Source organism: Oryzias latipes, chromosome 15 (genome assembly GCF_053564925.1).
Source record: "Oryzias latipes strain Hd-rR chromosome 15, Olatipes_Hd-rR_3.1".
NCBI classification, from domain to species: Eukaryota; Metazoa; Chordata; class Actinopteri; order Beloniformes; family Adrianichthyidae; genus Oryzias; species Oryzias latipes.
The window spans coordinates 5,128,807-5,260,000 of record NC_136251.1 but is presented as its reverse complement, the minus strand read 5'-3'; the positions used below and the strand labels follow the sequence as shown (position 1 = coordinate 5,260,000).

General features: G+C 40.9%; 1 protein-coding gene and 1 long non-coding RNA gene across 3 annotated transcripts; one reads left to right on the top strand and one right to left on the bottom strand.

The window, feature by feature from the left end:
• Positions 1–9,616: 9,616 nt before the first annotated feature.
• On the bottom strand, positions 9,617–113,935 carry rmdn2 (regulator of microtubule dynamics 2). Of its 2 annotated transcripts, none has more exons than XM_078932212.1 (11): positions 113,801–113,935; positions 107,851–108,311; positions 34,610–34,787; positions 34,433–34,535; positions 29,523–29,583; positions 19,314–19,389; positions 18,218–18,295; positions 12,095–12,193; positions 10,802–10,855; positions 10,646–10,726; positions 9,617–10,546 (listed from the first exon to the last, which is right to left on the bottom strand). In XM_078932212.1, the coding sequence occupies exons 2-11, from the start codon at positions 108,300–108,302 to the stop codon at positions 10,493–10,495; spliced, it is 1,236 nt and encodes a 411-aa protein (XP_078788338.1). In that variant the 5' UTR covers positions 108,303–108,311; positions 113,801–113,935; the 3' UTR covers positions 9,617–10,492. The 2 variants fall into 2 exon arrangements, with proteins under 2 accessions (XP_078788338.1, XP_078788337.1); XM_078932211.1 differs by lacking the exon at positions 113,801–113,935 and adding an exon at positions 109,726–109,826.
• A 2,894-nt stretch (positions 113,936–116,829) lies between these two features.
• LOC144984180 (uncharacterized) lies at positions 116,830–128,107 on the top strand. Its single transcript, XR_013647879.1, has 2 exons — positions 116,830–117,278; positions 125,834–128,107. It is a non-coding gene; the product is annotated as an uncharacterized LOC144984180 (long non-coding RNA).
• The last annotated feature ends 3,087 nt before the right edge of the window (positions 128,108–131,194 follow it).

Below are 131,194 nucleotides of genomic sequence, written 5' to 3'. Positions count from 1 at the left end.
CATCCATCCATCCATGCATCCATCCATCCATGCATCCATCCATCCATCCATCCATGCATGCATCCATCCATCTATGCATCCTTGCATCCATCCACCCATTATCCATCCATCCATCCATCCATCCATCCATGCATCCATCCACCCATTATCCATCCATCCATCCATCCATGCATCCATCCATGCATTCATCCATCCATCCATCCATGCATCCATCCATCCATGCATGCATCCATCCATCCATCCATCCATCCATGCATGCATCCATCCATCCATGCATCCATCCACCCATTATCCATCCATCCATCCATGCATCAATCCATCCATCCATGCATCCATGCATCCATCCATCCATCTATCCATGCATCCATCCATCCATGCATCTATGCGTCCATCCATCCATCCATCCATCCATCCATCCATCCAGACATACAGTCTGTCCATCCGTCCATCCATCCATCCATCCATCCATCCATCCATCCATCCATCCATCCATCCATCCATCCATCCATCCAGACATACAGTCTGTCCATCCGTCCATCCATCCATCCATGCATCCATCCATCCATCCATCCATGCATCCATCCATCCATCCATGCATCCATGCGTCCATCCATCCAGACATACAGTCTGTCCATCCGTCCATCCATCCATCCATCCATCCATCCAGTCATCCATCCATCCATCCATCCATCCATCCATCCATCCATGCATCCATCCATCCATCCATCCATCCTTCCATCCATCCATCCATCCATCCATCCATCCATCCACCCATTATCCATCCATCCATCCATCCATCCATCCATCCATCCATGCATCCATGCATGCATCCATCCATCCATCCATGCATCCATCCATCCATCATCCATGCATCCATCTATCCATCCATCCATCCATCCATCCATCCATGCGTCCATCCATCCATGCATCCATCCATGCATCCATCCATCCATCCATCCATCCATCCATCCATCCATCCATCCATCCATCCATGCATCCATCCATCCATCCATGCATCCATCCATCCATTCATGCATCCATTCATCCATCCATCCATCCATCCATCCATCCATCCATGCATCCATCCATCCATCCATCCATGCATGCATGCATGCATCCATCCATCCATCCATCCATCCATCCATCCATGCATCCATGCGTCCATCCATCCATGCATCCATCCATCCATCCATCCATCCATCCATCCATCCATCCATCCATGCATCCATCCATGCATCCATCCATCCATCCATCCATGCATCCATCCATCCAACCATGCATCCATCCATCCCTCCATACATCCATCCATGCTTCCATCCATGCATCCATGCATCCATCCATCCATCCATCCATGCATGCATCCATGCATCCATCCACCCATTATCCATCCATCCATCCATGCATCCATCCATCCATCCATCCATTCATCCATCCATGCATCCATCCATCCATCCATCCATCCATCCATGCATCCATCCATGCATCCATCCATCCATGCATCCATCCATCCATCCATGCATCCATCCATCCCTCCATACATCCATCCATGCTTCCATCCATCCATGCATCCATCCATCCATCCATGCATGCATCCATGCATCCATCCACCCATTATCCATCCATCCATCCATCCATCCATGCATCCATCCATCCATGCATCCATCCATCCATCCATCCATCCATCCATCCATGCATGCATGCATCCATCCATCCATGCATCCATGCATCCATCCACCCATTATCCATCCATCCATCCATCCATCCATCCATCCATCCATCCATGCATCCATGCATCCATCCATCCATGCATCTATGCGTCCATCCATCCATCCATCCAGACATACAGTCTGTCCATCCGTCCATCCATCCATCCATCCATCTATCCATCCATCCATCCAGTCATCCATCCATTCATCCATCCATCCATCCATCCATCCATCCATCCATCCATCCATCCAGACATGTAGTCTGTCCATCCGTCCATCCATCCATCCATGCATCCATCCATCCATCCATCCATCCATGCATCCATGCGTCCATCCATCCATCCATCCATCCATCCATCCATCCATCCATCCATCCATCCATCCATCCAGACATACAGTCTGTCCATCCGTCCATCCATCCATCCATCCATCCATCCATCTATCCATCCATCCAGTCATCCATCCATCCATCCATCCATCCATCCAGACATACAGTCTGTCCATCCGTCCATCCATCCATCCATCCATGCATCCATCCATCCATCCATGCATGCATGAATGCATCCATCCATCCATCCGTCCATCCATCCATCCATCCATCCATGCATCCATGCGTCCATCCATCCATGCATCAATCCATCCATCCATCCATCCATCCATCCATGCATCCATCCATGCATCCATCCATCCATCCATCCATCCATCCATGCATCCATCCATCCAACCATGCATCCATCCATCCCTCCATACATCCATCCATGCTTCCATCCATGCATCCATGCATCCATCCATCCATCCATCCATGCATGCATCCATGCATCCATCCACCCATTATCCATCCATCCATCCATCCATGCATCCATCCATCCATCCATCCATTCATCCATCCATGCATCCATCCATCCATCCATCCATGCATCCATCCATGCATCCATCCATTCATGCATCCATCCATCCATCCATGCATCCATCCATCCCTCCATACATCCATCCATGCTTCCATCCATCCATGCATCCATCCATCCATCCATCCATCCATGCATGCATCCATGCATCCATCCACCCATTATCCATCCATGCATCCATCCATCCATCCATCCATCCATCCATGCATCCATCCATCCATGCATCCATCCATCCATCCATCCATGCATGCATGCATCCATCCATCCATGCATCCATCCACCCATTATCCATCCATCCATCCATCCATCCATCCATCCATCCATGCATCCATGCATCCATCCATCCATGCATCTATGCGTCCATCCATCCATCCAGACATACAGTCTGTCCATCCGTCCATCCATCCATCCATCCATCTATCCATCCATCCATCCAGTCATCCATCCATTCATCCATCCATCCATCCATCCATCCATCCAGGCATGTAGTCTGTCCATCCGTCCATCCATCCATCCATGCATCCATCCATCCATCCATCCATCCATGCATCCATGCGTCCATCCATCCATCCATCCATCCATCCATCCATCCATCCATCCATCCATCCATCCAGACATACAGTCTGTCCATTCGTCCATCCATCCATCCATCCATCCATCCATCCATCCATCCATCCATCCATCCATCCATCCATCCATCCATCTATCCATCCATCCAGTCATCCATCCATCCATCCATCCATCCAGACATACAGTCTGTCCATCCGTCCATCCATCCATCCATCCATCCATCCATCCATCCATCCATCCATCCATCGATCATCCATCCCTTTTTAGCCCCGCTTAAACTTTCTTAATGGTCACGGGTTTGCTGGCCCCGTGACCGTTAGCTGTTGTTGGGTGAAGGCGGGGTTCACCCAGGACAGGTCACCAGTCTGTGACAGGGCTGCCTGACAGTCAGCCTCTTACATTTTATTGAGCTGTAAAAGAGAGCAGCAGAGCCTGAGAGTGTTATTAGTATGTGAGGCTTTCCACTGCAGAGCAGGAGCAATGTGAGAACAAAAACCACAGCCTAGGTCAAGATTGCATTGACATGTTTAACATCTCTGTGTTCAAGATCAGATCAAACACACACAGACTATGAGTTATGTAACTTTGACATACCTGAGCGGACAGTGAAAACAGGGATATGCAGAGATACGAGTGACTGTGAGACTGTGGCATTCAGATTCCGTCAGACATGTTGGCTATCTAAGACAGCACCAGAGAGAACTGAGGGATACTGATCAATGCAGGTTTTTAGATCTGCAGAAGTCTAAAGAACAGCTACACACTTGAACCAATGCAGTGTTGTGGTTTCAAAGCGTTCCATTTATTCGTGTGGATTGTCAAAAGCAGCTTATTGACTCCAAGGAAACAGGCCTTTAGGGTCTCACCGGTACTCTAAACTATATAATCTCAAGGTACATGACAAGACTACATGATTACAGCTCATTTTAAAGACTCATATTTTGATTTATGCCACCTTTAAAAGGCATGTGCGGTCACAGAAATGGACAGCAGCTGCAAGAATATGGAATGATTTTATATAATCAATGGATGTTTGCAGGCGTTGGTCTCATGCAGCTGCTGTGTTTGCAATAAAAATTGTTGATTGATGATTATTGGTTGTGTGTAAAATAATCTGAAGTCATCAGTGGAGTCTTCCCATCTACTGTTAGTGATTTTTTTAAGATCAGGGACTCGGTTTAAAGACCCACTCTGATGAAAATTGTGTTTTTCACATGTTCTTGTCGCATTTGTCTGATGATGATGGACAAATAAAGAAAAATGTGAAGAAAATTAAGATTAAAATTACATTTGAGTTTTTCTTTAATGAAATTGTTGTGAATCAGGAGCAGACGACAAAATGTAGTTTGAAAAGTCTTGTAGCAGTGATGTAGAATCTACAATCTCTGGACCACGAGCTCCCTGATCTGCTCCATTCTGCTCATCCACCTGCAGACAAATAGATCCATGAACATCTTTTTTTTCCTGGTCTGAGTTGGAATCGGGATCTAAACTGTCCTGCTGGATAGATCTGATGTTACCGGACATTTGATGCACCACTAATGTTAGTTTGGGGGTGTGAAGGGCTGTCAAGCTAGCTGGAAAGTGTAAACAAATGGATTATAGGAAAGTCAGGACAGGCTTACTACAGCCCAACAGTCCCGCCCACAACTCGCAGGTGAATTTCTAACGAACTCCTGCCGCTCTGCAGAAACCACGTTGTAGACCCATGACACATGTTTTTTGATTTTGGCTAAAAATAGCATAATAACAAAAAAACACTGAAAATAGATCAGAAGATGATCGGAGTGAGACTCTAAGTAGACATTTGTCAAGTTATTTTGACAAATTGATTTTGTTTTGTTTTAATGTAAAGCACTTTCTGTTATGCTTTTATATGAAAAGTGCTTTATTAAGTTTGATTTGATTTTTTGTCAAATCTGATTACTTTTGAAAAAAAGAAGCAGTGTGAAAAGGATGACAAAATCCTCTTTTTTAAAATGGTAGACACTTTTAACGTCCCACTCTGATCATCTTTGGATCTATTTCTAAAGTGTTCCCAGACGTCTTCTAATCATAATGATGATGCCGTTTTTAGCCAAAATCAAAAACCTGTCATTTTCCAGGACTTAGCTTCTGCAGAGTAATTGAAAAATGTGCAATAAAGTTTATTGGGGAAATAAAAGGTTTCTGCAGAGTGGCAAGAGTTTATTAGAAATTCACCTCCAAATTGTGGGCGGGACTGTTGGTGTGATAACAGCCTTCCCTGACTTCCCATCATCCCTCTGTTTACACGCTAGCTTACATTAGCCCACAACCCCAACCTAACATTAGCGATACAACCAAATGGCAGCAACATTGAAGCTATGCAGGCGTACAGTTTGGATCCAGATTCCAGATCAGGTAACAGTTAAAGTATAAAGAATTTAGTGCAACATTTGTTAGACCTGGAGGTTTGGACTCTGACAGCGATATGTGTTATTCAAATCTAGATGCTTGACTAAAAGAACTGAAAGGACAATAATGGTGAAAGCTGGCCTTCACCTGGTCCAGCCACAGGTTCTGCTCTGAACGTCTGCCAGAAAATGGATGGACTCTTCTAAACTCTTGGGCTGCAGGAACTGACTCGTTTCTCTAAACTGGATTTGGATTAAAGACAATTCATTTCATTAAAACTAACAACGCTAACAGCCAAAATGAGCCAAAGAAACAAAAAGTCAAATTAGTCGTATTTATTAGACATTAATCAACACATACGCTGTACAGCAGACATGTTTTACAATTGCACTGAAAAGTCATCAAGTTAAAAATGATTATATAATTAGAAGTAGTAGAACAGTTTAGATGATTTTTAGACACAAAGGAAAATGCAGATAAAAGTCTAAAATTGGAATACAAAGAAAAAAAAAACCAAATACATTGATGTCAGCTTCAAAAAATGTACCAAACTAATTTCACAAATTGCAAAATGAAGACATTAATGTTGCTTTTTCTGATGTTCTTCTGCGCTCCAACTGTTCTTTAAAAAGCACAACTTCAATGAACTCCTCATCCATCCATCCATCCATCCATCCATCCATGCATCCATCCATCCATCCATCCATCCATGCATCCATCCATCCATCCATCCATCCATCCATCCATCCATCCATGCATCCATCCATCCATCCATGCATCCATCCATCCATGCATCCATCCATCCATCCATGCATCCATCCATCCATCCATCCATCCATGCATCCATCCATCCATCCATCCATCCATCCATCCATCCATCCATCCATGCATCCATGCATCCATCCATCCATCCATGCATCCATCCATCCATCCATCCATCCATCCATGCATCCATCCATGCATCCATCCATCCATCCATGCATCCATCCATCCATCCATCCATCCATCCATGCATCCATCCATCCATCCATCCATCCATCCATGCATCCATCCATCCATCCATCCATCCATGCATCCATCCATCCATCCATCCATCCATCCATCCATCCATGCATCCATCCATCCATCCATCCATCCATGCATCCATCCATCCATCCATCCATCCATGCATCCATCCATCCATCCATCCATCCATCCATCCATCCATCCATCCATCCATCCATCCATCCATCCATCCATGCATCCATCCATCCATCCATCCATCCATCCATGCATCCATCCATCCATCCATGCATCCATCCATCCATCCATCCATCCATGCATCCATCCATCCATCCATCCATCCATCCATCCATCCATCCATCCATGCATCCATGCATCCATCCATCCATCCATGCATCCATCCATCCATCCATCCATCCATCCATGCATCCATCCATGCATCCATCCATCCATCCATGCATCCATCCATCCATCCATCCATCCATCCATCCATGCATCCATCCATCCATCCATCCATCCATGCATCCATCCATCCATCCATCCATCCATGCATCCATCCATCCATCCATCCATCCATCCATCCATCCATGCATCCATCCATCCATCCATCCATCCATCCATCCATCCATCCATCCATCCATCCATCCATCCATCCACAGATTAAAGCTCACTGAATATTATGTCTCACAAAAACAAAACTGATTGTTAGAAAGACGCTTCAACAAAAGTGTGATAAATCAAAAGTGATTTTAGTTTTAGGGAAAACATTTCAAATGATTTGAACAGAAAAGATCAATCAAACAGAATTCTGGGTAAAAACAGTTTGTTAATCTGAATCATTAAAGGAAACATTCAATATTTCATGCCAGAACAGTAAAAAGCACATGCTTCTGCATTCTTTTGTTCTTTTGCCAGGTTTTAAAGTGAGCTGAAAACACACAAAGTTCATGATGACGGCTAAATGTGTTCAGAATTCACAAGCTGCCTGAGGTGCCTTATCACCACCTTCAAGAAGGTCTGCATCAGCAGAAAGGCTGGGGGGCAGGAGGGCCCAGCTGGCTTCAGCTCCAGTCAGGGAGGCAGAGGAGCGTCTCACCCGTCCAAAAGCATGAGTCCATAAAGAAGTGGATACCCCTTTTTGGAGACACGACAAAATCTATTCAACTCCTAATGGACTTTAACCAGCTGTTCTGGTCAAGCACATATCTACAAATTGAAAAAAGAGTTTTTATTTTATCCTGATGATTGACGGTATACTCTTAAATGTCTGTTTCAAATGTCGTATTTTGATAGTCCTGCTGAACATTAAGACCTAAAGCCAGGCGGATTCTGCCTCTTAAGTCTTCTCTAAAATAATCTAGTCCGGGGGGGGTCAAACTCAGATTCACAGGGGGCCAAAGTTAAGCAGTGAAGTAAAGTCACAGGCCAAACTCAACATTTATAGACAAATTAACTGCAACTGATATGTCATATGACTGGAGCATTGGCTGTCAGTCACTGTCAACAGTTAAAGGGCCGCTTGCCGGTTTCAACTGCTAGCCAAAAAACTAGCAAAGCATTGTGGGAATTGTAATATTAGCGGTACAGCATATACCGCGGGCCAGCTCTAGTGCACATATGATATGATCTCACGGGCCGATTAAAATTACACTGAGTTTGACACATGTGATCTAGTTTGTGCAGCAACATGTTACCATGTCTGAGTGTGGGAACATCCAGATATGACCAACACAAACACAACAGTTTCATGGTACATCATTTGAACAGACTACAAACATTAGAAATAATTTTTCATGGAGGAGTGATGGAGACCTCCAAAGCCTGATCAAACAGGTCTATTGTCAGTCCAAACCGGAGACGAAGGGACAAAAAGGCCTGACCGACCCGTTACCTGCCTGAACCTCTGCAAACCTCTAGGTAATCCTGCTAAACAGACCCGACCACTGCTGTAACGGTTTGACAGCCAAACTAAAAGTCCAGAACAAAGATATTTATCCTGTAATGACTTTCATCCTATTCCTGTCTACTTATCTCTAAGTTAGCCAGCTTTGTGCGCCATGCACACGCACAGACACAACTCGACTGCTTTCCAGCAGCAAGTGCCATTATTTGGCAAAAGACAAAAAACATTTGGACACAATCAAAAAGCCCTACACTGGATGAGAAATAGTGTTTTATATCTGCTGGAGTGTGGTCAACTTACATCTTTAGGATTCACCTTAAATCTGTTCATCTGATTTTAGAGCTCACTGACAGAAGAAAAGAAAACCCACTGCTGTTCCAGGCTCTGATGGAGACAAGTGGGACTTTGAAAATGAACCAGAAGAGATGGGTTAAAGATTAAAAACATGTTCGGAAAAGTGACTGACATTTATTGAGCAAATTTAGCATTTGTGGACTTTATGAAAGACTGTAGGATCACACTGAATGTGGATGAAGTTTTCTGCCAGTCTTAACAGTCTTCAAACAAGAAAGTGGGGGTGGATCAGAATCTCTTTGTAAAGGTGTAACTCTGTATGTGGAGCCTTAGGTTTTTAAAAGCTGTAAATGCTGCAGCAACAAAACCATAGTTCTGTTATTATTGAACCGAAGTATGACAGACGTTTGGGCCAACTATAGGGCCAACGATATCCACATTGTAAATAATTTAAATCATATAAAAACAGTTAAAATGACGGTAAATGGCGTTTCACACGATAGTCTAGGGCAGGGGTCGGGAACCTATGGCTCGCGAGCCATATATGGCTCTTTTGATGGTCACATGTGGCTTGCAGACAAATCTTTAATTATACTTTTTTTTTTTTCATTGGACCAGTCCTTGTCTGGCGCGATGCGATGCCAGAGGCGCGCAGTATTAGCGGTGCTTGGAGAACAAAATCTCTGCCAGCACTATCAGTTTACAATTATCTATTATTTCACAGAGTTTGTACCAGCCGGAAACCTGTGAATTGCCGTGCCTAAAACTGCGCGCACCCGTCTCTGAGAAAGAGCGCGCAGTTGCGGGGACGGGATGTGTGAGGGAGAAAGCAGGGGGTGGGGGGTGGGGGTGTGGGGGCACGGCCAGTAAGGTGAATCGCGCAGGGATTGTAAAAACGTAAAACCCGCTGCCCGTCACTCACTGCAGCGTGTGAGTGTGTGTTTGGCTCCATGTCTGCATGTGAGCAGTCTGTCTCACATCTATAGAACATTCAGACCTACGATCACGTTTAAAGTCTCAACGCCTGCATGAAGCAGAAACTCACCACGTATAAACCAGACTAGACCATCAGCAGAACTACCACGAGAAATACTCATCATTTATCAGCAACAGCATAACGATGTTATTAAAAAGAATCCACAGACTTATTGTACTTTAAAAATGTTGAAATTACATCAAATGCACACATTCACTTGTATATTTAGTTTTAAACTTATTGTTGCGGACTGAGTTGGACTGGGTGGCTGTTGGGCCGCGTTAAAAGTTCTGGAGTTCATTAAAACGCATCAAGCAGAGTTCTGATTGGCTCTCAGTTCTGTCGCTCAGGCTGTTGTTAGGTAATCTGGACCAATGGGGTTCAGCTATGGGCCGATTAAGGGAAATGGGAGGGCTGACGCGGCAGTGAGCGAATGTAAATTTGGGAGAAGCGCTCTTATGAGGCCAGAACAGTACACTCTCGGCGGGAGAGATTCAGGAGTTGCTGAATTAATTGTACGGCATTCGTTGCAGTCTACAGTAACCAGAATCAAGAACCTTAAAAGAGGTTAAGTCTCAGTGCCTCAGTGTGGGAAAGGGAAACTACTTTAATGTATGGCTCTTTCGAAATTACATTTAAAAATATGTGGCGTTTATGGCTCTCTTGGCCAAAAAGGTTCCCGACCCCTGGTCTAGGGACAGTTGTATCCAAAAACACTTGTTACAGAGTTGTAGTTCATGGAGGAGTGACTTCCTGTCTTTTAGACTCCAAGGGCATAGCAAAGTGAATCCAGCTCCTTTTGTGCTTCTTCATCCTTGAGAAAAAAAAGTGGTTCATCATTTAATGTGCTTTTCCAAAGTATGCAAAGGCCAAGCAGAGTGGCTGGTATGAACATAGCTGGTATGGCTCCTACCTCCTTAGAAATGGTGTCCATTGAATAAGCTGCCTCACACATGGTCCTGGCTTTATTGATCTTCCCCAAGTCTTTATAACACTTCCATAAGAGAGTAAAACAGTATAAATGTTTTATAACTTCTAATTAAAAGAACTGGCTGTGTTTTCAACTTACCTTAGCCAAAAAGACATAATTAAATTTGGAATAAGCTGGATGGATCTCTTCAACCTGGATATAAAATAATTTATATTCAGGAAAAACTGGCTTTAGAAACGTGTTTGGGAAAATTCCACTATCCATAACTATCTAACATACAAGCTGACTTGATCGCACGATACAACCGACTTGACTTGATTTCATGTCACCAACAGTTTTGTTGTCAGTCAGACAGGTCAACCACTGGAGAATAGGGCTGTAACGATTAATCAACTTAATCGATTTCTATTCCCATGATCCAACCAGATGCATCTGTCTGAGGCAATTTGTTCATCAAATCCCCCAATTCCATTAGAAAATCAATTCAAAATGAAAAAAATGATTATAATCAATATTGGAAAAAAACAGCTGGATTGAGGTACAGTAGGTTTATATTACTATGACTTAAAAACGACCAAGTGCATCAGCGGACAACACATGTAATGTCATTAACACAGATCAATCCAATGTGTGGGCAGACTTTGAATAAAGTCATGTGACCATCCAGTGTCTAGAATGTTCTAAGAATGTTCCCTTTGGATTCTTTGGATGTGGAAAAACAACAGTGGTGAACTTTAGGAAACTAACATGTGAATGGATTTACCATTCATTCTAGTTTACTTGTTTGGTTAGACACAGATTTCATTTACATTTGATGATCTGGAAGAAATCCAAGAATCTGGAAAACTTCACTGTTCAGTAGCAGGAATTTCTGTCTGAGTCTCACTGCTGGAAGTTTGGATGAAGATGATCTGGATCCACTTTAGGTCAGAGAATCGGATCATTAAAATGAATCGTTACAGCCCTAGTGGAGAATGTGCTTGTTGTAATTAAATCAAAGATTATAAGCAGCAGGGTGTAGGAGAGACTCAGTATCAAAGTGATGGAAAATGGTATAAGAGGTGAGAAAAAGGCGATTTAAACCAAGCACAAACAATTGAAACATGAGAAGAAGTCTGATGAACAAACAAGACTCTACAATAAAAGTTTCAAAAGGAAAGGCTGCCCAAACAAAATCATCAGTGTATCTATCAAAACAACAGATTTAACCTTTGGGTTTGGGAATTATTTGTTCTTTGTTATATGAGATCTTGTTACTAAAGGCATTTTACAACAGTTTGTTCTAACTGATCACCTTTGTCACCCTTTAAAAACACAGTTACTCCACTGAACAAATCTTATGCAATAGCATATTGTAAGGACAAGCTACTTTCTAAGGACTTTAGTGAATCAAGTTGTCAAGCAAGCAGGGAAAAACGGCTGCAGACGAACCTTAAGAAAGTTCTTCAGCGCGTCTTCCACTGTGGCACTTGGAGGTTCTCCAAACAAAGCAGCAGCGGCTTTCCTCTCAATCCACGACAACTGAGCCACCTGCAAAGCAACTACACGTTAGCTGAAAACGTCACTGTCCCAGGAAACGACAGATGGGGGACGTGGTCATATGACCTGTTCAAAAATGTCAAAGTTTCGTAGAAATGAGGAAAGAGTTTTGGAAACCAGACTGTATGAATGAGAAAAGCATTTTGTCTAGTTACTAACTCCTTTTGTTATAACTGCCTAACAGTGTAACCTTTAGCAGAACGTGACATTTCTTTTAAGCAAAGCTATTTGCTGAATTGCTGAAGATGTTTACTGAAAATATTATGTTCCACAAGAGCTTAACAAACCTCATATGAACGTATTGTAGCTGAACTTTAGAGCCTCAAAGGAGCCGTCCCTGTAGTATTCTGGTCTCCACTGACAAATAGGAACACAGAATCCTGTAACCCTACTCAACAGGGGAGTACTTTTAATTAGCTAATGCCTCAATCACATGGACGCGTACTGCAGGTACCATAAAGGGTCACAGAGAGGATTGCGGGAGTCTAGGTGTGTCTTAAGGCTCATGCTCAAGGGACGTCATGAAAATGGAATGCACGATTGGTGTGCCTGTGGTATGTGTATCGTATGTGTATCGTAAAGTAACAGCTCCTGTTGTTCAATTCCCCATGCATTTCAATGGACATGTTAGAAGCGATTTTGTTGAATAGCGGAAAACCTATAGGTTGTAGAAGAAATTTCACAAGGAGAAAAATGTCCATTTATAGTAGAACATTTTGATATTTGAACCAGCTGAAGAATGCAGTAGATACAGTGCCTTGCAAAAGTGTTCACCCCCTTGGATGTTTGTCCCTTTTCTTGCTTTCATAAATCCCTCATGGTCAATAAAATGTGTCTTTCCCCACACAAAACTTCACTAGAAAAAAAACCTCCAAAGTAAATGTGAAATCAGACTTCTACAAAGTAATGTAAATGAAACAAAAATATAAACTAAAATGTCATTGTTTGCATAATTATTCACCCTCTTTAAAATGTAATGGACTAATTCCATCGAAGTCCATCCAATTAGTGCCAACACTGGAATGAAGATCACCTGAGTGGAGTGGGTGTGTCCCAAGTGACTGAGTTATAAAACATCTGTCTATGAAGGGAGCGGTATTCCTGGCTACCATTTCACCATGAAGACAGAGGAACACCCCAAGCAACTTTTGCAAGGCACTATATGAACGAACAAAAAGTGTCCAAAACAATAAATAACAGTTTGCTTTTGACTGCTTAGAAAATCAAACTATTTGAAAAGTGAAGCTGTATAAAATCCACCCAGAAAGTCTTTAGTCTTCAAGATGTAAAAATGTATATATATATATATATATATATATATATATATATATATATATATATATATATATATATATATATATATATATATATATATATATATATATATATATATATATATATATATATATATATATATATATTTTACATCTTGTAGTGTTTAAAAATGTACAAGGTGTAAAGACCCTAATATTGACCATTTAAATTACTCTCACTTATCTCCTTTGAATGAATTTCCTCACAAGAGTGGTTGCTCAGGTGGCTTTTCTAAGCCTGCAGTATGCCAGAACAGTTTTAAGGTGAAGTAAAAGCTCACTCCAGATCTCTAATCAGGGTCCCTCCACCTTTCTTTAAGACCTTGCATATAAAAAACTTAAGACCAATTTCCTCTGCCTAATACCCAGCCCTATGGAGGAAGGAAAAAACAAAATCCTTGAACTTCAGATGAATTACTTTTCAGTAATGGAGTAACATTATAAATTACAATAACTAGACCACAGAAACCCATAATATTTCATTACTCACATCTTGGTGCAGTGAAACCATAGGTGACTAATCAAACAAATGTGTGTAAACAGTTGGCTCTTACATTGTTTCTTGGTTAAATGAAACAAAACAGATACTAATAAAAAAAACAAAAAACAAAGTCACTAGCTGCGTCTACATGGTCAAAAGTAATCAGAGTAAACCCCTGATCAGACTAAAATACGTCATGTAAACATGCCATTCAGAATACTCTGCTCCAATCAGACTCCTTGGGATCAATATTTCTTTCCGATGGAGATATTTGGGTTATGCTGATTGTTGATATGATCGTGGTGCATGTAAACAGTTCATTCTGATCGTGGGTCACTACTGCTCTGGTTTAGGTCATGCATAGACGGTGTGGTGCTCCACAGGAGGCTTTGGAGCTTAAAGAGGACGCTTTGGGCCGGATGCTCTGCGCGAGTGAACCATGTCTCTGAGGAGAGCAGCTTCGTGTATGCGGGCAGGGGAGGGTGCGAGCTGCTGGACTCAGGAAAACCAGGTCTCCCGGTAGAACTGTGTCTGAGCTGGCGGAGGTGCTTTTTGAATGCAGAATGCCGCTCCGTACAGTCCAGAGAAACCGTGTAAACAATCATGTGAATCTGTGTTTCCAGACAAACTGAAGGCTGATGCTATTCCCAGATATTTACCTATAGCCAAGATGCAGATTGCGGTATTGACTGCATGGACTTTAAGTTTATCCAAAGTTCAATGTTGTTGTTGGAACGTATTAACCTAATCCTAGAAGGTCATCTCGCTCTTTGCTGCAGCTTGTGTGTTTCCAACAGAACTCAATATTTCTTCTTCTACGGCTGTTTCTGGTATTTTACAGAGTTCTGCTCATGTCAGAATGATTTATTCTGACTGAAAGTGTGGCGTATGGAAACGTTTGTTATAACCACTCAACTCAACTCAACTCAACTTTATTTATAAAGCACTTTAAACAGAACAAGGTTCACCAAAGTGCTGAACAACACAAAAATTAATAAATGCACATGACAATATAAAGCGTAAAACACATAAAATAGGTCAGGATTCCAGCTCAGTTAAAAGCCAAAGTGAAAAAATATGTTTTAAGAGCAGATTTAAAAATACCAAGTGAGTCTATCTGTCTGAGGTACAGGGGCCATTCGTTCCAGATTTTTGGTCCGAAGATTGAGAAGGCTCGGTCACCTCTCCGTTTTCTCCTGGTCTTCGAGACGGCCAGCTGTGTCTGATTTGCTGACCTAAGGGAGCGGGGGGGAGTGTACACCTGAATCAGGTCAGACAAATATTTTGGAGCAAGTTCATGGAGACATTTAAAAACGAATAGGAGAATTTTAAAATCAAGGGATGAAGATGTGGTTGTTGTGTAGCACGATGTAGCAGAGATTGGAAAGGATGAGGTTAGGAAGGCTCTGAAAAGGATGAAGAGCGGAAAGGCCGTTGGTCCTGATGACGTACCTGTGGAGGTATGGAAGTGCTTAGGAGAGACAGCAGTGGAATTTCTAACGAGGTTGTTCAATAGGATTCTAGAGAGTGAGAAGATGCCTGAGGAATGGAGGAGAAGCGTTCTGGTTCCGATCTTTAAGAACAAGGGTGACACGCAGAACTGCAGCAACTATAGAGGAATAAAGTTGATGAGCCACACAACGAAGCTGTGGGAAAGAGTAATGGAAGCCAGGCTTAGGAAGAAGGTGGAATTTTGTGAGCAGCAGTATGGTTTCATGGCCCGTAAGAGCACCACTGATGCCATTTTTGCTTTGAGAATGTTGATGGAAAAGTACAGAGAAGGTCAGAAGGAGCTGCATTGTGTGTTCGTAGATTTAGAGAAGGCGTTTGACAGGGTGCCGAGGGAGGAGCTGTGGTACTGTATGAGGTCGTCTGGAGTGGCAGAGAAGTATGTCAGAGTAGTTCAGGACATGTATGAGAGAAGTATGACGGTGGTGAGATGTGCTGTAGGTCAGACAGAGGAGTTCAAGGTGGAGGTGGGACTACACCAAGGATCAGCTTTGAGTCCTTTTTTGTTTGCTATGCTGATGGACAGGCTGACAGACGAGGTAAGACAGGAATCTCCCTGGACAATGATGTTTGCGGATAACATTGTAATTTGCAGTGAGAGTAGAGAGCAGGTGGAGGAACAGCTAGAGAGGTGGAGGTTTGCTCTGGAAAGAAGAGGCATGAAGGTCAGTCGTAGTAAGACAGAATACATGTGTCTGAACGAGAGGGATCAAGGTAGAAGCGTTAGGTTACAGGGGGCTGAGGTGGAGAAGGTGCAGGAGTTTAAGTACTTGGGGTCAACAGTTCAGTGTGATGGGGAGTGTGGAAAAGAGGTGAAGAGGCGAGTGCAGGCAGGTTGGAGCGGTTGGAGGAAAGTGTCAGGAGTGTTGTGTGACAGAAGAGTGTCAGCAAGACTCAAAGGAAAGGTTTACAAGACGGTGGTGAGACCAGCTCTGCTCTATGGGTTAGAGACGGTAGCAGTGAGACAGAGACAAGAGGCTGAGATGGAGGTAGCGGAGATGAAGATGTTGAGGTTCTCCTTAGGAGTGACCAGGTTAGACAGGATAAGGAACGAGTACATCAGAGGGACGGCTCATGTTGCCTGTGTTAGCGACAAAGTCAGAGAAGCCAGACTGAGATGGTTTGGACATGTTCAGAGGAGGGATAGTGGATATATTGGTAGAAGGATGTTGGAAATGGAGCTGCCTGGCAGGAGGGCAAGAGGACGGCCAAAGAGGAGATATATGGATGTCTTAACAGAGGACATGAAGTTGGCTAATGTTAGGGTAGAAGATGTTCATGATAGAGTGAGGTGGAAAAGGATGATTCGCTGTGGCGACCCCTGATGGGAGAAGCCGAAAGAGAAAGAAGAAGAAGGAGAATTTTAAAATCAATGTGTAAGTGAAATGGGAGCTAATGAAGAGATGCTAATATGGGAGTAATATGTTGTTGTTTCCGTGTATCAGTTAGAAGACGGGCAGTAGCATTTTGGACTAACTGCAATCGAGCAAGTAATTTCTGGGAAAGCCCAACATAAAGAGCATTACACTAGTCCAAACGTGTTGAAATAAAAGCATAGATTAAAATCTCAAAGTCATGACGAGAGAGGAGAGGTTTAACCTTGGCCATTTGACCACTGAGTTGATATGAGCATTAAAAGTTAAATTACTATCCAGTTTCACACCTAGACTTGTTGCTGTCTGTTTCAGGTGATCATTTAAAATGCCTAAGTCGACATGTGCCTTAGAGATGTCACTTGGACCAAATACCAGAAACTCAGTTTTTTCCTGGTTTAAGTGTAAGAAGTTACATGACATCCATGTCTTAATGTCATCAAGACACTCTAATAACTGTTGAGCAGAAAATGCTTCTTCCTGCTTTAACGGTATGTAAATCTGTCTGTCGTCAGCATAGAGGTGGAATGAAATTCCGTGTTTGCGGAGAACAGACCCAAGTGGAAGCAGGTTCAATGAAAAAAGAAGAGGCCCCAGAACAGAGCCCTGAGGTACACCACATGTAAGATTTGCTCTACGGGATTCTGCACGTCTAAGACGGACACAGAAGCTCCTCTCAGTTAAGTACGATCTGAGCCATTCTAAAACACTACCTCGAAGGCCCACCCAGCTTTCCAGGCGAGACAAAAGGATTTGGTGATTAACTGTGTCGAATGCAGCTGCCAGATCGAGCAGAACCAAAACAACATGGTGACCGGCATCCAGATCATGTTTTTCTGGGTTCATGTACACAGTTCAACTGATGTATGGGCGCTATTGCAGAGTTGGAGAAACTTAACCAGAGGGAAAGAATGAGGCTAAACTGTGGGTGGGTTAGCCAGTTAAGACACAAGTTCTAGCAGACACCAGACCACAAAAATGGCAGAAGGTTTCTGTGAGGACAAGTGAGAAAAGTGTGATAACAATAAAAATGGATTGGATTTATCTGTGCTTTTTCAGACGCTCAAAGCTTACAGTGTGTCCATTATTCATTCACTCCTCATGTATACTTGGTGATGGTAGAGGCGTGGCTGCCAGTTCGCGCTTATGGTCCCTCTGACCATCACCGGGACATTCACACACATTCACACACCAGTGGAGCCACACTGGAGGCAGGGAGGGTGAAGTGTCTTGCCCAAGGACACAACGACAGTTGGCTGGGGGGAGCAGGGATCGAACCGCTGACCCTTCGATCATTGGACGACCTGCTCAACCTGAGCCAATGTGATGGGATACATACACTGTAGCACCAGCGGCCCAGCAGATAGTAAGACAATGGGTCTTGTGGCTTCAGCTCGATGGCTTTATCCAGATGATCCTGGAACGAATGGACAGACAGACAGACGGTAAGAAGATTTTCACTGTTGATTCAAAATACAGCTGCTATACTGCCTTCTGTTCTGACCCGATCTGTCCTGGTTCACCAACCCACATGTATCTGTCACATGTTCGGCCCATTTTCTTCCCAATGAGATCATATTTCATTGCTCCCCTCTGCAATACGTTATCTCTGTCAAGTGTTTAAACAGAACAGAAACAAAAGAACGACAGAAAACTAACTTTAGCTATGGGGGGCTCTAGCTAGCAGCTCTAGCTGTGACCATCTGTTAAGGTGTGACGCATAAATACAATGACAACCATCAGAAAACTGGTATTTTCTAAATACAATAAGAAATCCATCGTGTCTGCATCTTTAATCAGTTGCCGCCTATCAGGCAGAGCAGAGCGGCTTCTGGTACACGGAAAAAACTGTTTCAATAAATCCGTCTTTGGAGGAAAACATCCAGCAGCTTGTAAACAGCAGCTTCATGTTTCTTTTAGGTGGGGTTCCTCTCTGACACACTGAAACTTTCCAAATATCTTTTATTGTTTCTTTTTTATTAGAATGAATCCAGTAGTTTTTCAAAATAAAACTTCTTTCAGTATCAAAACATAAACAAAATGGATACATTAATAGTTAACATATGCATTTTCTCTCTCGCTGCAGCCCAGTACCAAGTGGCCCACAGACCGATACCGGTTCAGGGCCCAGAGATTGGGACCATATTGCAGACATTTGAAAAAATGTGACAGTGCGCCTTGCAATCCCGGTGCACCCTATAGTGTGAAAAATACGATATTTCAGAGATCAACAAAGCATACTTGAAGATAAAGAATAGAAAAATATAACTTTTGTAACCCACTAAATAATGAGATATTATTGACAACATAATGTCATATTACCTGTCATATTTAAAGACCTTGAAGAAATATAACAAATGACGTGGAGTTTCAAGTGACTGAGATGTTTATGCATACATGTGCATGATATCTATAACTACATTTGTGTGCCCTACCTTAAAGATGTAGCCATTCTTTATTTTGTTTTGCACTGTGTCATACTCTGTCATGATTCCACACATGATAGCAAACCTGTGAAGACAATAGAAAACATAGATTATAACAGTTGCTCTGCAGCTTCTGCTTAAGCGAAAACAATATGCGCATTAGGCATTATGAAGTAAACTACAAAACTGGAACAGTAACTAATCACATTGATATAATATAAAAAAGGGAAGAATATGAAGGGCAAAACAAGGAATTGGCAGCTGCCTATTCTGCAACTTTTCACACTTAGAAGGATGAGACAGGTCTAATGTTTGTCATAGATACACTTCAACTGTGAGACCAAAATGCAATAAAAAGGAATCCATAAAAATCCTAATTATTTATACAAACTTGGTAGATATGTTATTGTCACTGGAAAACTGTTTAACAAACTGGTTGTATTTGTGAAGCACATGCTTCCAACTCAGATGACAGACTGTTTCAAACGACTGTTCTCACTATCGCCTGACCTAAACATATTCGCTCCTGTTATTGGAGGTAATTTGAACTGCTGGTTGGACCTAGTCCTGGACCGCTCCTCTAAAAAAAAAGCACAATAAGTAAACCAGCTGCTCCCATTAAAGCCTTTCTATCAGACTACGGAGTGTGTGATGTGTGGCGTACTCTCTATCCAAAAGATCACCACTACTCATTCTTCTTGAAGTCCACCGTAGGATTGACTATTTTTTCATTGATCACCAGCTAATACCACTGGTGCAATCCTGCTCTTGCCAGAGCATAATCATCTCAGACCACGCCCCCATTGTTCTGAGTTTGTCCCTCCTTGGCATTCCACAAAGCAGCTGATGCTGGTGATTCAACTCAACCCTACTGTCAGATGAGAAATTTGTGCAGCTCACGAAGAAGGAAATCAAGTATTTTCTCGCCACCAATACCTCCCCTGAGACATCCAACCTCATAGTTTGGGATGCCCTTAAGGCCTACCTTCGGTGCCAGATCATCTCCTGCACTGCTAATCTGAAACAAGAATTTTCTAAAGAACACATGGATCTGAGCTGTAGAATCAAAGAGACAGATGAACAGTATGCCCATACCAAAGTTCCCAATCTGTTTAGAGAATGAATGGAACTTCAAACTAAACTGGACTTACTCCTAACTCACTTAGTTAAACGCTTGCTTCAAAAAGACAAGGCTCAGTTCTATAAGCTCGGTGACAAACCAAACAAGCTGCTATCCAACCAACTTCGCGGAGCCAGAGCATAACAGAGCATCCCTGGGATTTGCATGCCATGGGGTCGCACAACATTAGACCATCTACAAATAAACATCACATTTAGAGACTTTTACTCACAGCTCTACATCTCTGAGACCCAGGTTGATCAAGACACATCTACTAACTTTCTAAACACACGACCTTCCAACACCGCCACCAGATCTTAGAAAGGCACTAGACGAGCCCATATCTAATTCTGAAATCACACCAGATCTATGATCTTTGTAGTCTGGCAAATCTCCTGATGGGTTTCCGACAGAAATTTTTTGCAAAGTTCTCATCCTTACTTTCCCCACAGTTGTGTCTTGTGCTGCCTGACTCTTTCAGGTTGGGGTCTCTCCCAAATCTTTTACTGAGGCCTGTATTACCCTCATGGCTAAGAAACGTAAAGACCCAGCTGACTGCCTCATACAGAACAATCTCCCTCTTGAATACAGACACCAAAATCATGGCTAAGGTGCTGGCTCATGGGTTGGAAAATATCCTCCCTATTATCAGACCATCCAGGCTGTAAGAAAAGAACTGGTATTCGCAGGAACTCAACGGAACATAAAGTCTCACTGTATGCTGATGATCTTCTGCTCTTTATTTTCAAACCCAGGGACCTCACGGACTCTGTCGTTGCTCAGTCAGTTTGGGAAACTAGCTGGTTACAAACTGAACCTCAGCAAAAGTGAGCTCTTTCCCATCAATAATCAAGCATTCGCTCTGGATTATTCAAACCTACCTTTCAGAGTGGAAAAGCACAAATTCTTATATTTGGGAATATCAATCACAGAAAACATAAAGATCTATTCGGAGAAAACCTCATTACCTTACTGAACCAAACTAAACAAAAACTGACACAGAGGTCATCTTTATTTATGTCACCGGTGGACCAGATCAATTTTATAAAGATGAAAATCCTGGCCGAATTCTTATACTTCAGTCCTTCCCAGTTTTTATTCCCACTTTCTTTTTTAACCACCTCGACTCGATTCTCTCCTCCTTTATCTGGCAGGAAAAAAACGTCCCTGTCTTAGCAAAGTCCATCTCTAGAAAACCAAGTCCACCGGCAGGTTTGCCCCTCCAAACTTCTGACTCCATTACTGGGCTGCAAATTTGCGCTGTATGGCATTCTGGTCATTTTATGCTGACCGATCTGACCTCCCAGAGTTGGTGGCGATGGTACTACACTTGAGCAGAAACACCTCTCTTTTTGCATTGCTGGGTTCCTCTCTCCCTCTCCCCCCCACTACAGAAATCTGCAACCCTGTGGTTAAACACTCTCTAAGGAAATGGTTTCAGTTTAGGGAGTACTATGGTCTGTGTGATTTCACCCTCTTGAGCCCTATTTCTTCAAATGATCTTTTCGTACCCTCCCTTCACAACATGGGTTTTCGGGAGTGGCTCAAGAAGGGCATTAAAAGATTTAAAGATCTGTTTTTGGATAACACTCTAACTTCATTTGAGCAGTTAAGCAGAACATTCGGTCTGGTAAAATCTGATTTTTTCAGATACCTATGAATTAGACAGCGTCTCCACTCCCTCAGGCCTGGCCTCGTTGCTCTCCCAGACTCAACAATTGTTGAAACTACAGACTGTAGCTTCTAAACCACTGCAGAAGCTACAGTCTTAACAATAGTGAAACAGTTTTCGATGGTAAATTTAATTTTGGAAGGTAATGAACCTGCTTAGTGACTTCTAATACTTTTGGCCAAAAATATTTCAATTTTCCCTGCTCAGGTACTTTCTTCAGTTAATCATATGGAACGTGACTTTTTTCTTTAGGATAATAGTCATTGCTCCAACTTGATAGAAAACAGAAGTGATAAAAAACATGAACTTCTTGCTTCAAAGCCAAAAGAAGAAATAAGCTTTGTGTTTGTTTTCCTAAGGAGACATAGGGTGTGTCCAAAAAAACGCTGCCTGGTGCTCCAAGCTTCACAACAAAGATGTTATCCATCTGCAGTTGTGCTGCCTGGCTTCAAATAAAAATACACTGCAGGACAAATGCATCATCAGTTTGTAAATACAGTGTTCCCTCATTTATTGCAGGGGATCCGTTCCACAAATAACCCACAATAGGGCAAAACTGAAAAATGGGATTACAGATGTTTTAAGGTTGTAAAACATCTCACTACACACTTTCTACACTTTTCTCAGAAAGACATTTTTCCACTTTTAAACTCTCAAAGTTTAAACCTTCATAGAAAAATCAGCCCAGGATTGTAGAATGAAAACAAAAATCTGAATGAGATAAAAAATGTATGTAACTCTGTCAAGGTGCAAGTATCTGGACTAGAGACATGGCATGAGGGAGATTGATTGAGACGGTATCTAGCCAATTAGGAAGCAGAACACAGTATGCTGTTTAAAAAAATAAAACATGCAAAATTGCACTGAAAAACCTGCAAAACAGTGAGAAAGCAAAAGTAGAACCGCGATATAGCGAGGGAACACCGTATCTGCTGGTAGAGAACAAAGAAGATGTGATTTGTCAAATTTATTTAATTCTGCTTTTCAGATAAGGTCAAAAACTGTAAAATATCCACTGCAGTAGTTTTATTTGAGATGCTTCATAAAAACAAAAACAAAAATGTAGGAGTTGATTTGCTTATAAAACCACAAGTGATCAGGCTATTTTGACCAAATGTCAGATTTGATCTTTTAATAAAAAAAAGGAAACTTTAGTATTTCTAAAGTTTACAATCAATAGTTTAAAAACTCAATAGTCTAAAGAAAGCTTTCTTCGGCTATTGAATCAAAAGTAAAGGTCCTACAAAAGTAACAGGATTCTGAAATAACACTTTTCTGAAGAGCATTTCAAAAGAAAATTTCTAAAATGCTTAAAACTTTGTAAACTTAAATTATCCTTGTATCACTTACTGTTCTTACAATTTAAACTAAGTCCAAAATTAGAAATCACAAAAAAGTGCTTCTTTAAAGTAGCTACTACTTCTGTAGGTGTTCAAAATGTGCCACACCATTCACAACTGTTGAACTAAATTAGGATTACATTAGGTTGACTATTGAAGTCTGACCTTTTGGGGTTTTGGACATCACTTAACACATGATTGGAAACACCAGAAAAATGTAAAATGCCATTTGTAAAAATTATTCAAATAAAGATTTTTTAATAGTATGTATGTTTTTCCAAAGGGGGCCGGTTTAGCTCGTGCTGGTTTGCGGCGCCTTCCATCCGTGAAACCAGGGTTCAGATCTGGGCTGCTCCCTGTTCCCTTCTCTGCTGCTGTGGCAGTCCCAAACCCAGTTGGATTGAGAGGGTTGCGTCAGGAAGGGCATCCGGCGTAAAAACATTGCCACGTTAACCATGCGACTCATCCTCAAGGGAGGGTTGTTTCGCTGTGGCGACCCCTGATGGGAGAAGCCGAAAGTGAAAGAAGAAGTATGTTTTCCCAAAAGTTTCCAATTAGCCACAACAGCTTTAGTCAGTTCACATTCTTAAATGTATTCTTCTTTGTCTTTAGGTTGAAAAAGGAAATCATTTGCCTGCATCTAAACCTATCTTCTGCATTCTTCTTGCTCACGTCAACCTCCCTCATGTCCTCTTTCTCTACATCCATGAACCTCGCCTTTGGTCTTCCTCTAGACTTTTTCCTGGTAGCTCCAACCTCAGCATCCTTTCACCAGCATTCTCCCTGTTCCTCCTCTCAACGTGTCCAAACATCTCCATCTGCTTCCCGGCTTTTATCTCCTGAACGTCTCCAGAACCATGATCTGTTCCTCTGACAGATTCATTCCTGATCCATCCTGGTCACTCCCAAAGAGAACCTCAACATCTTCATCTCTACTACCTCCAGCTCTGCCTCCTGTCTCTGCATCAGAGTCTCTAAACCAGGTGTGCCCAAATCCAAGCCGGTGTCCCACATGTTTTCCAACCATCCTGCCATTGAAGATCCTTTTTGGCTAAATACACCCAATCCAGGCAATCAGTTGCTCTGTTTCTCCATCTTCTTCACCTCTGCTCCCTGTAACCTTACTGTTCCACTTGATTTCTTGTCATTTACAGACTGACAATATGTCTTAGGCATAACAACTGAAACAGTCACCATCACAAGGTGGAAAATTCAAAACTGACAATATTTACGGAGACTAAATGCGACACACAGGAAAATCAATTGAGAAGTTTATGACAGTGGATAACAAATGCACAGTAATAATGTATATGGGTTTTTGCCAGAATAACCATTCTTGATCTAATCCCGTTTTTTAACATGTTCTTGATAATCCTCTTTCCAAAATATTTTTAGTGCAAATAATTGAAGTTACAAACTGACTGATCAAATGCAGCAATAAAAGTACGTGTTCTCACATTGGACGCTTGAAACATTTGACAGATTTTCCAGAGCCCGCTTTCAAGTGGTAGGAGTTTGGATTTCCAAAAAGCTCACTCCTGATTGGTGAGATTCACTGCTTACTGACGTCACCTGGTTCCAACGTAGCAGCATCCATATTATAAAAACAACAACAACTGAATTGGCTTTATTTTGTTGAAACCAGAAATAAACCGTTTTCACTCATTTGGTCCAGTTCTCTGATACAGTCAATGTTTCAAGTACAGTACAGTTTCTCAATGACAAACGTTTTTAATATTCTTATAGACTCATCTTTTTAGATTTTTGTTAGAACTAGTAAATATACAAAAGTTCCGTTTTAACAAACCAGAGTCTTAAGTATCTAGACCACGGGTGGGCAAACTGCAGCTCACCAACTAAAATAAATTATATTGATAATCCTTGAGTTATTATTTTCCCTCTAATACTCATAGACCGCGCACTTTAAATACGTTGCCCTTTGATTGTTTGTTTAGTTATTTTGCATTCATGTGGTGTTGGAAGATTTGTTGTTTTTCTCACGTTAATGTGTGTTTTCCAAGTCAGAGAATCGTTTTTTCAATCATTCCAACATCACATGAACACAGCTTCAATGTGAAAAACTAAAGCATTTTTAAACACAATCCCTTCATTTCATGGGCTCGTTAGTAATTGGACAAATGAAATAACTGAAAACCAAATGGTCATTACTAATATTTGGTTGAAGACCCTTTGTTGGCAATGACAGCCTGAAGTCTTGAACTCATGGAGATTACCAGATGCTGGGTTTTCTCCTTCTGAATGCTCTGCCAGGCCTTTGCTGCAGCGGCTTCTTTGCTTTAATAAACTCCTGAGTTGCTTTGGCTGTATGTTTTGGGTCGTTGTCCATCTGTATTATGAAACGCCGTCCAATCAGTTTGGCTGCATTCACCTGGATCTGTGCAGACAGTTTGTCTCTGAACACCTCAGAATTCATTGGGCTGCTTCTGTCCTGTGTCAAATCATAAATAAACACTAGTGTCCCAGTGCCACTAGCAGCCATGCACGCCCAGGCCATCACACTGCCTCCACCGTGTTTTACTGATGATGTAGTGTGCTTTGGATCATGAGCTTCTCCACACCTTCTCCATACTTTTCTCTTGCCATTATTCTGGTAGGTTGATTTTGGTTTCATCTGTCCAAAGAATGTTTTTCCAGAACTGTGCTGGCTTTTTTTAGATGCTTTTTAGCAAAGTCCAATCTATTCTTCCTATTCTTGAGGCTTATGAGTGGCTTGCATCTTGCAGTGTACCCTCTGGATCTACTTTCATGCAGTCTTCTTTTGATGGTAGACTTGGATATTGATCCGCCTACCTCCTGGAGAGTGTTGTTCACTTGGTTGGCTGTTGTGAACGGGTTCCTCTTCACCATGGAAATGATTCTACCATCATCCACCACTGTTGTCTTCCGTGGACGTCCAGGTCTTTTTGCGTTGCTGAGTTCACCAGAGCTTTCTTTCTTTCTCAGGATGTACCACACTGTTGATGTTGCCACTCCTAATACTGGAGCAGTTTCTGGCATGTTTTTTTCTGTTTTCTCAGCTTAATGATGGCTCCTTTCACCTGCATGGAGAGCTCCTTTGACCGCATGTTGTCTGTTCAGAGCAAAATCTTCAAAATGATGCACGAGTCCTCTAATCAACTCCAGGCCTTTTATCTGCTTCACTCATAATGACATAACAAGGGAATTGCCCACACCTGCCCATGCAATAGCATGGAAGTCAATTGTCCAATTACTTACGAGCCCATGAAATGAAGGGATTGTGTTTAAAAAATGCTTTAGTTTTTCACATTTGTATGCAATCTTTTTGTTCAACCCATGGAATAAAAGCTGAAAGTCTGCACTTCAATGGCATCTGAGTTGTTTTATTTAAAATGCACTGTGGTAATGTACAGAAACTAAATTAGAAAAAAATCTGTCTCTGTCCTAATATTAATGGTTCTGACCGTATATATATTAAGATTCAATCAAAATGAAAACATGCTTTTGTCCAGATTCCATCTCATTTCTTTCTCTTATGAGGTGGATTACCAAAACACTCCACAGATCTGCTCCTAGAGCAGTCGTTCTATCAAACTTTAGAACCCTTTGTGGCTCATGAGTCAAAATCTTTGCCCACCCCTAAACTAGACTCCACTTATGATGTGGGGGGACTTTACTGGGCATTTTGAATGTATAAAAGTTTGTTTTTATAGTGACCATGCACCCCAAGACAGAACAGTTTTCTTTACTAAAAAAAGAAAAATAGGAGTATATACCTCCTTTATTGTTATGCAACACTTCTTGGTCATAAGGTAAACTTGAACCAGTCATTCAGGTAGTTATTTGAGAGGCTTGGCCGGGGTCACAGAGAAGAGAGGGCTTTCAAGAGATGGGAGGTGAAGGTGAGGAGAGATGTGTCTCGCCTTGGAGGCTTACTGCCTGTTTGTTCTTTCTTCTACTGTAATTTGAAACACCTTTGCTCCTTTACTGTCTTCAGTGAGATTATGGAAATATTAGAACAAAATGGGAAAGTTGGTGTCTGCAAAATATGACTAAAGGATAAGAATAAAACAGAATGTTCATATTAAAAAAGCAAGTGCAACCATATTTAAGCCACAGTGAGATCAACCTGTTTGTTGTAACACTTGTCAGACCAAGTCTTTTTTTTTCTACCACTAAAGGTCACCTTTAAACGACTACAAAGACAACTGTTGACCTTCTGCCTATGTTGTCCTGGTGTCATGTGCACTGATGGTCACCCTTGTGTTTGAACATGGTTATCTGTGAATGCACACGTGGGCATTGAAGTCCCCCAGAAGGACAATGGAGCTACTGCTGAGTGAAGGCTTAGTCAAATATTTCTGCTATTTTTGTGCTGTATTTGCTTCTGACCTTTATGCTGTTTAAAGACCTTCTTTCTACCAATCATTGGCTGCCCACAGTTGAGACTTCAGTTCCTCTCAACAATGATCATAGTTAGTGGTGGAAATGTCAGGAGGGCTTTTTTCTTAAATGCCATATACTGAAATATAGTCTGAAATGTGGCACCATTCACAAACACGTTGCATTCACTGTCATGCAGAACCTACAAAAACAAAGCAAGTTTGTTCAGATATCTCCTCGTAAGCCAAGAGTTTAAGCCGACACTCTGCGGTGACTCTTTAAACATACCTTAGGTCTGTGTTATAAACCTAAAAAACGGCCACAATGCTTTAAAAAAATGTTTGTACTGGAAAACCGTTTTGAAATTTCCGACATCCAGGAAGCATTTCAGTTTATAAAGTTCACTTGTCAGGAAAGCTTTCACAATTTACACTTTTAGAGTTTAACACATACTGGTGGAGAATTTCTTTAAAGATTTGATGATGTAAAGATGAATTGTTTGTTAAATATATGCAGAGCTTGAATGAAGGGGAGGAAAACCTTCATCCAGTATCCAGTCAGTCTCTACATTAAGACCACAACAGGAAGTTCATTTGAACATCTAAACTGTGGAAAGCTGTATGGAATCCACAGAAGATTACTTACAGTACCTGTACTCTAAGTAAACAGTTCCCTCCAACATAAACTTTGCTACAACACTGCCTGGCGATGGCCCAATCCTTCCCTCCTTCTAGAAAATGAGCTTAATTCAAACAGTGTTTCTGTTTTGTTTAAGTATTTTGTGAATTTTACTAGTAGACACAGGATTAAGCTCTCACACTCTGTAAAACTGCTGCTACTAACTGATTAAACAAGCAAACACAGCGTTCTACTTCAATTAACATTTCCAGTGGTGCAGCATGTGAACAACTGAAAGAGTGCCGATATAAATACTTCACTGATGAGCAAACAGGGAGGACGGTCATTGTTTTGTTTTTTTGTCAAGGAAGGCTGGATTATCTAGAGAGAAACCATCAGTTCTTTAAAATATACTAAACAAATAAATATTTTTTTAAATTTAAAAACAAAAGTGATATTAAGGTTAATCAGTACACTATGGGAGATGTTTCCAAGTTGTAGTAGTAGTAGTTTCAGAGCCCTCACATTTAGAGAAATATAACAATAATAATAATAATAAACAATAATGGATTCATCTGCGTTTTTCCACACGAAGTTCTTCCAATGTGTCCATTATTCATTCATACTTGGTGATGGTATCTACTGTTGTAGCCACAGCTGCCCTGGGGCAGACTGACAGAGGCGTGGCTGCCAGTTGGCGCCTATGGCCCGTCTGACCATCACCGGGACATTCATGCACATTCACACACAAGTGGAGCCACACTGGAGGCAGGGAGGCCCAAAGACATAACGACAGACGACTCGGGGGAGCGGGGATCGAACCGCCGACACTACAATCATTGGACAAACTGCTCAACCGCCCGAGCCCCTGCATACTTACTACTCATTGCATTTACTTAGGTGTTCAAACATGCTTTTTTTATAGGGAAAATAAGATTTTTACAAAGTAACATTTTTCTCAGATGTATTCAATTCCATGTTCAATCACTGCTGGGTTTTGGGTATTTATCAGATCAACGAGGTAAACTGTCAAAGAAAATCCACAAATAAGGAAAGAAATTCAAAGAAACAGTGAGACTGTATTGCAGAACTAAAAGAAGACGTACCATTGGTGACTTTCAGCGCATAAGGGATTCAAGGTTACCGCCTCCTCTCCAACCCTTTTCCCTGAACAGAAACAATAACCAAACCAAACACTAAATACATTTCATATAAAACCCAACGCACACTTCACTCAGGACATTCACATTAGAACAGAGCAGATTAGTTAATATAGTGGCAGTCTTCATAAACACATCTCTATTTATATGAAACAAAGACAAGTCAAAACATTCCAAAGTAAAACACATGAAAGCAAAAGGAAACTAAAGTTCAGATATAATCCAGGAAGACCTCAGAGTTTAATCACTCATTGGAAAGTGTTTCATTCAACTTTCCCTGTGACATCTGAATGAAACACGATCCAGGGCTCTACATGTTTCCATGTGTCCAAAACTCTCACATTTTTGACATGGATGTCGAAGAAAACACCAGGCTAACTTTGATCTCAGGCTCAGTGATGACAAAGAATTACAGACCAGAGAAACAAGTGAATCCAGTTTGAAGCTCACAAGAATCACATAACAGCCTCTGCTCATTAACAAAAGCATCGTGGTAGATATCTTTCAGACTAACACAAGAGGTCCCAAGAAGCTGGGTTATGTAATCAAGGATTTGAGATATTTTAAGCTATGTATGTAACATTCTTGTGACATTAGAACAGTGTTTTTCAACCAGTGTGCCGCGGCGGTCAGGTGTGCTGTGGGAAATTGCCCATTCACTGATCTAAAGACATTTCCCATCTCCAGGATTTCAGCTCTGTGTTCATCCAAACTGGTCCTGATAAAACACTGAGTAGTTAGGAATATGAAAGATCATAAAAGACTTCTTTGTGTTTATTTGATTCTATTAAAGACATTTTGATAAGAATGACGGTGCTGCGATTTAGCCATAGCGTCAGCTGTTTTCGGAAAAGTCCCGCACCTTTAACTGTCTCCACCAATCATTCTTGGAGGCATAATGACACGTCATCAGTCTGACCAATCAGAAGTGGTTAAAGTCTTAACTTCCTTGTTCAGATTCTGCTCATAAAGTCTCTCAGTTCCAAATCAAAAAGATCAAAATAAATAAATGACTATTTAGAAAGAACATATTTGGTTTTTTTTTAGGTTACATAAAATTGCATGTTAATAAACTAAAGAGAAAAACAACTACCAGGGTAAAATTTCAAATAATTTAGTTGAAAATTATTACAGAAAACTAACTTAACTTTTATTACATCTTTTAGAAAAAACAGCCGCAACTTCCAACTTTTTCTGCCACAATTATCACAAAAATGTACGTGAGATTGCAGAGGGACTGTACATCAATACAGACTATAGAGTTTTTACTTTTTTAATTTTTGGATGTTGGTGTGCCGCTGGATTTTTGTCAAGGAGAAAGTGTACCTTGGCTCAAAAAAGGATGAAAAACACTGCATTAGACTGTAGAGGTTAACCTAGAAGGCCCTGGGGCCTCATTTATAAAACTTTGCGTAGGATTTGCGTCAGAAGTGGCATACGGATGAAACATAAGATGTGCGTACGCACAGAAATATTCGGATTTGTAAAACCGTGCGCACGCACATCCTACGGAGTTTTCCCTTAACCCTTGTGCTGTCTTAGATGACCCCACCCTTGCATTAACATGTTCTCCCTACCATGACAAAGGTGGATAAAGGTGGAAAGATTTCATGTAATCCATGGACACCAGTGAAGATCACAAATCATTGAAGAAAAAAGGTTCAGAGCACTGTCTGGTGGGTCTAGATGACCCAACTCCCAATGTTAAAGTTCCTAGGATAGCACAAGGTTTAATAAATCACAACCAATTCAAATTCAGCGCAGCTTTTGCGGCTTCATGACACGCCCATAGTTGCCCATAAATAGTCCGTGAAACGCCCACAAATGAATATTCATTGATTGGGAAATCATGGCAAACACAGAGAGGAAATCAAAAAAACGTAACTTCACTCAATGTGAAGTAGAAGTTATCATTGGCGAGGTGGAAAAGAGGAGAAAAGTGTTGTTTGGAGGGCACAGTGTGGGCATTACTAATGCCAAAAAGGCACTTGAGTGGCAAACGGTGGCAGACGCCGTAAATGCTGTAGCCTCACAACCTCGGACCGTGGCCGAAATAAAAAGCCCGCAGAGGTCCAACAGGACGGCTCGAGTCAGTTGGAACCGGCTCCTAAACCACTCGTCCTCGTTTGCCAGCAAGTCTTCTTGATGTCTAAAGATGCGTTCACTCCGAATTCTTCCATTTGCCACATCTTCTAAGAGCGCAAAATCAGCCATTGTGCGTCATTACGCATTGTGATGGGGCATTTTATTTCCCTCCATTTAATTACATCTGACAAGCTACAGATGTCGGTAATAATCGTCGTGGAAATGGGAAATTGATCAGTGCAAATGTAATTTCTTGTTGCTTTCTGAATATTGAGACATACGCCATACATTGTTTTATCAAAAATAAAAAAAACTAAAGGCATATGCATGAATACCATAATTCCGTAGCTTATGAAGAAATGTTTTACTATGAAAACAACTTTCCCCAGTGGACAATCTATCAATCTATCTATCTATCTATCTATCTATCTATCTATCTATCTATCTATCTATCTATCTATCTATCTATCTATCTATCTATCTATCTATCTATCTATCTATCTATCTATCTATCTATCTATCTATCTATCTATCTATCTATCTATCTATCTATCTATCTATCTAATTGCACCTATATCTGCTCCGCCAGACGGACACATTGACGAGAATATCAGTTTTGTACATTATTTCGTTCTGTTAACTATATTATTTATGAGGATGAATTGCACAACATGCCAATATTGCAGAACATATTTCATTTTTCTTTTTGCAAATAAGTGTTCATTTGAATTTCTGTTGTAATTTTCGTTTGATTTTTTTTGTTTGTTTCACTGCTGATAGATCAAACGGGTGTTCGTGTAGGCTGTTAATTGTAAGACTTGCTTTGTGAAGTCTTCATGTTATTTCTGAGAGGCAGTATTGTCATTTTCACTTTCACGTGTTTCTTCCATCTGCCGACGGCGTCGCCATTTCTCATTTCACCCGTTTTTGTGCGTACGCCTGGGTCAGAGCTTGCGTGAAGGACCGCACATTTTCCCGTCAAGTTTGCTTTTTATAAATCTCAACTATTGCGTAGAGAATGGCATACACCTTCTTTTGTGCGTACGCAACGTTTATAAATGAGGCCCCAGGATTCAATCCTGTCTGTGACCTTCCTGTGTGGAGTTAGCATCTTCTCCCCGTAAATGTGTGGGCTTTCTCCAGGTATTTTGGCTTCCTCCCACAGTCCAAAAAGACAGGGCAAAACAGTTCAAAAGAAAAATCAGCCACCAATTGTGCACGTTCTCCCACTTAAAGATGAAAGGGAAGCCTGTAATTTCTTTCATAGGTAGCATGTGTAAACTCTGTCATAGTTGAATTGTATCTATGATGAAAATTGCAGGTCTCTCTCATCTTTTTAAGTGGGAGAACCTGCAGAATTGGTGGCTGACTAAATACTTGTTTGCCCTACTGTTGGTTAACTGATGATCCTAAATTATCCCCAAGTGTGAATGAATTTGTTTGTGACCGTCATTCTCCATCTTGGACTTAGGCAAACCGTCCATGAAGCCTTTCTTCACCCAATAGCTTCATCTTTGATGTGTCCTTGTCAGGTTGATGGTGTTACAGCTGGGGCTGTATTTGATTTTGTTTTGTTTGTTTGTTCTGTGTTTTGTGTGTTATTTTTGTATCAGAGTGGGACTTCTGTGTTTTTTGTGGATCTTTGTTTGTATGTCTGTGATTATTTTCAGGTGTGCTGGCAAGGGTGTGGCCTCCAATTGGACAAGCTGGTGGAGGCAGCCTTTAAAAGCCACCACTTGGACCTCCAGTCGGTGAGAAGGGTGCCTTGCAGCAAAAGCCTCCACTGCAGCTTGGCCCTCTTCTCCATTTTGTTTTGTTCTCCATTTTGTTTATGTCTTCTCCACTTGTTTTAGTTTGTGTTGCACTTTGTAGTTCTTTGTAGTTTGTAGTTTTGTCTGTGCCCACTCTGTTTAGTCCTTTGGTTTATGATTTTGTTTAAGTGAAGCTGTAGGGGTGAACCGCCATTTTGTTTAGTACATGTTTTCTCCTGGTTTTGTTAGGTTAGGGAGGTTAGCGTTCTGTCTTTGATTTCCCTTTTCTTTTGTTGCAGGTAAGATTACATGTTGCAGTTAGTTGGGGTTTTGTTTGTTGTTTTGGCCTGGGTTCACCCTGAAGCCTTTTAGCTTCACTTTTAGTTCTTGTTGGTTGTTTATTTGTCATATTTTATGGAGACATTCGTTTGGTGTTTTGTGTTGCAGTTAATTTAATAGCCAAAACTTTATTTTTTTTATGTTATGCCCCCCCTAGCACCCCTAGACATAAAAGGGGGCGTAACAATGGTCATGCTTTAGACCTGTGACTGTGCAGGATTTCTCCGTCCCAGTGCAGAGAATGAAGTCCTCTTCATCTCCCTATCACGTTTTCCGTCATTTCCCCCACAAACATCTTAAAACTTTGACTTGTGTTGACGAACACTTTGTAATTCTTCTGGAAAAGTACAATTTAAGAAGCCTAACTTACTTAAAACCAGACATTTGTTTGATTTAATGTTGGACAATTGAAGCTCCCTGACTGCAAATGGTGCAGTGGCTCAGGCGGTTGAGCAGGTCAGCCTATGGTCGAAGGGTCGGCGGTTTGATACCCGCTCCCCCCAGTCAACTGTCATTTACTGGCTTTAGTCCGTTAAAAGCGCAGATTAATGCAATCCGTCATCATTAATATTATCATCAAATGTAATGCTGAGATCCTGAAGGAAATTAACTGGGATAACCATTCCCAATTCTAATGAAACACTAGTCAAATGATACTTTAAGCACAGAATCATTAACTACCTGTTTCTGCATGAGTCTTCTTCTCCTCCAGCGTGGAGCTGATGTCATGAACATCGCAGTAAGCTCGAGTTAACCGCCACAGAAACCTGGAGTCCTGTCCAAACTGGTAAAGTGCACAAAACCATCAGGTTCTCCTCTGTACTCAGCTGAAGATAAAGAAAATGCTAGGATACAAACTTCTGCTTCTTGCTTCAAAAGGATGTTGAGACTTTCCCTTTTGTCGAATTCTGTTCCCTCGTGTAAACGGTCAACCTCTTTAAGGAGGACATTTAATTCATCTTCTGCTTGTTTTTTATCCCCCTGTTCTCCTTCATTCGGCTCCTCTTCCTCAGAGTCTGTCAGTGCAGTCATGTACCTGTGAGAAGACATAAAAGGTGTATGAAAACACACAGTTGGCTCTCAGCATGTACAATTACTACTTGAGTATTAAACAGTCAATACCAGTATTTGCTTCCAAATACATTCAGAAAAAATAAAGTTTTAAAGTTTATACCAAGCCGGGTTATAATTTTCCATTTGTGTATTAAAATGACTTTCTTTTCAGGTGAAGAAAGACCTCAACTAAAGTTTTTTTTTTTTAATAACAATTAACTTCAGATGCAATTTTGTCTAAGCAAGTATTTTTATGAGCAAGACGCTGCCAAAATACTGATTATCGTTGTAACCTTTACACACCAGGTAAGTTTACATAAGCTGGCTAGCTAACTGTTTACAATTTTGTACTTGATAACAGATACCTGAACGGTTTCAAGGGAACACAGGAGACTTGTGTAACAAGGTGAGGCCTTGCAACAACCTCCTGAGATGTTTTATGGTTAACTTTGAGGCACTGACACCTCAAACTAACTTTCAGTAACTTCATCAGTTTCTGTAGTCTTTGAATGAGGTAGCTTAAGAAAAAACCTGCCCTAAATGCCCTCATCCCACGCTGACTGAAACCACCACTAACTTTCACAATATCAACAGAACAAAAAAATGTGGGTGAAAACTAACCGGCAGCTCTTCACACATATTTATAAGATGACATGACATGTCAAGAATGAAAGACGTCATTTACAATAATGAAGGCTGATGATGCCTTTATAGATTTATCTCCTTTGCAGACTATAAATAGAAGCTCATGTAGTTTCTGCCAAATCCCTGTTTCTAAAATAAAAGTGAAACATGCTCACAAAGTGCAGCTTGAACCTACAAGAGGATGAAAATCAACATGTTAAGTGAGAGAACGAAACACTCCAGGAAAGAAAATGTAGGTAGATTCTGTCCGATCTAAACTTTTGCATATACTCAATAATAAGGATACCAAAGTAAATAGACGTACAGAAAAGGTGTGAAGCAGATGAACAATTCTGTGAGAGCAGAATTAGCTGCAGTGGTACTAAAATGGAAGGAAAACATGTTCTTTTTCACGGTTGTTTGAATAAAAGCTGTTTTCATAAAGAATAATCTACAGGATATGCATAAAATGTTTGGGTGCTGACAGTTCCTAAACACAATGAGCTTCCTTCTCCGTGTTTTGATCAGGCTTGCCCTTCACTAAACAAAACTGCCTAAATCAACAACGATCCGATGTCAGAAATCTTTTTTTTTTTTAAAAAAAGAAAAAAAGAGGCCATTTCCTTGAAGTAGGGAAGCAGTGTTTGGATGAATTCAGTTGGAACAGCTAAAGGAAATACATGTTCCTACAAGACATGATAAGGTCTGTGGCAGCTTGGCACGCATCGTGACTGATGGCTCTCTATGCATAGAGGACTGTAGCTTTGAGGACGTGACTGTGACACAGATTAAATGCAGTTAACAGCTGGAACATCCACAAATGTTTTTTTTTAACTTGTCCTGTACAACAGCTGAGCAAACAGATGATAGGCTGAAAGCCTCTTGAGTTAGACAGATTTTACTGTTACAACAGGGGTTATGGATCTTCTGACACACCAGAGGTATATTTGAATAAACCCTGTTTGTAATGTATGCTAAACTTTATTCATATTAATCATATTCGTAACATTTTTTGTTGGACCGGAAGGAAAACAAAAGGAGGGAAGAAGAGAGAGGGGGAGATAGGAGGGTGATTATAGAAGGGGGGGGGGGGGGGGGGGTAAAACCATAAATGCCCATAATTGCTGGATGTATATAATCATTACACTCAGGTTTATAAGTAAATACAAATCTAGAAGGGGCGGGGCCTGTCCACGCACACACAAATGTTATAAACATACCTGTTGGCTCCAAAAATGTTCACATACACACAAGTAAACATGGACATAAAACAACTGTTGTTCACACACGCATACCTATGCATTCAAGCTAACTAGTGTGAAGCATTTCATTCAGTCACACTATTTATTCATACAAAGGTGAGCTAACACCTGTGCTCGAGTGAGTATTTCTGTTCTTCTGATGAGGACGATGGCATGTAAAAAGAAAGAGGGAGAGTGTCCAGTCATCCCCACACCAAGACCCCTGCCACAGCGGCAGCCAGGACCCCCCCCAACACCCGCATGATAGCAGATAGAGAACAACCGCCCCCCGGGCAATCACATCCGCCACCCAGGCCAGGGCCAGCAGGACCGCCACAAGCACAAGCCAGGGCCCCCCTAGGGAGACCTGGCCCAAGCTCCAGGTAACAACCGACCCAGCCCACGGTTGGTCCGGGGGGGAGCAAAGCAGGGGCAGCTGCCCCTGCCCAAGAGGAAGATCCCCTAGAGTGGTGGGGGTCCACAAGGAGTGTTGTAAACATGGCCCGACTAGGCTCACCCATAGGAGAAGGCCGGCACTCGAGGGCAAGGACCAGAACCCTCACCATAGGGACACGGACACCCCCAGGCTCAGATGTGATGTGATCCCCGGCTCTTGGTCTTGCCAGAGAACTCAGGGATCTCTCTCCCTGCGTGGAGAGAGGGCCGCCGGCCCCAGGAAGCCAGCACCCACGGGGCACGGCCGCCGTTACCGTTACCGCCGTTAATTCATTGGGCTGCTTCTGTCCTGTGTCACGTCATCAATAAACACTAGTGTCCCAGTGCCACTAGCAGCCATGCAGGCCCAGACCATCACACTGCCTCCACCGTGTTTTACTGATGATGTAGTGTGCTTTGGATCATGAGCTTCTCCACGCCTTCTCCATACTTTTCTCTTGCCATCATTCTGGTAGAGGTTGATTTTGGTTTCATCTGTCCAAAGAATGTTTTTCCAGAACTGTGCTGGCTTTTTTAGATGCTTTTTAGCAAAGTCCAAAGTCCATGCAATAGCATGGAATTCAATTGACCAATAACTTACAAGGCCAGGAAATGAAGGGATTGTGTTTAAAAAATTCTTTTGTTTTTCACATTTTTATGCAATCTTTCTGTTTAACCCATGTAAACAGAAAGAATGTTTCTCTGTCCAAATATTTATTGTCCTGACTCTATATGCTATATATTTATATTTTTGTAAAAATATATAGATATATGAATATATATAAATTAAATAAAAGCTACTTAGATGCCACTAAAGGCTATAGAAATCAATGTCATGTGGGCGCCGATGACCTCACCAAGATGGCGTCAAGCTCCGCCACCGTTGCCCAGGCTTCCCAAGCGGGCGTGTCTCCTCTAGTGATATAACTCATTGTATAAGACGATCTTTTACCTTGTAGAGCTGCATCCAGTGGTACCTCTTTGTCTCTGTAACACTGTTTGATGACTTGCTGTCCAGCATTAGTTAGAGTAAGAACAAAAATAAAACAATCTTCGCGTTTTGGTTAATTGATTTGGACAGCACTTCTTCTGGTTGCTGTCAGTACCAATTACTGATACACACCCCTACAGTGCCCTCTGGTGGTTGTTAGCAGGGAAAAAAATGCTAAATGGCAAGAGTTGTGGGAAAATAACAATTATATTAGCGTATTTTTGTTTTAAAAAATCAGATATAAATCTCTTCTGTGTATAAGTAGCACCCCTGACCAAACTATGTAAAGAAAACGCAACATGTTCTCCGAGTGGGCATCAGATTTTTTCTGAGTTGCATAGAAAGAATTATGAAAACAGTCTGGTCCTTGTGGTGCAGGACTACCGTGGGCCACAATGATACGGGATCAGCATTTATGGTGATGACCTGCAGCAGAAATATTAAGTATAACTCCCGGATGCTCCTGTAGGTACTCTCCTGCAACACCAACAGATTTTTTCCATAAAAGTTTAGCTGATAATTGTTTTTTATTTGAAATGCTTTATATCAAGCAATCAAAGCAATAATGCACAAAACAATACAATCAGCAGTTATCCATTCATCCAAAGACGTATCAAACTTAGGATAATTAGACATTAAATCAAAGATTGCTTGAAAGGGAGTGGAAGGAAGCGAATTTATGTAATCTCACCCCTGTTCTACCGTAACCATTTTTCCATCCATCCATCTTCCTCCACTTATCCGGGACTGGGTCACGGGGGCAGCAGTCAAAGCAAAGATGCCCAGACTTCCCTCGCCCCGGCCACTTCCTCCATCTCCTCTGGGGGGCCCCTAGGCGTTCCCAGGCCAGCAGAGAGACGTAGTGGAGAGCTTTTTAAATGCACCACAGTTATGGAAGTAAAGTTCTCCTCTGGAATCACCCCCCCCCCCCCCCAGGTACTGACATTTTTGTAATGCACCGTTTCTACAAAAGCCCACATCCATTGCTCTTACAAATACTGGAGGAGCAGGAGATGTGTGAGACACAATTTCTCCAACAATCCCCACTGCAATTAAGATCATTTGATCCTGCCAAAGTCCGTTATTCAAAACCTATGAACCACATTTGCTAGAAGGCAGTCTTGCAATGTTTTATCCAGCAATCTGCAGCCAATGGGAAGAGTGATGGAAATATTAGTAGATCTAGGAGGAACTAAAAGACTTGATCTCATTAAACGTGATACCATCTATGAACAAATTCTTACTTTCACTGCCAAGAAGCATGTATGACCATAAAGAGCTTTGCTCTGTGCTCCAGCTCAGATTACCACTTTAAGAACACTGAAAACGTTTAGGAAATAACAACAAAATAAAACCCAGAGTTCACATGTAGATGTTAAGTTTATATATGGACTATTGTAAAACTTTATAAATTTAATAAACTGTGCAGACACTGTTATCCTTAGAAGATGGACTCATCTGAACTTTGCTGTTCTATTATTATTGGAAGCGGCTAAAAGAAACCTGGTCAGGATGTCGACACAGTTGCAGCTAGTCTCAGGCTTACTTCACTCCACAAATGACATGCTCTGTTTTCTTGTGGATGGAAGCAAAGGTCAGTCCACAGATGAAGCGCTTCAGTGCAAGAAAGTCTGTTTACACTGGGATTTCCTCATGCTCACATGTTTAGTATGAAGGATATGGCCTGTGACTTGTTGACTAAAGTTTGACTTTGTTTTTGATGACAAATGTAGCTTCATTTGAGACAAATGTAAAAAGAAAGAAAAGTAAAGCTATGGAATTCAATTAACTGCTGATGTCCTGTATTTGTAGTTTTTTTTTATTAAGTATAGGTTTAAAAAAATGTTAATTCAACAAAAATGCGTCTTTTTTTAGTTCTTAGTCAAGGTTGGGATGAGTTCATGGTACAAATGAGTGGGCTGACCATGTGGGGTGATTGAATTGCTGTCCTCCATAGTACTTCATGTAAAAGTAGTACTGCAAAACTCTTAAAATTACACTTTTCAATCATTCTAACCAGTGGTAGTGATAACATTGGTAGAAAAGGGCCTTTCCTGGCTCCTCTCTCTTTGTGTGTGTGTGTGGGGGGGGGTAGGGTTGTGCCATCGTCCATCGTGATGGCTGACTGACATCATGATAGAGAGACACCATCGTGATGCCACGCCCCCGCCACGCTGCGAGTCGATCAATGGATTAGAATCCAACCGTGTAGATGGGCCCAGAAACCCTTTTTCCGATTATAACAAATGTTCAAATGGGTCTCACTTTCGGTCAGAATAAATCATTTGCACATGTGCAGTAGTGTTTGAAATACCGGAAGAGGAGATGGGTTCCGCTGAGAGGCTACATACATAGATAACTGGCAGCTCCGTTATATCCTAGATCAGGGGTCGGGAACCTATGGCTCGCGAGCCATATATGGCTCTTTTGATGGTCACATGTGGCTCGCAGACAAATCTTTAATTATACTTTTTTTTCATTAGACCAGTCCTTCTCGGGCGCGATGCGATGCCAGAGGCGCGGAGTAGTATCGGTGCTTAGAGAGAAAAATCAGCGCCAGCATTGTCACTTTACTATTATCTATAATTTCACAGAGTTTGTACCAGCCGGAAACCTGTGAATTGCCGTGCCTAAAACTGCGCGCTCCCGTCTCTGAGAAAGAGCGCGCAGTTGCGGGGACGGGATGTGTGAGGGAGAAAGCAGAGGGTGGGGGTGAGGGGGACCAGCAGCAGGTGAATCGCGCAGGGATTGTAATAACGTAAAACCTGCTGCCCGTCACTCACTGCAGCGTGAGTGTGTGTTTGGCTCCACGTCTGCATGTGAGCAGTCTGTCTCACATCTACAGAACATTCAGACCTACGATCACGTTTAAAGTCTCAACGCCTGCATGAAGCAGAAACTCATATCAACCAGACTAGACAATCAGCAGAACCACCACGAGAAATACTCATCATTTATTAGCAACAGCATAACAATGTTATTAAAAAAGAATCCACAGACTTATTGTACTTTAAAAGTGTTGAATTTACATCAAATGCACACATTCATTTGTATATTTAGTTTTAAACATATTGTCGCGGACTGAGTTGGATGGCTGTTGGGCCGCGTTAAAAGTTCTGGAGTTCATGAACGCATCAAGCAGAGATCTGATTGGCTCTCAGTTCTGTCGCTCAGGCTGTTGTTAGGGTGCTTGGACCAATGGGGTTCAGCTGTGGGCCGAATAAGGGAAATGGGAGGGCTGACGCGGCAGGAGCGAATATAAAGTTGGGAGAAGCTCTCTCGTCTCTGCGGGAGAGATTGAGGAGTTGCTGAATTAATTGTACGGCGTTTGTTGCAGTCTACAGTAACCAGAATAAAGAACCTTAAGAGAGGTTAAGTCTCCGTGCCTCAGTGTGGGAAAGAGACACTACATTATTGTATGGCTCTTTTGAAATTACATTTAAAAATATGTGGCGTTTATGGCTCTCTTGGCCAAAAAGGTTCCCGACCCCTGTCCTAGATGATCTTCTAAACGAACTTTTATTAATGTTATGAATATCATGAAGCGCCTGTTCACTCATCATTTTAATTTTAATCCGTGTGGTCAGTGCTTTTTCTGCTGAAGAACAAGGCTGGAAGAAGCCAGGGTTAGGAGAGGCTAACACGCGCTAAAACATAATTTAGCCTTTGATGAACATAAAATCCATGTGGGAAATGCTGCAATCTGCATCCTGGCTGCATGTAAATATGTGGGAATTACATCAGCCTTTATTTTGTCGGGACACGACTGGAAACACAAATCCAGGTGATTGTTTGAACGGTTTCTAAGGACTGAGCGACATTTCTGCTTTGAAAAGTTTGCACACCGCCCAAAAGCCGCTGTCTGAGCTGACGGTCCGAGGTCTGCCCGGACACACAATTTTACCGGGAGACCCGGTTCTCCTGAGTTCGGTAGCTCGTTCACCTAGAGCTGCTGGACGGATCGCAGTCCTAAGTCTCCCACACATAGCACACACGTGACAAAGCATCCCTCTTTCCCCTCAAACACAAAGTCCGACTGCTCTGCTCAGAGACACGGTCCACCGGTCCACCTGACTGATCAAGTGCAGGAGCGGACTACTTCTTTTCTATTTTGTTTAATTAATTTTTATTATGGCCCGCAGCAGTCATAGACTGCAAGGACCATATTGTAACTGGTACGAGGGTCGAACACTCAAAAAGTCCAAAACGTCAAAAAAACGCGTCAAAACGCCAAAAAATGGGGTCAAAAGTCGCCCAAAGCACACAACGAGACGACAATTGTGTAACGCAACAAAAATACACACACACACGCACAACACCCCCACACAAACGACAAATTTGTAGTCGCAAAAATGACGACAAAAACACAAAAAAGCCCCAAAAAGCCCTCAAAGAACGGGTTTAAAGCCAAAAAGACATGCCCAGCCTATAGTAAAAGACAGGCCGCATTGAAATACATAGGCCACCTGACTGCAAAAACTTCTATATTGTTTCTGCTTCGTTTCATTATTATTATTATGGCCCGCAGCAGTCATAGACTGCAAGGACCATATTGTAACTGGTACGAGGGTCGAACACTCAAAAAGTCCAAAACGTCAAAAAAACGCGTCAAAACGCCAAAAAATGGGGTCAAAAGTCGCCCAAAGCACACAACGACACGACAATTGTGTAACGCAACAAAAATACACACACACGCACAACACCAACGCACAAACGTCAAAATTGTAGTCGCAAAAATGACGACAAAAACCCAAAAAAGCCCCAAAAAGCCCTCAAAAGACGGGTTTAAAGCCAAAAAGACATGCCCAGCCTATAGTAAAAGACAGGCCGCATTGAAATACATAGGCCACCTGACTGCAAAAACTTCTATATTGTTTCTGCTTCGTTTCATTATTATTATGGCCCGCAGCAGTCATAGACTGCAAGGACCATATTGTAACTGGTATGAGGGTCGAACACTCAAAAAGTCCAAAACGTCAAAAAAACGCGTCAAAACGCCAAAAAATGGGGTCAAAAGTCGCCCAAAGCACAAAACGACACGACAATTGTGTAATGCAACAAAAATAAACACACACACGCACAACACTCCCGCACAAGCGACAAAATTGTAGTCGCAAAAATGACGACAAAAACACAAAAAAGCCCCAAAAAGCCCTCAAAAGACGGGTTTAAAGCCAAAAAGACATGCCCAGCCTATAGTAAAAGACAGGCCGCATTGAAATACATAGGCCACCTGACTGCAAAAACTTCTATATTGTTTCTGCTTTGTTTCATTTTTATTATTATTATGGCCCGCAGCAGTCATAGACTGCAAGGACCATATTGTAACTGCTACGAGGGTCGAACACTCAAAAAGGTCCAAAACGTCAAAAAAACGCGTCAAAACGCCAAAAAATGGGGTCAAAAGTCGCCCAAAGCACAAAACGACACGACAATTGTGTAACGCAACAAAAATACACACACACACGCACAACACCAACGCACAAACGTCAAAATTGTAGTCGCAAAAATGACGACAAAAACCCAAAAAAGCCCCAAAAAGCCCTCAAAAGACGGGTTTAAAGCCAAAAAGACATGCCCAGCCTATAGTAAAAGACAGGCCGCATTGAAATACATAGGCCACCTGACTGCAAAAACTTCTATATTGTTTCTGCTTTGTTTCATTATTATGGCCCGCAGCACTCACAGAGTGCAAGGACCATATTGTAACTGCTACGAGGGTCGACCCCCAAAAAGGTCCAAAACGTCAAAAAAACGCGTTAAAACGCCAAAAAATGGGGTCAAAAGTCGCCCAAAGCACACAACGACACGACAATTGTGTAACGCAACAAAAATAGACACACACACGCACAACACCAACGCAAAAACGACAAAATTGTAGTCGCAAAAATGACGACAAAAACACGAAAAAGCCAAAAAAAGCCCCAAAAAGCCCTCAAAGAACGGGTTTAAAGCCAAAAAGACATGCCCACCCTATAGTAAAAGACAGGCCGCATTGAAATACATAGGCCACCTGACTGCAAAAACTTCTATATTGTTTTTCGAATGTTTATTATTATGGCCCGCAGCAGCAGTCACTGACTGCAAGGACCATATTGTTTTCGCAGTTGGAACGACGACTTCGCCGCCTTTCAGCGAGAATTTGACCCCCGCCGCATGCTCGAAAAGTCACCAAAATGTCCACACACCTGGGATAAATTGCAAATGAATTTTCCACATAGTCAATGTCACCCCCCCGAAGACGATGACATCGCGGCCAGCGATCCCGTCAAAAAAATGAATGGGCCGAAAATCGCGTATGGGGCCGAACAAAATGTACTTCAAAATACAGTCGCCAAACCAATACACACGTGTCGGGGATATCCCAAAGATGTTTTGAAATCATTATGGGACGGCCACACGACCTACGGCTTGGCGGCCATTTTGTGGCGAACTCTGAGAATTGGCGATTTTCGTGTTTTCCCACAATATGGGGAAAAGACACTTTTGTTTGAAGGATTTTCACGCAATTGCACACACTTGCTGCCAGCTCCAGTCTACAAACACCCCAGAAGTGTCGTTGACCTTTGACCTTGGGAAAAGGCCGCCATCTGGAATTTTCTCAAAAAAGCACCTTTAGCACCAGATACAAACGAAAACTCGTCGTTGGAATTTTCATCAATCGTCTCGTAACTTTTCGGGCACCAACGGCCAGCTACTCTGGAAAAAATGTTGGAATTAGAAGTTGTAGATTTTGAATGACGTGCGCGTGGCGAGCTAGCAACCGTTGCCATCTTGGCTAGCTCGCACATTTTTCATTGGAACGTCGTGAAGAGGAAATATGCGATTCCTTGGTCCGCGCTGAACAAAACGATGCTACGCACGACAAGATCGATAAAGGAATGTGGGCGTGGTAAGCAAAAAACCGTCGCAAAAAAATGTGCCGACTCGGCAAAAACGAAAACATTCGGAACTTTTTTTTTGAGAATCGACTAACGAAACCAATATACCCTTGTCCGCGATATCCAAAGGACATTTTGAAATCATTACGGGATGGTGACACGACCTACGGTTTGGCGGCCATTTTGTGCCAAAATCTGTCGTTTTGCGTTTTTCGCGTTTTTACACAATATGGAAAAATAAACATTTTTTCGAGCGATTTTCACGAAATTTGACTCACATGTTGCTAGAGCAAGTCCACAACTACCTCTGGAGTTTCGTCCACCTTTGACCTCGGGAAAAGGCCGCCATCTTGAATTTTCTATAAAAAACGCCTTTACCCCTGGATTCAATCGTAAACTTGTCGTTGGAATTTTCCGCGATCGTCTCGAAACTTTTTGGGCATCAACGTCAAGCTACTGTGAAAAAAATGTTGCAATTAGAAGTTGTAGATTTTGAACGGCGTCCGCGTGGCGAGCTCGCAAAGTCGCGCACTGCTATTCCTCATACCTTATTATGGCCCGCAGCAGCAGTCACTGACTGCAAGGACCATATTGTTTTCGCAGTTGGAACGACGACTTCGCCGCCTTTCAGCGAGAATTTGACCCCCGCCGCATGCTCGAAAAGTCACCAAAATGTCCACACACCTGGGATAAATTGCAAATGAATTTTCCACATAGTCAATGTCACCCCCCCGAAGACGATGACATCGCGGCCAGCGATCCCGTCAAAAAAATGAATGGGCCGAAAATCGCGTATGGGGCCGAACAAAATGTACTTCAAAATACAGTCGCCAAACCAATACACACGTGTCGGGGATATCCCAAAGATGTTTTGAAATCATTATGGGACGGCCACACGACCTACGGCTTGGCGGCCATTTTGTGGCGAACTCTGAGAATTGGCGATTTTCGTGTTTTCCCACAATATGGGGAAAAGACACTTTTGTTTGAAGGATTTTCACGCAATTGCACACACTTGCTGCCAGCTCCAGTCTACAAACACCCCAGAAGTGTCGTTGACCTTTGACCTTGGGAAAAGGCCGCCATCTGGAATTTTCTCAAAAAAGCACCTTTAGCACCAGATACAAACGAAAACTCGTCGTTGGAATTTTCATCAATCGTCTCGTAACTTTTCGGGCACCAACGGCCAGCTACTCTGGAAAAAATGTTGGAATTAGAAGTTGTAGATTTTGAATGACGTGCGCGTGGCGAGCTAGCAACCGTTGCCATCTTGGCTAGCTCGCACATTTTTCATTGGAACGTCGTGAAGAGGAAATATGCGATTCCTTGGTCCGCGCTGAACAAAACGATGCTACGCACGACAAGATCGATAAAGGAATGTGGGCGTGGTAAGCAAAAAACCGTCGCAAAAAAATGTGCCGACTCGGCAAAAACGAAAACATTCGGAACTTTTTTTTTGAGAATCGACTAACGAAACCAATATACCCTTGTCCGCGATATCCAAAGGACATTTTGAAATCATTACGGGATGGTGACACGACCTACGGTTTGGCGGCCATTTTGTGCCAAAATCTGTCGTTTTGCGTTTTTCGCGTTTTTACACAATATGGAAAAATAAACATTTTTTCGAGCGATTTTCACGAAATTTGACTCACATGTTGCTAGAGCAAGTCCACAACTACCTCTGGAGTTTCGTCCACCTTTGACCTCGGGAAAAGGCCGCCATCTTGAATTTTCTATAAAAAACGCCTTTACCCCTGGATTCAATCGTAAACTTGTCGTTGGAATTTTCCGCGATCGTCTCGAAACTTTTTGGGCATCAACGTCAAGCTACTGTGAAAAAAATGTTGCAATTAGAAGTTGTAGATTTTGAACGGCGTCCGCGTGGCGAGCTCGCAAAGTCGCGCACTGCTATTCCTCATACCTTATTATGGCCCGCAGCAGCAGTCACTGACTGCAAGGACCATATTGTTTTCGCAGTTGGAACGACGACTTCGCCGCCTTTCAGCGAGAATTTGACCCCCGCCGCATGCTCGAAAAGTCACCAAAATGTCCACACACCTGGGATAAATTGCAAATGAATTTTCCACATAGTCAATGTCACCCCCCCGAAGACGATGACATCGCGGCCAGCGATCCCGTCAAAAAAATGAATGGGCCGAAAATCGCGTATGGGGCCGAACAAAATGTACTTCAAAATACAGTCGCCAAACCAATACACACGTGTCGGGGATATCCCAAAGATGTTTTGAAATCATTATGGGACGGCCACACGACCTACGGCTTGGCGGCCATTTTGTGGCGAACTCTGAGAATTGGCGATTTTCGTGTTTTCCCACAATATGGGGAAAAGACACTTTTGTTTGAAGGATTTTCACGCAATTGCACACACTTGCTGCCAGCTCCAGTCTACAAACACCCCAGAAGTGTCGTTGACCTTTGACCTTGGGAAAAGGCCGCCATCTGGAATTTTCTCAAAAAAGCACCTTTAGCACCAGATACAAACGAAAACTCGTCGTTGGAATTTTCATCAATCGTCTCGTAACTTTTCGGGCACCAACGGCCAGCTACTCTGGAAAAAATGTTGGAATTAGAAGTTGTAGATTTTGAATGACGTGCGCGTGGCGAGCTAGCAACCGTTGCCATCTTGGCTAGCTCGCACATTTTTCATTGGAACGTCGTGAAGAGGAAATATGCGATTCCTTGGTCCGCGCTGAACAAAACGATGCTACGCACGACAAGATCGATAAAGGAATGTGGGCGTGGTAAGCAAAAAACCGTCGCAAAAAAATGTGCCGACTCGGCAAAAACGAAAACATTCGGAACTTTTTTTTTGAGAATCGACTAACGAAACCAATATACCCTTGTCCGCGATATCCAAAGGACATTTTGAAATCATTACGGGATGGTGACACGACCTACGGTTTGGCGGCCATTTTGTGCCAAAATCTGTCGTTTTGCGTTTTTCGCGTTTTTACACAATATGGAAAAATAAACATTTTTTCGAGCGATTTTCACGAAATTTGACTCACATGTTGCTAGAGCAAGTCCACAACTACCTCTGGAGTTTCGTCCACCTTTGACCTCGGGAAAAGGCCGCCATCTTGAATTTTCTATAAAAAACGCCTTTACCCCTGGATTCAATCGTAAACTTGTCGTTGGAATTTTCCGCGATCGTCTCGAAACTTTTTGGGCATCAACGTCAAGCTACTGTGAAAAAAATGTTGCAATTAGAAGTTGTAGATTTTGAACGGCGTCCGCGTGGCGAGCTCGCAAAGTCGCGCACTGCTATTCCTCATACCTTATTATGGCCCGCAGCAGCAGTCACTGACTGCAAGGACCATATTGTTTTCGCAGTTGGAACGACGACTTCGCCGCCTTTCAGCGAGAATTTGACCCCCGCCGCATGCTCGAAAAGTCACCAAAATGTCCACACACCTGGGATAAATTGCAAATGAATTTTCCACATAGTCAATGTCACCCCCCCGAAGACGATGACATCGCGGCCAGCGATCCCGTCAAAAAAATGAATGGGCCGAAAATCGCGTATGGGGCCGAACAAAATGTACTTCAAAATACAGTCGCCAAACCAATACACACGTGTCGGGGATATCCCAAAGATGTTTTGAAATCATTATGGGACGGCCACACGACCTACGGCTTGGCGGCCATTTTGTGGCGAACTCTGAGAATTGGCGATTTTCGTGTTTTCCCACAATATGGGGAAAAGACACTTTTGTTTGAAGGATTTTCACGCAATTGCACACACTTGCTGCCAGCTCCAGTCTACAAACACCCCAGAAGTGTCGTTGACCTTTGACCTTGGGAAAAGGCCGCCATCTGGAATTTTCTCAAAAAAGCACCTTTAGCACCAGATACAAACGAAAACTCGTCGTTGGAATTTTCATCAATCGTCTCGTAACTTTTCGGGCACCAACGGCCAGCTACTCTGGAAAAAATTGACTAACGAAACCAATAACCAACGTTGGGCATCAATGGCAAGCTACTGTGGAAAAAACGTTGGAATTAGAAGTTGTAGATTTTGAACGGCGTGCGCGTGGCGAACTAGCAAAGTGGCGCACTGTTATGACTCCTATGTTTTTCAAAGGACTACTGTGAAATTTGAATGCATGCATTAATGCCTGAAACAGAATACATTGAAAAACACTGGATATGGACATATAAGGAATGTGGGCGTGGCTAGCATAAAACCACTGTTGCTAAGGACAACAAAAAGTTTACTTTTACCGATTTGTCCGAAACTGACGTCAACCTGTTCGTCCTCCCAAGGGGACCAAAACATAAAATGGTTGCTATGGAGATAAAATCAACAGAAAAGCTGCCATTTTGGAAAAAGTGGGTTTTTTAATCAACTTATGACATATAGCTCTCACCAATGGAGGAATGTGTTTTTTCTAGTCAGTTGATGATGCTGATCGCTATGCTAGCACTTTTAGCCACAATAGCATAGCTAGCGTAGTTAGCATGATTAGCATTTTAGGTAATGTGTTTTTCTGAGTCAGTTGATGATGCTGATCGTTATGCTAGCACTTTTAGCTGTGTTAGCATAACTAGCATAGTAAGCATAATTAGCATTTTTAAAAATGTGTTTTCCTGAGTCAGTTGATGATGCTGATCGCTATGCTTGCACTTTTAGCCACATTAGGATAGTTAGCATAGTTAGCATAATTAGCAAATGCCGTTTTGATTAGCCTTTATCAAAAGTGGGCGGTGAGGGAGGCGGTGGTGCGTAAATTTGGGCATGGAGGCGGTGGTGCGTAGAGTTGGGCGTGGAAGGGTGGGTTGCGTCTGCGGGCCATACAACGCCGCTTGCGGCTTTAATTATTATTCTTGTTTCTAACGGATCCGTTGAGCTCAAATTTGACCCCCGCCACATACCCGAAAACTCACCAAAATTGGCACACACCTGGGATAAATTGAAAATGAATTTTCGGCAAAGAGAACGTCACCCCCCCGAAGTCGATGACATCACAGCGAGCGTTCCCGTAAAAAAAATGAATGGGCCGAAAATCGCTTATGGGGCCAAAAAATTTTTTTTTGAAATACAGTTACGAAACCCAAACACTTGTGTTGGAGATATCCCAAAGAAGTTCTGAAATTATTATGGGATGGCCACACGACTTACGGCTTGGCGGCCATTTTGTGGCAAACTCAGAGAAATGGCGATTTTCGTGTTTTTTCACAATATGGGAAAACGACACTTTTGTTCAAGCGATTTTCACGAAATTGCACACACATGCCACAAACACGATTCTACAACTACCAAAGAAGTTTTGTTGACCTTTGACCTTGGCAAGGGGCGGCCATCTTGGATTTTCAAAAAAAAGCACCTTTAGTAATGGATACCATCGAAAACTCGTCCTAGGGATTTTTATCGATCTTTTTGAAACTTCTCGGGCATCAATGGCTAGCTACTGTGGACAAAATGTTGGAATTAGAAGTTGTAGATTTTGAACGGCGTGCGCGTGGCGAATTCGCAACCGTCGCTATTTTAGCTAGCTCGCACATATTTTATCGGAATAGCCTGAAACTGAAATATGCGATACCCTGGCCCACACTGAACAAAACAATGTCACATACGACAAAATCGGTAAAGGAATGTGGCCGTGGTAAACAAAAAACGGTCGCAAAAAAAAGTGCTGACTCGGCAAAAAAATTTTTTTTTTGGATTTTATTTTTAAGAATCGGCTAACGAAACCCAGATAACTTTGTCGGGTATATCCACAGAAAGTTTTGAAATCATTACGTGATGGCGACACGACCTACGGTTTGGCGGCCATTTTGTGCCAAAATCTGCCATTTTGAGTTTTTCGCGTTTTTACACAATATGGAAAAATGAACTTTTTTTCGAGCGATTTTTACGAAATTTGACGCGCATGTCCCTAGCGTAAGTCTACAATCACCTCTGGAGTTTCATCAACCTTTGACCTCGGGAAAAGGCGGCCATCTTGAATTTTCTATAAAAAACACCTTTACCACCAGATTCAAACGTAAACTTGTCGTTGGAATTTTCATCGATCATCTCGAAACTTTTTGGGCATCAATGGCAAGCTACTGTGGAAAAAATGTTGGAATTAGAAGTTGTAGATTTTGAACGGTGTGCGCGTGGCAAGCTAGCAAAGTGGCGCACTGTTATAACTACCATGCATTTCAATACAATACAGTGAAAATTGAATGCATGCAATAATGCCTGAAACAGAATACATTGAAAAACACTGGATATGGACATATAAGGAATGTGGGCGTGGTTAGCATAAAACCACTGTTGCTAAGGACAACAAAAAGTTTACTTTTACCGATTCGTCCGAAACTGACGTCAATCTGTTCGTCCTTCCGAGGGGACCAAAACATAAAATGGTTGCTATAGAGATAAAATCAACAGAAAAGCCGCCATTTTGGAAAAAGTGGGTTTTTTATCAACTTATGACATATAGCTCTCACCAATGGAGGAATGTGTTTTTCTGAGTCAGTTGATGATGCTGATCGCTATGCTAGCACTTTTAGCTATGTTAGCATAGCTAACATAGTGAGCATAATTAGCATTTTAGGTAATGTGTTTTTCTGAGTCAATTGATGATGCTGATCGCAATGCTAGCACTTTTAGCCACATTAGCATAGTTAGCATAGTTAGCATAATTAGCATTTTGAGCAATTTTGACTACCCTTTATCAACGTGGGCGGTGAGGACGGTGGTGCGTAGAGTTGGGCGTGGAAGGCGGGTTGCGTCTGCGGGCCATACAACGCCGCTTGCGGCTTTAATTACGTTTCTTCTTTCTTACGGATCCGTTGATCGCAAATTTGACCCCCGCCACATACCCGAAAACTCACCAAAATTGCCACACAGCTGGGATAAATTGAAAATGAATTTTCGGCAAAGAGAACGTCACCCACCCCATGACGATGACATCACGGCGAGCGTTCCCGTAAAAAAAATGAATGGGCCGAAAATCGCTTATGGGGCCAAAAAAAAAAATTTCAAATTAGAGCAACGAAACTAAAACACGCGTGTTGGAGATATCCCAAAGAACTTATGAAATCATTATGGGATGGCCACACGACCTACGGCTTGGCGGCCATTTTGTGGCGAACTCAGAGAAATGGCGATTTTCGTGTTTTTTGACAATATGGGAAAACGACACTTTTGTTTATGCGATTGTCACGAAATTGCACACACATGCCAAGACCCTGATTCTACAATAACCAAAGAAGTTTCGTTGACCTTTGACCTTGGGAAGGGGCGGCCATCTTGAATTTTCATAAAAAAGCACCTTTAGTAACGTATACAAACGAAAACTCGTCCTAGGGATTTTTATCGATCTTTTTGAAACTTCTCAGGCATCAATGGCAAGCTACTGTGGACAAAATGTTGGAATTAGAAGTTGTAGAATTTGAAACGCGTGCGCGTGGCGAATTCGCAACCGTCGCCATTTTAGCTAGCTCGCACATATTTTATCGGAATAGCCTGAAACTGAAATATGCGATACCCTGGCCCACACTGAACAAAACGATGTCACATACGACAAAATCGATAAAGGAATGTGGCCGTGGTAAACAAAAAACCGTCGCAAAAAAAAGTGCTGACTCGGCAAAAAAAAATTTTTTCGGATTTTATTTTTAAGAATCGGCTAACGAAACCCAGATAACTTTGTCGGGTATATCCAAAGAAAGTTTTGGAATCATTACGTGATGGCGACACGACCTACGGTTTGGCGGCCATTTTGTGCCAAAATATGCCATTTTGCGTTTTTCGCGTTTTTACACGATATGGAAAAATGAACTTTTTTTCGAGCGATTTTCACGAAATTTGACGCACATGTCCTTAGCGTAAGTCTACAATCACCTCTGGAGTTTCGTCGACCTTTGACCTCGGGAAAAGGCGGCCATCTTGAATTTTCTATAAAAAACACCTTAACCACCAGATTCAAACGTAAACTTGTCGTTGGAATTTTCTTCGATCGTCTCAAAACGTTTTGGGCATCAATGGCAAGCTACTGTGTAAAAAATGTTGGAATTAGAAGTTGTAGATTTTGAACGGCGTGCGCGTGGCAAGCTAGCAAAGTGGCGCACTGTTATAACTCCCATGCATTTCAATACAATACAGTGAAAATTGAATGCATGCATTAATGCCTGAAACTGAATACATTGAAAAACACTGGATATGGACATATAAGGAATGTGGGCGTGGTTAGCATAAAACCACTGTTGCTAAGGACAGCAAAAAGTTTACTTTTACCGATTTGTCCGAAACTGACGTCAATCTGTTCATCATCCCGAGGGGACCAAAACATAAAATGGTTGCTATGGAGATAAAATCAACAGAAAAGCCGCCATTTTGGAAAAAGTGGGTTTTTTATCAACTTATGACATATAGCTCTCACCAATGGAGGAATGTGTTTTTCTGAGTCAGTTGATGATGCAGATCGCTATGCTAGCACTTTTAGCTATGTTAGCATAACTAGCATAGTTAGCATAATTAGCATTTTAGCTAATGTGTTTTTCTGAGTCAATTGATGATAATGATTGCTATACTAGCACTTTTAGCCACATTAGCATAGCTAGCATAGTTAGCATAATTAGCATTTTAGGTAATGTATTTTCTGAGTCAATTGATGATGCTGATCACAATGCTAGCACTTTCAGCCACATTAGCATAGCTAGCATAGTTAGCATAATTAGCATTTTAGATAATGTGTTTTTCTGAGTCAGTTAATGATGCTGATCGCTATGCTAGCACTTTTAGCCACATTAGCATAGCTAGCATAGATAGCATAATTAGCATTTTAGGTAATGTGTTTTTTTGAGTCAGTTAATGATGCTGATCGCTATGCTAGCACTTTTAGCCACATTAGCATAGCTAGCATAGTTAGCATAATTAGCATTTTAGGTAATGTGTTTTTCTGAGTCAGTTGATGATGCTGATCGCTATGCTAGCACTTTTAGCCACATTAGCATAGCTAGCATAGCTAGCATAGTTAGCATAATTAGCATATGCAGTTTTGACTAGCCTTCATCAAAAGTGTGCGGTGAGGGCGGTGAGGGCGGTGGTGCGTAGAGTTGGGCGTGGAAGGCGGGTTGCGTCTGCGGGCCATACAACGCCGCTTGCGGCTTTAATTATGGCCCGCAGCACTCACAGAGTGCAAGGACCATATTGTAACTGGTACGAGGGTCGAACACTCAAAAAGTCCAAAACGTCAAAAAAACGCGTCAAAACGCCAAAAAATGGGGTCAAAAGTCGCCCAAAGCACACAACGACACGACAATTGTGTAACGCAACAAAAATACACACACACGCACCACACCAACGCAAAAACGTCAAATTTGTAATCGCAAAAATGACGACAAAAACACGAAAAAGCCCCAAAAAGCCCTCAAAAGAAGGGTTTAAAGCCAAACAGACATGCCCAGCCTATAGTAAAAGACAGGCCGCATTAAAATACATAGGAAATCCTAACCGCAAAAACTTCTATATTGTTTCTGCTTTGTTTCATTTTTATTATTACGTTTCTTCTTTCTTACTGCGTCTTTGAGCTCAAATTTGACCCCCGCCACATACTCGAAAACTCACCAAAATTGGCACACACCTAGGATAAATTCAAAATGAATTTTCGGCGAAGTGAACGCCCCCCCCCCAAACCCGATGACCTCACAGTCGGCAAAACCGTAAAAAAAATGAATGGGGCCGAAATCTCAAATGGAGCCGATTTTTTTTTCTTCAAGATACAGTTACGAAACCAAAACACGGGTGTTGGAGATATCCTAAAGAAGTTTTGAAATCATTATGGGATGGCCACACGACCTACGGCTTGGCGGCCATTTTGTGGCGAACTCAGAGAAATGGCGAATTTCGTGTTTTTTGACAATATGGGAAAACGAGACTTTTGTTTAAGCGATTTTCACGAAATTGCACACACATGCCAAGACCATGATTCTGCAATAACCAAAGAAGTTTCGTTGATCTTTGACCTTGGCAAGGGGCGGCCATCTTGAATTTTCAAAAAAAAGCACCTTTAGTAACGGATACAAACGAAAACTCGTCCTAGGGATTTTTATCGATCTTTTTGAAATTTCTCGGGCATCAATGGCAAGCTACTGTGGACAAAATGTTGGAATAAGAAGTTGTAGAATTTGAAACGCGTGCGCGTGGCGAATTCGCAACCGTCGCCATTTTAGCTAGCTCGCACATATTTTATCGGAATAGCCTGAAACTGAAATATGCGGTTCCCTGACCTACACTGAACAAAACGATGTCACATACGACAAAATCCATAAAGGAATGTGGCCGTGGTAAACAAAAAACGATCGCAAAAAAAAGTGCTGACTCGGCAAAAAAAAAAAAAATCGGATTTTATTTTTAAGAATCGGCTAACTAAACCCAGATAACTTTGTCGGGTATATCCAAATAAAGTTTTGAAATCATTACGTGATGGCGACACGACCTACGGTTTGGCGGCCATTTTGTGCCAAAATCTGCCATTTTGAGTTTTTCGCGTTTTTACACAATATAGAAAAATGAACTTTTTTTCGAGCGATTTTCACAAAATTTGACTCGCATGTCCCTAGCGTAAGTTTACCATTACCTCTGGAGTTTCGTCGACCTTTGACCTCGGGAAAAGGCGGCCATCTTGAATTTTCTATAAAAAACACCTTTACCACCAGATTCAAACGTAAACTTCTCGTTGGAATTTTCATCGATTGTCACGAAACTTTTTGGGCATCAATGGCAAGCTACTGTGGAAAAAATGTTGGAATTAGAAGTTGTAGATTTTGAATGGCGTGCGCGTGGCAAGCTAGCAAAGTGGCGCACTGTTGTAACTCCCATGCATATCATTGGAATACAGTGAAAATTGAATGCATGCATTAATGCCTGAAAGTGAATACATTGAAAAACACTGGATATTGACATATAAGGAATGTGGGCGTGGTTAGCATAAAACCACTGTTGCTAAGGACAACAAAAAGTTTACTTTTACCGATTTGTCCGAAACTGAGGTCAATCTGTTTGTCCTCCCGAGGGGACCAAAACATAAAATGGTTGCTATGGAGATAAAATCAACAGAAAAGCCGCAATTTTGGAAAAAGTGGTTTTTTTATCAACTTATGACATATAGCTCTCACCAATGGAGGAATGTGTTTTTCTGAGTCAGTTGATGATGCTGATCGCTATGCTAGCACTTTTAGCCAAATTAGCATAAATAGCATAGTTAGCATAATTAGCATTTTAGGTAATGTGTTTTTCTGAGTCAGCTGATGATGCTGATCGCTATGCTAGCACTTTTAGCCACATTAGCATAGCTAGCATAGTTAGCATAATTAGCATTTTAAGTAATGTGTTTTTCTGAGTCAGCTGATGATGCTGATCGCTATGCTAGCACTTTTAGCCACATTAGCATAGCTAGCATAGTTAGCATAATTAGCATTTTAGGTAATGTGTTTTTCTGAGTCAGTTGATGATGCTGATCGCTTTGCTAGCACTTTTAGCCACATTAGCATAGTTAGCATAATTAGCAAAATCAGCCTTGACTAGCTTTTAATTTGTGGGCGGTGTGGGCGTTTGTGGTGCGTAGAGTTGGGCGTAGAAGGCGGGTTGCGTCTGCGGGCCATACAACGCCGCTTGCGGCTTTAATTATGGCCCGCAGCAGTCATAGACTGCAAGGACCATATTGTAACTGGTACGAGGGTCGAACACTCAAAAAGTCCAAAACGTCAAAAAAATGCGTCAAAACGCCAAAAAATGGAGTCAAAAGTCGCCCAAAGCACACAACGACACGACAATTGTGTAACGGAACAAAAATACACACACACACGCACAACACCCCCGCACAAACGACAAAATTGTAGTCGCAAAAATGACGACAAAAAGCCAAAAAAGCCCCAAAAAGCCCTCAAAAGACGGGTTTAAAGCCAAACAGACATGCCCAGCCTATAGTAAAAGACAGGCCGCATTGAAATACATAGGCCACCTGACTGCAAAAACTTCTATATTGTTTCTGCTTCGTTTCATTATTATTATGGCCCGCAGCAGTCATAGACTGCAAGGACCATATTGTAACTGGTACGAGGGTCGAACACTCAAAAAGTCCAAAACGTCAAAGAAACGCGTCAAAACGCCAAAAAATGGGGTCAAAAGTCGCCCAAAGCACACAACGAGACGACAATTGTGTAACGCAACAAAAATAAACACACACACGCACAACACCACCGCACAAACGTCAAAATTGTAGTCGCAAAAATGACGACAAAAACCCCAAAAAGCCCCAAAAAGCCCTCAAAAGACGGGTTTAAAGCCAAAAAGACATGCCCAGCCTATAGTAAAAGACAGGCCGCATTGAAATACATAGGCCACCTGACTGCAAAAACTTCTATATTGTTTTTCGAATGTTTTTTTATTATTATTATTATTATTGTTTCTAACGGCGTCTTTGAGCTCAAATTTGACCCCCGCCACATACCCGAAAACTCACCAAAATTGGCACACACCTGGGATAAATTGAAAATGAATTTTCGGCAAAGAGAACGTCACCCCCCCGAAGTCGATGACATCACAGCGAGCGTTCCCGTAAAAAAAATGAATGGGCCGAAAATCGCTTATGGGGCCAAAAAAAAATATTTTGAAATACAGGTATGAAACCAAAACACGCGTGTTGGAGATATCCCAAAGAAGTTATAAAATCATTATGGGATGGCCACACGACTAACGGCTTGGCGGCCATTTTGTGGCGAACACAGAGAAATGGCGATTTTCGTGTTTTTTGACAATATGGGAAAACAACACTTTTATTTGAGCGATTTTCACGAAATCGGACACACATGCCACAACCTTGATTATACAATAACCAAATAAGTTTTGTTGACCTTTGACCTTGGGAAGGGGCGGCCATCTTGAATTTTCATAAAAAAGCACCTTTAGCAACGGATACAAACTAAAACTCGTCCTAGGAATTTTTATCGATCTTTTTGAAACTTCTCGGGCATCAATGGCAAGCTACTATGGACAAAATGTTGGAATTAGAAGTTGTAGATTTTGAAACGCGTGCGCGTGGCGAATTCGCAACCGTCGCCATTTTAGCTAGCTCGCACATATTTTATCGGAATGTCGTGAAAATGTAATATACGATTCCCTGGCCCACACTGAACAAAACGATGTCACATACGACAAAATCGATAAAGGAATGTGGCCGTGGTAAACAAAAAACGATCGCAAAAAAAAGTGCTGACTCGGCTAAAAAAAAAAAATTCGGATTTTTTTTTTATGAATCGGCTAGCGAAACCCAGATAACTTTGTCGGGTATATCCAAACAAAGTTTTGAAATCATTACGTGATGGCGACACGACCTACGGTTTGGCGGCCATTTTGTGCCAAAATCGGCCATTTTGAGTTTTTCGCGTTTTTACACAATATGGAATAAGGAACTTTTTTTTGAGCGATTTTCACGAAATTTGACTCGCATGTCCGTAGCATAAGTCTACAATTACCTCTGGAGTTTCGTCGACCTTTGACCTCGGGAAAAGGCGGCCATCTTGAATTTTCTATAAAAAACACCTTTGCCACTGGATTCAAACGTAAACTTGTCGTTGGAATTTTTATCGATCGTCTCAACACTTTTTGGGCATCAATGGCAAGCTACTGTGGAAAAAATGTTGGAATTAGAAGTTGTAGATTTTGAACGGCGTGCGCGTGGCAAGCTAGCAAAGTGGCGCAGTGTTATAACTCCCATGCATTTCAATACAATACAGTGAAAATTGAATGCATGCATTCATGGCTGAAACTGAATACATTGAAAAACACTGGTTCTGGACATATAAGGAATGTGGGCGTGGTTAGCATAAAACCACTGTTGCTAAGGACGACAAAAAGTTTACTTTTACCGATTTGTCCGAAACTGACGTCAATCTGTTCGTCTTCTCAAGGGGAACAAAACATAAAATGGTTGCTATGGAGATAAAATAAACAAAAAAGCCGCCATTTTGGAAAAAGTGGGTTTTTTATCAACTTATGGCATATAGCTCTCACCAATGGAGGAATGTGTTTTTCTGAGTCAGTTGATGATGCCGATCGCTATGCTAGCACTTTTAGCCACTTTAGCATAGCTAGCATAGTTAGCATAATTAGCATTTTAGGCAATGTGTTTTTCTGAGTCAGTTGATGATGCTGATCGCAATGCTAGCACTTTTAGCCACATTAGCATAGCTAGCATAGTTAGCATAATTAACATTTTTAGTAATGTGTTTTTCTGAGTAAGTTGATGATGCTGATCGCTATGCTAGCACTTTTAGCCACATTAGCATAGCTAGCATAGTTAGCATAATTAGCATTTTAGGTAATGTGTTTTTCTGAGTCAGTTGATGATGCTGATCGCTATGCTAGCACTTTTAGCCACATTAGCATAACTAGCATAGTTAGCATAATTAGCATTTTAGGTAATGTGTTTTTCTGAGTCAGTTGATGATGCTGATCGCTATGCTAACACTTTTAGCCATATTAGCATAGTTAGCATAGTTAGCATAATTAGCATTTTAGGTAATGTGTTTTTCTGAGTCAGTTGATGATGGTGATCGCTATGCTAGCACTTTTAGCTATGTCAGCATAACTAGCATACTTAGCATAATTAGCATTTTAGGTAATGTGTTTTTCTGAGTCAGTTGAAGATGCTGATCACTATGCTAGCACTTTTAGCCACATTAGCATAGCTAGCATAGTTAGCATAGTTAGCATAATTAGCATTTTAGGTAATGTGTTTTTCTGAGTCAGTTGATGATGCTGATCGCTATGCTAGCACTTTTAGCCACATTAGCATAACTAGCATAGTTAGCATAATTAGCATTTTAGGTAATGTGTTTTTCTGAGTCAGTTGATGATGCTGATCGCTATGCTAACACTTTTAGCCATATTAGCATAGTTAGCATAGTTAGCATAATTAGCATTTTAGGTAATGTGTTTTTCTGAGTCAGTTGATGATGGTGATCGCTATGCTAGCACTTTTAGCTATGTCAGCATAACTAGCATAGTTAGCATAATTAGCATTTTAGGTAATGTGTTTTTCTGAGTCAGTTGAAGATGCTGATCACTATGCTAGCACTTTTAGCCACATTAGCATAGCTAGCATAGTTAGCATTGTTAGCATAATTAGCAAATCCAGCCTTGACTAGCTTTTAATTTGCGGGCTGTGATGGCGGTGAGGTCAGCGGTGGTGCGTAGAGTTGGGCGTGGAGGCGGGTTGCGTCTGCGGGCCATACAACGCCGCTTGCGGCTTTAATTATTCTTCCCGTTTCTAACGGATCCGTAGATCGCAAATTTGACCCCCGCCACATACCCGAAAACTCACCAAAATTGGCACACACCTAGGATAAATTGAAAATGAATTTTCGGCAAAGAGAACATCACCCCCCCCACGATGATGACATCACGGCGAGCGTTCCCGTAAAAAAAATGAATGGGCCTAAAATCGCTTATGGGGCCAAAAAAAAATATTTCGAAATACAGTTACAAAACCAAAACACGCGTGTTGGAGATATCCCAAAGAAGTTCTGAAATCATTATGGGATGGCCACACGACCTACGGCTTGGCGGCCATTTTGTGGTGAACTCAGAGAAATGGCGATTTTCGTGTTTTTTCACAATATGGGAAAACGACACTTTTCTTCAAGCGATTTTCACGAAATTGCATACACATGCCACAAACACGATTCTACAACTGCCAAAGAAGTTTCGTTGACCTTTGACCTTGGTAAGGGGCGGCCATCTTCGATTTTCAAAAAAAAGCACCTTTAGTAACAGATACAAACGAAAACTCGTCCTAGGGATTTTTATCGATCTTTTTGAAACTTCTCAGGCATCAATGGCAAGCTACTGTGGACAAAATGTTGGAATTAGAAGTTGTAGAATTTGAAACGCGTGCGCGTGGCGAATTCGCAACCGTCGCCATTTTAGCTAGGTCGCACATATTTTATCGGAATAGCCTGAAACTGAAATATGCGATACCCTGGCCCACACTGAACAAAACGATGTCACATACGACAAAATCGATAAAGGAATGTGGCCGTGGTAAACAAAAAACCGTCGCAAAAAAAAGTGCTGATTCGGCAAAAAAAAATTTTTCGGATTTTATTTTTAAGAATCGGCTAACGAAACCCAGATAACTTTGTCGGGTATATCCAAAGAAAGTTTTGAAATCATTACGTGATGGCGACACGACCTACGATTTGGCTGCCATTTTGTGCCAAAATCTGCCATTTTGAGTTTTTCGCGTTTTTACACGATATGGAAAAATGAACTTTTTTTCGAGCGATTTTCACGAAATTTGACGCGCATGTCCCTAGCGTAAGTCTACAATCACCTCTGGAGTTTCGTCGACCTTTGACCTCGGGAAAAGGCGGCCATCTTGAATTTTCTATAAAAAACACCTTAACCACCAGATTCAAACGTAAACTTGTCGTTGGAATTTTCTTCGATCGTCTCAAAACTTTTTGGGCATCAATGGCAAGCTACTGTGTAAAAAATGTTGAAATTAGAAGTTGTAGATTTTGAACGGCGTGCGCGTGGCAAGCTAGCAAAGTGGCGCACTGTTATAACTCCCATGCATTTCAATACAATACAGTGAAAATTGAATGCATGCATTAATGCCTGAAACTGAATACATTGAAAAACACTGGATATGGACATATAAGGAATGTGGGCGTGGTTACCATGAAACCTCTGTTGCTAAAGACAACAAAAATTTTACTTTTACCGATTTGTCCGAAACTGACGTCAATCTGTTCGTCCTCTCGAGGGGACCAAAACACAAAATGGTTGCTATGGAGATAAAATCAACAGAAAAGCCGCCATTTTGGAAAAAGTGTTTTTTTTTATCAAATTATGACATAGCTCTCACCAATGGAGGAATGTGTTTTTCTGAGTCAGTTGATAATGCTGATCACTATGCTAGCACTTTTAGCCACATTAGCATAGCTAGCATAGTTAGCATAATTAGCATTTTAGGTAATGTGTTTTTCTGAGTCAGTTGATGATGCTGATCGCTATGCTAGCACTTTTAGCCACATTAGCATAGCTAGCATAGTTAGCATAATTAGCATTTTAGGTAATGTGTTTTTCTGAGTCAGTTGATGATGCTGATCGCTATGCTAGCACTTTTAGCCACATTAGCATAGTTAGCATAATTAGCATAATTAGCATTTTAGGTAATGTGTTTTTCTGAGTCAGTTGATGATGCTGATCGCTATGCTAGCACTATTAGCCACATTAGCATAGCTAGCATAGTTAGCATAAGTAGCATTTTAGGTAATGTGTTTTTCTGAGTCAGTTGATGATGCTGATCGCTATGCTAGCACTTTTAGCTATGTTAGCATAACTAGCATAGTTAGCATAATTAGCATTTTAGGTAATGTGTTTTTCTGAGTCAGTTGATGATGCTGATCGCTATGCTAGCACTTTTAGCCACATTAGCATAGCTAGCATAGTTAGCATAATTAGCATTTTAGGTAATGTGTTTTTCTGAGTCAGTTAATGATGCTGATCGCTATGCTAGCACTTTTAGCCACATTAGCATAGCTAGCATAGTTAGCATAATTAGCATTTTAGGTAATCTGTTTTTCTGAGTCAGCTGATGATGCTGATCGCTATGCTAGCACTTTTAGCCACATTAGCATAGCTAGCATAGTTAGCATAATTAGCATATGCAGTTTTGACTAGCCTTCATCAAAAGTGGGCAGTGAGGGCGGTGAGGGCGGTGAGGGCGGTGGTGCGTAGAGTTGGGCGTGGAAGGCGGGTTGCGTCTGCGGGCCATACAACGCCGCTTGCGGCTTTAATTATGGCCCGCAGCAGTCATAGACTGCAAGGACCATATTGTAACTGGTACGAGGGTCGAACACTCAAAAAGTCCAAAACGTCGAAAAAACGCGTCAAAACGCCAAAAAATGGAGTCAAAAGTCGCCCAAAGCACACAACGACACGACAATTGTGTAACGGAACAAAAATAAACACACACACGCACAACACCCCCGCACAAACGACAAAATTGTAGTCGCAAAAATGACGACAAAAACACAAAAAAGCCCCAAAAAGCCCTCAAAAGACGGGTTTAAAGCCAAAAAGACATGCCCAGCCTATAGTAAAAGACAGGCCGCATTGAAATACATAGGCCACCTGACTGCAAAAACTTCTATATTGTTTCTGCTTCGTTTCATTATTATGGCCCGCAGCAGTCATAGACTGCAAGGACCATATTGTAACTGGTACGAGGGTCGAACACTCAAAAAGTCCAAAACGTCAAAAAAATGCGTCAAAACGCCAAAAAATGGAGTCAAAAGTCGCCCAAAGCACACAACGACACGACAATTGTGTAACGGAACAAAAATACACACACACACGCACAACACCCCCGCACAAACGACAAAATTGTAGTCGCAAAAATGACGACAAAAAGCCAAAAAAGCCCCAAAAAGCCCTCAAAAGACGGGTTTAAAGCCAAACAGACATGCCCAGCCTATAGTAAAAGACAGGCCGCATTGAAATACATAGGCCACCTGACTGCAAAAACTTCTATATTGTTTCTGCTTCGTTTCATTATTATTATTCTTCCCGTTTCTAACGGATCCGTAGATCGCAAATTTGACCCCCGCCACATACCCGAAAACTCACCAAAATTGGCACACACCTAGGATAAATTGAAAATGAATTTTCGGCAAAGAGAACATCACCCCCCCCACGATGATGACATCACGGCGAGCGTTCCCGTAAAAAAAATGAATGGGCCTAAAATCGCTTATGGGGCCAAAAAAAAATATTTCGAAATACAGTTACAAAACCAAAACACGCGTGTTGGAGATATCCCAAAGAAGTTCTGAAATCATTATGGGATGGCCACACGACCTACGGCTTGGCGGCCATTTTGTGGTGAACTCAGAGAAATGGCGATTTTCGTGTTTTTTCACAATATGGGAAAACGACACTTTTCTTCAAGCGATTTTCACGAAATTGCATACACATGCCACAAACACGATTCTACAACTGCCAAAGAAGTTTCGTTGACCTTTGACCTTGGTAAGGGGCGGCCATCTTCGATTTTCAAAAAAAAGCACCTTTAGTAACAGATACAAACGAAAACTCGTCCTAGGGATTTTTATCGATCTTTTTGAAACTTCTCAGGCATCAATGGCAAGCTACTGTGGACAAAATGTTGGAATTAGAAGTTGTAGAATTTGAAACGCGTGCGCGTGGCGAATTCGCAACCGTCGCCATTTTAGCTAGGTCGCACATATTTTATCGGAATAGCCTGAAACTGAAATATGCGATACCCTGGCCCACACTGAACAAAACGATGTCACATACGACAAAATCGATAAAGGAATGTGGCCGTGGTAAACAAAAAACCGTCGCAAAAAAAAGTGCTGATTCGGCAAAAAAAAATTTTTCGGATTTTATTTTTAAGAATCGGCTAACGAAACCCAGATAACTTTGTCGGGTATATCCAAAGAAAGTTTTGAAATCATTACGTGATGGCGACACGACCTACGATTTGGCTGCCATTTTGTGCCAAAATCTGCCATTTTGAGTTTTTCGCGTTTTTACACGATATGGAAAAATGAACTTTTTTTCGAGCGATTTTCACGAAATTTGACGCGCATGTCCCTAGCGTAAGTCTACAATCACCTCTGGAGTTTCGTCGACCTTTGACCTCGGGAAAAGGCGGCCATCTTGAATTTTCTATAAAAAACACCTTAACCACCAGATTCAAACGTAAACTTGTCGTTGGAATTTTCTTCGATCGTCTCAAAACTTTTTGGGCATCAATGGCAAGCTACTGTGTAAAAAATGTTGAAATTAGAAGTTGTAGATTTTGAACGGCGTGCGCGTGGCAAGCTAGCAAAGTGGCGCACTGTTATAACTCCCATGCATTTCAATACAATACAGTGAAAATTGAATGCATGCATTAATGCCTGAAACTGAATACATTGAAAAACACTGGATATGGACATATAAGGAATGTGGGCGTGGTTACCATGAAACCTCTGTTGCTAAAGACAACAAAAATTTTACTTTTACCGATTTGTCCGAAACTGACGTCAATCTGTTCGTCCTCTCGAGGGGACCAAAACACAAAATGGTTGCTATGGAGATAAAATCAACAGAAAAGCCGCCATTTTGGAAAAAGTGTTTTTTTTTATCAAATTATGACATAGCTCTCACCAATGGAGGAATGTGTTTTTCTGAGTCAGTTGATAATGCTGATCACTATGCTAGCACTTTTAGCCACATTAGCATAGCTAGCATAGTTAGCATAATTAGCATTTTAGGTAATGTGTTTTTCTGAGTCAGTTGATGATGCTGATCGCTATGCTAGCACTTTTAGCCACATTAGCATAGCTAGCATAGTTAGCATAATTAGCATTTTAGGTAATGTGTTTTTCTGAGTCAGTTGATGATGCTGATCGCTATGCTAGCACTTTTAGCCACATTAGCATAGTTAGCATAATTAGCATAATTAGCATTTTAGGTAATGTGTTTTTCTGAGTCAGTTGATGATGCTGATCGCTATGCTAGCACTATTAGCCACATTAGCATAGCTAGCATAGTTAGCATAAGTAGCATTTTAGGTAATGTGTTTTTCTGAGTCAGTTGATGATGCTGATCGCTATGCTAGCACTTTTAGCTATGTTAGCATAACTAGCATAGTTAGCATAATTAGCATTTTAGGTAATGTGTTTTTCTGAGTCAGTTGATGATGCTGATCGCTATGCTAGCACTTTTAGCCACATTAGCATAGCTAGCATAGTTAGCATAATTAGCATTTTAGGTAATGTGTTTTTCTGAGTCAGTTAATGATGCTGATCGCTATGCTAGCACTTTTAGCCACATTAGCATAGCTAGCATAGTTAGCATAATTAGCATTTTAGGTAATCTGTTTTTCTGAGTCAGCTGATGATGCTGATCGCTATGCTAGCACTTTTAGCCACATTAGCATAGCTAGCATAGTTAGCATAATTAGCATATGCAGTTTTGACTAGCCTTCATCAAAAGTGGGCAGTGAGGGCGGTGAGGGCGGTGAGGGCGGTGGTGCGTAGAGTTGGGCGTGGAAGGCGGGTTGCGTCTGCGGGCCATACAACGCCGCTTGCGGCTTTAATTATTCTTCTTCTTTCTTTCTTCCACTTTGAGCCAAAATTTGACCCTCACCACATACCCGAAAACTCACCAAAATTGGCACACACCTAGGATAAATTGAAAATGAATTTTCGGCAAAGAAAACGTCACCCCCCCCACGATGATGACATCACGGCGAGCAATCCCGTCAAAAAAATGAATGGGCCGAAAATCGCTTATGGGGCCAAAAAAAAATATTTCAAAATACAGTTACGAAACCAAAACAGGCGTGTTGGAGATATCCCAAAGAAGTTATGAAATTATTATGGGATGGCCACACGACCTGCGGCTTGGCGGCCATTTTGTGGCGAACTCAGAGAAATGGCGATTTTCGTGTTTTTTGACAATATGGGAAAATGACACTTTTGTTTAAGCGATTGTCACGAAATTGCACACACATGCCAAGACCCTGATTCTACAATAACCAAAGAAGTTTCGTTGACCTTTGACCTTGGGAAGGGGCGGCCATGTTGAATTTTCTTAAAAAAGCACCTTTAGTAACGTATACAAACGAAAACTCGTCCTAGGGATTTTTATCGATCTTTTTGAAACTTCTCGGGCATCAATGGCAAGCTACTGTGGACAAAATGTTGGAATTAGAAGTTGTAGAATTTGAAACGCGTGCGCGTGGCGAATTCGCAACCGTCGCCATTTTAGCTAGCTCGCACATATTTTATCGGAATAGCCTGAAACTGAAATATGCGATACCCTGGCCCACACTGAACAAAACGATGTCACATACGACAAAATCGATAAAGGAATGTGGCCGTGGTAAACAAAAAACCGTCGCAAAAAAAAGTGCTGACTCGGCAAAAAAAAAATTTTTTCGGATTTTATTTTTAAGAATCGGCTAACGAAACCCAGATAACTTTGTCGGGTATATCCAAAGAAAGTTTTGGAATCATTACGTGATGGCGACACGACCTACGGTTTGGCGGCCATTTTGTGCCAAAATATGCCATTTTGCGTTTTTCGCGTTTTTACACGATATGGAAAAATGAACTTTTTTTCGAGCGATTTTCACGAAATTTGACGCACATGTCCTTAGCGTAAGTCTACAATCACCTCTGGAGTTTCGTCGACCTTTGACCTCGGGAAAAGGCGGCCATCTTGAATTTTCTATAAAAAACACCTTAACCACCAGATTCAAACGTAAACTTGTCGTTGGAATTTTCTTCGATCGTCTCAAAACTTTTTGGGCATCAATGGCAAGCTACTGTGTAAAAAATGTTGGAATTAGAAGTTGTAGATTTTGAACGGCGTGCGCATGGCAAGCTAGCAAAGTGGCGCACTGTTATAACTCCCATGCATTTCAATACAATACAGTGAAAATTGAATGCATGCATTAATGCCTGAAACTGAATACATTGAAAAACACTGGATATGGACATATAAGGAATGTGGGCGTGGTTAGCATAAAACCACTGTTGCTAAGGACAACAAAAAGTTTACTTTTACCGATTTGTCCGAAACAGACGTCAATCTGTTCATTCCTCCGAGGGGACCAAAACATAAAATGGTTGCTATGGAGATAAAATCAACAGAAAAGCCGCCATTTTGGAAAAAGTGGTTTTTTTATCAACTTATGACACATAGCTCTCACCAATGGAGGAATGTGTTTTTCTGAGTCAGTTGATGATGCAGATCGCTATGCTAGCACTTTTAGCTATGTTAGCATAACTAGCATAGTTAGCATAATTAGCATTTTAGCTAATGTGTTTTTCTGAGTCAATTGATGATAATGATTGCTATGCTAGCACTTTTAGCCACATTAGCATAGCTAGCATAGTTAGCATAATTAGCATTTTAGGTAATGTATTTTCTGAGTCAATTGATGATGCTGTTCACAATGCTAGCACTTTCAGCCACATTAGCATAGCTAGCATAGTTAGCATAATTAGCATTTTAGATAATGTGTTTTTCTGAGTCAGTTAATGATGCTGATCGCTATGCTAGCACTTTTAGCCACATTAGCATAGCTAGCATAGATAGCATAATTAGCATTTTAGGTGATGTGTTTTTTTGAGTCAGTTAATGTTGCTGATCGCTATGCTAGCACTTTTAGCCACATTAGCATAGCTAGCATAGTTAGCATAATTAGCATTTTAGGTAATGTGTTTTTCTGAGTCAGTTGATGATGCTGATCGCTATGCTAGCACTTTTAGCCACATTAGCATAGCTAGCATAGTTAGCATTATTAGCATTTTAGATAATGTGTTTTTCTGAGTCAGTTAAAGATGCTGATCGCAATGCTAGCACTTTTAGCCACATTAGCATAGCTAGCATAGTTAGCATAATTAGCATTTTAGGTAATGTGTTTTTCTGAGTCAGTTGATGATGCTGATCGCTATGCTAGCACTTTTAGCCACATTAGCATAGCTAGCATAGCTAGCATAGTTAGCATAATTAGCATATGCAGTTTTGACTAGCCTTCATCAAAAGTGTGCGGTGAGGGCGGTGAGGGCGGTGGTGCGTAGAGTTGGGCGTGGAAGGCGGGTTGCGTCTGCGGGCCATACAACGCCGCTTGCGGCTTTAATTATTATTCTTGTTTCTAACGGATCCGTTGAGCTCAAATTTGACCCCCGCCACATACCCGAAAACTCACCAAAATTGGCACACACCTGGGATAAATTGAAAATGAATTTTCGGCAAAGAGAACGTCACCCCCCCGAAGTCGATGACATCACAGCGAGCGTTCCCGTAAAAAAAATGAATGGGCCGAAAATCGCTTATGGGGCCAAAAAAATTTTTTTTGAAATACAGTTACGAAACCCAAACACTTGTGTTGGAGATATCCCAAAGAAGTTCTGAAATTATTATGGGATGGCCACACGACTTACGGCTTGGCGGCCATTTTGTGGCAAACTCAGAGAAATGGCGATTTTCGTGTTTTTTCACAATATGGGAAAACGACACTTTTGTTCAAGCGATTTTCACGAAATTGCACACACATGCCACAAACACGATTCTACAACTACCAAAGAAGTTTTGTTGACCTTTGACCTTGGCAAGGGGCGGCCATCTTGGATTTTCAAAAAAAAGCACCTTTAGTAATGGATACCATCGAAAACTCGTCCTAGGGATTTTTATCGATCTTTTTGAAACTTCTCGGGCATCAATGGCTAGCTACTGTGGACAAAATGTTGGAATTAGAAGTTGTAGATTTTGAACGGCGTGCGCGTGGCGAATTCGCAACCGTCGCTATTTTAGCTAGCTCGCACATATTTTATCGGAATAGCCTGAAACTGAAATATGCGATACCCTGGCCCACACTGAACAAAACAATGTCACATACGACAAAATCGGTAAAGGAATGTGGCCGTGGTAAACAAAAAACGGTCGCAAAAAAAAGTGCTGACTCGGCAAAAAAATTTTTTTTTTGGATTTTATTTTTAAGAATCGGCTAACGAAACCCAGATAACTTTGTCGGGTATATCCACAGAAAGTTTTGAAATCATTACGTGATGGCGACACGACCTACGGTTTGGCGGCCATTTTGTGCCAAAATCTGCCATTTTGAGTTTTTCGCGTTTTTACACAATATGGAAAAATGAACTTTTTTTCGAGCGATTTTTACGAAATTTGACGCGCATGTCCCTAGCGTAAGTCTACAATCACCTCTGGAGTTTCATCAACCTTTGACCTCGGGAAAAGGCGGCCATCTTGAATTTTCTATAAAAAACACCTTTACCACCAGATTCAAACGTAAACTTGTCGTTGGAATTTTCATCGATCATCTCGAAACTTTTTGGGCATCAATGGCAAGCTACTGTGGAAAAAATGTTGGAATTAGAAGTTGTAGATTTTGAACGGTGTGCGCGTGGCAAGCTAGCAAAGTGGCGCACTGTTATAACTACCATGCATTTCAATACAATACAGTGAAAATTGAATGCATGCAATAATGCCTGAAACAGAATACATTGAAAAACACTGGATATGGACATATAAGGAATGTGGGCGTGGTTAGCATAAAACCACTGTTGCTAAGGACAACAAAAAGTTTACTTTTACCGATTCGTCCGAAACTGACGTCAATCTGTTCGTCCTTCCGAGGGGACCAAAACATAAAATGGTTGCTATAGAGATAAAATCAACAGAAAAGCCGCCATTTTGGAAAAAGTGGGTTTTTTATCAACTTATGACATATAGCTCTCACCAATGGAGGAATGTGTTTTTCTGAGTCAGTTGATGATGCTGATCGCTATGCTAGCACTTTTAGCTATGTTAGCATAGCTAACATAGTGAGCATAATTAGCATTTTAGGTAATGTGTTTTTCTGAGTCAATTGATGATGCTGATCGCAATGCTAGCACTTTTAGCCACATTAGCATAGTTAGCATAGTTAGCATAATTAGCATTTTGAGCAATTTTGACTACCCTTTATCAACGTGGGCGGTGAGGACGGTGGTGCGTAGAGTTGGGCGTGGAAGGCGGGTTGCGTCTGCGGGCCATACAACGCCGCTTGCGGCTTTAATTACGTTTCTTCTTTCTTACGGATCCGTTGATCGCAAATTTGACCCCCGCCACATACCCGAAAACTCACCAAAATTGCCACACAGCTGGGATAAATTGAAAATGAATTTTCGGCAAAGAGAACGTCACCCACCCCATGACGATGACATCACGGCGAGCGTTCCCGTAAAAAAAATGAATGGGCCGAAAATCGCTTATGGGGCCAAAAAAAAAAATTTCAAATTAGAGCAACGAAACTAAAACACGCGTGTTGGAGATATCCCAAAGAACTTATGAAATCATTATGGGATGGCCACACGACCTACGGCTTGGCGGCCATTTTGTGGCGAACTCAGAGAAATGGCGATTTTCGTGTTTTTTGACAATATGGGAAAACGACACTTTTGTTTATGCGATTGTCACGAAATTGCACACACATGCCAAGACCCTGATTCTACAATAACCAAAGAAGTTTCGTTGACCTTTGACCTTGGGAAGGGGCGGCCATCTTGAATTTTCATAAAAAAGCACCTTTAGTAACGTATACAAACGAAAACTCGTCCTAGGGATTTTTATCGATCTTTTTGAAACTTCTCAGGCATCAATGGCAAGCTACTGTGGACAAAATGTTGGAATTAGAAGTTGTAGAATTTGAAACGCGTGCGCGTGGCGAATTCGCAACCGTCGCCATTTTAGCTAGCTCGCACATATTTTATCGGAATAGCCTGAAACTGAAATATGCGATACCCTGGCCCACACTGAACAAAACGATGTCACATACGACAAAATCGATAAAGGAATGTGGCCGTGGTAAACAAAAAACCGTCGCAAAAAAAAGTGCTGACTCGGCAAAAAAAATTTTTTTCGGATTTTATTTTTAAGAATCGGCTAACGAAACCCAGATAACTTTGTCGGGTATAACCAAAGAAAGTTTTGAAATCATTACGTGATGGCCACACGACCTACGGTTTGGCGGCCATTTTGTGCCAAAATCTGCCATTTTGAGTTATTCGCATTTTTACACGATATGGAAAAATGAACTTTTTTTCGAGCGACTTTCACGAAATTTGACTCGCATGTCCCTAGCGTAAGTCTACAATCACCTTTGGAGTTTCGTCGACCTTTGACCTCGGGAAAAGGCGGCCATCTTGAATTTTCTATAAAAAACACTTTTGCCACTGGATTCAAACGTAAACTTGTCGTTGGAATTTTTATCGATCGTCTCGAAACTTTTTGGGCATCAATGGCAAGCTACTGTGGAAAAAATGTTGGAATTAGAAGTTGTAGATTTTGAACGGCGTGCGCGTGGCAAGCTAGCAAAGTGGCGCACTGTTATAACTCCCATGCCTTTCAATGCAATACAGTGAAAATTGAATTCATGCATTCATGCCTGAAACTGAATACATTGAAAAACACTGGATATGGACATATAAGGAATGTGGGCGTGGTTGGCATAAAACCACTGTTGCTAAGGACGACAAAAAGTTTACTTGTACCGATTTGTCCGAAACTGACGTCAATCTGTTCGTCTTCTCAAGGGGACCAAAACATAAAATGGTTGCTATGGAGATAAAATAAACAAAAAAGCCGCCATTTTGGAAAAAGTGGGGTTTTTATCAACTTATGGCATATAGCTCTCACCAATGGAGGAATGTGTTTTTCTGAGTCAGTTGATGATGCTGATCGCTATGCTAGCACGTTTAGCCACATTAGCATAGCTAGCATAGTTAGCATAAATACCATTTTAGGTAATGTGTTTTTCTGAGTCAGTTGATGATGCTGATCGCTAGGCTAGCACTTTTAGCCACATTAGCATAGATATCATAGTTAGCATAATTAGCATTTTAGGTGATCTGTTTTTCTGAGTCAGTTAATGATGCTGATCGCTATGCTAGCACTTTAAACCACATTGGCATAGCTAGCATAGTTAGCATAATTAGCATATGTAGTTTTGACTAGCCTTCATCAAAAGTGGGCGGTGAGGGCGGTGAGGGCGGTGAGGGCGTTGGTGCGTAGAGTTGGGCGTGGAAGGCGGGTTGCGTCTGCGGGCCATACAACGCCGCTTGCGGCTTTAATTATTATTACGTTTCTTCTTTCTTACTGCGTCTTTGAGCTCAAATTTGACCCCCGCCACATACTCGAAAACTCACCAAAATTGGCACACACCTAGGATAAATTCAAAATGAATTTTCGGCGAAGTGAACGCCCTCCCCCCAAACCCGATGACCTCACAGTCGGCAAAACCGTAAAAAAAATGAATGGGGCCGAAATCTCAAATGGAGCCGATTTTTTTTTTTCAAGATACAGTTACGAAACTAAAACACGGGTGTTTGAGATATCCTAAAGAAGTTTTGAAATCATTATGGGATGGCCACACGACCTACGGCTTGGCGGCCATTTTGTGGCGAACTCAGAGAAATGGCGATTTTCGTGTTTTTTCACAATATGGGAAAACGACACTTTTGTTCAAGCGATTTTCACGAAATTGCATACACGTGCCACTAACACGATTCTACAACTGCCAAAGAAGTTTTGTTGACCTTTGACCTTGGGAAGGGGCGGCCATCTTGAATTTTCAAAAAAAGCACCTTTAGTAACGGATACAAACGAAAACTCGTCCTAGGGATTTTTATTGATCTTTTTGAAACTTCTCGGGCATCAATGGCAAGCTACTGTGGACAAAATGTTGGAATTAGAAGTTGTAGAATTTGAAACGCGTGCGCGTGGCAAAGTCGCAACCGTCGCCATTTTAGCTAGCTCGCACATATTTTATCGGAATAGCCTGAAACTGAAATATGCGATTCCCTGGCCCACACTGAACAAAACGATGTAAAATACGACAAAATCGATAAAGGAATGCGGCCGTGGTAAACAAAAAACGATCGCAAAAAAAAGTGCTGACTCGGCTAAAAAAAAAAAATTCGGATTTTTTTTTTCTGAATTGGCTAGCGAAACCCAGATAACTTTGTCGGGTATATCCAAAGAAAGTTTTGAAATCATTACGTGATGGCGACACGACCTACGGTTTGGCGGCCATTTTGTGCCAAAATCTGCCATTTTGAGTTTTTCGAGTTATTACACAATATGGAAAAAGGAACTTTTTTTCGAGCGATTTTCACGAAATTTGACGCGCATGTCCCTAGCGTAAGTCTACAATCACCTCTGGAGTTTCGTTGACCTTTGACCTCGGGAAAAGCCGGCCATCTTGAATTTTCTATAAAAAACACCTTTACCACCAGATTCAAACGTAAACTTGTCGTTGGAAATTTCATCGATTGTCTCGAAACTTTTTTGACATCAATGGCAAGCTACTGTGGAAAAAATGTTGGAATTAGAAGTTGTAGATTTTGAACGGCGTGCGTGTGGCGAGCTAGCAAAGTGGCGCAGTATTATAACTCCCATGTATTTCAATACAATACAATGAAAATTGAATGCATGCATTAATGCCTGAAACTGAATACATTGAAAAACACTGGATATGGACATATAAGGAATGTGGGCGTGGTTAGCATAAAACCACTGTTGCTAAGGACAACAAAAAGTTTACTTTTACCGATTTGTCCGAAACTGACGTCAATCTGTTCGTCCTCCCGAGGGTACCAAAACATAAAATGGTTGCTATGGAGATAAAATCAACAGAAAAGCCGCCATTTTGGAAAAAGTGGTTTTTTTATCAACTTATGACATGTAGCTCTCACCAATGGAGGAATGTGTTTTTCTGAGTCAGTTGATGATGCAGATCGCTATGCTAGCAATTTTAGCTATGTTAGCATTACTAGCATAGTTAGCATAATTAGCATTTTAGGTAATGTGTTTTTCTGAGTCAGTTGATGATGCTGATCGCTATGCTAGCACTTTTAGCCACATTAGCATTGCTAGCATAGTTAGCATAATTAGCATATGCAGTTTTGACTAGCCATTATCAAAAGTGGGCGGTGAGGGCGGTGGTGCGTAGAATTGGGCGTGGAAGGCGGGTTGCGTCTGCGGGCCATACAACGCCGCTTGCGGCTTTATTTTTCTTCTACTTTCTTTCTTCCACTTTGAGCTCAAATTTGACCCCTGCCACATACCCGAAAACTCACCAAAATTGGCACAGACCTAGGATAAATTGAAAATGAATTTTCGGCAAAGAGAACGTCACCCCCCCCACGATGATGACATCACTGCGAGCGTTCCCGTCAAAAAAATGAATGGGCCGAAAATCGCTTATGGGGCCAAAAAAAAATATTTCGGAATACAGTTACGAAACCAAAACACGCGTGTTGGAGATATCCCCAAGAAGTTTTGAAATCATTATGGGATGGCCACACGACCTACGGCTTGGCAGCCATTTTGTGGCGAACTCTGAGAAATGGCGATTTTTGTGTTTTTTGACAATATGGGAAAACAACACTTTTGTTCAAGCGATTTTCACGAATTCGGACATACATGCCACTAGCACGATTCTACAATAACCAAAGAAGTTTCGTTGACCTTTGACCTTGGGAAGTGGCGGCCATCTTGAATTTTCAAAAAAAAGCACCTTTAGTAAGGTATTCAAACGAAAACTCGTCCTAGGAATTTTCATCGATCTTTTTGAAACTTCTTGGGCATCAATGGCAATCAATTGTGGACAAAATGTTGGAATTAGAAGTTGTAGATTTTGAAACGCGTGCGCATGGCGAATTCGCAACCGTCGCCATTTTAGCTAGCTTGCACATATTTTATCGGAATGTCGTGAAAATGAAATATACGATTCCCTGGCCCACACTGAACAAAACGATGTCACATACGACAAAATCGATAAAGGAATGTGGCCGTGGCAAACAAAAAACGATCGCAAAAAAAAGTGCTGACTCGGCTAAAAAAAAAAAAATTCGGATTTTTTTTTTATGAATCGGCTAGCGAAACCCAGATAACTTTGTCGGGTATATCCAAACAAATTTTTGAAATCATTACGTGATGGCGACACGACCTACGGTTTGGCGGCCATTTTGTGCCAAAATCGGCCATTTTGAGTTTTTCGCGTTTTTACACAATATGGAAAAAGGAACTTTTTTTTGAGCGATTTTCACGAAATTTGACTCGCATGTCCGTAGCATAAGTCTACAATTACCTCTGGCGTTTCGTCGACCTTTGACCTCGGGAAAAGGTGGCCATCTTGAATTTTCTATAAAAAACACCTTTGCCACTGGATTCAAACGTAAACTTGTCTATGGAATTTTTATCGATCGTCTCGAAACTTTTTGGGCATCAATGGCAAGCTACTGTGGAAAAAATGTTGGAATTAGAAGTTGTAGATTTTGAACGGCGTGCGCGTGGCAAGCTAGCAAAGTGGCGCACTGTTATAACTCCCATGCATTTCAATACAATACAGTGAAAATTGAATGCATGCATTCATGCCTGAAACTGAATACATTGAAAAACACTGGTTCTGGACATATAAGGAATATGGGCGTGGTTAGCATAAAACCACTGTTGCTAAGGACGATAAAAAGTTTACTTTTAACGATTTGTCCGAAACTGACGTCAATCTGTTCGTCTTCTCAAGGGGAACATAACATAAAATGGTTGCTATGGAGATAAAATAAACCAAAAAGCCGCCATTTTGGAAAAAGTGGGTTTTTTATCAACTTATGGCATATAGCTCTCACCAATGGAGGAATGTGTTTTTCTGAGTCAGTTGATGATGCTGATCGCTATGCTAGCACTTTTAGCCACATTAGCATAGCTAGCATAGTTAGCATAATTAGCATATGCAGTTTTGACTAGCCTTCATCAAAAGTGGGCAGTGAGGGCGGTGAGGGCGGTGAGGGCGGTGAGGGCGGTGGTGCGTAGAGTTGGGCGTGGAAGGCGTGGAAGGCGGGTAGCGCCTGCGGGCCATACAACGCCGCTTGCGGCTTTAATTATTATTATTATTCTTCTGGTTTCTAACGGACAGTTTGAGCTCAAATTTGACCCCCCCCACATACCCGAAAACTCACCAAAATTGGCACACACCTAGGATAAATGTGAAATGAATTTTCGGCAAAGAAAACGTCAACCCCCCCACGACGATGACATCACGGCGAGCGTTCTCGTAAAAAAAATGAATGGGCCGAAAATCGCTTATGGGGCCAAAAAAAAATATTTCGGAATACAGTTACGAACCCAAAACACGCGTGTTGGAGATATCCCAAAGAAGTTATAAAATCATTATGGGATGGCCACACGACCTACAGCTTGGCGGCCATTTTGTGGCGAACTCAGAGAAATGGCGATTTTCGTGTTTTTTGACAATATGGGAAAACGACACTTTTGTTTATGCGATTGTCACGAAATTGCACACACATGCCAAGACCCTGATTCTACAATAACCAAAGAAGTTTCGTTGACCTTTGACCTTGGGAAGGGGCGGCCATCTTGAATTTTCATAAAAAAGCACCTTTAGTAACGTATACAAACGAAAACTCGTCCTAGGGATTTTTATCGATCTTTTTGAAACTTCTCAGGCATCAATGGCAAGCTACTGTGGACAAAATGTTGGAATTAGAAGTTGTAGAATTTGAAACGCGTGCGCGTGGCGAATTCGCAACCGTCGCCATTTTAGCTAGCTCGCACATATTTTATCGGAATAGCCTGAAACTGAAATATGCGATACCCTGGCCCACACTGAACAAAACGATGTCACATACGACAAAATCCATAAAGGAATGTGGCCGTGGTAAACAAAAAACCGTCGCAAAAAAAAGTGCTGACTCGGCAAAAAAAATTTTTTTCGGATTTTATTTTTAAGAATCGGCTAACGAAACCCAGATAACTTTGTCGGGTATATCCAAAGAAAGTTTTGAAATCATTACGTGATGGCCACACGACCTACGGTTTGGCGGCCATTTTGTGCCAAAATCTGCCATTTTGAGTTTTTCGCGTTTTTACACGATATGGAAAATTGAACTTTTTTTCGAGCGATTTTCACGAAATTTGACTCGCATGTCCCTAGCGTAAGTCTACAATCACCTTTGGAGTTTCGTCGACCTTTGACCTCGGGAAAAGGCGGCCATCTTGAATTTTCTATAAAAAACACCTTAACCACCAGATTCAAACGTAAACTTGTCGTTGGAATTTTCTTCGATCGTCTCAAAACTTTTTGGGCATCAATGGCAAGCTACTGTGGAAAAAATGTTGGAATTAGAAGTTGTAGATTTTGAACGGCGTGCGCGTGGCAAGCTAGCAAAGTGGCGCACTGTTATAACTCCCATGCATTTCAATACAATACAGTGAAAATTGAATGCATGCATTAATGCCTGAAACTGAATACATTGAAAAACACTGGATATGGACATATAAGGAATGTGGGCGTGGTTAGCATAAAACCACTGTTGCTAAGGACGACAAAAAGTTTACTTTTACCGATTTGTCCGAAACTGACGTCAATCTGTTCGTCCTCCCGAGGGGACCAAAACATAAAATGGTTGCTATGGAGATAAAATCAACAGAAAAGCCGCCATTTTGGAAAAAGTAGGCTTTTTAGCAACTTATGACATATAACTCTCACCAATGGAGGAATGTGTTTTTCTGAGTCAGTTGATGATGCTGATCGCTATGCTAGCAATTTTAGCCACATTAGCATAGCTAGCATAGTTAGCATAATTAGCATTTTAGGAAATGTGTTTTTTTGAGTCAGTTGATGATGCTGATCGCTATGCTAGCACTTTTAGCTATGTTAGCATAGCTAGCATAGTTAGCATAATTAGCATTTTAGGTAATGTGTTTTTCTGAGTCAGTTGAAGATGTTGATTGCTATGCTAGCACTTTTAGACACATTAGCATAGTTAGCATAGTTAGCATAATTAGCATTTTAGGTAATGTGTTTTTCTGAGTCAGTTGATGATGCTGATCGCTATGCTAGCACTTTTAGCCACATTAGCATAGCTAGCATAGTTAGCATAATTAGCATTTTAGGAAATGTGTTTTTTTGAGTCAGTTGATGATGCTAATCGCAATGCTAGCTCATTTAGGCACATTAGCATAGCTAGCATAGTTAGCATAATTAGCATTTTAGGAAATGTGTTTTTCTGAGAGAGTTGATTATGCTGATCGCTATGCTAGGACTTTTAGTCACATTAGCATAGTTAGCATAGTTAGCATTATGAGCAAATCCAGCCTTGATTAGCTTTTAATTTGTGGGCGGTGAGGGCGGAGAGGGCCGCGGTAGTGCGTAGAGTTGGGCGTGGAAGGCGGGTTGCGTCTGCGGGCCATACAACGCCGCTTGCGGCTTTAATTATTATTCTTCTTGCACACTAACGGCGTCTTTGAGCTTAATTTTGACCCCCGCCACATACCCGAAAACTCACCAAAATTGGCACACACCTGGGATAAATTGAAAATGAATTTTCGGCAAAGAGAACGCCACCCCCCCGAAGTCGATGACATCACGGCGAGCGATCCCGTAAAAAAAATGAATGGGCCGAAAATCGCTTATGGGGCCAAAAAAAAATATGTTGAAATACAGTTACGAAACCAAAACACGCGTGTTGGAGATATCCCAAAGAAGTTATGAAATCATTATGGGATGGCCACACGACCTACGGCTTGGCGGCCATTTTGTGGCGAACTCAGAGAAATGGCGATTTTCGTGTTTTTTGACAATATGGGAAAACTACACTTTTGTTCAAGCGATTTTCACGAAATTTCATACACATGCCACAAACACGATTCTACAACTACCAAAGAAGTTTTGTTGACCTTTGACCTTGGCAAGGGGCGGCCATCTTGAATTTTCATAAAAATTGACGGATACAAACGAAAACTCGTCCTAGGGATTTTTATCGATCTTTTTGAAACTTCTCGGGCATCAATGGCAAGCTACTGTGGACAAAATGTTGGAATTAGAAGTTGTATAATTTGAAACGCATGCCCGTGAAGAATTCGCAACCGTCGCCATTTTAGCTAGCTCGCACATATTTTGTCGGAATAGCCTGAAACTGAAATATGCGATACCCTGTCCCACACTGAACAAAACGATGTCACATACGACAAAATCCATAAAGGAATGTGGCCGTGGTAAACAAAAAAACGTCGCAAAAAAAAGTGCTGACTCGGCAAAAAAAAATTTTTTTGGATTTTATTTTTAAGAATCGGCTAACGAAACTCAGATAACTTTGTCGGGTATATCCAAAGAAAGTTTTGAAATCATTACGTGATGGCGACTTGACCTACGGTTTGGCGGCCATTTTTTGCCAAAATCTGCCATTTTGCGTTTTTCGCGTTTTTACACAATATGGAAAAATGAACTTTTTTTCGAGCGATTTTCACGAAATTTGACTCGCATGTCCCTAGCGTAAGTCTACAATCACCTTTGGAGTTTCGTCGACCTTTGACCTCGGGAAAAGGCGGCCATCTTGAATTTTCTATAAAAAACACCTTTACCACCAGATTCAAACGTAAACTTGCCGTTGGAATTTTCATCGATTGTCTCGAAACTTTTTGGGCATCAATGGCAAGCTACTGTGGAAAAAATGTTGGAAGTAGAAGTTGTAGATTTTGAGCGGCGTGTGCGTGGCAAGCTAGCAAAGTGGCGCACTGTTATAACTCCCATGCATTTCAATACAATACAGTGAAAATTGAATGCATGCATTCATGCCTGAAACAGAATACATTGAAAAAGACTGGACATGGACATATAAGGAATGTGGGCGTGGTTAGCATAAAACCACTGTTGCTAAGGACGACAAAAAGTTTACTTTTACCGATTTATCCGAAATTGACGTCAATCTGTTCGTCTTCTGAAGTGGACCAAAACATAAAATGGTTGCTATGGAGATAAAATAAACAGAAAAGCCGCCATTTTGGAAAAAGTCGTTTTTTTATCAACTTATGACATATAGCTTTCACCAATGGAGGAATATGTTTTTCTGAGTCAGTAAATGATGCTTATCGCTATGCTAGCAATTTTAGCCACATTAGCATAGCTAGCATAGTTAGCATAATTAGCATTTTAGGTAATGTGTTTTTCTGAGTCAGTTGATGATGCTGATCGCAATGCTAGCACTTTTAGCCACATTAGCATAGCTAGCATAGTTAGCATAATTAGCATTTTAGGTAATGTGTTTTTCTGAGTCAGTTGATGATGCTGATCGCTATGCTAGCACTTTTAGCCACATTAGCATAGCTAGCATAGTTAGCATAATTAGCAATTTAGGAAATGTGTTTTTCTGAGTCAGTTGATGATGCTGATCGCTATGCTAGCACTTTTAGCCACATTAGCGTAGCTAGCATAGTTAGCATAATTAGCATTTTAGATAATGTGTTTTTCTGAGTCAGTTGATGATGCTGATCGCAATGCTAGCACTTTTAGCCACATTAGCATAGTTAGCATTGTTAGCATAATTAGCAAATCCAGCCTTGACTAGCTTTTAATTTGCGGGCTGTGAGGGCGGTGAGGTCAGCGGTGGTGCGTAGAGTTGGGCGTGGAGGCGGGTTGCGTCTGCGGGCCATACAACGCCGCTTGCGGCTTTAATTATGGCCCGCAGCAGTCATAGACTGCAAGGACCATATTGTAACTGGTACGAGGGTCGAACACTCAAAAAGTCCAAAACGTCAAAAAAACGCGTCAAAACGCCAAAAAATGGGGTCAAAAGTCGCCCAAAGCACACAACGACACGACAATTGTGTAACGCAACAAAAATACACACACACACGCACAACACCAACGCACAAACGTCAAAATTGTAGTCGCAAAAATGACGACAAAAACACAAAAAAGCCCCAAAAAGCCCTCAAAAGACGGGTTTAAAGCCAAAAACACATGCCCAGCCTATAGTAAAAGACAGGCCGCATTGAAATACATAGGCCACCTGACTGCAAAAACTTCTATATTGTTTCTGCTTCGTTTCATTATTATTATTATGGCCCGCAGCAGTCATAGACTGCAAGGACCATATTGTAACTGCTACGAGGGTCGAACACTCAAAAAGGTCCAAAACGTCGAAAAAACGCGTCAAAACGCCAAAAAATGGGGTCAAAAGTCCCCCAAAGCACAAAACGACACGACAATTGTGTAACGCAACAAAAATACACACACACACGCACAACACTAACGCAAAAACGTCAAAATTGTAGTCGCAAAAATGATGACAAAAACACAAAAAAGCCCCAAAAAGCCCTCAAAAGACGGGTTTAAAGCCAAAAAGACATGCCCAGCCTATAGTAAAAGACAGGCCGCATTGAAATACATAGGCCACCTGACTGCAAAAACTTCTATATTGTTTCTGCTTTGTTTCATTATTATGGCCCGCAGCAGTCATAGACTGCAAGGACCATATTGTAACTGGTACGAGGGTCGAACACTCAAAAAGTCCAAAACGTCAAAAAAAACGCGTCAAAACGCCAAAAAATGGGGTCAAAAGTCGCCCAAAGCACAAAACAACACGACAATTGTGTAACGCAACAAAAATACACACACACACGCACAACACCAACGCAAAAACGACAAAATTGTAGTCGCAAAAATGACGACAAAAACACAAAAATGCCCAAAAAAGCCCTCAAAAGACGGGTTTAAAGCCAAAAAGACATGCCCAGCCTATAGTAAAAGACAGGCCGCATTGAAATACATAGGAAATCCTAACCGCAAAAACTTCTATATTGTTTCTGCTTCGTTTCATTATTATGGCCCGCAGCAGTCATAGACTGCAAGGACCATATTGTAACTGGTACGAGGGTCGAACACTCAAAAAGTCCAAAACGTCAAAAAAACGCGTCAAAACGCCAAAAAATGGGGTCAAAAGTCGCCCAAAGCACAAAACAACACGACAATTGTGTAACGCAACAAAAATACACACACACACGCACAACACCAACGCAAAAACGACAAAATTGTAGTCGCAAAAATGACGACAAAAACACAAAAATGCCCAAAAAAGCCCTCAAAAGACGGGTTTATAGCCAAAAAGACATGCCCAGCCTATAGTAAAAGACAGGCCGCATTGAAATACATAGGAAATCCTAACCGCAAAACTTTCTATATTGTTTCTGCTTCGTTTCATTATTATTATTATTATTATGGCCCGCAGCAGTCATAGACTGCAAGGACCATATTGTAACTGCTACGAGGGTCGAACACTCAAAAAGGTCCAAAACGTCAAAAAAACGCGTCAAAACGCCAAAAAATGGGGTCAAAAGTCGCCCAAAGCACAAAACGACACGACAATTGTGTAACGCAACAAAAATACACACACACACGCACAACACCAACGCACAAACGTCAAAATTGTAGTCGCAAAAATGACGACAAAAACCCAAAAAAGCCCCAAAAAGCCCTCAAAAGACGGGTTTAAAGCCAAAAAGACATGCCCAGCCTATAGTAAAAGACAGGCCGCATTGAAATACATAGGAAATCCTAACCGCAAAACTTTCTATATTGTTTCTGCTTCGTTTCATTATTATTATTATTATTATGGCCCGCAGCAGTCATAGACTGCAAGGACCATATTGTAACTGCTACGAGGGTCGAACACTCAAAAAGGTCCAAAACGTCAAAAAAACGCGTCAAAACGCCAAAAAATGGGGTCAAAAGTCGCCCAAAGCACAAAACGACACGACAATTGTGTAACGCAACAAAAATACACACACACACGCACAACACCAACGCACAAACGTCAAAATTGTAGTCGCAAAAATGACGACAAAAACCCAAAAAAGCCCCAAAAAGCCCTCAAAAGACGGGTTTAAAGCCAAAAAGACATGCCCAGCCTATAGTAAAAGACAGGCCGCATTGAAATACATAGGAAATCCTAACCGCAAAACTTTCTATATTGTTTCTGCTTCGTTTCATTATTATTATTATTATTATGGCCCGCAGCAGTCATAGACTGCAAGGACCATATTGTAACTGCTACGAGGGTCGAACACTCAAAAAGGTCCAAAACGTCAAAAAAACGCGTCAAAACGCCAAAAAATGGGGTCAAAAGTCGCCCAAAGCACAAAACGACACGACAATTGTGTAACGCAACAAAAATACACACACACACGCACAACACCAACGCACAAACGTCAAAATTGTAGTCGCAAAAATGACGACAAAAACCCAAAAAAGCCCCAAAAAGCCCTCAAAAGACGGGTTTAAAGCCAAAAAGACATGCCCAGCCTATAGTAAAAGACAGGCCGCATTGAAATACATAGGCCACCTGACTGCAAAAACTTCTATATTGTTTCTGCTTTGTTTCATTATTATGGCCCGCAGCAGTCATAGACTGCAAGGACCATATTGTAACTGGTACGAGGGTCGAACACTCAAAAAGTCCAAAACGTCGAAAAAACGCGTCAAAACGCCAAAAAATGGAGTCAAAAGTCACCCAAAGCACACAACGACACGACAATTGTGTAACGGAACAAAAATAAACACACACACGCACAACACCCCCGCACAAACGACAAAATTGTAGTCGCAAAAATGACGACAAAAACACAAAAAAGCCCCAAAAAGCCCTCAAAAGACGGGTTTAAAGCCAAAAAGACATGCCCAGCCTATAGTAAAAGACAGGCCGCATTGAAATACATAGGCCACCTGACTGCAAAAACTTCTATATTGTTTCTGCTTCGTTTCATTATTATGGCCCGCAGCACTCACAGAGTGCAAGGACCATATTGTAACTGGTACGAGGGTCGAACACTCAAAAAGGTCCAAAACGTAAAAAAAACGCGTTAAAACGCCAAAAAATGGGGTCAAAAGTCGCCCAAAGCACAAAACAACACAACAATTGTGTAACGCAACAAAAATACACACACACACGCACAACACCAACGCAAAAACGTAAAAATTGTAGTCGCAAAAATGACGACAAAAACACAAAAAAGCCCTAAAAAGCCCTCAAAAGACAGGTTTAAAGCCAAAAAGACATGCCCAGCCTATAGTAAAAGACAGGCCGCATTGAAATACATAGGAAATCCTAACCGCAAAAACTTCTATATTGTTTTTCGAATGTTTATTATTATTCTTCTTTCTAACGGATCCGTTGAGCTCAAATTTGACCCCCGCCACATACCCGAAAACTCACCAAAATTGGCACACACCTAGGATAAATTGAAAATGAATTTTCGGCAAAGAGAACATCACCCCCCCCACAATGATGACATCATGGCGTGCGTTCCCGTCAAAAAAATGAATGGGCCGAAATCTGTTTATGGGGCCAAAAAAAAATATTTTGAAATACAGATACGATACCAAAACACGCGTGTTGGAGATATCCCAAAGAAGTTATGAAATCATTATGGGATGGCCACACGACCTACGGCTTGGCGGCCATTTTGTGGCAAACTCAGAGAAATGGCGATTTTCGTGTTTTTTCACAATATGGGAAAACGACACTTTTGTTCAAGCGATTTTCACGAAATTGCATACACATGCCACAAACACGATTTTACAACTACCAAAGAAGTTTCGTTGACCTTTGACCTTGGCAATGGGCGGCCATCTTGAATTTTCATAAAAAAGCACCTTTAGTAACGGATACAAACGAAAACTCTTCCTAGGGATTTTTATCGATCTTTTTGAAACTTCTCAGGCATCAATGGCAAGCTACTGTGGACAAAATGTTGGAATTAGAAGTTGTAGAATTTGAAACGCGTGCGCGTGGCGAATTCGCAACCGTCGCCATTTTAGCTAGCTCGAACATATTTTATCGGAATAGCCTGAAACTGAAATATGCGATACCCTGGCCCACACTGAATAAAATGATGTCACATACGACAAAATCCATAAAGGAATGTGGCCGTGGTAAACAAAAAACGATCGCAAAAAAAAGTGCTGACTCGGCAAAAAAAATTTTTTTCGGATTTTATTTTTAAGAATCGGCTAACCAAACCCAGATAACTTTGTCGGGTATATCCAAACAAAGTTTTGAAATGATTACGTGATGGCGACACGACCTACGGTTTGGCGGCCATTTTGTGCCAAAATCTGCCGTTTTGAGTTTTTCGCGATTTTACACAATATGAAAAAATGAACTTTTTTTCGAGCGATTTTCACGAAATTTGACGTGCATGTCCCTAGCGTAAGTCTACAATCACCTCTGGAGTTTCGTTGACCTTTGACCTCGGGAAAAGGCGGCCATCTTGAATTTTTTATAAAAAACACCTTTACCACCAGATTCAAACGTAAACTTGTCGTTGGAATTTTCATCGATTGGGTCGAAACTTTTTGGGCATCAATGGCAAGCTACTGTGGAAAAAATGTTGGAATTAGAAGTTGTAGATTTTGAACGGCGTGCGCGTGGCGAGCTAGCAAAGTGGCGCACTGTTATAACTCCCATGCATTTCAATACAATACAGTGAAAATTGAATGCATGCATTAATGCCTGAAACAGAATACATTGAAAAACACTGGATATGGACATATAAGGAATGTGGGCGTGGTTAGCATAAAACCACTGTTGCTAAGGACAACAAAAAGTTTACTTTTACCCATTTGTCCGAAACTGACGTCAATCTGTTCGTCCTCCAGAGGGGACCAAAACATAAAATGGTTGCTATGGAGATAAAATCAACAGAAAAGCCGCCATTTTGGAAAAAGTGGGTTTTTTATCAACTTATGACATGTAGCTCTCGCCAATGGAGGAATGTGTTTTTCTGAGTCAGTTGATGACGCTAATCGCTATGCTAGCACTTTTAGCTATGTTAGCATAACTAGCATAATTAGCATAATTAGCATTTCAGGAAATGTGTTTTTCTGAGTCAGTTGATGATGCTGATTGCTATGCTAGCACTTTTAGCTATGTTAGCATAGCTAGCATAATTAGCATTTTAGGTAATGTGTTTTTCTGAGTCAGTTGAAGATGCTGATTGCTATGCTAGCACTTTTAGCCACATTAGCATAGTTAGCATAGTTAGCATAATTAGCATTTTAGGTAATGTGTTTTTCTTAGTCAGTTGATGATGCTGATCGATATGCTAGCACTTGTAGCCACATTAGCATAGCTAGCGTAGTTAGCATAATTAGCATATGCAGTTTTGACTTGCCATTATAAAAAGTGGGCAGTGAGGGCGGTGGTGCGTAGAGTTGGGCGTGGAAGGCGGGTTGCGTCTGCGGGCCATACAACGCCGCTTGCGGCTTTATTATTATTATTCTTCTTGTCCTATAACGGCGTCTTTGAGCTTAATTTTGACCCCCGCCACATACCCGAAAACTCACCAAAATTGGCACACACCTGGGATAAATTGAAAATGAATTTTTGGCAAAGAGAACGCCACCCCCCCGAAGTCGATGACATCACGGCGAGCGATCCCGTAAAAAAAATGAATGGGCCGAAAATCGCTTATGGGGCCAAAAAAAAATATTTCGAAATACAGTTACGAAACCAAAACACGTGTGTTGGAGATATCCCAAAGAAGTTATGAAATCATTATGGGATGGCCACACGACCTACGGCTTGGCGGCCATTTTGTGGCGAACACAGAGAAATGGCGATTTTCGTGTTTTTTGACAATATGGGAAAACGATACTTTTGTTTGAGCGATTTTCACGAAATTTCATACACATGCCACAAACACGATTCTACAACTACCAAAGAATTTTTGTTGACCTTTGACCTTGGGAAGGGGCGGCCATCTTGAATTTTCAAAAAAAAGCACCTTTAGTAACGGATACAAACGAAAACTCGTCCTAGGGATTTTTATCAATCTTCTTGAAACTTCTCGGGCATCAATGGCAAGCTACTGTGGACAAAATGTTGGAATTAGAAGTTGTAGAATTTGAAACGCGTGCCCGTGGCGAATTCGCAACCGTCGCCATTTTAGCTAGCTCGCACATATTTTGTCGGAATAGCCTGAAACTGAAATATGCGATACCCTGGCCCACACTGAACAAAACGATGTCACATACGACAAAATCCATAAAGGAATGTGGCCGTGGTAAACAAAAAACCATCGCAAAAAAAAGTGCTGACTCGGCAAAAAAATTTTTTTTCGGATTTTATTTTTAAGAATCGGCTAACGAAACTCAGACAACTTTGTCGGGTATATCCAAAGAAAGTTTTGAAATCATTACGTGATGGCGACACGACCTACGGTTTGGCGGCCATTTTGTGCCAAAATCTACCATTTTGCGTTTTTCGCGTTTTTACACAATATGGAAAAATGAACTTTTTTTCGAGCGATTTTCACGAAATTTGACTCGCATGTCCCTAGCGTAAGTCTACAATCACCTTTGGAGTTTCGTCGACCTTTGACCTCGGGAAAAGGCGGCCATCTTGAATTTTCTATAAAAAAAACCTTTACCACCAGATTCAAACGTAAACTTGTCGTTGGAATTTTCATCGATTGTCTCGAAACTTTTTGGGCATCAATGGCAAGCTACTGTGGAAAAAATGTTGGAATTAGAAGTTGTAGATTTTGAGCGGCGTGTGCGTGGCAAGCTAGCAAAGTGGCGCACTGTTATAACTCCCATGCATTTCAATACAATACAGTGAAAATTGAATGCATGCATTCATGCCTGAAACAGAATACATTGAAAAAGACTGGACATGGACATATAAGGAATGTGGGCGTGGTTAGCATAAAACCACTGTTGCTAAGGACGACAAAAAGTTTACTTTTACCGATTTGTCAGAAACTGACGTCAATCTGTTCATCCTCCCGAGGGGACCAAAACATAAAATAGTCGCTATGGAGATAAAATCAACAGAAAAGCCGCCATTTTGGAAAAAGTGGGTTTTTTATCAACTTATGACATGTAGCTCTCACCAATGGAGGAATGTGTTTTTCTGAGTCAGTTGATGATGCTGATCGCTATGCTAGCAATTTTAGCCACATTAACATAGCTAGCATAGTTAGCATAATTAGCATTTTAGGAAATGTGTTTTTTTGAGTCAGTTGATGATGCTGATCGCTATGCTAGCACTTTTAGCTATGTTAGCATAGCTAGCATAGTTAGCATAATTAGCATTTTAGGTAATGTCTTTTTCTGAGTCAGTTGAAGATGCTGATTGCTATGCTAGCACTTTTAGCCACATTAGCATAGTTAGCATAGTTAGCATAATTAGCATTTTAGGTAATGTGTTTTTCTGAGTCAGTTGATGATGCTGATCGCTATGCTAGCACTTTTAGCTATGTTAGCATAGCTAGCATAGTTAGCATAATTAGCATTTTAGGTAATGTGTTTTTCTGAGTCAGTTGAAGATGCTGATTGCTATGCTAGCACTTTTAGCCACATTAGCATAGTTAGCATAGTTAGCATAATTAGCATTTTAGGTAATGTGTTTTTCTGAGTCAGTTGATGATGCTGATCGCTATGCTAGCACTTTAAGCCACATTAGCGTAGCTAGCATAGTTAGCATAATTAGCATTTTAGATAATGTGTTTTTCTGAGTCAGTTGATGATGCTGATCGCAATGCTAGCACTTTTAGCCACATTAGCATAGTTAGCATTGTTAGCATAATTAGCAAATCCAGCCTTGATTAGCTTTTAATTTGCGGGCTGTGAGGGCGGTGAGGTCAGCGGTGGTGCGTAAAGTAGGGCGTGGAGGCGGGTTGCGTCTGCGGGCCATACAACGCCGCTTGCGGCTTTAATTATTCTTCTTCTTTCTTTCTTCCACTTTGAGCCAAAATTTGACCCTCACCACATACCCGAAAACTCACCAAAATTGGCACACACCTAGGATAAATTGAAAATGAATTTTCGGCAAAGAAAACGTCACCCCCCCCACGATGATGACATCACGGCGAGCAATCCCGTCAAAAAAATGAATGGGCCGAAAATCGCTTATGGGGCCAAAAAAAAATATTTCAAAATACAGTTACGAAACCAAAACAGGCGTGTTGGAGATATCCCAAAGAAGTTATGAAATTATTATGGGATGGCCACACGACCTGCGGCTTGGCGGCCATTTTGTGGCGAACTCAGAGAAATGGCGATTTTCGTGTTTTTTGACAATATGGGAAAATGACACTTTTGTTTAAGCGATTGTCACGAAATTGCACACACATGCCAAGACCCTGATTCTACAATAACCAAAGAAGTTTCGTTGACCTTTGACCTTGGGAAGGGGCGGCCATGTTGAATTTTCTTAAAAAAGCACCTTTAGTAACGTATACAAACGAAAACTCGTCCTAGGGATTTTTATCGATCTTTTTGAAACTTCTCGGGCATCAATGGCAAGCTACTGTGGACAAAATGTTGGAATTAGAAGTTGTAGAATTTGAAACGCGTGCGCGTGGCGAATTCGCAACCGTCGCCATTTTAGCTAGCTCGCACATATTTTATCGGAATAGCCTGAAACTGAAATATGCGATACCCTGGCCCACACTGAACAAAACGATGTCACATACGACAAAATCGATAAAGGAATGTGGCCGTGGTAAACAAAAAACCGTCGCAAAAAAAAGTGCTGACTCGGCAAAAAAAAAAAATTTTCGGATTTTATTTTTAAGAATCGGCTAACGAAACCCAGATAACTTTGTCGGGTATATCCAAAGAAAGTTTTGGAATCATTACGTGATGGCGACACGACCTACGGTTTGGCGGCCATTTTGTGCCAAAATATGCCATTTTGCGTTTTTCGCGTTTTTACACGATATGGAAAAATGAACTTTTTTTCGAGCGATTTTCACGAAATTTGACGCACATGTCCTTAGCGTAAGTCTACAATCACCTCTGGAGTTTCGTCGACCTTTGACCTCGGGAAAAGGCGGCCATCTTGAATTTTCTATAAAAAACACCTTAACCACCAGATTCAAACGTAAACTTGTCGTTGGAATTTTCTTCGATCGTCTCAAAACTTTTTGGGCATCAATGGCAAGCTACTGTGTAAAAAATGTTGGAATTAGAAGTTGTAGATTTTGAACGGCGTGCGCATGGCAAGCTAGCAAAGTGGCGCACTGTTATAACTCCCATGCATTTCAATACAATACAGTGAAAATTGAATGCATGCATTAATGCCTGAAACTGAATACATTGAAAAACACTGGATATGGACATATAAGGAATGTGGGCGTGGTTAGCATAAAACCACTGTTGCTAAGGACAACAAAAAGTTTACTTTTACCGATTTGTCCGAAACTGACGTCAATCTGTTCATTCCTCCGAGGGGACCAAAACATAAAATGGTTGCTATGGAGATAAAATCAACAGAAAAGCCGCCATTTTGGAAAAAGTGGTTTTTTTATCAACTTATGACACATAGCTCTCACCAATGGAGGAATGTGTTTTTCTGAGTCAGTTGATGATGCAGATCGCTATGCTAGCACTTTTAGCTATGTTAGCATAACTAGCATAGTTAGCATAATTAGCATTTTAGCTAATGTGTTTTTCTGAGTCAATTGATGATAATGATTGCTATGCTAGCACTTTTAGCCACATTAGCATAGCTAGCATAGTTAGCATAATTAGCATTTTAGGTAATGTATTTTCTGAGTCAATTGATGATGCTGTTCACAATGCTAGCACTTTCAGCCACATTAGCATAGCTAGCATAGTTAGCATAATTAGCATTTTAGATAATGTGTTTTTCTGAGTCAGTTAATGATGCTGATCGCTATGCTAGCACTTTTAGCCACATTAGCATAGCTAGCATAGATAGCATAATTAGCATTTTAGGTGATGTGTTTTTTTGAGTCAGTTAATGTTGCTGATCGCTATGCTAGCACTTTTAGCCACATTAGCATAGCTAGCATAGTTAGCATAATTAGCATTTTAGGTAATGTGTTTTTCTGAGTCAGTTGATGATGCTGATCGCTATGCTAGCACTTTTAGCCACATTAGCATAGCTAGCATAGTTAGCATTATTAGCATTTTAGATAATGTGTTTTTCTGAGTCAGTTAAAGATGCTGATCGCAATGCTAGCACTTTTAGCCACATTAGCATAGCTAGCATAGTTAGCATAATTAGCATTTTAGGTAATGTGTTTTTCTGAGTCAGTTGATGATGCTGATCGCTATGCTAGCACTTTTAGCCACATTAGCATAGCTAGCATAGCTAGCATAGTTAGCATAATTAGCATATGCAGTTTTGACTAGCCTTCATCAAAAGTGTGCGGTGAGGGCGGTGAGGGCGGTGGTGCGTAGAGTTGGGCGTGGAAGGCGGGTTGCGTCTGCGGGCCATACAACGCCGCTTGCGGCTTTAATTCTTCTTCTTTCTTTCTTCCACTTTGAGCCAAAATTTGACCCCCACCACATACCCGAAAACTCACCAAAATTGGCACACACCTAGGATAAATTGAAAATGAATTTTCGGCAAAGAAAACGTCACCCCCCCCACGATGATGACATCACGGCGAGCAATCCCGTCAAAAAAATGAATGGGCCGAAAATCGCTTATGGGGCCAAAAAAAAATATTTTGAAATACAGTTACGAAACCAAAACAGGCGTGTTGGAGATATCCCAAAGAAATTATGAAATTATTATGGGATGGCCACACGACCTGCGGCTTGGCGGCCATTTTGTGGCGAACTCAGAGAAATGGCGATTTTCGTGTTTTTTGACAATATGGGAAAATGACACTTTTGTTTAAGCGATTGTCACGAAATTGCACACACATGCCAAGACCCTGATTCTACAATAACCAAAGAAGTTTCGTTGACCTTTGACCTTGGGAAGGGGCGGCCATGTTGAATTTTCTTAAAAAAGCACCTTTAGTAACGTATACAAACGAAAACTCGTCCTAGGGATTTTTATCGATCTTTTTGAAACTTCTCGGGCATCAATGGCAAGCTACTGTGGACAAAATGTTGGAATTAGAAGTTGTAGAATTTGAAACGCGTGCGCGTGGCGAATTCGCAACCGTCGCCATTTTAGCTAGCTCGCACATATTTTATCGGAATAGCCTGAAACTGAAATATGCGATACCCTGGCCCACACTGAACAAAACGATGTCACATACGACAAAATCGATAAAGGAATGTGGCCGTGGTAAACAAAAAACCGTCGCAAAAAAAAGTGCTGACTCGGCAAAAAAAAAATTTTTCGGATTTTATTTTTAAGAATCGGCTAACGAAACCCAGATAACTTTGTCGGGTATATCCAAAGAAAGTTTTGGAATCATTACGTGATGGCGACACGACCTACGGTTTGGCGGCCATTTTGTGCCAAAATATGCCATTTTGCGTTTTTCGCGTTTTTACACGATATGGAAAAATGAACTTTTTTTCGAGCGATTTTCACGAAATTTGACGCACATGTCCTTAGCGTAAGTCTACAATCACCTCTGGAGTTTCGTCGACCTTTGACCTCGGGAAAAGGCGGCCATCTTGAATTTTCTATAAAAAACACCTTAACCACCAGATTCAAACGTAAACTTGTCGTTGGAATTTTCTTCGATCGTCTCAAAACGTTTTGGGCATCAATGGCAAGCTACTGTGTAAAAAATGTTGGAATTAGAAGTTGTAGATTTTGAACGGCGTGCGCGTGGCAAGCTAGCAAAGTGGCGCACTGTTATAACTCCCATGCATTTCAATACAATACAGTGAAAATTGAATGCATGCATTAATGCCTGAAACTGAATACATTGAAAAACACTGGATATGGACATATAAGGAATGTGGGCGTGGTTAGCATAAAACCACTGTTGCTAAGGACAGCAAAAAGTTTACTTTTACCGATTTGTCCGAAACTGACGTCAATCTGTTCATCATCCCGAGGGGACCAAAACATAAAATGGTTGCTATGGAGATAAAATCAACAGAAAAGCCGCCATTTTGGAAAAAGTGGGTTTTTTATCAACTTATGACATATAGCTCTCACCAATGGAGGAATGTGTTTTTCTGAGTCAGTTGATGATGCAGATCGCTATGCTAGCACTTTTAGCTATGTTAGCATAACTAGCATAGTTAGCATAATTAGCATTTTAGCTAATGTGTTTTTCTGAGTCAATTGATGATAATGATTGCTATACTAGCACTTTTAGCCACATTAGCATAGCTAGCATAGTTAGCATAATTAGCATTTTAGGTAATGTATTTTCTGAGTCAATTGATGATGCTGATCACAATGCTAGCACTTTCAGCCACATTAGCATAGCTAGCATAGTTAGCATAATTAGCATTTTAGATAATGTGTTTTTCTGAGTCAGTTAATGATGCTGATCGCTATGCTAGCACTTTTAGCCACATTAGCATAGCTAGCATAGATAGCATAATTAGCATTTTAGGTGATGTGTTTTTTTGAGTCAGTTAATGATGCTGATCGCTATGCTAGCACTTTTAGCCACATTAGCATAGCTAGCATAGTTAGCATAATTAGCATTTTAGGTAATGTGTTTTTCTGAGTCAGTTGATGATGCTGATCGCTATGCTAGCACTTTTAGCCACATTAGCATAGCTAGCATAGCTAGCATAGTTAGCATAATTAGCATATGCAGTTTTGACTAGCCTTCATCAAAAGTGTGCGGTGAGGGCGGTGAGGGCGGTGGTGCGTAGAGTTGGGCGTGGAAGGCGGGTTGCGTCTGCGGGCCATACAACGCCGCTTGCGGCTTTAATTACGTTTCTTCTTTCTTACGGATCCGTTGATCGCAAATTTGACCCCCGCCACATACCCGAAAACTCACCAAAATTGCCACACAGCTGGGATAAATTGAAAATGAATTTTCGGCAAAGAGAACGTCACCCACCCCATGACGATGACATCACGGCGAGCGTTCCCGTAAAAAAAATGAATGGGCCGAAAATCGCTTATGGGGCCAAAAAAAAAAATTTCAAATTAGAGCAACGAAACTAAAACACGCGTGTTGGAGATATCCCAAAGAACTTATGAAATCATTATGGGATGGCCACACGACCTACGGCTTGGCGGCCATTTTGTGGCGAACTCAGAGAAATGGCGATTTTCGTGTTTTTTGACAATATGGGAAAACGACACTTTTGTTTATGCGATTGTCACGAAATTGCACACACATGCCAAGACCCTGATTCTACAATAACCAAAGAAGTTTCGTTGACCTTTGACCTTGGGAAGGGGCGGCCATCTTGAATTTTCATAAAAAAGCACCTTTAGTAACGTATACAAACGAAAACTCGTCCTAGGGATTTTTATCGATCTTTTTGAAACTTCTCAGGCATCAATGGCAAGCTACTGTGGACAAAATGTTGGAATTAGAAGTTGTAGAATTTGAAACGCGTGCGCGTGGCGAATTCGCAACCGTCGCCATTTTAGCTAGCTCGCACATATTTTATCGGAATAGCCTGAAACTGAAATATGCGATACCCTGGCCCACACTGAACAAAACGATGTCACATACGACAAAATCCATAAAGGAATGTGGCCGTGGTAAACAAAAAACCGTCGCAAAAAAAAGTGCTGACTCGGCAAAAAAATTTTTTTTCGGATTTTATTTTTAAGAATCGGCTAACGAAACCCAGATAACTTTGTCGGGTATAACCAAAGAAAGTTTTGAAATCATTACGTGATGGCCACACGACCTACGGTTTGGCGGCCATTTTGTGCCAAAATCTGCCATTTTGAGTTATTCGCATTTTTACACGATATGGAAAAATGAACTTTTTTTCGAGCGACTTTCACGAAATTTGACTCGCATGTCCCTAGCGTAAGTCTACAATCACCTTTGGAGTTTCGTCGACCTTTGACCTCGGGAAAAGGCGGCCATCTTGAATTTTCTATAAAAAACACTTTTGCCACTGGATTCAAACGTAAACTTGTCGTTGGAATTTTTATCGATCGTCTCGAAACTTTTTGGGCATCAATGGCAAGCTACTGTGGAAAAAATGTTGGAATTAGAAGTTGTAGATTTTGAACGGCGTGCGCGTGGCAAGCTAGCAAAGTGGCGCACTGTTATAACTCCCATGCCTTTCAATGCAATACAGTGAAAATTGAATTCATGCATTCATGCCTGAAACTGAATACATTGAAAAACACTGGATATGGACATATAAGGAATGTGGGCGTGGTTGGCATAAAACCACTGTTGCTAAGGACGACAAAAAGTTTACTTGTACCGATTTGTCCGAAACTGACGTCAATCTGTTCGTCTTCTCAAGGGGACCAAAACATAAAATGGTTGCTATGGAGATAAAATAAACAAAAAAGCCGCCATTTTGGAAAAAGTGGGGTTTTTATCAACTTATGGCATATAGCTCTCACCAATGGAGGAATGTGTTTTTCTGAGTCAGTTGATGATGCTGATCGCTATGCTAGCACTTTTAGCCACATTAGCATAGCTAGCATAGTTAGCATAAATACCATTTTAGGTAATGTGTTTTTCTGAGTCAGTTGATGATGCTGATCGCTAGGCTAGCACTTTTAGCCACATTAGCATAGATATCATAGTTAGCATAATTAGCATTTTAGGTGATCTGTTTTTCTGAGTCAGTTAATGATGCTGATCGCTATGCTAGCACTTTAAACCACATTGGCATAGCTAGCATAGTTAGCATAATTAGCATATGTAGTTTTGACTAGCCTTCATCAAAAGTGGGCGGTGAGGGCGGTGAGGGCGGTGAGGGCGTTGGTGCGTAGAGTTGGGCGTGGAAGGCGGGTTGCGTCTGCGGGCCATACAACGCCGCTTGCGGCTTTAATTATTATTACGTTTCTTCTTTCTTACTGCGTCTTTGAGCTCAAATTTGACCCCCGCCACATACTCGAAAACTCACCAAAATTGGCACACACCTAGGATAAATTCAAAATGAATTTTCGGCGAAGTGAACGCCCTCCCCCCAAACCCGATGACCTCACAGTCGGCAAAACCGTAAAAAAAATGAATGGGGCCGAAATCTCAAATGGAGCCGATTTTTTTTTTTCAAGATACAGTTACGAAACTAAAACACGGGTGTTTGAGATATCCTAAAGAAGTTTTGAAATCATTATGGGATGGCCACACGACCTACGGCTTGGCGGCCATTTTGTGGCGAACTCAGAGAAATGGCGATTTTCGTGTTTTTTCACAATATGGGAAAACGACACTTTTGTTCAAGCGATTTTCACGAAATTGCATACACGTGCCACTAACACGATTCTACAACTGCCAAAGAAGTTTTGTTGACCTTTGACCTTGGGAAGGGGCGGCCATCTTGAATTTTCAAAAAAAGCACCTTTAGTAACGGATACAAACGAAAACTCGTCCTAGGGATTTTTATTGATCTTTTTGAAACTTCTCGGGCATCAATGGCAAGCTACTGTGGACAAAATGTTGGAATTAGAAGTTGTAGAATTTGAAACGCGTGCGCGTGGCAAAGTCGCAACCGTCGCCATTTTAGCTAGCTCGCACATATTTTATCGGAATAGCCTGAAACTGAAATATGCGATTCCCTGGCCCACACTGAACAAAACGATGTAAAATACGACAAAATCGATAAAGGAATGCGGCCGTGGTAAACAAAAAACGATCGCAAAAAAAAGTGCTGACTCGGCTAAAAAAAAAAAATTCGGATTTTTTTTTTCTGAATTGGCTAGCGAAACCCAGATAACTTTGTCGGGTATATCCAAAGAAAGTTTTGAAATCATTACGTGATGGCGACACGACCTACGGTTTGGCGGCCATTTTGTGCCAAAATCTGCCATTTTGAGTTTTTCGAGTTATTACACAATATGGAAAAAGGAACTTTTTTTCGAGCGATTTTCACGAAATTTGACGCGCATGTCCCTAGCGTAAGTCTACAATCACCTCTGGAGTTTCGTTGACCTTTGACCTCGGGAAAAGCCGGCCATCTTGAATTTTCTATAAAAAACACCTTTACCACCAGATTCAAACGTAAACTTGTCGTTGGAAATTTCATCGATTGTCTCGAAACTTTTTTGACATCAATGGCAAGCTACTGTGGAAAAAATGTTGGAATTAGAAGTTGTAGATTTTGAACGGCGTGCGTGTGGCGAGCTAGCAAAGTGGCGCAGTATTATAACTCCCATGTATTTCAATACAATACAATGAAAATTGAATGCATGCATTAATGCCTGAAACTGAATACATTGAAAAACACTGGATATGGACATATAAGGAATGTGGGCGTGGTTAGCATAAAACCACTGTTGCTAAGGACAACAAAAAGTTTACTTTTACCGATTTGTCCGAAACTGACGTCAATCTGTTCGTCCTCCCGAGGGTACCAAAACATAAAATGGTTGCTATGGAGATAAAATCAACAGAAAAGCCGCCATTTTGGAAAAAGTGGTTTTTTTATCAACTTATGACATGTAGCTCTCACCAATGGAGGAATGTGTTTTTCTGAGTCAGTTGATGATGCAGATCGCTATGCTAGCAATTTTAGCTATGTTAGCATTACTAGCATAGTTAGCATAATTAGCATTTTAGGTAATGTGTTTTTCTGAGTCAGTTGATGATGCTGATCGCTATGCTAGCACTTTTAGCCACATTAGCATTGCTAGCATAGTTAGCATAATTAGCATATGCAGTTTTGACTAGCCATTATCAAAAGTGGGCGGTGAGGGCGGTGGTGCGTAGAATTGGGCGTGGAAGGCGGGTTGCGTCTGCGGGCCATACAACGCCGCTTGCGGCTTTATTTTTCTTCTACTTTCTTTCTTCCACTTTGAGCTCAAATTTGACCCCTGCCACATACCCGAAAACTCACCAAAATTGGCACAGACCTAGGATAAATTGAAAATGAATTTTCGGCAAAGAGAACGTCACCCCCCCCACGATGATGACATCACTGCGAGCGTTCCCGTCAAAAAAATGAATGGGCCGAAAATCGTTTATGGGGCCAAAAAAAAATATTTCGAAATACAGTTACGAAACAAAACACGCGTGTTGGAGATATCCCCAAGAAGTTTTGAAATCATTATGGGATGGCCACACGACCTACGGCTTGGCAGCCATTTTGTGGCGAACTCTGAGAAATGGCGATTTTTGTGTTTTTTGACAATATGGGAAAACAACACTTTTGTTCAAGCGATTTTCACGAATTCGGACATACATGCCACTAGCACGATTCTACAATAACCAAAGAAGTTTCGTTGACCTTTGACCTTGGGAAGTGGCGGCCATCTTGAATTTTCAAAAAAAAGCACCTTTAGTAAGGTATTCAAACGAAAACTCGTCCTAGGAATTTTCATCGATCTTTTTGAAACTTCTTGGGCATCAATGGCAATCAATTGTGGACAAAATGTTGGAATTAGAAGTTGTAGATTTTGAAACGCGTGCGCATGGCGAATTCGCAACCGTCGCCATTTTAGCTAGCTTGCACATATTTTATCGGAATGTCGTGAAAATGAAATATACGATTCCCTGGCCCACACTGAACAAAACGATGTCACATACGACAAAATCGATAAAGGAATGTGGCCGTGGCAAACAAAAAACGATCGCAAAAAAAAGTGCTGACTCGGCTAAAAAAAAAAAATTCGGATTTTTTTTTTATGAATCGGCTAGCGAAACCCAGATAACTTTGTCGGGTATATCCAAACAAATTTTTGAAATCATTACGTGATGGCGACACGACCTACGGTTTGGCGGCCATTTTGTGCCAAAATCGGCCATTTTGAGTTTTTCGCGTTTTTACACAATATGGAAAAAGGAACTTTTTTTTGAGCGATTTTCACGAAATTTGACTCGCATGTCCGTAGCATAAGTCTACAATTACCTCTGGCGTTTCGTCGACCTTTGACCTCGGGAAAAGGTGGCCATCTTGAATTTTCTATAAAAAACACCTTTGCCACTGGATTCAAACGTAAACTTGTCTATGGAATTTTTATCGATCGTCTCGAAACTTTTTGGGCATCAATGGCAAGCTACTGTGGAAAAAATGTTGGAATTAGAAGTTGTAGATTTTGAACGGCGTGCGCGTGGCAAGCTAGCAAAGTGGCGCACTGTTATAACTCCCATGCATTTCAATACAATACAGTGAAAATTGAATGCATGCATTCATGCCTGAAACTGAATACATTGAAAAACACTGGTTCTGGACATATAAGGAATATGGGCGTGGTTAGCATAAAACCACTGTTGCTAAGGACGATAAAAAGTTTACTTTTAACGATTTGTCCGAAACTGACGTCAATCTGTTCGTCTTCTCAAGGGGAACATAACATAAAATGGTTGCTATGGAGATAAAATAAACCAAAAAGCCGCCATTTTGGAAAAAGTGGGTTTTTTATCAACTTATGGCATATAGCTCTCACCAATGGAGGAATGTGTTTTTCTGAGTCAGTTGATGATGCTGATCGCTATGCTAGCACTTTTAGCCACATTAGCATAGCTAGCATAGTTAGCATAATTAGCATATGCAGTTTTGACTAGCCTTCATCAAAAGTGGGCAGTGAGGGCGGTGAGGGCGGTGAGGGCGGTGAGGGCGGTGGTGCGTAGAGTTGGGCGTGGAAGGCGTGGAAGGCGGGTAGCGCCTGCGGGCCATACAACGCCGCTTGCGGCTTTAATTATTATTATTCTTCTTGTCCTCTAACGGCGTCTTTGAGCTTAATTTTGACCCCCGCCACATACCCGAAAACTCACCAAAATTGGCACACACCTGGGATAAATTGAAAATGAATTTTCGGCAAAGAGAACGTCACCCCCCCGAAATCGATGACATCACAGCGAGCGTTCCCGTAAAAAAAATGAATGGGCCGAAATCTCTTTATGGGGCCAAAAAAAAATATTTCGAAATAGAGCTATGAAACCAAAACACGCCTGTTGGAGATATCCCAAAGAAGTTTTGAAATCATTATGGGATGGCCACACGACCTACGGCTTGGCGGCCATTTTGTGGCGAACTCAGAGAAATGGCGATTTTCGTGTTTTTTCACAATATGGGAAAACGACACTTTTGTTTAAGCGATTTTCACGAAATTGCGCACATATGCCAAGACCCTGATTCTACAATAACCAAAGAAGTTTCGTTGACCTTTGACCTTGGGAAGGGGCGGCCATCTTGAATTTTCTTAAAAAAGCACCTTTAGTAACGTATACAAACGAAAACTCGTCCTAGGGATTTTTATCGATCTTTTTGAAACTTGTCGGGCATCAATGGCAAGCTACTGTGGACAAAATGTTGGAATTAGAAGTTGTAGAATTTGAAAGGCGTGCGCGTGGCGAATTCGCAACCGTCGCCATTTTAGCTAGCTCGCACATATTTTATCGGAATAGCCTGAAACTGAAATATGCGATACCCTGGCCCACCCTGAACAAAACGATGTCACATACGACAAAATCAAGAAAGGAATGTGGCCGTGGTAAACAAAAAACGGTCGCAAAAAAAAGTGCTGACTCGGCAAAAAAAAATTTTTTCGGATTTTATTTTTAAGAATCGGCTAACGAAACCCAGATAACTCTGTCGGGTACATCCAAATAAAGTTTTGAAATCATTACGTGATGGCGACCCGACCTACGGTTTGGCGGCCATTTTGTGCCAAAATCTGCCGTTTTGAGTTTTTCGCGTTTTTACACAATATGGAAAAATGAACTTTTTTTCGAGCGATTTTCACGAAATTTGACGCGCATGTCCGTAGCGTAAGTCTACAATCACCTCTGGAGTTTCATTGACCTTTGACCTCGGGAAAAGGCGGCCATCTTGAATTTTCTATAAAAAACACCTTTACCACCAGATTCAAACGTAAACTTGTCGTTGGAATTTTCATCGATTGTCTCGAAACTTTTTGGGCATCAATGGCAAGCTACTGTGGAAAAAATGTTGGAATTAGAAGTTGTAGATTTTGAACGGCGTGCGCGTGGCGAGCTAGCAAAGTGGCGCACTGTTATAACTCCCATGCATTTCAATACAATACAGTGAAAATTGAATGCATGCATTCATGCCTGAAACTGAATACATTGAAAAACACTGGATATGGACATATAAGGAATGTGGGCGTGGTTAGCATAAAACCCCTGTTGCTAAGGACAACAAAAATTTTACTTTTACCGATTTGTCCGAAACTGACGTCAATCTGTTCGTCCTCTCAAGGGGACCAAAACACAAAATGGTTGCTATGGAGATAAAATCAACAGAAAAGCCGCCATTTTGGAAAAAGTGGGTTTTTTTATCAACTTATGACATATAGCTCTCAGCAATGGAGGAATGTGTTTTTCTGAGTCAGTTGATGATGCTGATCGCTATGCTAGCACTTTTAGCTATGTTAGCATAACTTGCATAGTTAGCATAATTAGCATTTTAGGTAATGTGTTTTTCTGAGTCAGTTGATGATGCTGATCGCAATGCTAGCACTTTTTGCCACATTAGCAGAGTTAGCATAGTTAGCATAAAAACCAAATGCAGCCTTGACTAGCTTTTAATTTATGGGCTGTTAGGGCGGTGAGGTAGGCGTTGGTGAGTAGAGTTTTGCGTGGAAGGCGGGTTGCGTCTGCGGGCCATACATCGCCGCTTGCGGCTTTAATTATTTTTCCCGTTTCCTAACGGATCCGTAGATCGCAAATTTGACCACCGCCACATACCCGAAAACTCACCAAAATTGGCACACACCTAGGATAAATTGAAAATGAATTTTCGGCAAAGAGAACATCACCCCCCCCACGATGATGACATCACGGCGAGCGTTCCCGTCAAAAAAATGAATGGGCCTAAAATCGCTTATGGGGCCAAAAAAAAATATTTCGAAATACAGTTACGAAACCAAAACACGTGTGTTGGAGATATCCCAAAGAAGTTATGAAATCATTATGGGATGGCCACACGACCTACGGCTTGGCGGCCATTTTGTGGCGAACTCAGAGAAATGGCGATTTTCGTGTTTTTTCACAATATGGGAAAACGACACTTTTGTTCAAGCGATTTTCAGGAAATTGCATACACGTGCCACTAACACGATTTTACAACTGCCAAAGAAGTTTTGTTGACCTTTGACCTTGGGAAGGGGCGGCCATCTTGAATTTTCATAAAAAAGCACCTTTAGTAACGGATACAAACGAAAACTCGTCCTAGGGATTTTTATCGATCTTTTTGAAACTTCTCGGGCATCAATGGCAAGCTACTGTGGACAAAATGTTGGAATTAGAAGTTGTAGAATTTGAAACGCGTGCGCGTGGCGAATTCGCAACCGTCGCCATTTTAGCTAGCTCGCTCATATTATATCGGAATAGCCTAAAACTGAAATATGCGATACCCTGGCCCACACTGAACAAAACGATGTCACATACGACAAAATCGATAAAGGAATGTGGCCGTGGTAAACAAAAAACCATCGCAAAAAAAAGTGCTGACTCGGCAAAAAAAAATTTTTTCGGATTTTATTTTTAAGAATCGGCTAACGAAACCCAGATAACTTTGTCGGGTATATCCAAAGAAAGTTTTGAAATCATTACGTGATGGCCACATGACCTACGGTTTGGCGGCCATTTTGTGCCAAAATCTGCCATTTTGAGTTTTTCGCGTTTTTACACGATATGGAAAAATAAACTTTTTTTCGAGCGATTTTCACGAAATTTGACTCGCATGTCCCTAGCGTAAGTCTACAATCACCTTTGGAGTTTCGTCGACCTTTGACCTCGGGAAAAGGCGGCCATCTTGAATTTTCTATAAAAAACACCTTAACCACCAGATTCAAACGTAAACTTGTCGTTGGAATTTTCTTCGAAAGTCTCAGAACTTTATGGGCATCAATGGCAAGCTACTGTGTAAAAAATGTTGGAATTAGAAGTTGTAGATTTTGAACGGCGTGCGCGTTGCAAGCTAGCAAAGTGGCGCACTGTTATAACTCCCATGCATTTCAATGCAATACAGTGAAAATTGAATGCATGCATTAATGCCTGAAACTGAATACATTGAAAAACACTGGATATGGACATATAAGGAATGTGGGCGTGGTTAGCATAAAACCACTGTTGCTAAGGACGACAAAAACTTTACTTTTACCGATTTGTCCGAAACTGACGTCAATCTGTTCGTCCTCCCGAGGGGACCAAAACATAAAATGGTTGCTATGGAGATAAAATCCACAGAAAAGCCGCCATTTTGGAAAAAGTGGTCTTTTTTATCAACTTATGACATATAGCTCTCAACAATGGAGGAATGTGTTTTTCTGAGTCAGTTGATGATGCTGATCGCTATGCTAGCACTTTTAGCTATTTTAGCATTACTAGCATAGTTAGCATAAGTAGCATTTTAGGTTATGTGTTTTTCTGAGTCAGTTGATGATGCTGATCGCTATGCTAGCACTTTTAGCCACATTAGCATAGCTAGCATAGTTAGCATAATTAGCATTTTAGATTATGTGTTTTTCTGAGTCAGTTGTTGATGCTGATCGCTATGCTAGCACTTTTAGCCACATTAGCATAGCTAGCATAGTTAGCATAATTAGCATATGCAGTTTTGAATAGCCATTATCAAAAGTGGGCGGTGAAGGCGGTGGTGCGTAGAGTTGGGCGTGGAATGCGGGTTGCGTCTGCGGGCCATACAACGCCGCTTGCGGCTTTAATTTTTTTGTTAAAGTCACTTTCCTCAGTTTATACTGGATCATCGCGGATGAGTCATTAGTTGGGAAATAAAATAAATGAAGTAATAAAGTAAAATAACGAATAATAATTATATTATGACGAAAAATTTAAAATTCTGCTGCCGTGTGGGTTTTGGGGGGTTCTAGCTGCCGCTGCTGCTGTGGTGGGGTCTTGGGGTGGGGATGACTCCCCCTCCTACTTTTAACATTCCATCATCCCTTTTAGGAGAACACTCACTCGAGCACAGGTGCCATCTCACCTTTGAGGAAACAGTTTGTGTGACTGAATGAAACGTTTCACGTGTTGGTCTGAAGGCATAAGTATGACGGAGTTTTAGGGCCACCAAAAGAAAAAAGAAAATAAAACTATGAGATTTTAAGTCGTAAATTTACGAGAAAAAACTCATAAATTTACAAGATTAAAGTGGAGGTGAGTACACAGAGCAGCAAGTGAACGCCGTGCAGCAGCAGAGCAGACCGAATAAACTCAATTGAAAAGGTGAGCTGAATGTTTATTGATAACGTTCCAGATGTTTGGAAGCTCATTTGTTTGATTTATGATTTATTAATGTTTTATTTATTGATGGTTTGCAGGATCTCTGCATCCCGTTGATGAAGACGTCGGTGTCCCTGCAGATGTCTGCTTCAATCCTTTCTTCCTCCATGAAACCAAGATCTCTACGTCTGTGTGACGCTTCCGTCTGAGGAGGAGGAGCATTTTTTGGCATTTTCAACGTTTTAATGCTAATATAACAGACTATTTTCATTTATTTTTATTGTTTTATGTTGAAACGGGACGTTTCATCAGGAGGAGGGGGCATATGTAACTGTTTACTTCCCAAACGTGTCTCTGAGCTCCTTATTTTACAGATGAAATTCCACTTTACTGACACCGAACCCCGGAAAGCCGGCTCCACTGACAATAATCTGATTTTTAGTCGCCTAAAGGTTTCCGAATCTCTTTGTTTTTTAACCCTATAATCCGGAAATAAAGCTTCACAAAAGGCTCCACATATTTTATCTTCAAGCTTGGCTCAGATAAACGTAAAACTTTGGTGTTTTTTCCTTGTTAATCTAGGACTTTCTTCTCGTAAATTTACGAGATTTTAAGTCGTAAATTTACTAAAAAAACTCATAAATTTATGAGATTTTTTCTCGTAAATTTACGAACTAAAATTTTGTAATTTAACAGTTATGACTTTCTTTTTCGTAAATTTACGACTTAAAAGTGTTGAGATGTTTGTATGTGAACATTTTTGGAGCGTACAGGTATGTATATAACTAGGGTTGCACGATAATATCGGATATCGATGACTATCGTCCGATATTGGACAGTTTGACATCATGCCCATAATTCCGATAAGAAAAAAATTTGCAGATAAAATGGATCTATAACTAAAAGCTTAAACCGTCGTCGCTTCCTCACTCACCACTCTGTATTTCCTTGTGCTTCTCGCCCCACCCATCCTGCAAGATGGGCAATATATAATATTCTGAGAAGATGTCTGTACCAGAGAGCACAGGTGAAACTCGCATGAAGCTAGAGAGCGGTCCGCTGCAGAAGAATCAACACGCACCCCCAACACACTTGTGCGCGCTCCTTCCTCCTACACACAGCGCGCTGACACTCATACACACATTCTACAACACCTATATAGTTAGTTCATTAGTCAGATAGTTAGTTGTTACTGTTATTTGTTAATAAAGAATACTGCGTTGTAATTGTATTCATTTGCGACGCGGCCGCCGGGGGATTTTGTGTTGGGGGGGCGGCGTTAACCGCGATACTGCGACCCTGCTGGTTCATCACCGCGGTGATCAAATATCCCACACCGTCACAGCTGTCATTGCGATCAAATAAATTGAATTTGACCATTTTAGTACAAAAAGACATTGAAATTCAGGTAGAGTTTGTGTTCTGGTACAATATCAGAATACGTATCGTATCACCAGACTCTTGCCAATACACCACACCCCTAATAGTTATTATTCTGCACTTCAGTTTCAAACTAAGCAATATTTTTTGCACTTCAAGATTAAACTATTTCTTTTGCACATTATTATATCGGGCATTTATAGTATTGAAAAATGAACTTGTTACATTGGTATTTAAGTTAAAGTCTTAGTATTTGTTCTGAGCATTGAAATGTTCTTTCTCTGTTCACAGATGTATGACAGACTGAAAAAGCTAATAAAATGTTTGTACAATCTTTAGTTCAATTACTTTTCAGATAAAACTAATTCTGCAAATTTGTTAAATACATAGGAGCCATTCCCTATTACTTTGTACAGTACTTACTAATATTTTTGTCTTAACTATTAAAAAAAATATCTGTTGAGTATTGGTATCGGCTACAAGAGGCAGGAAAATATCGGGTATCGGTTGTAAAAAGTCATTATCATGCATCACTATAACAGTTCTGTCCGCTCCAACACAAAAATGTTACAAATATGATTAAAATGAATAAAGTTGAGTCTAAATTACAAAAGAGATTTATTCAATTATACCTCTGGTTTGTCAAAAGATTCATAACCCCTGTTGTAACAGTAAAATATGTCCAACACAAGAGGCCTTCAACTCTCATCTGTCTGCTCAGGACAAGTTAAAAAAAACATGTAATGGGCGACACCCACAAGGAGCAGAAGGCGGAGCCTCAGAGCTCAAGTCGTCTTCCATCTGGGTAGGAAAATTAACTGCAAAAATAAGTCATATTTAGTTTTTTTAAATGGTTCTTAAGTGTGCCAAAGGTAATATATTATCATATTCATGGATATAGTTTACTCTGAAAGGCTTAAGAAAAGCAGGATGTTGGCCCTTTAAGGCTAAAAAATGTTATGCAATGCCAAGCAATAACTCTGAAATATACAAATAAGACAAAAAGTGCAGGTAATACTGATAGAAATGACAAAAAAAAAACATGGAAAAGAACACAGTGTTCTTTTAGACTTAGAACAAGACCCTCTGACATGTTAACTGGAGTGACCAAAGAGTTCAAAGTCTGGAAAAAAAAAGAATAGAAGACAGCTGCAGCTCAGCTCAGTTAACACTGAAACACAGCATTGCTGTGTAACAGGAGTGTGACGGAGATACGTTTAAAAAGTATTCAGTCATCCACCATTTGTGCAGGTTGTCCCACTTAAAAAGATGAGAGGCCTGTAATTTTTATCATAGATTCACTTCAACTATTAAAGAAAATGGAGGAAAAGAATCCAGGAATTTTAGGATTTTCAATCAAATAATTGGTAAATTTATCTGAAAAAATTGTGGTTTTTTTCTCCCATAAAAAAAGGAAAGATTTCCAGTAAATTCTAGTGAATGACCTGCAGAGAGCTGAGAGAGCTGGGACCAAAGTAACAAAGGCTACCATCAGTGACATACTACACCACCAGGGACTCAAACCCTGCAGGGCCAGACGTGTCCCCCTGCTAAAGCCAGTACATGTGCAGAACCGTCTACAGTCTGCTAGAGAGCATTTGGATGATCCAGAAGAGGATTGAGAGAATGTCCCATGGTCAGATGAATCCACAACAGACCTTTTTGGTTAGACACTTTTTATATTTCAATGAAGATTTTGAACTGGCTAATGTGTACCCCAGAAAATTTAGATACAAACACGAGACATTAAGGATTTTTTAAAGTTAACTTTAAATAAATAACTTTTCAGTCAATCTGTTCATCCTGCTGAGGGGTCACAGGGATGCTGGAGCCTATCCCAAAGGCAGAGCTTGCCACAGATGGGTCCATGCAGGGTCTGGACTAACATAATATAGCAAAGGGTGTACTGAAAGGATTTTAGGAGTAATAAATGTATCAAGGACAATGTGCTGGGACAGGGTTTGCTGTGTACAACCGAAGAAAGCCTAAGACTTACCATTCAATTCTAATTCTTAATCATCCATAATTCTTAAGAAAATGCATAACACTTATGAAGTAAATAAATGAGTGCAACTCCTTCATTTGGAGGTACTCACCCGCCCTCACTCTCCGTGTCCTCTGAGCTCCAATCCTCTGGGATGATGGTGCGTGAAGGTCTTTTCCTCTGCATTAATCTTGTCCTCTGTAGAGAGCAGGCTCGACAGCACTTCATTTCTTCCCTGACCTGTTCCTGTAAATCTGGCAATACATTCTTCAGTTCTTTCATCTCCTCTTTTAACTCTGATATGCACTGGAACAGAGCTTCAACCCGCTCCAACACCTCCACCTGACCTCTGGGCAGACTGGAACCACACGACGACATGAGGTTCTGATCCCCTTTAGCGTTTCTTTGAGAGGAGGATCTAGGGGAGGACTGCTTCTGCTGTGACTTAGAATCTTTAAATAAAACCTTAAAACCTTTATACTTATAACAGACCACTGCTAGGCTGACGCCAGCAATCCCAGCTAACGCTCCCAGCACCAACACCTTGGAGTCTGACTGAACCATCCTGTGGACCTGCAGAGAGTAAATGGAAATCTCAATTATTACGGCTTACTGAGCTTTTAAAGAAGTAGAAAATGCATACACAGAAAAATACACTAATAAATAACTAGTAATAGAGAATCCAGAGGCTTAGTTGTCTTGAAATTGTGCAACTAAAACGAGCTGCGACACAAGAGAGTTTATACTCTTCTTTAAGTTAGCTTTGTCCAAATGAAGGCTGGCTGGCAGCAACAACACAAAGCGTTTCTCCTGAACCACAGATCAGTCTCTGCCAGCCTTTTTGGGAGCAGATCTTTCAAAAGATTTGTTCAATGAATAAAAATTGTCTTCAAAATCATTAAATCCGTCTGAATGGTCACAAGCTAAAGAAAAAGATTTAATTACCTTTTAATAATAAATGTGTCATCATCACTTTGGTTATGTATTATAAAATACAATAAGGATTGCACAAAATATGATTAATGTGCTCCTAAGAAAAAGACATACATTAAAAGGGACATTGGTGAAAATAGCATGAAGCAAAAATATACTTCCCGAATCGTCTAAACACTACAAATTCTGAATGAAAACTCAGAAACCTCCAGGATATTGCAGGTCTTCTTTATTTATTATTTAACACAGAAGCATTCGTTTCCTCGGTGACCAAAACTAAAACTAAAAAACATTTCAGATTTCATGTCCAAAAGTCTTATTACTATTTATGGTGCAGTGATGGTAACACATCTAAATCTGTAGAAACAAACATTACCAATTCAGAAATAGGTTAAAAGTCATTATAAATAAATTTAAACTTCATATAAAATTGAATTATTGATTTATTGAATTTCTATGCTTATGTTCTGAATGTCCAGCATTTTTTAGGCTGAACACGTTGGTTTTACTTAACCAGAAAAAGATTTATAAATGAGTTAAACAATTTTTAAGTAAATCAAATTGAGGAAATCTTTTGGGAATAATACTGAAATATAATAATCAAAACAACAACAAGAGCATTTATTATTATTATTATTATATTTGTTCATACTGAAACTATTCATTCAGATTAGATTGAAATGATTTTGATTAGTAGTTAGCATTAGTTTATTGGTCTTTTTTATTAGTTGATCTAATGTGATCGTTCAGCTGAGCTCTACAGCTGCCTCGTGTAATTGGATCAGGACGTCCTGACTGGAAGGAGCCTGTTCGCCAGCAAACACACAGAAGCCCTGAAGTGTGAACGTGTGGAGGAAAATGTAAAAACATCGCAAATGATCCCTGTAGGGAATCAGCCATAACATAAGCCGGATAACGAGTTCACTAGGAGGCGATGTCAGGCCAAATGTTGCGCTGACAAAGTCACAAACTGCGCTGGAGTCTTTGTTTTAGCTCGCACACACAAAAAACTAGTTAACAAAATATAACTTTGTCAATATCAAAAGCAGCTTACTGAAAAAGCAGCCAAACAGACCGGTTCTTCTTCTGTTGTTTACTAATCAGCTTCGCGCTGCAACAGTTAAAACCTTCCGTGTAGAATCGAGCGCACCAAGAAAAGGTTCCGCCTGATACTCTCGCCAGCACATGTCACACAGTTCATAGATCACGACTACACGGCAAAAAAGACCACGCAAGTGCTGCATGCACACTATTCATATCCTTTATGAGTGCTACAAAACCCAATAAAATACATAAAAATAACCATTATTTTTTACAGGGTGCAAAACAGATTTTGACTGATATAAACAGCAAAAACGTTTTCACAAGCGGTCTAAAGCAGACAAAACCAGGAGGTTTCCTCCAAATGCAGATTTATGAAATAGTTGTTCTGTACCAGAAGCTGATGGCTTGCCTGACTGACCTTTGAATATTTCACACATGTAGATAAAACAGCTGCAGACACGGAGGATTCATGTTTCTTATTATGTTTAGAAATACCAGTTTACGAAGGTTGTTTCATTTTATTTTGCTCTATTTATTAGTAACACAGTAAAAGTTGGAAGCGGCTAAAGTTAACGTCCGGTTGTTCGCATCCACTCTGACTTCTTCATCTTCATCACAAACCCTAAACCAAAAGTTTAAAGTTTAAACAAGCATTTGACAGAGAATGAAGATTCAATGAAGGTTCAATCAAATACAGTTGCTGATTGTATAAGTTGTTTCTGATCTGTCTAAACTTTTAAAATGGGCAGTCATGAATGTTCCCATAGTAAGGGTGAATAAGGCAGGCATCTGTTAAGAAACATGAACACAGAAAATATTTTTCTTTGTTAAAAAACAAAACAACCCACAATAAATCAGGATTAATGTAAAAACTAAATTTGATCATCTTTTTCCCTGAATGACTTGGTTGAGTTTTCATTGTTATAATGCTCTTCTTTGAAAAAACTGTAATGTTGCTTACATTCCATTATTTAAAAATTACAAATCATTAACTTTGTTTCACTGAATCTTCGTCATATATAAATAAATAAATGGATATTTTACTTATGTTTTCAGATTCTTTTTAACGAAATTTGTTGTGGTAGCACTTTAATTTGAAAAGTAGGCTTTTCAGAAATCGCACAAAATATTAAACTTAAACGTCGTCCTGTTCGGCCTGAAAATGGTTGGAGACCACTGTGTTTTTTTTTTGGTTGTTTTTTTTTATTGAAGCAATTATTTAACAAACAATCACGGCATGTCTGTCAATGACATCAATTTCAAAGATGAGATAAAGGTAAACAAAAACAAATATAACTTAAAAAAAAAAAGAAAATGGAGACCAGTGGTTGAAATGATTGACAGGGTTAAAACATGAAGTTTTTTCTTAACATCAAAGTTAATTTGTCATTTTAAATAGAAGAAAACAGTGATTTCATTTTACCACTATCCAAGGCTCTAAATCAGGGGTTCTCAAAGTGCGGCCCGGGGACAATGGCGGCCCGCAAGAAGATCTTTTGTGGCCCTCAATAAAAGAAAACCAGAGGAGGTTCCTTTAAGGAAAAATGTTGTGCTGCCGAGAAGAAAAGGCGCTTTCAAGCTAAGTGGACAAATGCTAACTTTGTCGTACCTCATGGATAAAGTCATGAGCCTTATTTGCAAGCAGGTAACTGCAATGCTCAAAGAATTCAATATAAATCATCACCATGTTACAAATCATAAAAACTATGACAAATTTACCTTCAAAGAGCGCAACAATAAGCTCCAACAACTACGAGGCTGTGCTGCACAGCAGATAATGTTTACTAAAATGGCTAAATCCAGTGAAGCTGTGACAGAAGCTAGTAGCTACGTTGTGGCTTTGGAAATGGCCCGGTGTAGTTAGTCCTTCAGTGACGGGGAGTTTGTAAAAAGAATGTATGCTGAAAGTAGCTGATATTGTTTGTCCAGAGCAAAAGAAAGTCTGTCAAATGATACGATTTCTAGACGAGTAGAAGATCTGTACAGCAACCTCCAGGAAAACATCTGGAGGGTCTGGTTAACTACAAATGACACTTCATTTCACACTTCAGTCATTAAAGTTATTAAAAATAACTTTTTCTGTTTATCCTTTTTTTTCACCAAAATTGGCCCCCAGTCTAATGTCGAATTCTTAATTTGGCCCTCCGCTACAAAAACTTTGAGAACCCCTGATCTAAATGATTGTTTATGGTTACTAGCTGGGGTGACCAGTAACTTCCCATGTCTACCAGCCAAGTTAGATTTCTAACAGACAAATGTTTCAGTTATTCCCCTCATATTTACGACGTTTCAGTTGACGATTATTCTCGTGTGAAAACAAAACACTAACGATAATTGAAAGTGTGGTCTTATGTTAGGTTTTAAAATTACAGAATGTAACGTGATTTCAACAAAAAAGATTCCTGATCTCTGAACCTTTTTATGAAAACATACCCATTTTTAAAACACCGACTTTTCATCAAAGCCCTAATGTTTATTTCTAGTCATGGTCATTTATTTACAACTGGAACATTTTTGAAGAAATTAACTTTGTTCAAACCACAAATAATTGTTTTTAATGTACAGCGAAAAAGTAAAGAAGAAACCTAGTGATAAACAATAAAATGATTTCTTTCTTTTTTTAGATGTCAAGCAATGATTAAAATATGTGCAACATTTTTGCATTATTGTTTGTTCTGACAGATCAGTGTGTTGTTGTTGTCGTGAGTTTTAGTCATTTCAAAGAGTTACATGGAGCAACGAGTGATGTGTATTTGTGCTGGCTCAGGTCAGTGTGGGCAAATGCAAGAAATTCCCAGCAAACTTGAATGCAGCACTAGTGAGCTCTTCATGAAAGCACTTAAATGAAGAAATTCTCAATGCGCCTCATGCTGCAGCATGTGCCACTGATAAATGTGTGCAATCATGTCCGGATTAAATGTTTGAGCCAACTATGCGATGGATATTTGTGGTAGTCGAGTTGGAGAGAGACAGACACCTAAAAGTCATGATTGCGAGTTTGAGCCCCCTGTCAGAGATCATGAGAAATGTCTCACCTGGCAAAGTGGTTAAAAACTTGTTTTTCTACCCGTCAAATTCAAGTTTTACCCACATTTGGCGGGTGGGCGGCTGTTCATTTAGAGCCCTGCCTCTTATCTATTTTATTTAAGGAAATCAATTTTAGTTGTGTTTCACAACATGTGGGCCATAATAAGATTTTTCAAAATGGACTATGAATGATTTATTTTATGTATGCCCCACCTCCAATAACCTAATGGAAAAATTCATTTTGATTTAAACCTCGTGTCAATCTTGATATTTGAAGCATTGTGGTGGGAAAACATCTTCCCAGCTACGGATGATGGTTATTTTTTAGATTTTGTGTTTCTTCGTGACAGGAGGTAACATTCACAAATAATGTCTGTCTCACATGAAAGTCGTCAATCTCTTTCAGTTTTGAGAGAGGTCACTAGTAAACCATTAGCTCCTAAATTCAAAGTTAACAAGTGCTTAACAAATGCTTAAAATGAAAATAATGACAATTCAGTGTTAAACTATTTTGTTTTGTCCCCTTACACATTCAAGACAGTTTTCTTGCATCCATGGAAAAATTCACAACTGAATAACGTGTTTATGTTGTTCTGCATTGCTTTGATAGTACTTTTTTTTTTGACTAATTTAGTGTCACAAATTACACAACGGAAATTCAGATGTTTCACCATCTAAAGAAAAAGCCACACACACACAAAGAGTAAAAACCAATAACCAAACCTTGCAATATGTAGGCTATAACCTATCAATGTTCATAGAGCACAAATCTACATGTGATTACTTTAAATTGTTCTCATTTTAAATTAAAATCCTAAAGAATTTTTTGAGATTTTTAAGCCACATAAAGACAGCAATGATTCTTAGTAAATATTGTCTTCTTATTTTGTTGCTTTTGATCGTTGGCTTGCAGTGTCAACATTCAAGTGTTATGAAATAATTTATCTCAACAGAAACTGTTTTGTAGAACATGAGCTAAACTAGAAAAGCTTCCAATAGTGATTGAAGTACTGTTATTTGTTAATGACATATCTGTAAAAAATAAAGTTTGTACTTACAAGTTAGAAATCCTACAACAGAAATATAACAGCACACTTTTCACGATGCAATGGATTTGAACCGATGTCCACCAAGGTCTAAAAAGCATTTCTTATCACGTTACCCTTGGACCTGCAGCCAGAGAGCAGAGCTGTGCTGTTCCAAGGCTGATTTCAAAATGTGAGAAGCTTAAAGCAAACCAAGAGGATGGGTCTTTATAACTCACTGTTTCTGTAAAACACCTAATGTTTGCACAGGTAAAAAAACTCATAAAAGATTTAATTTTAATAATATTAATGAATCAGACCAGATGTGTCCAAGATTATTAGAGGTCTGTGCTGCTGAATATTTTTGTATGTTTGTTTTTCCGAGATTGTGATCTTGTAATATGATTAAATAATTAAAATAAAGAAATGTATAATATATATATATATATATATATATATATATATATATATATATATATATATATATATATAAGACCAGGTGCTACTAGCATACTAGCATTTTGCGACTGTCTGAGCCATTTAAAGGCCAAATCTTGCCCTACCCTTCTGACTCTTCCCTATTGCCCCAATTCTAGGGGTATTTGGAGCTGTAGTGGTGTCCAAACTAGTTTTTTTGAGGAGCCGTAGCAGTTTGGGGCTGGCTATCCCTCTGCCGGCAGGGCAGAGGGATAGCCAGCCCTGTCGCGTTTGTGCCACGGACGAGAAATGCGTTTCTTCTTCTGTGGGGGCGCACTGAAGCACAGAAGTTCACGAAAACTCATAAGTAATGGGTTTTTGTTTTAGCATGACTTCTTAAAGTTATAAAACCAATGTTTTTATGTATTTTCCAAATGCTGGCAACTACTCGCTAATGTAGATGATCGGAGACTACTGATGACATCATCGAGTGGGAGTGACGTCCATATTTGAAGACACTATTTTACAGTGTCTCTCCGCTTGGAGGGCTAAATGTAGGGGTAGGGGAAGAATTTGGATTCCGCCAAACATCAGATAATGCACCTACTCTCTTTCCTCTTACACCCACTTATTAGGGCAAGGAGGGGTCAGCCTGCATTGCTCTTCGGGTGGGAGCTACTTGGCAGTGGCCCGCTCCCATCGTTGCCCCTCACCTCTCGGTTTTAATTGCACCTTAGACATTTAGGGCCTCTTGGTGGGAGGGTGTTTGGACGTAACTTTGAGCAATCAGGCGATGTCCTCCCAGTCCCCTACCCAACAATTTTAACTGCACCCTTCATTACACAAACCCCTTACGCCTCAACAATGTATAATCCAACACACACACCCAAGCAAACAACACATACCTCACACAAGGAAGGTGGGACCTCTGATTATCTTTCCCCTACCCCATCCCTGGTGGGGGGAACTAGGCCCTCGATAACTGGGGCTGTGTCCCTTGGGTGCTGGCGGGGTGGGAGGGTGGTTGCCAGGAGCATTGTGTAGGTCTCCCTCCGGTGTTGGAGGGCTCTGGCTATCGCCACCGCTTGGCGTGGGGACAATTTATTTCTGGCAACAAAAATGTGGATGGCCACCGAGTGAATAAAATCATAAAATTCCAAGGGGATATTAAAACAGTAAAAAAGCTAAAAATCCTGGAACAAGTTAAAACACAACACCCACTTGTGTGTGTGAACTGTAGTTGTGTTGAGTCCATGTTCACATGTTTGTATGTGAAGATTTCTGGAGCCAACAGGTATGTTTGCAATACTTGAGTATGTGTGTGGACAGGCCTCACCCTTTTTCACTAACATTTGCACAAGGCAGTAGTGATGATAATCCTCCAGCATCTTGTTACTTTACGATTAACACCCCCCCCCCCCCCCCCCCCCCATCACCATCCATCCCTTCTTTCATATTCTTCTTTTCTGTCCGGTCCAACAAACAAAAGAAAACGGATACAAATGTCATTAACTTAAAAAAAAACGTTTGGTCTAAATTACAAGGGGTTTATACAAATACATACCTTGTGTGTCAGAAGATCCATAAACCCCTGTTGTAACAGTAAAATATGTCCAACACAAGAGGCCTTCAGCTCCTATCTGTCTGCTCAGCTGCTGGACTATGTCTTTGGATAGACACGGCTCCGCTTGTTCACAGCAACAGTTTATGCGCAGAAGCTAGCACAATATCTGTATGTTCATGTGGATCCCGCCGATCAAATCAATCATATTGCAGTCTGTGTTGTGGAAGCAGTCCTGCAGCTGATGAGGGGAATCCTTTGGCCACATTAGGGTGTTTTTCTTCAGCTACAAGATCTTCCTGCAAAATATTCCTACAAGATCTTCTCCAAAGATCTTAAGAAGTTTTGACATCTCTGGTTAGGCCTGTGGGTGTTAGCTTGAAAGTGGGAGTGTTTGTTTCTAAGACACTGGATTTTGGAATTGTAGATTCAGACAGCACTACAAAATGGTGAACGCACTAAAACATGCACTTTATAGTAAGTAGTAAAGGAATTTGGACACAACCTACATCTTGGGGTCCCTCCAGAGGACCTGGAAGAAGCGGCCGGGGAGAGGGAAGTCTGGACGTCTTTTTGGTTAACCTGCTGCTTCTGCAACCCTGTTAATGTGTTGTGTTGTGAGTTAATGTGTTGTGTGTTAAGTTAATGTGTTGTGTGTAAAGTTAATGTGTTGTGTGTAAAGTTAATGTGTTGTGTTGTGACCCTTCTGGTCCACCGTATGTCCCAGATGAGCAGAAAAAGACAGAAGACGGAGGGATGTTTTTTCAAAGTTCAACTGTTGCTGTTTATCACAGTTTATGCTTTAACTTACAAAAAAATGATTATTTTTTTTAGCTTTCTGTTTCTTATTTTTGTTTTGCAATTTTAAAGGGTTTTAGCTGAGTTAAAAATGTTTAAACATATTTATTTTAGCAGAGTAAAATATTATAAGGAATTAGTTAAGTCATAGACATTGGATTGAATTTGTGAGAGAGACTGACTAGGGAAGAATGCGACTGACGTGTGTCGAGTTAGCAGAGCGGCATGAAACAGCTTTACTCCAGACCACGAGGTGGCGCTATTGCATCACCAAACGCCAATAAACCACAGAAGAACAGCACGCGGCGCTGGCTGTGTTTCTGTTCAGGGGACAGAGTTGTTGTGCGAGGACGTTTGTAAGGGTTTTGGACAGAAAACCTTCTCGAAAGTCTCGTAAATGAGGAGAGAGTAGTTGAATTGAGCGACATCCGCCATAAAACGACACCAGAAGAAGAGTTGAATGTAAAGACAACGTAGTTTGTGATCGCGAGAGTAGCAGATGATGCAGCAGTGAAGGACGGCGGAGTTTGCGCAAGTCTGAGCTGAATGTTGGAGCATCGGCAGCAAGGATGTCTTCCCTTCAGTCTCTGAGAGAGTTTATCAGCCAGCGACTAGCGGCTGCTGCTGAAGAAATCTTCCGACACTGTGAAGGAACCATCGTCCAGTACGAGCAGCAGCTCTGCTGTCAGCGACTGCTGGCTGTCAGGAAACCACAGCTTCAGCTCCACCACATAGGTATGTTCACCTCGACCTTCATCTTCCGGGGGGGGGTATTCCAGAAAGCCGGTTCTGCTAGCTCCCACGTTAAGTTTGAGGCCAAGGAAGTTGATAACCTCAGCTTTCGGTTCCAGAAATGGAGGTATGTTACAGGGTATACTGACTTCTATAGAAAAAATAAACAGCTGTTACTCTGCCATTCTATTGGTCAGAAAAAAACAGTAAGTTAAATTAAATGATTGCTTTCAAAATCTTTCTCTTTGCTTTTAAAAAACAGTTTTGTGTTTGTGACACAGATGTATTCAGATGCGTTATTTTCAATCTTTCTTTGTCTCTAACTGTTGCGTTCTCATCTCACAGCATAGCCTTTGTGCCTCCAAACAGCCATTCACAGACCAGAGGGTTCTTGTTGATTAGTCTAGATTCTATCCAATCAGCCTATGGTGTTTTGAAAACTGAAATAATAATAATAATGATCAGTATTATCCGAGCTTTTTCTTGATGCTCAAAGCACTTAAAAAAAGGCGACAATTTGAAACCAAAAGCTGGAAAACTGGGCGTTAAAACTCAAAATTAATAAAAGCCAAAACAGATTATTAAAAAAAAACAGTTCAGCAAGTCGAATACAAGCTTGATTTCTTTTTTGTTTTTTTCAGTTTCAAATTTTTCCCTTTTGTTTCAAAACTCAAATTTTCCCTTTCAAATCTTTTTTTCAGTTTAAATGTTTTTTTGTTTCAAGTCATAAATCTTCAGTTTCATTTTAAAATGTGATGGCTAAAGCTATTAAAGTGGGACAGTTGCTGTGTCAAGAGGAAACAAATGGGCTTCCAAAAACAGCCTACCGGTACTTTATATACACCATTGTATACAATTGATTGCATGTTGGAATTAAGAATGTTTATGTGAGCAGTTTGATTTTTATTTATTTAAATTGGAGATCTTGAAAGAAATGAAGCAGAGGCAGTACGGGACACAAAAGAGAATTGAGATGAGAAGGAATCGCTAAAATGTTTAAGAAATGGTGAAAATCAAAGAGAAGAAAGAAATGCCAAATTGCAGCAATGAAAATAGTTTTGATTATTTCTGATGCCAATTCAGCAAAGACGGGGGTTACGTGAGCAGAGTTTTTATTTTATTTATTTATTTTTTTCAAATTTATTTTTTATTGAAAACGCACAGGATAAATAGTACATTGTTTTGACGGATTACAATGTTCTTGCTTTCTCAATTTTTTAATGGAAAAATAAAAAACGAACAAAAAATAAATAAAAAAGGAACATGTGAGGAAGCAGGGATTTTCAAAACATAAATGATATGACATGATTTCAGTGGTGTTTCAGGTAAAGTCTGATCTTATAGGCTTTACATATTCTGTCCATATAGACCAAGTAGCGTAAAAAACATCCAGCCGTATTTGTAATGAGTGTGAGATTACAGGAAAATTACAGGGAAAGAAGGGAGGAAGATGTGGTTGTTGTAGAGCAGGAAGTAGCAGAGATTGGAAAGGATGAGGTTAGGAAGGCTCTGAAAAGGATGAAGAGCGGAAAGGCCGTTGGTCCCGATGACCTACCTGTGGAGGTATGGAAGTGCTTAGGAGAGACAGCAGTGGAATTTCTAACGAGGTTGTTCAATAGGATTCTAGAGAGTGAGAAGATGCCTGAGGAATGGAGGAGAAGCGTCCTGGTCCCGATCTTTAAGAACAAGGGTGACACGCAGAACTGCAGCAACTATAGAGGAATAAAGTTGATGAGCCACACAATGAAGCTGTGGGAAAGAGTAGTGGAAGCCAGGCTTAGGAAGAAGGTGGAGATTTGTGAGCAGCAGTATGGTTTCATGCCCCGTAAGAGCACCACTGATGCCATTTTTGCTTTGAGAATGTTGATGGAAAAGTACAGAGAAGGTCAGAAGGAGCTGCATTGTGTGTCGTAGATTTAGAGAAGGCGTATGACAGGGTGCCGAGGAAGGAGCTGTGGTACTGTATGAGGTCGTCTGGAGTGGCAGAGAAGTATGTCAGAGTAGTTCAGGACATGTATGAGAGAAGTATGACGGTGGTGAAATGTGCTGTAGGTCAGACAGAGGAGTTCAAGGTGGAAGTGGGACTACACCAAGGATCAGCTTTGAGTCCTTTTTTGTTTGCTATGCTGATGGACAGGCTGACAGACGAGGTAAGACGGGAATCTCCCTGGACAATGATGTTTGCGGATGACATTGTAATTTGCAGTGAGAGTAGAGAGCAGGTGGAGGAACAGCTAGAGAGGTGGAGGTTTGCTCTGGAAAGAAGAGGCATGAAGGTCAGTCGTAGTAAGACAGAATACATGTGTCTGAACGAGAGGGATCAAGGTAGAAGCGTTAGGTTACAGGGGGCTGAGGTGGAGAAGGTGCAGGAGTTTAAGTACTTGGGGTCAACAGTTCAGTGTGATGGGGAGTGTGGAAAAGAGGTGAAGAGGCGAGTGCAGGCAGGTTGGAGCGGGTGGAGGAAAGTGTCAGGAGTGTTGTGTGACAGAAGAGTGTCGACAAAACTCAAAGGAAAGGTGTACAAGACGGTGGTGAGACCAGCTCTGCTCTATGGGTTAGAGACGGTAGCAGTGAGACAGAGACAAGAGGCTGATATGGAGGTAGCGGAGATGAAGATGTTGAGGTTCTCCTTAGAAGTGACCAGGTTAGACAGGATAAGGAACGAGTACATCAGAGGGACGGCTCATGTTGCCTGTGTTAGCGACAAAGTCAGAGAAGCCAGACTGAGATGGTTTGGACATGTCCAGAGGAGGGACAGTGGATTTATTGGTAGAAGGATGATGGAGATGGAGCTGCCTGGCAGGAGGGCAAGAGGACGGCCAAAGAGGAGATATATGGATGTCTTAACAGAGGACATGAAGTTGGCTAATGTTAGGGCAGAAGATGTCCATGATAGAGTGAGGTGGAAAACGATGATTCGCTGTGGCGACCCCTGATGGGAAAAGCCGAAAGAGAAAGAAGATGGCATCAAATACAATTATGTATTATTCTGAGATATGAGCTGGGGAACCTAAGGGCTGTAGCAAAGCTTACTAGTTATATCCCCTTCAAAGTGTACACTACCCCCCCCCCCCCCCCCATTAAAAAAATTGTGTTGAAATGTCAAAAAGAAGAAACATACCTGATTGACACACCTGCACATTTCTTCCTTCTGTCCCCAAAATGCTTCTGATCCCTACACGTCACCACCTAGTGAACAACATACTATCACTACAGTGCATTCCAAATTATTATACGAATTGTATTTACGTGTTGAAAAGATAGAACTTTTTGTTTTTCAGTGAAACAGAAATCATATTGTGTCACTGACATCAATGTCAGACACCTGTGATAATTAGTTTGCCAGGTGAGTTCTATTAAAGGAAAAACTGCTAAAGAAGGATGTAAAATACCATTACAAAGCCGCAAGCACATATTTAAAGCTGCTGGTCTTATCAAGGTGTGGGATCCTCCAGAGGCTTGCAGTTCTACGGAAACCTTTCGGCCCCCCCTAAACAGCACTCGAGCAGAAATGGCTGTAGTGGACCCAGAAACGCATGAAAACTCATTTTTAAACCGTCTTGTTCACCGATGAGTGCCGTGTAACCGTGGATGGTCCAGATGGAAGGAGTAGTAGGTGGTTAGTGGATGGCCACCATGTCCCAGCAAGGCTGCAATGTTAGCATGAAGGTGGCGGAGTCATGGTTTGGGGCGAAATCATGGGGAGAGAGCTGGTCGACCCCTTTAGGGTCCCTGAAGGTGTGAAAATGACCTCTGAAAAGTAGGTGGAATTTCTGACTGACCACTTTCTTTCGTGGGATAAAAAGAAGAGCCATGCTTTCCATAACATGCTGTAAGGAATAGCTCTGCATCATTGGCTGCTATGGGCATAAAACGAGAAACTGATGCTGTGGCCCCCATCCTCCCCTGACTTTATCCCTATTGAGAACCTTTGGAGCATCTTCAAGCATGTTATCTATGACGGTGGGAGGTAGGGATGTCCCTGTTACGGGGGTAGCGGGAAGTTCCCAGGCGCAGAGAGGAGAGGAGGCAGGAGGTTGCAGGAGAACGGGGTTTAATAACAAAACTAAAGACAAAACCACTGCATACGGCAGGCAAAACTCGAAACACTAGAAAGACTCGAAACCGGGGAAGAATACAATATGGACCAGCGCAGGAGGAAGGGAAAGACAGCACTTAAATACATACAAGGCAACAAGACACAGGTGGAAACACTCAGGACTGATGGGGCAAGGTAAAACTCGAAACAACAACAAAACAGGACATACTCCAAAATAAAACAGGAAATCAAGGAACAAAACACAAAGTGACTGAAACCGTAACAGTCCCGATACAATCACGCGATCAAAAATCGGGCCTGATCACATGCTTGATGAGTCAATCAAAAATCTGATGTTGTGGCCCAACCAGGCATTTAATTTATTAATTTTTTGCGCTAGTTTGAGCAGGAGGCGCACAAAAACAGTTCAGTAAAGGTGAACTAAACCAAATTAAGCTAAGCTTGTGAGATTTTTCACAGACTTGGACTTTTGGGATCAACAACTATTTTTAAAAGTATTAAACTGACCGCAAATGTCTCCATTTTGTTATCTTGACACAAACGAGAACCTACAAAGCCATTTTACCAGAAAAAAGATCGAGTTTTTGTTTCTTTTTAATGAGAATGTCCTTTTTGATGCCGACAGAGCCGCAGTGAGAAGGATGCTGTTAAGCAGAATTACCAAAATTTGATGTCCACGGATGTTGATGCAAGGTCGTAGGAATCCCATAGCCTTTAAAAGAACAACCAAAACTAATAAATGGTTGCATTGATGAGTCATGAATACTCATTTATGCTACAATTATGATTTAAAAAGAGTAATTTGTCAGAATTTTTAGAGATATATCTGATCAAACATCAACTAGTTTTACTAGTTAATAGCTGCACTATTTTTAATTGATAGGTTTAGTCCTCTCAAAGAAGTACTATGTTTAAGTGTTTGTGTGGAAAATAGCCACACAAAAAACACATCTGTCGATTAAATGTGTTCATTTTTTTTAATGTGTGAAAGTATAGGATCAGTACTCTGTATTGGCAGATACTCAAAATCCCATGATGCGAATCAGATTTGTCCCAAAAAAACCTGATAAGGACATCCCGAGTGGGTGTAATAACATTTAATATATAGTGTGGTTGAGGGTCCTCCTGCATCACTGTTTGGAATGGAACCTGCTCTGCAGAGGGTAGTCAGAGCTGAACAGAGGATTGTGATCGGGCTGGATAATTAATTGATTAATTCAAATTATTTATTTGTTTTTTTCCCCCCAAAAAATTGAGATTTTATTTTCCCAGCTTTCTGCTCTCTTGTGCCTCAGTTGCTTAGAGTAAAATGTAACGCTTTGATGTTTATAGGGCTAGGCGCAGTTGAAATATTAAGAATAAGTCATCTCAGGCAGCCCAAGGTGTGTACATGAAAACACAAGGCAGTAATGAAAGTAAAATGCAGTCGATTTTATTAACAAAACATTTAAACAATACAAAACAGGGAACAAGGGTTCATGGCTGAGTCCTATTGAGTGGTATCCAAAAAAGTGGCGATGTGGTTCAGAGGTTTGCAACAGCTAATGAGTCATTTTGGAGATGGAAGTAGTTTAAGGATAGTTGGGTAGCTCACCATCCAAATGACCAAAGACGGAACAAGACAATATAACAACTAAAAAACCTGACCTAGAAAGGGTCAAGAAAAATAGAAATCAGAATTAAACAAAAGAAAACCACGGTCATTTCACTGGTTGTTCTGGAATAGCTTAGATTAGCCATCATTATTTTACAAAGTAGGAGAAACAATGTTCTGATCAAAATCAGCTGTTACTAGGAGAATTCAAAAAGGTACGCAGTTTAAATAATTCATTGTGTCAAAGTTCAAGGTTTCTAATGGGATAAAAGTTTTAAATAAAAATGTACTCTAAAGTTACATGTTACTTTTATCCTAACAATCAACAGCAGAATAAACATAAAACAAATGGCATCATGGAAATAAAAGTAATAAAAACAGTTCAAAGTGTACAAATACAAAAGAAAGAAAGTGACTTAAACAAAAATGCTTTGATTTGGATTTGGCTAAGTACATTAACACAATTAAACAAGCCATTTAATAAAATAAAGTCTTAAATGTGAGCAGCGTTAGCTTAGCCCTGCTGCTCTGTGACTATCATATAGCATTACGCTAACTGTTTACTTGTTTATTTATTTATTTATTTATTCTTTTACAGTTACATAGTCATATTTCATTGTACGTGGGAGCCATGGGTCATGTGGTTTAATGGAGGGGAGTGGGAAGGGTGAAGGGTGGGTTGGGGTTTTTATTGTAATGTTGTGTGTTTACTGTTTTTAGTGTTAAAGCGCTTCGAGCTGCACAAAGTGCATGAGAAGCGCTATTTTATAAATAAAGTTTGATTTGATTTGATTTGTTTTTGGTGTCACGGCCGCAAAGACTCACCGATGAGCAGTTTTTGGGGGGTTTGAGTTACCATAAACCCAATGGAAGGGTTGAGGCTTTCAAATATGGTTTTTTTCAAAGGTTTCAGGCATCCTGATGTGGCTACAGCAACAGTCGGCAGCAGGAAGCAGCAGGCAGGAGGTACACGCGCTGACCCGGAACTTATATGCATATTGATCCTTTCACAATAAGGGCGTGGGCCAGGTGTTCACACTTAATCTGCCTCAAAGGGGTTACAAAAGTCATTCCGCTGGTCTCTCTGGAAGCGCAGATGTGAAAACTGAAGCAAGCACAGAGTAGCTTCTTCCACGAGGCAGGAAAAAAAAAACACTAGTACCCCCCACCCCCATAACTTCTGATAGTTCCTTCCGAGTAGCTTCAGTTTAAGCTGCTGCAGCAGCAGAAAATGTGAGGATTTTTCCCAGGATCCAGAAGTACGTGGAGGAGAAACCTGTTGGACTCACAGCAGCAACAGAACGTTTAAGAAAAAGTCTTGATTTGGAGACGGCGGTGTCATTACACTCTGATGCTATCATGCTAAATGCTACGATAAGAAATGCTATCATGCTAAATGCTATGATACTAAATTCTATCATGCTAAATGCTACAATGCAAAATGCTATCATGCTAAATGCTATGATACTAAATGCTATCCTGCTAAATGCTACGATGCAAAATGCTATCATGCTAAATGCTATGATACTAAATGTTATCATGCTAAATACTATGCTATCGAGCTGTTCCGTGTGTCGTCTACATGTGATCACGGTTTAATGGCAGGCTATATTTTCGCAGAGCAAACTTTAAGATGTGGAGGATGAATGCAACAAAATGTATTCATATAGTTTTAACTATATAAAAACTGTATTTCCTCAATATAATTGGAGGTACTTTGTATGGAACTGTATTAGTAGTGTCTTTGTAACATTTCAGAACCCTCCCCCCATGAGAGTGCTGCATCTTTACTGTCAATGACAAAAATCCAAACCATGATGGTTTTTAGGCTGTTTCTGTTCTGGTTTCATGTAAAAATGAATCAACTGGAGGCAGAATTAGGACCCACAGAAGACTGAGAGATCAACATATCTTATGGTCTTAACTTCGAATGAGAACTGAAGGCCCGTACACACCGGGACGAATTTCGTGCGCGATAATCGCCGACGTTTAACGCCTCGTGACTAAACAAAGGGCACCAATGTGAGTGTGCACACCGACGCGAAAAAAGCCATGCGTAAAAGTGTCATTTTTTTAAAAAAGCCTCGGGTTCGTTTTTTTGGTTTGATGCGCCAAAAACTAAACGACCAATGAGAATGGCGCTTTTGCACACGTGTCTGGAGCTTCTAAAGTTACAGTAAAACACAACTTGGGGGCGCTCAAACACAAAACTGTCTTGCTGAGCACACATACGTCACAGCGAAGAAGATATACGCCAAGTAGCGTCTACACTGCCACGAAGAAATAAGACGAAGAAGATGCACTCACTGACGGACATTCTAAAATATCCCCGAAAACGCTCATGATACATTTTCAGCTCTTTTACCAGTCGATAAAACTCCCCATGTTCTTCTCTTCTCGTAACTATGGGATGTACCCAAAATCTGCGTCTTTTCCGGCGTCTTTCATCATTCAACAGAACAATAATTTCTTCATCGCTGGAACGGGAGCTAGAGCTACTGGTGCTGGAAATATTCATGTTTTCTTTGTTTGATTCTGACAAGCGCGTAAATACTTGCTCTCTTCTTCTGAGTGAAAAGCGACTTTAAGAAGAGTAAAGTTGCGCAGCGCCACCTTGTGTACAGGGCTATTTCTGTTTTACATTAAGCACCATCTAATGTCAGGGAATGAAATTGCATGTTCGCTCGGCTCATCGTCAGCGAAAATCGCCTGGGTGTGAACACAAAAAACGTGTTGAAAAACGCTGGCGAATAACGGCTGGCGAATATTCGGGATTACATTTTTCTTATTTAAAAAATTAATTGTGCACATTCTGACTGAGATGATTTCGATTTCTTTTCATGTTTGAAGATACAAAATCATTCAAGCATAAAAGGGCGTCTTCTTGTGTTTGTGTCTCTGCAGTCCTCCCCCAGCGTGATGTGACTGAAGATAAGGATCTCTGCAACCAGGATAGGAACTTCAGAGTGGAGCTGGAGGAACCAGAATGTCCACAGATTAAAAATGAGCAGGAGGAACCAGAACCACCAAAGATTAAAAATGAGCAGGAGGAACCAGAACCACCAAAGATTAAAAATGGGCAGGAGGAATCAGAACCACCAAAGATGACAGAGGAGCAAGAAGGGCTCTGCATCAGTCAGGATGAGGCGCTGCTTGATCTGAAGCGAGAGACTGAGACCTTGATGGAAATTCTTACCGATAAGGAAAATGAGAACAGTGAAGCAGATCTAAACAATCAGCACAGCTTCAATGTAACTGATGGTCAGTATGAAGAAGGAAACCAAGATGAAGAATCAACATCAACTACAGATGGAGTGACAGACCCACAGAACAGAGATCAGAGGAATAGAAGAGACAGAAGTCATGTCCAAAGTGTGGACAGCTCTAACATGTCAGAATGTCCATTTGACTCTGATTTTGGTAAAAACACCAAGAAAGCAAGTTTGATTGGAGACCTCAAGCAATCCCCAAAAGGAAATCAACGTTCCACTGTAAAATCTGGTGAAAGCTCGATGCTAGTTAGTTGTCATGTAGACAAGGAAATTACAGAGTCTGATAAAAGACATTATGTCTGTAAAGAATGTGGTAAAAGATTTGGTTATTGGTCTCTGTTCAGAATTCACATGAGAACTCACACAGGAGAGAAGCCTTTTTCTTGTCAAGAATGTGATAAAAGCTTCAGTCAAAAATCCAATCTCAATACACACATGAGAAGTCACACTGGAGAGAAGCATTATGCTTGTCGAGATTGTGATAAAAGCTTTAGTCATGTATCTGGTCTTGAAAGACACACGAGAACTCATACGGGAGAAAAGCCTTTTTCTTGTAAAGAATGTGATAAAAGTTTTAGGGAAAAATCTTGTCTCAATAGACACATGAGAACTCATACAGGAGAAAAGCCTTTTCCTTGTAAAGAATGTGATAAAAGTTTTAGTGATGGATCTAACCTTAAATCCCACATGAAAAATCATAGACCAAAGAAGCCTTTTTCTTGTAAAAATTGATACAAGTGCTAGTCGTATGTCTAGTCTTAGGTCAAATCTGAATGCATTCCCTACTCCTATAGCTTCTCCCTATCCTGACGTTTAGCCCTCCAAGTAGAAAGTTGTAGAAGATTGTGTCTTCAAATCTGGACGCTACTATCACTCGATGTCTTCAATAGTCTCCGGTCATCTACGTTAGCACAAACCTGCCAGTGCTCAGACAATACAAAACATCGGCTTTATAACCATAACATGTCCTGCTTAAACAAAAAGTAATTTCTTACATTTAAAAATAAACTGCTTCAGAGCAAACCCACATAAAGAATCGCTTGTGAAAAAGTAAACTGTTTCTTCCATATAGAAAGAAACCAGAATTTTATATGAAAATATTACTTGCTATTACTGTGATGATTATATTTTATACAGAAAACAACAACCACACTCAAAAAGGCCTAACAATTCAGCCTGCATTCTTTGAGTATTTACAATTACATTCATTTAAATAACAAATGCAAAATAACTATTTAAACGAATATTTATTTTTGCAAAGGGATACTTGTCATTTCTTCATATATAACAGTAATTAATTTTCATATGAAAATTACTGAAAATTTCAAATTTGAAGACCAGAAATTTAGAAAATATCTGTCTGGAAAAACCTTCTGTGAACATTAAATCTGGGTTCAAATAAAATGTTGGATATAGTTCACAATTAAATGCTGTCTTTAAAATTTTAATTTAAATTGCGTATAATATAATCAACAATGCCCCGCTGTGAGGGAAATGCCTCCTCTAACCTAAGTTCGGGTCCTCTTGCACATCGTTTACGTGTCTTATGTTTAGTTTTTTTTTTTTTTTTACTTATCCTTATTTTCCCCCTTTTGAGATCCCTTGATCTCAAAGGGGGGGAAAGACATTGATCTCTGAGCTGACCCACGTAAACTCAAGGGGGAGATGGATATTTGTATGATTTATTGAATTTTGGTTGAGTTATTTTGTCATCTGTAGTTTAGTTAAAATGTCTTAAACCTGTGTCCTTAAAACTCTTTTGGTAATTTAGGTTAAGGTGGGACGTTTTTGCGAATTTGCACTGGTTTGGTTTAGTCTTTTGGTATTTCATTGGATACTTCCTTGTTTGACAAAGGTTTTTTGGTTAATGGTCATGGAAAGAAAACATTAAACAGAATTCTGGCCATTTGGGAGTATGCCTCATTGTTTTCAAGAACACAGATTCTCTCTTACGCCAACCTATTGGTACCCAGCTTGGAAAGGAGACTCAGTAACCGAAACATTACACCACCAAACGACATTGTGGCAGCGCCAAACATGTGACTCTTGAAATGTGAAAAACAAACGTATGAGCAACCTCCGACCTTTCTTTGATTAGATTTTGACATTTGTTTTGGCCCCTTTATGATCACTTCCGCTAGACTGAGACAGGTTTGCCTGTCAGGGCCGTAACACGGGCCACAACGCTGCATCAGGACCACTACCTCCTCTGTGTAAGTAAAAGCATGGCCAAAGCCCTGCAAAATGGCCCCCAGCAGGCCACAAATGTGCACGCATCTGCTCAAACTGCTAGAAACGGACTCCATGAAGGAGGAATGAGGGCCTGACATCTACAGGTGGAAGTTGTGCTTACTACCCAACCCTGTGCATATGCTGGTATGATCGGCTCTGAGGAGGCGGGGGAACCCAGAGCTAATGCTGGCTAATGCTAGACCTCATGTGGCTGGAGTGTGTCAGCAGTTTCTGCTAGACAAAGGTAGTGATGACAGACGGGCCCCCCAATCCCCAGACCTGAATCCAATCGAACATATCTAGGGACATCATGTCTCAGATCCATGCATCAAAACCAGGTTGGACCACAGACTGTCCGGCAGTTGGAGGATGCTTCGAGGGAATCACTTCATCTTTCTTGTCTAAATGACAGAGTCAAAATTTGTTTATGCTGCTCCAATGTTTTTCTTATGATCTGCCCAGTTCAGCGCCTTGACTGTTGTACTCTGGGGCCAGGCTTTTGGATCTATGTGTAGTTTTGCAGAAAAATGCAGGATGCTCCCTAAAAAAAAGTCTGAAAAAGATTATGGGTTGATACCCTTTAACAAAGTTGTTTTTACAGATGCTTAGGTTACCTTAAGTTATACATAACTGAAAATGTTATTTAAACTAAAGACTATTTTTTGAAAAATGATTTCAAACATAAATTAAAGCCGCAAGCGGCGTTGTATGGCCCGCAGACGCAACCCGCCTTCCACGCCCAACTCTACGCACTACCGCGGCCCTCTCCGCCCTCACCGCCCACAAATTAAAAGCTAATCAAGGCTGGATTTGCTCATAATGCTAACTATGCTAACTATGCTAATGTGACTAAAAGTCCTAGCATAGCGATCAGCATAATCAACTCTCTCAGAAAAACACATTTCCTAAAATGCTAATTATGCTAACTATGCTAGCTATGCTAATGTGCCTAAATGAGCTAGCATTGCGATTAGCATCATCAACTGACTCAAAAAAACACATTTCCTAAAATGCTAATTATGCTAACTATGCTAGCTATGCTAATGTGGCTAAAAGTGCTAGCATAGCGATCAGCATCATCAACTGACTCAGAAAAACACATTACCTAAAATGCTAATTATGCTAACTATGCTAACTATGCTAATGTGTCTAAAAGTGCTAGCATAGCAATCAACATCTTCAACTGACTCAGAAAAACACATTACCTAAAATGCTAATTATGCTAACTATGCTAGCTATGCTAACATAGCTAAAAGTGCTAGCATAGCGATCAGCATCATCAACTGACTCAAAAAAACACATTTCCTAAAATGCTAATTATGCTAACTATGCTAGCTATGCTAATGTGGCTAAAATTGCTAGCATAGCGATCAGCATCATCAACTGACTCAGAAAAACACATTCCTCCATTGGTGAGAGTTATATGTCATAAGTTGCTAAAAAGCCTACTTTTTCCAAAATGGCGGCTTTTCTGTTGATTTTATCTCCATAGCAACCATTTTATGTTTTGGTCCCCTCGGGAGGACGAACAGATTGACGTCAGTTTCGGACAAATCGGTAAAAGTAAACTTTTTGTCGTCCTTAGCAACAGTGGTTTTATGCTAACCACGCCCACATTCCTTATATGTCCATATCCAGTGTTTTTCAATGTATTCAGTTTCAGGCATTAATGCATGCATTCAATTTTCACTGTATTGTATTGAAATGCATGGGAGTTATAACAGTGCGCCACTTTGCTAGCTTGCCACGCGCACGCCGTTCAAAATCTACAACTTCTAATTCCAACATTTTTTCCACAGTAGCTTGCCATTGATGCCCAAAAAGTTTTGAGACGATCGAAGAAAATTCCAACGACAAGTTTACGTTTGAATCTGGTGGTTAAGGTGTTTTTTATAGAAAATTCAAGATGGCCGCCTTTTCCCGAGGTCAAAGGTCGACGAAACTCCAAAGGTGATTGTAGACTTACGCTAGGGACATGCGAGTCAAATTTCGTGAAAATCGCTCGAAAAAAAGTTCAATTTTCCATATCGTGTAAAAACGCGAAAAACTCAAAATGGCAGATTTTGGCACAAAATGGCCGCCAAACCGTAGGTCGTGTGGCCATCACGTAATGATTTCAAAACTTTCTTTGGATATACCCGACAAAGTTATCTGGGTTTCGTTAGCCGATTCTTAAAAATAAAATCCGAAAAAAAATTTTTTTGCCGAGTCAGCACTTTTTTTTGCGACGGTTTTTTGTTTACCACGGCCACATTCCTTTATGGATTTTGTCGTATGTGACATCGTTTTGTTCAGTGTGGGCCAGGGTATCGCATATTTCAGTTTCAGGCTATTCCGATAAAATATGTGCGAGCTAGCTAAAATGGCGACGGTTGCGAATTCGCCACGCGCACGCGTTTCAAATTCTACAACTTCTAATTCCAACATTTTGTCCACAGTAGCTTGCCATTGATGCCTGAGAAGTTTCAAAAAGATCGATAAAAATCCCTAGGACGAGTTTTCGTTTGTATACGTTACTAAAGGTGCTTTTTTATGAAAATTCAAGATGGCCGCCCCTTCCCAAGGTCAAAGGTCAACGAAACTTCTTTGGTTATTGTAGAATCAGGGTCTTGGCATGTGTGTGCAATTTCGTGACAATCGCATAAACAAAAGTGTCGTTTTCCCATATTGTCAAAAAACACGAAAATCGCCATTTCTCTGAGTTCGCCACAAAATGGCCGCCAAGCTGTAGGTCGTGTGGCCATCCCATAATGATTTTATA

Excerpts from the sequence above, each read along its gene's own strand:
- rmdn2 (XM_078932212.1), bottom strand. The coding sequence starts at position 108,302 with ATGGTTCAGTCAGACTCCAAGGTGTTGGTGCTGGGAGCGTTAGCTGGG. Across the intron at positions 19,390-29,522 it reads TGCGCTGAAAGTCACCAATG|GTTTGCTATCATGTGTGGAA; the intron begins GTACGTCTTCTT and ends TTGTCTTCACAG. Across the intron at positions 10,856-12,094 it reads CGCTGAAGAACTTTCTTAAG|GTTGAAGAGATCCATCCAGC; the intron begins GTTCGTCTGCAG and ends TTTTATATCCAG.